The 144179-nt window shown below is 43.2% G+C and overlaps 3 protein-coding genes across 6 annotated transcripts in view; 1 reads left to right on the forward strand and 2 right to left on the reverse strand.

Moving 5' to 3' along the window:
- Window positions 1–21321: 21321 nt before the first annotated feature.
- Window positions 21322–78488, reverse strand: spata18 (spermatogenesis associated 18). The gene is made up of 13 exons (XM_055636382.1): window positions 78311–78488; window positions 73061–73166; window positions 70602–70717; window positions 64488–64606; window positions 59750–59845; window positions 53867–54001; window positions 49655–49865; window positions 40928–41086; window positions 38751–38926; window positions 36096–36219; window positions 31888–31962; window positions 26991–27039; window positions 21322–25514 (listed from the first exon to the last, which is right to left on the reverse strand). Exons 1-13 carry the CDS (start codon window positions 78395–78397, stop codon window positions 25507–25509), a joined length of 1461 nt encoding a protein of 486 aa, XP_055492357.1. The 5' UTR covers window positions 78398–78488; the 3' UTR covers window positions 21322–25506.
- Window positions 78489–84767: 6279 nt separating this feature from the next.
- On the forward strand, window positions 84768–105847 carry sgcb (sarcoglycan, beta (dystrophin-associated glycoprotein)). The gene is made up of 6 exons (XM_055636393.1): window positions 84768–84830; window positions 92376–92582; window positions 93919–94104; window positions 95736–95927; window positions 99977–100108; window positions 101752–105847. Exons 1-6 carry the CDS (start codon window positions 84816–84818, stop codon window positions 101953–101955), a joined length of 936 nt encoding a protein of 311 aa, XP_055492368.1. The 5' UTR covers window positions 84768–84815; the 3' UTR covers window positions 101956–105847.
- A 14925-nt stretch (window positions 105848–120772) lies between these two features.
- The window catches only part of dcun1d4 (DCN1, defective in cullin neddylation 1, domain containing 4 (S. cerevisiae)), a 66776-nt gene continuing 43369 nt past the window's right edge, over window positions 120773–144179 (reverse strand). For all 4 annotated transcript variants that reach the window (XM_055636412.1, XM_055636409.1, XM_055636401.1 and 1 more), the window contains 3 exons: window positions 142143–142247; window positions 138394–138496; window positions 120773–121868 (listed from right to left, as the gene is read on the reverse strand). In XM_055636412.1, the coding sequence (XP_055492387.1) occupies window positions 121813–121868; window positions 138394–138496; window positions 142143–142247 (264 nt within the window). In that variant the 3' untranslated portion in view covers window positions 120773–121812. The remainder of the gene's footprint in view (window positions 121869–138393; window positions 138497–142142; window positions 142248–144179) is intronic.

The following is a 144179-nucleotide window of genomic DNA, read 5'->3' on the forward strand; positions in this document are numbered from 1 at the left end:
TTCCAATGCCTCTCCATTGGAAAATTTGGAACAGGCTGAACTCCCCTCCTCCGATTTAATCAAGAACCAGTGATTGTAATGTCCTTGAATGGTTTTCTTTACAATCAGAAAATCATAACAAATTTCAAAATGTATAGTAATTTGGATTACTCTGCTTTGGCAATCTCCAATTCAGCCTTTCAAATATGTGGGGCTTTTTCAAAAAGAATTGTAAATCTTTGCAATATGTTGATGTTAAAAATTGCACAATTTTCATTATTAAATGCAGAGCTATAAATATGAAACATTAAATATATTGATAGATTTATAGCGCACCATTGATCCCCTGTTACAAAGCATGACAAACGGATTTAGCTCAGATGTTTACTAAAAGGTTTGGTTTAAAAAGGTACTTGAGAAAGATTTTACAGTTCAGCATTTTTAGAAGAGAACAAAATGGAAGGGAATCAACTACTGATGAACCCATTTATCCGATAGTAAATATTTAGCATGTTTATCTTCTTTTATAGTTTAAGTATATGATTACCCACATCATCAAAAGCAGATTTCATTTTATAACATTGCAGAAAATGCATTGACCAGAACTGATACAAGACCAGAAACTAGGCTATTCTGGTCCTAAACAAGGTTATGAATATTATACCTTTTTCATTTGAATTTTAAGTCTAATATTCAAAATAGGAACTGCTTGTAATGTTGTTTAAAACATAAACTGAGCAACTGATAAAATACTTGGATTTGGAACAGTAAGCAATCTGAACAACTCCCCTCCTCCAATTTAATCAGGAACCTGCGATTGTAACGTCCTTGAACGGTTTTCTTTACAATCAGAAAATCATAATATGGGAGATTTCAACATGCAGGTAGACTGGGAAAATCAGGTTGGTACTGGACCCCAAGAAAGGGAGTTTGTGGAGTGCCTCCGAGATGGATTCTTAGAGCAGCTTGTACCGAAGCCTACCAGGAAGATGTCAATTCTGGAATTAGTGTTGTGTAATGAACTGGATTTGATTAGGGAACTCGAGGCAAAGGAGCCATTAGGAGGCAGTGACCATAATATGATACGTTTTAATCTACAATGTGAGAGGGAGAAGGGTAAATTGGAGGTGTCAGTATTCCTGTTGAACAAAGGAGATTATGGAGCCATGAGGGAGGAGCTGGCCAAAGTTAACTGGAAAGATACCCTAGCAGGGATGACAGTGGAACAACAATGGCAGGTATTTCTGGGAACAATACAGAAGGTGCAGGATCAGCTCATTCCAAAGAGGAAGAAAGATGACAAGGGGAGTAAGGGGTGACCGTGGCTGACAAGGGAAGTCAGGGACAGTATAAAAATAAAGGAGAAGAAGTATAACATAGCAAAGATGTGCGGGAAGCCAGAGGATTGGGTAAAGTTTAAAGAGCAACAGAAGATAACTAAAAAGACAATACGTGGAGAAAAGATGAGGTTAGAAGGTAAGCTCGCCAATAATATAAAGGAGGATAGTAAAAGCTTCTGTAGGTATGTGAAGAGGAAAAAGACTGAAAAAGGTGAATTTATTATGGGAAACAAGGAAATGTCAGATGAGTTGAACAGGTACTTTGGATCAGTCTTCACTAAGGAGAACACAAACAATCTCCCTGATGTTCTAGTGGCCAGAGGATCTGGGGTGACGGAGGAACTGATGGAAATTCACATTAGACACAAAATGGTGTTGGGTTGACTGATGGACTGAAGGCAGATAAATCCCCAGGGCCTGATGGTCTGCAACCCAGGGTACTTAAGGAAGTAGCTCTAGAAATTGTAGACGCGTTGGTGATCATTTTCCAATGTTGTATAGATTCAGGATCAGTTCCTGTGAATTGGAGGTTAGCTAATGTTATCCCACTTTTTAAGAAAGGCGGGAGAGAGAAACCAGGGACCAATTAGCCTGACATCGGCGGTGGGGAAGTTGCTGGAGTCAATTATAAAAGATGAAATAACGGCACATTTGGATAGCAGTAGCAGGTTCGTTCCAAGTCAGCATTGATTTACGAAGGGGAAATCATGCTTGACTAATCTTCTGGAATTTTTTGAAGATGTAACTAGGAAAAATGGACAAGGGAGAGCCAGTAGATGTAGTGTACCTGGACTTTCAGAAAGCATTTGATAAGGTCCCACATATGAGATTAGGGGGCAAAATGAGGGCACATGGTATTGGGGGTAGAGTGCTGACATGGATAAAAAATTGATTGATAGACAGGAAACAACGAGTAGGGATTAACGGGCCCTTTTCAGAATGGCAGGCAGTGACTAGTGGGGTACCGCAAGCAATTTACAATATACATTAATGGTTTAGATGAAGGAATTAAAAACAACATTAGCAAATTTGCAGATGACACAAAGCTGGGTGGCAGTGTGAACTGTGAGGAGGATGCTATGAGGATACAAGGTGACCTGGACAGATTGGGTGAGTGGGCAGATGCATGATAGATGCAGTTTAATGTGGATAAATGTGAGGTTATACACTTTGGTGGCAAAAACAGGAAGGCAGATTATTATCTAAATGGAGTCATGTTGGGAAAAGGGGAAGTACAATGGGAGGTACACAAAAATGCTGGAGAAACTCAGCGGGTGCAGCAGCATCTATGGAGCGAAGGAAATAGGCAATGTTTTGGGCCGAAACCCTTCATCAGACTGATGGGGGGGGGGGGGGGGGGGGGGGGGGGGGGGGGGGGGGGGGGGGGGGGGGGGGGGGGGGGGGGGGTTGGGGGGGGGGGGGGGGGGGGGGGGTTTTTGGGGGGGGAAGGGGGGGGGGGTGAGGGGAGGGGGGGACTTGGGGGGGGGGGGTGGGTTGGGGGGGGGTTGGAAAGGAAAAAAAGGAGGAGGAGGAGCCCGAGGGCTGAGGGAGGGCTGGGAAGGGGAGGAGACAGCAAGGGCTAACAGAATTGTGAGAACTCAATGTTCATGCCACCAGGATGCAGACTCCCCAAGCAGAATATGAGGTGCTGTTCCTCCAATTTCCAGTGGTGCTCACTCCGGCCATGGAGGAGGTCCAGGACCGAGAAATTTGAAGAAGTTCTCCTCCTCCTTCCGGAGACAGCATCATTTGAAGAAGTACAATGGGATTTGGGGGTCCTTGTTCATCAGTCAATGAAAGTAGACATGCAGTGAAGAAAGCAAATGGCATGTTGACCTTCATAACAAGAGGAGTTGAATGTAGGAGCAAAGAGGTCCTTCTGCAATTGTACAGGGCCCTAGTGAGACCACACCTGGAGTATTGTGTGCAGTTTTGGTCTCCCAATTTGAGGAAGGACATTCTTGCTATTGAGGGAGTGCAGCGTAGGTTCACCAGGTTAATTACAGAGGATGGCGGGACTGTCATATGTTGATAGAATGGAGCTGCTGGGCTTGTATACTCTGGAATGTAGAATGATGAGAGGGGATCTTATTGAAACATAAAAGATTACTAGACTAAGTGAGACCCGCTGGGTCCCAGCATCACATGGGAGGGCTGGTTCCCCAACGCAATATTCCACCTCAGTGTGCCAGTGGGAGGGGGGAGCTTTCTGGAGCGCTAGTATGGGTGTTGTGGGCTGAAGGGACTGGTTTCCAGAGGGCTAGTATGGACATTGTGGGCCGAATGGATTCTTGGGCTGGCGGCTCAGTTACTCAAGGCTGTTGTGCTGGCAGCTCACTCACTCGCAGCTGGTGGGGTGGCAGTTGACTCACGGCTATTCCTTGAAATTCCATTTCAAGCAGGGTGCCAGGCCATCAATTTCAAGTGCAGTTTCATACCATTTCAAGCAGGATGCAAGGCCACTAAAGACAGCGAGTCATGACCTCTTCCTCCTCCATCCTGCAGAGACTTAGTCACACCCGCACTTCTGGATTTTTATAGACCCTCCCCCCTCCCACTAAAAGTGGCGTGGCCTTCATGGCGTGATTGACAGGAGAGAGAACCTCAACATTTTTAAAACACTAATAACTCTTTTATTTTTCATCGATGGGAAAAATCCTCGGCACCTGATGAGCGGAGGGGGGCTCTGAGTAAGATGGCCAGAAGTCACAGCCGTACGTGGTACCGTTTTTTTCTAAAAATCAATATAAAGCGCAGAGGAAGTGGTCAAGATTAGATTTTTAATTATATAGAAGGCAAGGCAACTTTAATTAGGCAAGGCAACTTTAATTAGGCAACACAGTTTTAACATTTCCAAACTAAAGGCGACACAGCTTTAACATTTCCAAACCAAAGGCAACAAAGCTTTAGCATTTCCAAACAATATTTTCAAACCACATTAAGGGCACTGGTAGGTCAATAAAACCATTCACAGTTTAGTAAACATGTGTTCAGTGTTATTCACAGCTCAGACTGCGAGACATGACCCTCTCGCTCCCCCATCTTGCAGAGACTGACTGAGGCACTCAAGACTTCCGTTTTTATAGTCCCTCTGGAAGGGGCGTGACCTTCAGGAGAGAGAATCTCAACATTTTTTAAACACTAATAACTCTTTTATTTTTCATCGATGGAAAAATCCTCTTGTCCTGCGCAGCGGAGGGGGACTGTGTAAGATGGCCAAAAATCATAGCCCTAAGTGGCAACGTTCTTTCTAAAATCAATATACAGAATAACAGGAAGTGGTCAAGATCAGACTTTTAGTAATATAGATTAAGGGATTGGACATGCTAGAGGCAGGAAAGATGTTTCCAGTGTTAGGGGAATCCAGAACCAGGGGCCACAGTTTAAGAATAAGGGGTAAGTCATTTAGAAAGGAGATGAGGAAAAACGTTTTCACACAGAGAGTTTTGCATCTGTGGAATTCTCAGGGTGGTGGAGGCTGACTCTCTGGATGCTTTCAAGAGAGAGCTAGTCAGAGCTCTTAAAGATAGCGGAGTCAAGGGATATGGGGAGAAGGCAGGAACGGGGTACTGATTGTGGATGATCAGCCATGATCACATTGAATGGCGGTGCTGGCTCGAAGGGCCGAGTGGCCTATTCCTGCACCTATTGTCTATTGTCTACTGTCCAAATCTCAAAATGTATAATAATTTGGATTTATATGCTTTCTATTCTATTCGTTCTTCCTTCAGCTTTTCTTTCTGAAGTTTAATATTATGATACACTTAGTTTAATGGCTGGAAAGTGTATTTATAATCAAAGCTTGTTTTTTTTAGATGCTGTATCTGGTCTCTCTGCACAGGGTATAACCACTTTGTTTGGACATGCAGAAATGATTAAGTCCGAGATGTGACCGGTCATGTTACCGTTTTGGAAAAGTAAGTAAAGGTTGTAGTGTCTGAATTTTGTTGGAGAATGTGTGTGGTGCAGAGGTGGGAGGAGGGGGGATGTGAATGGAGTGAATATGAAATATGAATCAGTCATGGATCAACAATGCCACCATGTGGCGAACATGTTGCAAGTCGACACACTCTGTAAAGCATAGAAGATAACTCCACACTCGCTTACACATATCATATTGCTCTATCTGAGATGCCAACCCATTTATTTTAAACATATTAACATGTCCCTGCAACATGTGTAAGAAAGAACTGCAGATGCTGGTAAAATCGAAGGTGGACACAAAATGATGGAGTAACTCAGCGGGTGAGGCAGCATCTATGGAGAGAAGGAATGGGCGACATTTCGGGTTGACACCCTTCTTCAGACTGATGTCAGGGGAGGGGGCGGGACAAAGATAGAATGTAGGTGGAGACAGTAAGACTGGTGGGAGAACTGGGAAGGGAAAGGAGAGAGAAAGCAAGGGCTATTTGAAGTTAGAGAAGTCAATGTTCATACCACTGGGGTGCAAACGACCCAGTCAATGCCAGTTATACCGCTACGTAGTTTATACCCCAGCGGTATGAACATTGACTTCTCTACCCTAGCCCTTGCATTCTCTCTCCATCCCCTTCCCAGTTCTCCCCTGTCTCCGCCTCCTTTCTATCTTTGTCCTGCCCCCTCCCCTGACATCAGTCTGAAGAAGGGTCTCGACCCGAAAAGTCGCCCATTCCTTCTCTCCATAGATGCTGCCATGAGTTACTCCAGCATTTTGTGTCACTCTAACATGTTAGGAGTTCAAAACAGAATTCCTACTCCATATTTGGATGAAGAATGAAGGTTGCTTTAGTCATTACAATAGCAGGTAGTAAATTCATCAAGAATCACATCCCTATCTAGGTTGGCTTCTGCAACCTCTCCTACATCTGCCTTGCCAGCTCCTGCTCTGTGATCAATTGTGACAAAACTCAGTCTGAGGGAGCAGGCAACAACTCACACACTGCCAGCTTGGTTTGAGGAGACCAAATCTCCTCTACACCCTTTGGATGCCTATAATCTGAAATAAAAACGGAAACATTCAGAAAGCCACAGCTAATCAGGCAGCACCAACAAGGCGAGAAACACACAGACAATGTTTTAGGTTGATAAACTTTATTAAAAATTAAGAATCATTTCTCAGTTTAGTTGTAAGTGATGTGGCAGAGTTCATATTATGAATATTACAGAAGACATTATTTATGCCTAATTATTTTTTACAGATGAATTAACTTCTGCTCACCAGTTGCATTGTTGAAGCTACAGCTATTTATGAGAACTACCAGTGCTGCTTGGATGAGAAGGTACTTGCCACAAGGAGAGGTTGGACAAACTTGGATTATTTAAATCAGATGTTAAAGGGAGACCTGATAGAAGTATATTAAATATGTAGACAGTCAGAAACTATTTTCCAGGGTGGAATGATCAAGGATTTGAGGGCATAGCTGTGTGGTGGTGAAATGTTCCAAGGGGATGTGCAATGCTTGTTTTTACACTGATGATGTGGGTGCCTGGAGTGATGGTGCAGGCAGATACAATAATAACACTTAAGAGGCTTTCAGTTAGGTACATGGATATGTAGGGAATGGAGGGGTATGGGTCATGTGCAGGCAGAGAAGATTAGATTATCATGGCATCATAAGGTCATGAGGAATAGTAGAATTAGGCCATTCACCCCTTCAAGCACACGGTATTGGGGGTTCAGTATTGATGTGGATAGAGAACTGGCTGGCAGACAGGAAGCAAAGAGTAGGAGTAAACGGGTCCTTTTCACAATGGCAGGCAGTGACTAGTGGGGTACCGCAAGGCTCAGTTCTGGGACCCCAGCTATTTACGATATATATTAATGATTTGGACGAGGGAATTGAATGCAACATCTCCAAGTTTGCGGATGACACAAAGCTGGGGGGCAGTGTTAGCTGTGAGGAGGATGCTAGGAGGCTGCAAGGCGACTTGGATAGGCTGGGTGAGTGGGCAAATGTTTGGCAGATGCAGTATAATGTGGATAAATGGAAGGTTATCCACTTTGGTGGCAAAAATAGGAAAGTAGATTATTATCTGAATAGTGGCCGATTAGGAAAGGGGGAGATGCAACGAGACCTGGGTGTCATGGTATACCAGTCATTAAAAGTAGGCATGCAGGTGCAGCAGGCAGTGAAGAAGGCGAACGGTATGGTAACATTCATAGCAAAAGGATTTGAGTATAGGAGCAGGGAGGTTCTACTGCAGTTGTACAGGGCCTGGAGTATTGCGTACAGTTTTGGTCTCCTAATCTGAGGAAAGACATTCTTGCCATAGAGGGAGTACAGAGAAGGTTCACCAGACTGATTCCAGGGATGTCAGGACTTTCATATGAAGAAAGACTGGATAGACTCAGTTTGTACTCGCTAGAATTTAGAAGATTGAGGGGGGATCTTATTGAAACTTACAAAATTCTTAATGGGTTGGACAGGCTAGATGTAGGAAGATTGTTCCCGATGTTGGGGAAGTCCAGAACAAGGGGTCACAGTTTAAGGATAGAGGGGAAATCCTTTAGAACCGAGATGAGAAAAACATTTTTCACGCAGAGAGTGGTGAATCTCTGGAACTCTCTGCCACAGAAGGTAGTTGAGGCCAGTTCATTGGCTATATTTAAGAGGGAGTTAGATGTGGCCCTTGTGGCTAAAGGGATCAGGGGGTATGGAGAGAAGGCAGGAACAGGATACCGAGTTGGATGATCAGCCATGATCATATTGAATGGCGGTGCAGGCTCGAAGGGCCGAATGGCCTACTCCTGCACCTATTTTCGATGTTTCTATGTTTCTATGTTCAAGTCTACTCCACCATTCAATCATGGCTGATCTATCTCTCCCTCCTAACCCCATTCTCCTGCCTTCTCCCCATAACCTCTGACACCCGTACTAATTAAGGATCTATCTATCTCTGCCCTAAAAATTTCCACTGACGGCCTCCACGGTCTTCTGTGGCAAAGAATTCCACAGATTCACCACCCTCTGACTGATGTTTGGTATAGACATTGTGGGTTGAAGTGCCTGCTCCTATACATAGACACAAAATGCTGGAGTAACTCAGCAGATCAGGCAGCAACTTTGGATAAAAGGAATAGGTGGTTGTTTCAGGTCAGAATTCTTCTTCAGTCTGAAGAAGGGTTCTGACCTGAAATGCCACCTATTCCTTTTCCCCAGAAATGCTGCCTGACTCGCTGAGTTACTCCAGCAATTTGTGCCTATCTTCAGTATAAACCAACATCTGCAGTGGCTATCAGCACTATGCAGGGCCTGTACCCAAGCTGTACTGCTTTATGTTCTATGTTCTACATATCAAGCTCATCGTGGGAATACTGAAGCAAACATTCTCATGCATGTAAGATTTCTGCAATACAACCCAGCTAGAGTGCCACGCATCCCCATAGTTTGTGAATAGCACGTTAATTTTCCCACCAATGTCGAAAGAATTTATGGATATTGAAAGAAGGAAGGCCCTTGAGCTGCTAAGGATGGGAACATGTGACATCTGAGATTCTGAAGAGGCCACCAGATCATAGCAGTTATCAAGGTCATTAATAAGCCCTTCACACAATGATACCACTGTCCTGACACATCAGGTGCCCTGTTGCGACTGAATAGTCACGCTTCCCTGGAACCAAGTCTACAATTAGCTTTCAGTACAGTGCAGAACAAATTAATTAGTTCATTCATTGGAGCCCTTAAGCAAGGTGACATCCAATTTTTTTTCTGGCCAGCCAATGATGGGGAATAAATTTTGTGAATGTTGCATATAACAATCCTGTTTTAAATATCATGCCAAGCAAACTAATCATCACCAAATTTGCTTCAATAGACAATAGGTGCAGGGGTAGGCCATTCGGCCCTTCGATTAGCTTCAAATCTGGTCTGTGACACAGTGGAAAAGAGGTCATCACCTTGACATCCTGGGACAGGTTTCATGCAGATGTTTAATATTTAATATAGGAGAGAGAGTAAACAAGGAAATACTGACGTTTAGTCCAGTTTAGCTCAGCTTAACTTTGTTTAGTTTAGTTTAGAGTGGAACCGTGGAATCCGGCCCTTCCATGTTATCCAATTTTCGCATCCTACACACTAGCAGGCAATTTATAGAAATTAAGTAACCTACAAACCTGCACGTCTTTGGAATATTGGAGGAAACCAGAGCACCCGGAGAAAACTCACGTGGTCACAGGAGGAATCTGCAAACTCCGCACACACAGCACCCGCGGTCAGGCTCAAACCTTTGTCTCTGATGCTGTGAGGCAGCAGCTCTACTGCTACGCCTGTTAGCTTAACATTAGTAGAAGGGATAATGCTGGAATTTATAATGAATGGCATTCTGACAGAACATTTGAAAAAAATAATTGGATTGAGCAGAACCAGCGTGGATTTATGAAAGGGAAAACATGTTTGACAAATCCACGATGTGGTGGGAAAAGTAGATGGAGTTGTCGGGAGGGGGTAGTATTTGTAAATCAGTAGGCTTTCAATAAGTTCCCTCACTGAGGGTTGGTCAGCAATGTTTAAGACAAGGCATTCGGTGTAATATACTGGCATGGATTAATTATAGGACAGAAAATATAGAGTAGGAATGAACAAACCTTTCTTAGGTTGATGCCCTGTGACTTATTGGATACCACATAGTCTATGCTTGGATCCCCACTGTTCAGGATTAACCTCAGTGATTTGGTAAAGGGCGGAAGTAATCAATTGCCAAATCTGGTGATAATACAAAAGTGGTTGGGGCTGTGAGAAGAGAGGATGGTGTAAAGAGGCTTCCATTGGGGATAGAGATAAGCTGAGTGATTGGGCAAGAATGTGACAGGAGTAATATAATGTGGAGAAATGGCAGGTTATCCACTTTGGTTCACAAAACAGAAAGCTGAATATTTTTTAAATAGTGTGAGATTGGATAACATTAATGTTTAAATGGACCCTGATGTCCTTATAGACTGAAAGTGAAAAGGCAACAAGAGTCTGGAAAGCAAAGTGTCTGGAAAGTGTCTCTCTCCCTGACTCTCAGTCTGATGAAGGGTCTCGACCTTAAATGTCAGCTATTCCTTTTCTCCAGAGATGCTGCCTGGCCCACTGAGCTTTTGTGTCAATCTCTGGAAAGCAAATGTTGGTCTTTAATACGAAAGGGTTTAACTAAAGATGACTTTCTGCAATTATATAGGGCTTTGGTGGGACTGTAGATACAACGAACTACAGATGCTGGAATCTTGAGTAAAACACAAAGTGCTGGAGGAACTGAGCAGGTCAGGCAGCATCTGTAGAGGGAATTGACATGCAACGTTTTGGGAAGGACCCTTCTTCAGATTGAATTTGAACCCAAAACATCACCTGTCCATTCCCTCCACAGATTTAGTTTAGTTCAGTTTAGTTTGTTTTTTTATTGTCACGTGTACCGAGGTCCAGTGAAACATTTTGTCTGTGTGCTACCCCGTCAAAGAAAAGATTATACACTATTACAATCAAGCTGTCCACAGTGATATATAAAGGGTACAACGTTTAGTGCAAGATAAAGTCTGATCAAAGATAGTTCAAAGATCTCCAATGAGGTAGATGGGATATCACGACCGCACTCTAGCTGATGAGCGGAACCACTCAGTTGCCCGATTACAGATGGGAAGAAACTGTCCCTGAATCTGGAGGTATGCATTTTCAAAGTTCTGTTCTGATGGGAGGGAGATTAAAAGGGAGTGACTGAGGTGAGACTGGTCCTTGATTATGCTGGTGGCCTTGCTGAGGCAGCGCAAAGCGTAGTTGGAGATATTGGATGGGAGGTTGGTTTGTGTGATAGTCTGGGCTGCATCCACAACTTTCTGCAGTTTCTTGCCGTCTTGGATGGAGATGCTGCCTGATCCACTGATTTCCTCCAGAACATTGTGGTTTGATTAGTGAGACTGTGCCTGAAGCGTTGTGCACAGTGTTCAACAAAATATCTATTATCCCTGCAAGGGGTGCAACAAAGGAGTTCGTTGGATGGTTCCAGAGATGGCACGTCAGCATGGAGTGGAGAAATTATGCAGACTGGAGTCTCCAGAGTTTACGTAAAAGAATGAGGGTAGATTTCATTGAAACATACAAAATTCTTAAGGGTCCGGCGGGAAAGATGTTTCTGCTGATTGAGGATTCCTGAAATATGGGTCACAAACTAAGACAAAGAGAAATTTATTCACATGGACAGTGGTGACTCTCTGAAGTTCTCTACCCTGAAAGTCTGTGAAGACTCAGTTAATGAATTTATTTAAAACAGACATTAATAAAAACTTAGAAAAATAGGTGCAGGAGTAAGCCATTCATCCCTTCGAGCCAGCACCGCCATTCAATATGATCATGGCTGATCATCTAAAATCAGTACCCCATTCCTGATTTTTCCCCATATCCCTTGATTCCCTTAGCCCTAAGAGCTAAATCTAACTCCCTCATGAAAACATCCAGTGAATTGGCCTCCACTGCCTTTTTGTGGCAGAGAATTCCACAGATTCACAACTCTCTGGGTGAAAACATTTTTTCCTCATCTCAGTCATACATGGCCTACCCCTCATTCTTAAACTGTGACCCCTGGTTCTGGACTCCCCCAATATCGGGAACATTTTTCCTGCATCTAGCCTGTCCAATCCTTTAAGAATTTTATATGTTTCTATAATAGATTTCTTGAAATTAAGATGATGAAAGCATATGAGCTTGGGAAAGGGTCTAGTGAGAAGATCAGATGAATAATTGAGCAGACTTGGGCTGAACAGCCTTTGCCTACCAGTTCTAACGCTAACCACTCTAATTCTTGCTGTTCCTGCTTGGGTGATGGGTTTAACTCCCTCCTCTCAAACTTCCCTGGCATGCCAAAATGCCAGATGTGACTGGATAGCCTTTCAGTCAAAGTCTACAGAGACAGTAAATGTGAATCAAAAAGAAAATGCCGATGATGGAATCATATAATGAGTCTGCTGAGTGTTTCCAGCAGTTTCTGTTTTTATTTCAGACCCCGCTGAATGTTTCCAGTTTTTACTATTGGTATTTCTGAAGACAGTGATAGACTCTGTGAGTGACGAGCAGGAGGCAGTTCATCAGAAACCAGCCTGTCTTACAAGCACAGGGCAGGCGGATCCCCGAAATATTCCAATGCAGACAATCTCTAGGTTCAAAAATGTCTGTAGCCCAAATTTTTCGCGTCAGAAATGAACGCAAAGCGTGTGGGACAGGTTAACAGAAACAGCAGTGCTGGGAGAGTGACAAATCCTGCGACAGGGGCTGCCTGCCACCCAGTTTCACTGATCCACTGAGTGAGCCCCAGTGAGTCTGTTCAGTGCTTCCAGTTCTACCCGGCTCTCACTGTGGCTTGGGCAGTGGGCGGACAGAGAAGGCACATGGCAACACACCGTTCCCAATCAGTAGAGGGTGTCTACAGCCCCTTCTACAGCAACCAGCAAATCCAGAAAAAGACACAAAGTGCTGGAGTAACTCAACGGGTCAAGCAGCATCTCTGAAGAACATGGAAAGGTGATGTTTCAGGTCAGGACCCTTTTTCAGACGGATTGCGGTAGGGTGAGGGTGGGAGAAGGGGGGAGAAGCTAGAAGAGAGGGGAAGGACAAAGCCTAGCAAATGATATGTGGATAAGAGGGAGGGAGGGAGGTTTATGCTAGGCAGACGGTTGGACAAACGCCAGGGATGAAAGGTGTGGGATAAGAATTGAAGAGTTGCGAATAGTGAAGCGAGAGAAGGAATGTAGGTGCAAGCGTAGGGGGAAATAGGTGCGAGTCCAGGTAAGGAATGGGAAAGGGAGGGGAGGAAAAGACAGGGAGAGGGGAAGAAGGAGGGCAGGTTGGTTTTGGTTAGTTACCTAAAGTTCGGGAATTCACATTCACAAGTTACAGGAGTAGAATTAGGCCATTTGGCCCATTGAGTCTACTCCGCCATTCAATCATGGCTGATCTCTGCCTCCTAATCCCATTTTTCTACCTTCTCCTCACCAGTTCAATGATCATATGTTCCTACTGTTGGGTTGTAAATTACCCAAGTGGAATATGAGGTGCTGTTCCTCTAGTTTGCATTTGGCTTCACTCGGGTCTAGTTTGCATTTGGCCTCACTCTGGTAAAGGAGAAGTCCCAGGTCAATATGGGAATGGGAAGAGAAGTTTGCAACCGGGAGATCCACGGATCCATGTTTGTGAATGTTCTAGCTCAGACGGAGAGAGTGGCTCCTGAGGAAAGTCACATCAGTCGGAAAATATTCCTTATAAAACTTCTCCCTCCTTGATAAAGCCGATTCTTTTTCATTATTATAATTATAAGTTACAATAATAGCATGACATATTTTTGTTCTGCAAACTACTTATGTTTTGTAAGTTATTACACGGATTCTAAACTATTCTTGGATTAACCACCTAAGCTTTACAATGCACACACTGACACACACATCAGTTTCTACCAATTATAGCCTGCTCCTAATCACTTTGGTAATGCAATAAGGCATGCATTTGATTTGCAACACAAGTGAAATGCAACAATCTCCCACATTTTTCTTGTGACCCTTCAATGCTGAATAAGTCTCTTGCCACTGAAATGGAATCAGCATGGAACTTGAATGGTGATCGGCCAGCACTGTACAAAAACTGTGTCGGAACAAACTACAGGTGCTGGTTTAAATCGAAGGTAGACACAAAATGCTGGAGTAACTCAGTGCGACAGGCAGCATCTCTGGAGAGAAGGAATGGCAAACGTTTCGGGTCGAGACCCTAAACATCACCCATTCCTTCTCTCCAGAGATGCTGCCTGTCCCGCTGAGTTACTCCAGCATTTTGTGTCAAATGTACAAAAACTAATGGGCAGCATGTGATGGTATGGTTGGTGGGGAGGAATAAATCTGATCAGTCCCTCCTCACAGAGTAATTCACCATAGCTAGAGTTGGGGCCATCTTGGTGGAGAGACCATTGTGGGCCTATCAATGCCATGGCCCTCTTGGCCCCAAAGGATCACTTAGAAAGTTTATTTATCAACTTCCTTCTGGAACGGCCTGCAGAGTTTCAATAGAAAGCTACATAATGGGTGTACAGACCTGCGAGCAAGTTATAAATCCACCAAGGAAGAAAGTGGATGTCATTTGCCCCTTCATTTCCAACATTCCTCTGCGATGTTGGGCTATTTTATGGAATGCAAACACGTATCCTGCAAACATCAATACGACACTCAGTCAATGGGATTATTGTAGGATTAGCGTCAATGAGCAAGACACCCACACACACCCACACGCACACGTGTATAACCAAGCCCTGGGGAATAGAATGCATTCACCTTGTCTATTGCCCTCATGATTTTATAAGTTCATCCCTCTGCCTCCTGGACTCAAAGGAATAAAGTCCTAGTCTGTCCAATCTCTTCCAACAGCTCAGGCGCTCGAGTCGTTGCAACACCCTATGTACTCTTTCCAGCTTAATGTCATCTTTCCTCTAGCAAAACTGAACCAAATACTCCAAATGCAGCCTCGTCAATGTCATATACAGCTGTAATATAACATTTCAACTTCCATACTCAATACCTGGCCTGATGAAGGCCACTGTGCCAAAATCCTTGTTAACCACCCCGTCTACCTGTGATGCTACTTTCAGCGAACTATGTACCTGTACTCCTGAATGTCTCTGTTCTACCACACTCCCCAGGCCTATTGTGAAGATCCTGCCTGGTTTGACTTCCCAAAATGCACCATCTCGCTTATCTGAATTAATCAGTGAAACTAACTTCTATAATTTTTTTTCCTCAAGTCTTGCGTTCCAAGGAAAATAACCCAATTTTGTCCACTGATTCCTTGTAGCAAATACCATCTAATCCAGGCATCCTGTTGGTAAACCTCTACTGAACCCACTCCAAAGCTTCCATATCCTTCTTGTCCATGTAAACATTTCAGTACCTTGCCCCAAGATGCAAGACTGAAACATTAAATATGAAAGACATTGGCAACTAAAATGAATAAACCTACACCTGCTTAGTAGTTCCAATCGCACTAGAATGACAATATTTTTCACCCATTGTGAAGCCAGCAGCCTGAAAATAAAGAATCTGCCTTTCAGGACTGACATGAAATGTCTTCACCTGGATGCCAGTGAATCTTTGGAATTCTATACACAAGGGGGCTGTATCACTGAGGCTCTGTCACCGAGTGTATTCAAGACTAAGATTCCTAGATATGAAGGGAATTATGGGATAAGGGGCTAGTGCAGGGAATTGGCACAGAGGCAGAAGACTAGCCACTACCTTGTTGAATGGGAGAGCAGGTATCAGAGGCCGAATGATCACTTCCTGCTTTCTTTTCTTTATTTATAGAATATGGCATAGTGTACCATAGGGCCATTCAGTTCACCATTCATGTGCCCTACATGATGTCAATGAACATGAGAAAAGTGACGTATACACAACTGAGACGTGAGCTTTGCCCCATTAATAAAGACTCAATATCTGTTTATTCTGTCTACCCCGTGTTTGGTGTCTGATAGACATTCGTCAAAAAACAGCCGGTAAAACAGAAAGCTAAAAAACACAAACATACAGATTTGTTTGGACTGGTGCTTGCCGATTTTTTAAATACGATGCTTAGCCAGCACTGCCTCTGATCCTATGTTGGGAAAATAAGTTGTCCAACCATTTCACTCTTTGCATTTGTTGATCAAGTGTTCTGAATGCTGGATTTAAGTGATAACCCCCATTGTTTAAATTGGATGAAATCACTATGAGCACTTGGAACCTCAAGCTGTGATTATTGCTTACTACCGAAGATTTAAATGGACCAGTTTTCAAATCCAACGTTTGATTTTCTGACAGATACAAATGTCCTGGTGGGAGATGAAAAGGTTGTGATCACTTGTGGCTTGGCCTTTCATGTATACCACATCTACATTGGTCTCTGAGAGAGCAGTGGCTGAATTACCCAGGCCCCACTGCTTCCAATAACATATGACATGTTCTTCAGTGTAAGCAGGATTAACTTACAAATTGAGTGCAGCTTTAACAAGTTGCAAGCACTTTCATTTCTCCAAACTTAAAATTACAACAAAACATGCAACATTCCCATAAAGCGTCAGTTAAAATCCTAAAGGGCAGATCTTTGTCAGCAAAGGTACCACGGCCAAGGTGCTGCCTTTACTTTAGACATACAGCGAGGAAACAGGCCCTTGTCCCAGGCACCGACCAGCGATCACTATCCTACACACACTACAGACAATTTTACAATTTACTGAAGCCAATTAACCTACAAGCCTGTACATCTTTGGAGTGTGGGAGAAAATACAGAGCACCCAGAGAAAACCCCCCGCATTCACGGAGAGAACGTACAAACTCCATACAGACAGAATCTGTAATCAGGATTGAACACGGGTCTCTGGTGCTGTAAGGCAGCAACTCTTCCACTGCGCCACCTTGCCACACCTAGCCAGGCCTGATTAAAATATTTATTAAAGAATTGTCAACATTAATTCTTCCTCAACAGACAGATTATGGTCCAATAATCTCACCAGCAGTTACCCTCAGATATGCCCCAGGCTCGCATCTTTCCCACACACACACATACCCTAGCTGGATGATTATTGGGGGATCTATGGTCTTTCTTGCAAACTCTCCACCATCACCTAGAAGAAGACAATGGAAGTTGCGGGAGGAGCTGGTGTCTCTACTTCCTCCGGCTCATGGAACGTTGAATAGTACACCATGGGAACAGGTCCTTTCCGCCCACAATGTCTGTGAGACAAACTCTTATCTGCCTGCATGTTGGATAGCTTTTGTATCCCTTGTGATCCAATCTCGAAACCATATGAGAAAGCATTTTTTAAGCATTCTCCTTTTCTCCAGAGCAAAAACATTCCTTTTCTGCAGAGATGTTGCCTGACCCGTTAAGTTACTCCAGGACTTTGTGTCTACCTCTTAAGCAACATTCATTTTATACAAGTAAGGAGTATCTGAATGTTCGAGGCTTATTACAATGCAGGAACCTTCATTAACTAATCTTTCGTGTTTGCACAATAACTGCACAAGTCTTAGTTTTGTTTAGTTTACAGAGAGCACAGAAACAGGCCCTTTGACCCACCGAGTCCATGCTGACCAGCGATCCTCGCACAACACTACCCTACACAGACTAGGAATGCCCAATTATAGGAAGGATGTCAACAAAATAGAGAGAGTACAGAGGAGATTTACTAGAATGTTGCCTGGGTTTCAACAACTAAGTTACAGAGAAAGGTTGAATAAGTTAGGTCTTTATTCTTTGGAGCGCAGAAGGTTAAGGGGGGGACTTGATAGAGGTCTTTAAAATGATGAGAGGGATAGACAGAGTTGATGTGGACAAGCTTTTCCCTTTGAGAATAGGGAAGATTCAAACAAGAGGACATGACTTCAGAATTAAGGGACAGAAGTTTAGGGGTAACATGAGGGGGAACTTCTTTACTCAGAGAGTGGTAGCGGTGTGGAATGAGCTTCCAGTGGAAGTGGTGGAGGCAGGTTCGTTGGTATCATTTAAAAATAAATTGGATAGGCATATGGATGAGAAGGGAATGGAGGGTTATGGTATGAGTGCAGGCAGGTGGGACCAAGGGAAAAAAGTTGTTCGGCACGGACTTGTAGGGCTGAGATGGCCTGTTTCCGTGCTGTAATTGTTATATGGTTAACATCTTTGGAGTGTGGGAGGAAACCGAAGATCTCGGAGAAAACCTACAGACTCACAGGGAGAACATACAAACTCCGTACACACAGCACCCGTAGTCGGGATCAAACCCTTGTCTCTGGTGCTGCAAGGCAGCAATTCTACCGTTGCGCTACCATGCCAAGTTTTAGAGAATCTAAATAAAACTCAGCGCCCCCTATCCTGGAACTCACAGCCAGAATCAAATGTCTCAACCTGAAAGCAGTCTGAAGAAGGGTCTGGACCCCAAAAGTCCCCTATCCATGTCCTCCAGAGATGCTGCCTGACCCGCTGAGTTACTCCAGCACTTCTACACAAAATTCCAGTATTTGAGATCATTGTGAACCCAAAACTCTCATTACTTTCAAGCACGAATGAATGAATCGTTTATTTCGGTCATACATTAAAAAGAACAAAACGTTACAATCTGTGTGAATATGAACCAACACTAACGTTCACATAATCAATGACCGGAAAAGGAATAGGCTGAAGCCACAAAGCTTATTTTTGCCTATCCTATACAATCCATAAGATAACCCAGAATATCAGCATTACAAAGGAAAGAAAAAAATAAAATTTACTCTAAATTGTAATCTTTACTTATTTTACATTTTACTTATTTTAACCATATAATAACCATATAACAATTACAGCACGGAAACAGGCCATCTCGGCCCTACAAGTCCGTGTCGAACAACTTTTTTTACCCTTAGTCCCACCTGCCTGCACTCATACCATAACCCTCCATTCCCTTCTCATCCATATGCCTATCCAATTTATTTTTAAATGATACCAATGAACCTGCCGACACCACTTCCACTGGAAGCTCATTCCACACCGCTACCACTCTGAGTAAAGAAGTTCCCCCTCATATTACCCCTAAACTTCTGTCCCTTAATTCTGAAAGTTATATTTTACATTATAATCCTTAATTATTTTATATTTTAAGGCTTTTTTGAAACTCAACAGAGAGCTACAAAATTTCAACTCATCACTAAGCCCGTTCCACATTTTGACTCCCAAAACTGAGACACATCTATATTTTACATTGGTTCTCACTTTGCACGTTTCAAAAATACACAACCCTCTTAAATTATAATGTCCTTCTCTAAATTTTTTTTTTTTTTTTTTTAAATGAAAACTAACAGCAAGGCTTTTATTCCTAACTCAGAAAAGTGTTTCTAATGTCTTTGCATGCACAATATCCAAACATTTTAAGGTACCGGACTTTATGAATGGATTTGTAGTTTCACGGAAAGAAGCTTTATGTATTATTCTAATAGCTCTTTTCTGGAGTTTAATTATAGAGTCTATATTTGTTTTATACACATTTCCCCAAACGTCAACACAATATGACAAATATGGCATTATAAGCGAGCAATACAATATATACACAAACACTTCTTATTCAACAGATCCTTTGTTTTGTAAAGAATAGCAATGGACTTAGATAATTTCCGTTTGATGTATTCTATATGTGGCTTCCAACAAAGTTTATGATCTATAATCACTCCCAGGAATTTTGTTTGATATACTCTTTCGATTTCAACTCCATTTAAATTCAATTTCATTTCACAATTAACCCCGTCACCACCAAACACCATAAAAAAAATGTATTTTTCATTTAGGGATAATTTATTAATATCAAACCATTTTTTTAGCACTATCAATTCTCTTTCTGCTGTTTTCAATAGTTCTTTTATATCATTCCCTGAACAAAATCCATTTGTATCATCCGCAAACGTAACAAACTTCAATGTATTGGATACTTTACAAATATCATTTAAATAAAGTATAAATAACTTAGGTCCCAGTAATCGCTTGTGGAATACCACAGGTTACTCTTCTAAGCTGTGATTCAGTATTATTAATTTTTAATTTTGAAACATATTACTTAAATAACTTCCCAACCAATTTTGTGTGACACCTCTTATGCCATAGCGTTCCAATTTCTGCAAAAGTAAGGAATGATCAATTGTATCAAATGCTTTACGTAAATCAATAAATACAACCACAGTGTGTAGTTTCTTACCTATTACTGTTGCTATAATTTCTACAAAATTCATCACCACTAAAGATGTTGATCGATAACTCCTAAACCCATATTGATGATCACTTAATATCTCATATTTCTCAATGAAGTCGTCAAGTCTATTCACAAATAGCTTTTCAAGTATTTTAGAACATTGAGGTGGCAAAGACACAGGTCCATAATTTAAAACAATATGTTTGTCACCATTTTTATAGATTGGAACCACCTTAGCCATTTTCATTTTATTGGGAAAAACATCTTTTAGAAAGGATTTCTTGCATATATAGGTAAAAGGCTCAAGGACACAATCAATTACTTATTTTGTAAGTTACATATCAATGGTGTTACCATCAGTTGATTTTTTATCCTTAAACCTTCTGACTACTTCTACACACCACTCACAAACAAGGAACATTGAATTGCAGTTGTTAAATTCAAAAATCAAAATTTATGTTTTCATCTCTAGGAAGGTTGTTCCTTTGCCAAATTTGGGCCTACATCAACAAATAAATCATTGAACTCATTAGCAATGTCCTCTGTATTTTCAATGATTGAATTGTCATTTTTTTTAACAAAATATGTTGGAAAATCCATTTTACTACTACAGTATTTTTAATTAGATCATTAAGTACACTCCAAGTAGCCTTAATATTATTTTTATGTTTTTACAACATTTGAACATAATAATCTTTTTTGTGATCTCATAATTAATGTCAGTCTGTTTTTATATTTTTTGTACTTGTCCTCCTTTTCCTTTGTTTGATATTTAATAAATTCCCTATAAAGCCCATTTTTCTTTTTACAAGCTTTTTCCAACCCCTTTGTTAACCATGATTTCACCCTCTTTTTGGAATTGTGTCTATACTCTTTCAATGGACAATGTGTCATAAATTGTCAAGAAAGTCTCTAAAAATGCTTCATATGATTCATTAATATCATCTACATAAACTTCTTGCCAGTCATAATTCAAGAGTTCTGTCAAAAGCTACAATTGCCTCTGGTGATTTTATTCTAACCAAATTATTCAGTCTCTGTTCTTAATTTTGACTTATTGTTAATCTCCAACACTGTAAAAACAGGCAAACGATCACTTATATTAGTCACTAATAGTCTACTTTATAGTCTAACTGATAGAAACTCAAGCTAAACATAATATTAACAAATTCTGTCATTTTTGTATGATCATTATATTTCAGTAAATCAATATTTAAGTCACCACAAACCAAAATCACCTTATCATTATGTTTGTCATATCATTCAGAAACCTTATTCAATTGGTCAATACATGACCTCGGTGTTCTATAAATGCAACTAATTAATATATTTTTGAATCTTTCAATATCAAGACTTAAAAATTGAAGAATTTATTTATGTTTTCCAAACACATTACATGACTTGTACAATATTCAACTGAATAATTGCACAACATTTCATGGGACACAATGCATACAATTCCATTGCAAACTATAAATGATTGTGTCAATTCATTAAAAGTATAAAATAAGTATCTAAATCATTAAAAATGTTTTTTAAAAGCACACTCCATGGATGCTTAGTACCATTTTCAAAGGTTAGCCATAAACAGTGAATACTGTACTGTAATTTGAAATGGTCACTTCTCTCTTTGTAAAATAAGCACAACAACTCTGACTACCACAAGAATGAAATCTTGTGCATCCGCTAAGGAACCCTGCTAGGTACAAAATATCTAAAATAATTTGTTACGTGGATCACTGTGGCTAATATTTGTTTAATATTTTGGGGAAATCAAGTGGCAACACCGAAGCTGCAATTAATAACATTATCTCCTTCCCTGAGGGTTAAAAAAAAAAAGCAAAATTTCTCTTTGAAAGTACCAAGCCCAAATTAAAAATATGTCTATTGTGTATTTTATAAGCATAGATGGCAAGCGGCAACATCCAAGAGGTACAAAGGACTTTGTCAGGAGCAGCCCATGAAGACCAACATAGAAACCTCCAGGTTTAGTGTGAGCTTTCAAGTATCTGATCCGTGTGAGGCCACAGTTACAGGGAGTCCTACCTGTCCTTGTAGACCTTTTGGCTGTTGAAAGTCTGAACAATTCAGCATAACAGTACAACAAATGACAGATACGTTTTTTGCCTTCCATCACAGCGAGGAGGAGATGCGCTGTGATGGATGTCTGTGTAAATTGTGTTGTGTCTTGGGTCTTTTTTTTCATGTGTGTATGACTGCAGAAACAACATTTCATTTGAGCCTCTATGAGGTTCAAGTGACAAATAAATTGTATTGTATCGTAATGCAGAGCGAATGTTTCTGTTTACATTATATTTTGCAGTCGTTAGGACACGAGTGATAAAATTGATGTGTTTTACATCTTTTGAAAAGTCAAAGTTTTGTTTTCCTAATGTCATAGAAACATAGAAAATAGGTGCAGGAGGAGGCCATCCGGCCCTTCGAGCCAGCACCACCATTCATTGGGATCATGGCTCCACTAGCTCCTAGAGCTCTATCTAACTCTCTCTTAAATCCATCCAGTGATTTGGCCTCCACTGCCCTCTGTGGCAGGGAATTCCATAAATTCACACCTCTCTGGGTGAAAACGTTTCTCACCTCAGTCTTAAATGACCTCCCCTTTATTCTAAGACTGTGGCCCCTGGTTCTGGACTTGCCCAACATTGGGAACATTTTTCCTGCATCTAGCTTGTCCAGTCCTTTTATAAGTTTCTATAAGATCCCCCGCATCCTTCTAAATTCCAGTGAATACAAGCCTAGTCTTTTCAATCTTTCCTTATATGACAGTCCCGCCATCCCAGGGATCAATCACGTGAACCTACGCTGCACTGCCTCAATCACAAGGACGTCCTTCCTCAAATTAGGAGACCAAAACTGCACACAATACTCCAGATGTGGTCTCACCAGAGCCCTATACAACTGCAGAAGAACCTCTTTACCCCTATACTGAAATCCTCTTGTTATGAAGGCCAACATTCCATTAGCTTTCTTCACTGCCTGCTATACCTGTAAGCCAACTTTCAGTGACCGGTGCACAAGGACGCCCAGGTCTCGCTGCATCTCCCCCTTACCTAACCTAACCCCATTGAGATAATAATCTACCCCCTTGTTTTTGCCGTCATGTTCCTTTCAAAGATTATGCTCTTCAAGATAATGGGGCGCGTGCAGTGGGATGGGTGCTTTCTCAGGTCGAGCACTCAGAGACAGCTATGAGCGCTGGTCAGCTGCAAGCCTAAGCTCCTTCCATCCTGCAATAACAACCGAAAATGCTGGAAACTTTAAGGCCCTTTGACTTGAAAAGTTAACTGCGTTTCAACCACGGATGCCGCATGACCTGCCGAGTGTTTCCAGCATTTCCTGTTTTTATTGCAGACTTTAAACATCTGGGATTATTTGATTGTGGTGCGATTCATTTTCTTTTTTTAAACGTCAGTTTTTCTCGTCTTTTTTTGTATGGCTAATTTGTTGCTTCAAACTTAATCCAAAAGTAATTAATTTGATTAAAGACCCACAGAGCCAAAGGGCAAAGGAAATTATTGACCCATCAGCTGCAGCTGCAGTTGAACTTAGTTCACAGATATAAATAAGAGGGCACTTTGTGGGACAGGTCTATTTTACCAAAGAATTTAATATATACATAGACTACAGGGGGAAAAAAAAAAAACTCCCAAAGGAGTGAACAGCTGAAGAAAAACGTGACTGTGGTTCCTACATTCGCCTATATTAATTAATCATAAATGATGGTAGGATTTCTATTTGCAGTTGTTAGACTGTTTTGATTTTCTATGATTAAAAATACTATTGTGCAGAACAAAGATGATAAAGCCTTCAAAATGATAAATATGTTGATGCTACACATGCATGTAGCACTAACATACAGCCTCGCATCACACTTTTATCGCAATCTGAGGGTCAACAGCAGACAATTCCAATGTTTTGTTTAGTTATAGTTACAGCATGGAAACAGCCCCCTATATCCACGCCGACCAATGATCACCCATACACTAGTTCTATACTACCCCCTAGGGACAATTTACAGACGTCAATTAACCTTCAAGCCTGCACATCTTTGGAATGTGGCAGGAAACCGGAGAACACGGAGAAAACCCATGCGGTCATAGGAAGAACGTGCAAACTCCATCCAGACAGCACCCACAGTCAGGATTGAACCAGGGTCACTGGAGCAGTGAGACAGCAGATCTACCATTGCGCCACTGTTCCAACCCCATAGGTTATAAAACCATAACAATTTTCTTAATACAGCCTACATTAGACGTAGCAGGTGCTTGGAGTCCACGCAGACCAGTGATCCCCGCACATTAACTCTAACCTACACACACTAGGGACACTCTTCATTTATACCAAACCAATTAACCTACAAGCTTGTACGTCTTTGGAGTGTGGGAGTAAACAGAAGATCTCAAAGAAAACCCACACAGATCACGTGGAGAACGTACAGACTCCGTACAGACAGCACCCTTAGTCAGGATCAAACCCGGGTCCCTGGCACTGTAAGGCAGCAACTCTACCACTGCGCCACCATACCGCCCCAATTGTTTTAATCTTACAGTTAAATTCTTTCAATAGTTATCAATGTATTTTGCGATCACAACACCTGCAGAAACATTGCAACTTTGGCCATAACCAATCAATGATTTTTATAATCACACATGATTTTTAACACTATCATATATATCATTTTACAGCAGAGAAAGAGGCCTTTTAGCCTCTCAGAAAAAGCTGGTGGCTTAAATGAAATACCCAATTTATTATCATGCTCCTTTTTAGTCCATTGCCCTGCAAATTGGTTCTTTTCAAGAACATATCCAATTACCTTGGAACATTAAAATGGAATTTGATTCCGCCATATCGTCAGGCAGAGAATGACTGATCATCCTCGATGAAGGGGAAAAAAAATGTTTTAATCGTAATTTCTCATCTAGTCTTTTTGCCAATTGCTTTAAATCAATGACCAGTGTACATTTATCAACCAGTGGTGTGGAAAATTCTGTCAACTCTGCTTTCTATCAACACACATAATCATTTTCAACTACCTCTATTCATTTCCTGTAAAAAGAACAATTCCTCTTTTTAGCATTCCACTCCAGCATCATCGATAAACCTCCTCTGCACCCTCACCAGGTTCTTGATGTTCTTCCCAAAGTCCAGTGTTCAGAATTGCACTTCAGCTGAGATCTATTCAATGACGCCATTTACAATGATAAATATCCTATGCACAGATGTAGCCCCCTTATAAATGTGTTCTGGCACCTTGGAGGATTTGTGTACCTGCAGACTAGGGGTTCGACATGTAATTAAGAGTTATGATGATGCAGCACAATTAATGTATTTAAAATGTTGTAACAATTAAGCAACACCTGTTAATAACAAAATCAAACAACAATGGTTTCCCTGAAGATTGAAAAACATGGATTTTTCACACATATTTGCTTCTGGCCACTAAACTTATTTTGGCATTATTCAGGTAGTTTTCAGAAGTCGATCAACCTCTTAACTCTGCAACTTTAGTTCTTCAGCGTCCTGGATAAGATGAAAAAAAAAATATCAAGCGTTAATTTATTTAGGGAGGGCTCTGTGTTTTGCCAATAATTCCTACATTTATGTGGGTCGGATTATCCTCCAGAATAATATGACAAAATTAAATTTTAAATGGCTGTCAAGGAAGAGTTCTATACATCAGTGAGAGGAATGTGTTAAATTATTGCACTTTCCAATCCAAGTTAGGTGTTTCATTATTTTTTACCAAACATTTAACAATGGATGGAAATTGCTTTTATAGCCATAGCACCAAGCTTTGTTCATCTTAAAATACTTTAAATTTGGCTGCAGAGTTATGACATGATAAACAGTCAGCCAAAAATGCGAGTTAAGTGGTAATAATAAACTTTATTTCCGACTCAAGATCTCTGCTTTCATACATGCTGCAATGTAGAGGTTGGAACGTTGTCTTGCATCCATTTCAACCACATCGGTTACACTGAACGGCAATGTCACGCCAGCACATGCATGGCTGAAAGGCATAGCGAATGGGATAACATTTGCTAAAGAAGTTATACTCAGGCGACCTTGTGATGATCAGTTGGCGTAGGCACACACACGAAAGCAATATGAGAAAATGGGCATGATATTGGTACCTCCAACAGTACTCAAATGGGGTAGGTGAGGTCACAACGCATTCTCTGACCAGAAGACATCCTTTGGCTCCAATATTCTTGATTGACCACCCCAAAAGGGTTAGTGGCCACTTTATGTTAACTCGACTGCCTCTGGCATTTGAGACACGATTATGTGTCCAAGTGGCAGCCAGAATACTCAAAATTAAGGCAGCAGCATGTTTTTTTTGTTTTAGTTCTAGAGATACAGCGTGGAAACAGGCCCTTCAGCCCACCAAGTCCGCACCAGCGAACCACACACACTAACACTATCCCGCACTCACTAGGGATAATTTACATTTATGCCAAGCCAATTTACCTACAAAGCTCTACGTCTTTAGAGTGTGTTAGGAAACCAAAGATCTCGGAGAAAACCCATGGGGAGAACGTAAAACTCCGTACAGACAAGCATTCGTAGTTAGGATCGCACTCGTGTCTCTGGCGCTGCAGACCAGTACTCTACCGTTTATGCCACCGTGCCGCCTCTGGTGTTTCTTAAATATTGGCGATCACTTATTATTATTCAGGTGCCCAATGTTTATTCATATGATCTTCCAAATAGTGCCAATGTCTGAACTGGTAGGATATTGCTACAGGGGGCCATCACTGGTTGTCCTGGCCGTACAACAGCCTTTGGCCTTTTCCACCCACCCTAACAAGTGGGCCGGTGACAGCTCATTGTGGCCAGAGCCCGTATTAAAGTAATATGCAAAGGAGTTTTAATGCTAGCACATTAACCAGCCTATTGCCTGAAGCTTTCACTACTTTGATGGTTACATTGGATATTTGTGAATAAACCTCTAAATCATTCCAGATTGTTACATTAAAAATGTTTTTCACTCACTGGGACTGATGCTCCGCCTGAGGGGGGATGGGCTTCGGCTCCGAGATGACTGGAAAACACAAGGCATAAAAATATCAGTTCACAATCTAGTGAAACAATTGAGATGGGAAATGGCTAAAAAAAAAAAATGCAAGAAGCATTTAGGTAATTCTGCTATAATACAATAGCTGTGTTTCTCAGAAACCTCGACTTATAGAAAATCGTGTGTTATATGTTAGATTTGGTGGCACAGCTGCTGCCTCACAGCCTGGGTTCAATCCGGGTACTGTCTACGTGGAGTTTGCACGTTCTCCCTGTGACCGTGTGTGCTTCCTCTGGGTTCTGTTTCTTCCCACATCACAAAAATGTGCGGGTTTGTCCGTAAATACGGCTCTTTGTAATAGCCCCCAGTGTATAGAGAGTAGATGAGAAAGTGGAATAACATAGAACTAGTGTGAACGGGTGTTCAAAAGTTATCCAGTCTCGGTGGGCATAAGGGCCTGTTTCCATGCTGTATCTCTAAACTAAACTAAAAACATTTGTGTCAATGGGGAAAAGGGGTTAGGGCCTAGAGAGTTCCAGACTTGCAATAACAAATATATATCTCCCTGCAGGATTTTAGAAAATAGTGGTCATTTTAATAGCTTTAAGTTTTTTATTTTTACAGCAAGCCAAAAATAGTAAAGGCTGTATGTTGCGTTGTTTAACAGAGTACCTATCATTGCCCGTGTTAATAAAAGCGATTGCTTGTCAAATTCAATAGCCAACCATGGTGAAACTAGCGGCCTGGGTTCTTAAGAGACAACAATGTCTGGTTACCCTGGGGTTACTGTTTTTTTTCCCCCTATACTCAACTTACAAAAGACCTTAGTCGCTCTCCCAAATATTGACTTGGCAATCACACCACATTTACCCAATCTTTTATTAATGTTACATCCATATTGATATAGATGAGACTAGCGCTGAAACAGGTATCCATACAGTTATTGACTCATTGATTCATAGACATATACAGCACAGAAACAGGCCCTTCAGCCCAACTGCTGACCAAGTTGTCAACCTGACCTAGTGCCATTTATTTCCATTTGGCTCATTTCCCTCTAACCTTTCCTATCCATTTACCTGTTCAATATCTTCTAAACATTGTAATTGTACCCCCCTCTACCATTTCCTCTGATAGTTCGGTCCATGTACCCACCACCCTCTGTGTGTAAAAACCTGCACTTTAAAGTCTCATTTAAATCTTTGCCCTCTCACCTTAAACCTAAATTTAGACTCCCTCCTGAGAAAAAGACTGAACATTTACCTTATCTCGGCCTTTCATGTTTTTATTGACGCCCGTCAGGTCAGCTTTAGCTCCCAGCATACCCGGTTGCTCCTTCCAGTCCCCGTAAGATCCTTGTGAATCTTTTCTGCACCCCTTTAGAGCTTAATGGCATCCTTCCTATAGCAAGGTTTTCAGAACTGCACACAATATTCCTGGTAAGGTTTCATCAACAAGCTGCTCCTAGCTGTTATCAGGCAACTGAATCATCCTAGCACAACCAAAGAGGAGTGCTGAACTACTATCTACCTCTTTAATGGACTATCCTTGGACTATCCTTGCATCAACGAATTTGCGGGCTTTTTCTGCCTTGCACTAAAAAAGCTTTTCACTGTACCTCAGCACACGTGATTATGCCCTCATCATGTATCTCGGTACTGTGACAATAGATCGACTGTAATCATAAGGTTTATTATGTTTCTGCCAAGAGTGGTAGCGGTGTGGGAAGTGGTGGAGCATGCAACAAAAAAAATAAATTGGATTTCACTGTACCTCGGCACACGTGGGACAAGGGGAAAAAAATTTGTTCTGAACAGTTGTTACATGATGTTTCTGCCCAACTCTTATGTACTCAATGCTCAATGCTCTGACCAATGAAGCCAAATGCTTTCTTCACTACCCGGTCTACCTGTTACGTTTAGTTTAGAGATAAAGCATGGAGACAGACCGATCAGCCTACATGCTGACCATAAATCACCCGATCAAACTAATTCTATGTTATCCTACTTTTTCATCCATTCGCTGCATATTAGATGCAGTTCACAGAGGTCAATTTACCTACAAAGCCATAGGTCATTGGGATGTGGGAAGAAGATGGAACACACAGAGGAAACGCACGTGACCACAGGGAGGACTTGCAATCTCCACACACACAGCTCGTGAGCAGTGGAACATTGTGAGCAATTTTGGGCACCATCTGTTGAAGGATGTGCTGGCTCTGGAGAGGGTCCAGAAGAGGATTACAAGAATGATCCCAGGTACGAGTGGACCTATGATGAACGTTTGACAACACTGGGCCTGTACTCGCTGGAGTTTAGAAGAATGAGGGGGAACCTCGTTGAAACATACAGAATAGTCAAAGGCTTGGATGGATCGGATGTGGAGAGGATGTTTCCATTAGTGCGAGAGTCTAGGACTAGAGGTCAGAGCTTCAGAATTACAGGACGTTCCTTTAGGAAGGAATGAGGAGGAATTTATTCATTCTGTGGAAATCTTTGCCACAGAAGGCTGCGGAGGCCGTCAATGGAGACAGAGATATGTAGTTTCTAGATTAGTACAGTTGTCAGAGGTTATGGGGAAAAGGCAGGAGAATGGGATTAGGAGGGAGAGATAGATCAGCCATGATTGAATGGCGGAGCAGACTTGATGGGCCGAATGTCCAGCTGCGTTACTGTGTCACCCTGGACATTACTTTCAGGGAACGATGTATGTGTGTCTCCATGTCTATTCCATCCCCAATTCAGAGGGCTCTACAATTGTGCTTCTGATTATGTAGGTCTTTGCCACACAAGTTCATTTTCCAAAAATGTGCAGAGTTCTGCATTCAATGGGAAAACCAGGCTATGAGACGTTACGTTGGTGGAATGACCAAGCATTGGTAAGGCTCCATATTTCATTGAACGGGACCCCTGTTGAATTTTGCTGTTTCCTCACTGCTTCCTTGGTAACGATGCTGTACAGCAATTGGAGACGTGATCAGCAATGTCTTGGTCCAGTGTTTCTTAGAAGTGATTTGTAAGTGTAAAATCTTTAATTGGCAAGTTCCCCTTGTGCAGTAAAAGCTGTAAACTATTAACAGGAATTGAATAGACAACAATTGCAGAGAGAAGTGGAGAATGAAAAGCAATAAATAATATGTCCCTTGCAGTTCCAGTTTACTGCAAAGCTGATTTACAAAAGAATAAGTGTTCAAGAAGGAACTGCAGATGCTGGAAAATCGAAGGTACATAAAAATGCTGGAGAAACTCAGCGGGTGCCGCAGCATCTATGGAGCGAAGGAAATACACCTATTCCCTTCGCTCCATAGATGCTCCTGCATCCGCTGAGTTTCTCCAGCATTTTTGTGTACCTTACAAAAGAATAAACTCTTTTAAAAGAACTCTTTATCCACTGGATAATGGAAGCCTTACACAAACAGAATCAGCTCGTCTTCAATGTAAATAATTGAGAAGTTGATTTTTTACTGTAATGTTTGCATTTGTTGCCACAAGATTGCTGGATAATGAACTGACATGGAGTTGAAGCGAACACAGATAAGGCAACAAAATACTTTCTTGACATATCACAGGGACATGATGCAAGTTGTTCATTTAATTTGTCTCACTAGTTCTTGCCTTGCGGAGCAGAGCAGCCTGACCAGGCCAATGGCAAGTCACTGCCTTATCTGTACTCACATCCTGCATACAGCAGGATTTACAGATCGAGTCAAAACGACTGGAGCAAACCATTTATTTGCTGTAGGAAGAGCACAGATTAAAATAAACGGACACACACACACGCACGCACTAACATTTTCACAACGAAGTTGGTGGGTGTATGGAACAAGTTGCCAGAGGAGGTAGTTGAGGCAGGAACAATAACAGCATTTAAAAGACATTGGTACAGGTACGTGGATAGGAAATGTTTGGAGGAATATGACCCAACCACAGGCAGGCAGAACTAGTGCAGCAGGGCATCTTGGTCAGCATGGGCAAGTTGGGTTGAAGGGCCTGTTTCCATTCTGTACGACACTGACATCTGGCTTTGGTTAAAGCCTGTGCATCTAAAGTTGTATACCTGGTTGCATTTCAAAGTAGATTCCTGGGATGTCAGGACTATTTTTTATGAAGAAAGACTGGATAGACTTGGATTGTACTCGCTAGAATTTAGGGGGGGGGGGGTATCTTATAGAAACTTACAAAATTCTTAAGGGATTGGACAGGCTGGATGTAGGAAGATTGTTCCCGATGTTGGGGAAGTCCAGGACAAGGGGTCACAGCTTAAGGATAGAGAGGAAATCCTTTAGAACCGAGATGAGAAAAACATTTTTCACGCAGAGAGTGGTGAATCTCTGGAACTCTCTGCCACAGAAGATAGTTAAGGCCAGTTCATTGGCTATATTTAAGAGGGAGTTAGATGTGGCCCTTGTGGCTAAAGGGATCAGGGGGTATGGAGAGAAGGCAGGTACGGGATACTGAGGGATGATCAGCCATGATCATATTGAATGGCGGTGCAGGCTCGAAGGGCCAAATAGCCTACTCCTGCACCTATTTTCTATGTTTCTATGTTCCCCCCAGGCCAACCCGTCTTCATGGTAGGGGCTATACAGTGGCACAGCCAGTAGAGCTGCTGCCGCACAGCGCCAGAGACCCGGGTTCGATCCTGACCTCGGGTGCTGTCTGTGTGGACTTCGCACTTTCTCCCTGTGACTGCATGGGTTTTCTCCGGGTGCTCCGGTCTCCTCCCACATCCCATAGACATGGGTTTGTAGGTTAATTGGCCTCTGTAGAATTGCCCCTAATATGTAGGGAGGAAAGTGGGTTATTGAATGGTCAGTGTGGACTTGATGGGTCGAAGAGCCTGTTCATCTTTCAATGACAAAAAAAAGTTACCTACCAGACCGCGGGCAGGACTGACGGAACGGGAACGGACAGGACTGATACTTCTGCTTTGGCTCTTACTTGGTGCCCACTGAATCAATAAAATACAAAAGAATTACCACACAGAAAGAGAAACGCTTGCCATATGTTTCAAATAATTCCATCATTCTGAAGTATCGGAGAACAAGCCCCTCGACAAGAAAGAACATCAATGGCACTGAAATCCTGACAGGTCAGAGAAGCAAGGCTGAAGTATACACACCCTCCTCCTGTTTTATACTCAGTAAAGGGGCTGTCCCACTGCGGCGACCTAATCTGCGAGTTAAGAAAGGGAGAGGGGGGGGGGGGGGGGGGGGGAGAGAGAGGGAGAAAAGAAGGAGGAGTGGGGACACTTTTAAGAAGTATAATAAAGTTTAGTGTTAAGAAGTAAAAGTTTAGTGGGCATTTTACCTACCGGATGGTTTTCCCTGGTCCTGAAAACTTCAATGAGCCAATCAAAATGCCCGGTCAGCGAAGGAGATTGCCTACGGCTGCAATCGACTGCCTGTAACTAAATTTTAGACGAGTTTGCCCTCGACTCCAACTCGCAGCATGGTCGACACGAGGTCACTGGAACTCTCCTCCATGCCCGAGGGATGTTCCCGAATACTCGTTGCCTCAGCTAATTCGCGGAAAACTTTTCAGAATGTTGAAAAATTTTCCGCGAGTAAAATTTGGTCGGCATGGTTCTTTTTGACTCGTAGTGCAGTGGAGTGGGGTCACTATTTATTTACAGGCAGACGAGGGCAGCCGTAGACAATCTCCTTCTCTGACCGAGCATTTTGATTGGCTCATTGGAGTTTCCCCTTCTCTTCCCCCCCTCCTCCGCGCTCTCTAAAGGACTTACCCTACACTGTGCAGACGTCTTTTACCTTCCTGTTCATCGCGGGTGTGAATTTCAGACAGCGCTCCCCCACTTTCCCTGGACCCCGCCTTTGCGATGTGTTTGTGTGTGCGGTTGGTCGATCCAGCTCACGGTTTTCCACGAGCTTGAAGGACGAAGGCACTCTTCGTAACTCTTAGGTCACCGCAGTGGGACAGCCCCTTATGATACACGAGGAATTTGTTTTAAATAAGTGAGATCTCCGTTCTGTGATCACTAAGTGGCAGCACAGTAGCGCAGAGGTAGAGTTGCTGCCTTACAGCACCAGAGACCTGGGTTCAATCCTGACTATGGGTGCTGTCCGTATATAGTGTTAGTACATTCTCTCTGTGACCGCATGAGTTTTCTCCAGGTGCTCCGGTATTCTCCCACATTCCAAAGATGTGCAGGTTTGTAGATTAATTGGCTTTTGTAAATTGTCCCCAGTGCGTAGGATAAAATGAGTGTACAGGTGATTGTGGTCGGTGCAGACTCAGTGGGCTGAAGGGCATGTTTACACACTGTATCTCTAAACTAAACTAAAAGTATGAAAGCCTATTGAATTCTTCATCAGAGCCACTGAAATAACGGTGACTATTCCTTCAGATCAGCCAAAATTGCTGAGAACAGTTGCAAGGTCCCAGTATATTGCATTAAAGATGAGGAATACTCAGCCCACACCAGGCTTGCTAAGTTACAGCAGAAGGTAACACATTTATAAAAAGCCAATTTTATTATTATTATATAAATGTACTGCACACAAAGTTCACATCTGCTCTTTGAGATCAGATCACGATTGTGAAGCAAATAACCATCAGGTTTAATTTATTTACAAAGCAAGCAGTAATAATTGAATCTTGTGACTTGCTACCAAGATAATGGAAAAATATGGAGTTAATGAGGAACAAGATAGCAGCAGATGTGGCTTACCCAAAATATCATTCCAGATGTTGTTATCTACAAAGTTACCCATTTGAGATCGCTGATGATTAACCAATTATCAATTTGGGTCATCTCAGACTAGAGATTCAAGCTAACATGTCACTTGCATTGTCTGTTTGCTGGATATTCTCAGGAAATGAAACGTTTTAAATCATCTTAAACTGAATAAGTCATATACATTAAAAAGTCGGCAGTCTCAAGTCAGACAGAGGCTGCAACAATGACCTTTAGTCCTCTTAATGCAATAAAATATTCCAGGCCATTCACTGGAGAAATTCACGGGAAAAGTTCCTGCTGCCCCACGTATGGGGATGATAAGACAAGTGTTCAGAGATATAATGTTCCACAGTAAAAGGAGAGCATGGCAGACGGGTTTAGGGAGAGAATTCTGCAGCTTAGGACCCAGGATGTATTCAAGAGATAGGGTTAGGCATGTCTATTAGGGCTAATGGAATCAAGGGATTTGAGGAGAAAGCAGGAACGGGGTACTGATTTTGGATGACCAGCCATTCAGATTCAGATTCAATTTTAATTGTCATTGTCAGTGTACAGTACAGAGACAACGAAATGCATTTAGCATCTCCCTTGAAGAGCGACATAGCAAACGATTTGAATTAAAAAAAATATATATAATAATAATGTCCGTGTCCGGGGGGGGGGGGGGGGGGGGGGGGGGGTGGGGGGGGGGGGGGGGGGGGGGGGGGGGGGGGGGGGGGGGGGGGGGGGGGGGTGGGGGGGGGGGTGGGGGGTGGGGGGGGGGGGGGGGGGGGGGGGGGGGTGAGGGTGGGGGGTTGGCAGTCACCGAGGTACGTTGTTTAGTAGAGTGACAGCGGCCGGAAAGAAGCTGTTCCTCGACCTGCTGGTTCGGCAACGGAGAGACCTGTAGCGCCTCCCGGATGGTAGGAGGGTAAACAGTCCATGGTTGGGGTGAGAGCAGTCCTTGGCGATGCTGAGCACCCTCCGCAGACAGCGCTTGCTTTGGACAGACTCAATGGAGGGGAGCGTGGAACCGGTGATGCGTTGGGCAATTTTCACCACCCTCTGCAATGCCTTCCGGTCGGAGACTGAGCAGTTGCCATACCATACTGTGATGCAGTTGGTAAGGATGCTCTCGATGGTGCAGCGGTAGAAGTTCACCAGGATCTGAGGAGACAGATGGACCTTCTTCAGTCTCCTCAGGAAGAAGAGACGCTGATGAGCCTTCTTGATCAGAGTAGAGGTATTGTGGGTCCAAGAGAGGTCATCGGAGATGTTGACTCCCAGGAACCTGAAGCTAGAAACACTTTCCACCTCCGTCCCGTTAATGTGGATGGGAGTGTGCGTGCCGCCTCTGGACTTCCTGAAGTCTACAATGAGCTCCTTGGTCTTCTTGGAGTTAAGGGCCAGGTTGTTGTCAGCGCACCATGCTGCTAAGTGCTGGACCTCCTCCCTGTAGGCCAGCTCATCGTTGTTGCTGATGAGGCCAATCACCGTTGTATCATCTGCATACTTGATGATGGTGTTAGTACCATGTACAGGTGTGCAGTCATAGGTGAAGAGGGAGTAGAGGAGGGGGCTCAGCACACAGCCCTGAGGAACGCCGGTGTTCAGGGTGAGGGTTGAAGAGGTGTGCTTGTCTAACCTCACAGGCTGGGGTCTGTTGGTTAGAAAGTCCAGTATCCAGTTGCAGAGGGAGGGGTCGATGCCCAGGTTACCGAGTTTGGTGATCAGTTTTGATGGAATAATGGTGTTGAATGCTGAGCTGTAATCGATGAACAGCATTCTTACATAAGTGTCTCTGTTGTCAAGGTGGGAGAGGGCGGAGTGAAGTGCCGTTGAGATGGCATCCTCCGTACTCCTGTTCTTGCGGTAGGCAAACTGATAGGGATCCAGTGTGGGGGGTAGGCAGCTTTTGAGGTGTGCCAGGACCAGCCTCTCGAAGCACTTGGTGATGATGGGGGTAAGTGCAACTGGGCGGAAGTCGTTGAGGCTTGCCGCAGTGGAGTGTTTTGGCACTGGCACGATGGAGGTGGCTTTAAGGCAAGTGGGGACAACTGCTTGGGCAAGTGACAGGTTGAAGATGTCAGTCCAGACGTCTGTCAGCTGCGCAGCACAGGCACTGAGCACGCATGATCTTATTGAATGGCGATGCCGGCTCAAAGGGCTGAATGGCCTCCTCCTGCACCTATTATCTATGTTTACAGGAGGTGAAAGCACAGTCTAACATTGGAGCAAAGGAAATGAATGGTGTGAAGTGGTCAGCTCTGGGGACGAGTGCGGAAATCCTGGAGAGTCAGAGTGAGGGAGTAGGATAGAGGTAGAGAGCGACAAGGGTATGGAGTGATGGGAGTCATGTGTAGGTCACACTCAGCCGTTCATCATCAAGCAACTATCCTGCTTACCAGAGCTCCTCTCTTTGTGAATGCCTCTCCCTTGACAATGACAATGCCATTTTCTACCAGGGCTGGCCAGGTGTGATAAACCACCAGGGGAGCAGTGAAGTCAGAGTCGTAACTGCGGCGATACCTGGAAAGGAGGGGAGGGAAAATTGTTAATCCAGAGGCATGATAATAGTTGCAGGAAGAACAGCACCAAGCATGAATATAAACCTCAGACTATTTTCAAACTGGATTTTACCTTGCACTAAAAGCTATTCCCGTTATCACATATCTGTACCTTGTGGATGGCTTGGTTGTAAGCATGTATTGTCTTTCCCCCGACTGGTTAGCGTGCAGCAAATGCTTTTCCCTGTACTTTGCTACACATGACAAGAAACTAAACTAAAGCTTAGTGCACCAGTACTCAGTGTGGAATTCAGGAGAAGCGTCTTTGTTCAATCATTTTCATTTTGACATTGCTAGGTTTCAACGAGGCATAGGTGTAGCAAGAGTCCATTTCGAAGTATATGGACATAAGATGAGGTTATTACAACTCAACCGGTTCAAGCTGAGTGACCTATTCCTGTTGCCACCACAAGTGGGCACTTAAGAGCAACTCAATAAACACACGAAGAAGAAAGGAATGGGAGAATGTGCTGACAGGGTGAGACAAAAAAAGACTGCGTGGGTAGAGATTCCTATGGAGCACAAACACTGGTGTAGACAGATGGCCTGACAGAAACAGGCCGAGTGTTCAGTACAGAAACAGGCCATAATATAAATGGGTTTCCAAAGCACGCCTCAGCAAATCAATGTCAGAGTTTAGTTTAGTTCGTTTTTTTGTAGTTTAAAGATGCAGCACGGAAACAGGCCGCCCACAGACTCTGCACCAACCAGCCATCCCCCTACACCAACAGTATCCTACACACTAGGGGACAATTTAAAATTTATAGAAGCCAATTAACCTACAAACATGTACGTCTTTGGAATGTGGGAGGAGACCAGAGCACCCGGAGAAAACCCACGCAGTCACTGGGAGAATGTACAAACTCTGCGCAGACAAACACCTGGAGTCGGGATTGAACCCGGGTCCCTGGTGCTGTAAGGCAGCAACTCTACCGCTGCACCACCGCGCTGAGTTGTGGCAGCCTTGAGATTTGCTGACCGTTGCTTTTTGACTCTGTTAATTTTGTGCACTACTAGCCGGATCTAGTTTTAATTATACACTTGGCTGTCATTGTATGCTGGTGATTGTGGGGATAAATACTGCAATTTGGAAATATGTTACTAAGAAACCTATAAGCAACCTTGAAAATAAAGTTGATAATAAGTTGGTGGCACGGTGGGTGGCGCAGCGGTCGAGTTGCAACCGTACAACACCAACATCATTAAACTCTTGACTACTGGATGAGCAGAAATGGCCTCACTGAACATTGATGATCATTGCCAGTTGTCCCCGAGTATCCTATTCCTCCCTCTCATCAGCATCTGCCCCAACTGACCCTGGCACTTTATTCCCTCGACATCTCCTTTGATCCAAACAAAGCTCTGGACAGAGATGTGTGGTGCATCCGTCACCATGCCCGTCACAAACCAGCACCACTGCGTCGCTAATGAATGAATGAATGGATCTGGTCCGCTCACCTACCCCATTAATACTGCCATTTGCTGGAGAAACCTTCATATATGCCTTTGACACTGCTAGACCTGGTAGTATCATTAAATCTCATAAAACACCCACTCATTCTACTGTCCAGAAATTTGGAAAGCAACATTTCGGATGATCCAATGTCTGAACTCACATCAAGTCTCCCTCACTCACCACATGTTAACCTATAATGGCTCCAAGTGAATTATTGTCTCTGTTTCCAAACTATACTTTTCAAATAGTCTTAGCCCTTTCGAACATCTTCACCCATCTCTAGTAGCCACCAAGTAGTCACAGGAGTGGAAGGCAACCTCATCTCCATTACACAGCTACATCTCTTCACCAGATAAAAGCTGTCCAGGGTCCAAACTCCCCAGAGGAGCATGGGTGAAGCTCAGCAGACTTCGTACTGGAGTTGGGCGTTTCAATGCCAGCATGTGGAGATGGGGACTCCACCAGAGCCCAGCCTGTGAATGCGGAGCAGAACAGAGAGGCAACCAGGTCATCTCTGGGTGCCCGCTCTACCACCCACCAAATGGAGCTCAGGGCCTGGCAGACATTGACACAGAGACAACAACCTGGCTGCTCAACACCCGGCTTGAGATCTAACTATTCCTTTGGTTTGCGTTTCATTCGCAAGAAGAAGAAAACCATCTCTAGTACAAACAATAACCATCTTTCTACTAAATCTGAACACTTCATCACTGTTTTTAATGGATCCATGACTGGTCTGGTTTTCAACTCTTATCACGAAGTTAAAGTATCCTTTTCCCAACCTCGCCACAGTAACTCTCGACTCCTTCATGGTACTTCTTATACTCTACTTCTGAACAAGTATTTAGAGTCATAAGGTCATACCGGGTAGAAACAGGCCCTTCCGCCCAACTTGCCCACACGCCCATCTACACAGGCCCCACCTGGATTTTTCTATTCAACAATGCACCCCAACAGCTGCCTTTGGATGTTTTGCTATGTTACAGATGCTTCATAAATGCAGTTTGTTGTTGTGATACAATTGAAGGCACTCTTACTTATTCTCATTGAAGAGTTCACCATCGGCAGTGAAGGCGATGTCAAGGGGGGGATCCAGTGTCTGCATGGCAAAGGCTACGCGACAAATTTCACGGATAAAACTGCTGATCAATATAAAGTCAACTTCGATTGGGATGGAGATCTTTGGATGAACGCTAATGCTACGGATCACATCCTGTTGAAACACAAGTTGCTCGTTTTAATGACCGATTCTGCAGCAAAATATGTCCGATCCGCCAGAAAAGTCCCATAAATCACCTGACAAATCAATCGCCCCTGATATCACATCGTCATCCGATCACAGATCAGTCAGAGACATTGGCTAATATGTAATTTTAGAAATGTTGAGAGCATGCTGCTAGAGAAAGGACATTCACTATTTCAAAGAGGAGTTAAAATTGAAAACTTTACTTAACAAGTTAAAATAGAGTGCATGCCCCAATACCTAAATGTTATTCAGGACAAGGAAAGAATCTTAGTTTAATGTTGGTAAACTGCCAGCATTTAGTCCTGACTATGATTATCATAAAACAATGCTAATGTGGTTTTATAAATGGTGACAATGAAGTGTGCATGTGGTTATATTGTATTTTCATGTTATACATTAAAAACCCTCGCTCTGATTCTAATCTCACTACAATGTATGGGAGAGGATAGTTATGCAAGATGGTGAGTTTATTATTTAAATATGGGGAACAAGCATCTCTTTTATTATGGCAGCAAATGTTGGGGCCAAGTGTATCACCATGTGGAGCTGGGAGCCCAATTAAAATGGAAGAGGTACCCCAGACAATATAATGCAGATGGGAACTGTGTTCCATTTGTCCCTCCTACAGCACTCCATCTTGCTCAGGAGAAGCAATAATTCCTACCACCAGCAAATTAGAGCATGTTATTCCATGTAGCATCAGGTGCTGGTCACTCCTGGAGCAATGTTTTATATTGGAGTATCAATGTAGCACCAGGGATCTGACCCAGGTATTGAATATACCTGTTCTCTTCGGGCATCCATTCTGTAACGTTGTGTCGAATCACACCCACTGACAATCTGACAGCAGACATTCCATCAAGACCTTGTTCAAGCTCCAATCACCTTCCCAACCACATTTTCAAGATGAATTTCCTATTCCAGGAGCTACAAACGTGTGACTGGCCAGTAACCCTGACACCTCAGGGATCAATTTTGAACAGCGGGACATAGCATGGACAAAGCACACCTTTAGTGGACCGTTAATGGCATCAGTTTCTGGTCCACTAAACGTTGCTATCACCAGTTTTATTTTTAGAGATACAACGTGGAAACAGGCCCTTCAGCCCATCGAGTCCACACCGACATGTACACTAGTTCTATCCTACACACTAGGGACAATTTACAGAAGCCAATTGGCCTACAAACCTGTACATCTTTGGAATGTGGGAGGAGAGCAGAGAACCCAGAGGAAACTCGTGCGGTCACAGGGAGAACGTACAAACTCCGTACTGACAGCACCCGTAGACAGGATTGAATCTAGGTCTCTGGCGCTGTAAGACAGCAACTCTGCTGCTGGTGCCAATGCGTCGCCCGTGGTATTGTATGCAAATGGATAATGCATCCAATACGTTAATCTCGCTTTTCTAATGGGCCAATTAACATCTTTTAAAATACTGAAGTCATTGTGTACAACACAAAATGCTGGAGTAACTCGGTGGGTCAACATCTCTGGAGGACATGGGTAGGTGATGTTTTGTATCAGGACTCTTCTTCAGAAGGATTGTGGGGGTGGGGGGGCAGAGAAAGCTGGAAGAGAGGTAGGGGTGGGACAAATCAATGGTTGTGCATGCACATTTAATGTACACAAAAGAACTATTACTTCCATCCTAGTTTTTTCTCATTAATCATTTTAACGTTTTTATTGCGCTGGTGTGAGAAGATCAGCTTTGCAGGCACAGGTGGGTGCGTCTGCAAATCCTGAAGAGGTTTTAATCTGCACAAATTCTAATATTATATTAAACATAAATTGAGTGCAAAAGGTTCAGAAATACTGAGAGCTTTCTCCAGTTCCAGTATATTGTTGGCATAAATGATTCAGCTAAACTAATTTGTCTCACTCAAAAAATGGTGCACATATAATTAATGGAATCAGCAGCAAAAACTGGAACCTACGGTAACATTGACACGTGCTTCATGGATACATACATTAATGCTAGACTGGACGTCATAGAGGTCCAGGTTGCGAATGATGTAATCAATCACAGTGTCATCCAGCGACTCTGGCCCACGATGCGAAGGCGATAATGTTTTCCGTACTCGGAGTTTGAACTGTCGGAATGCCATTTTCGCAGCTTGGAATGCCTCCTAAATTCAGAAGCAATCAGATTAGACACAATTATTACAGTGCTATGCGAACCGGAGCAAGTCATTTCATTTTGTTTACATGTTTGCCTTAACAGACATTGATTGGAGTTTAAACAAGCAGCTCATTCACTTCTGTGCTTCTCTCTCGGGTTAGAAAGCACCATCCTCATAAGAAGGGGAGTGGTCAAAACGAAAACAGAGAATGGAGGAAATACTCACAGGTCAGGCTGTATCTGCAGGAAGGGCAACAGTTGTCGTTTCAGGTTGGAGGCCCTTCGTCAGCACTACAAAGAAGCCTGTAAAGCTGTTGGGAGAATAGGGTCTGCACCAACACACTGAAGAAGACCAACATCATCCAGTTCCCAGAGCAGCCTACTTGCTTTGCACTTATTGACCCTGCTAAACTCCTTCCACTATCACACTAGCTGCAGTGAGCACCATCTACAAAATACAGGCAACCCCATCAGCACCTCCCAAATCCACAGCCTCCACCTCCAAGGATAATGGTAACAGGGTACATGGGAACCCCTCCAAACTGCATACACACAGTCTTGGAAATACGTCACCCGGGTTTCCACTGTCGCTGGGTCTAAACCTTGGCATTTCCCACTGACCAGCAATATGTTCAAGACATTGGTACTGCGATAAGGCAAACACAGCAACTGATATAACCATATAACCAATAACACTACAGCAAAAACAGGACAATCTCGGCCCTACAAGTCCGATAAATAGGAAGTCCCACCTGCCTGCAAAACCATGCCATGGCCTTCTCATGCCAATGCATCCAATTTTTTTTCTAGAAATAAATGCTGGCAAAACAAAGTCTAGATAAATAGGTATAAGTATAAAAATCTTGCATTTGAGCGAGTTAAAGGAGAGAAAGTTATCTTTGTAACACAGCCAACAACATTTTAAAAAAAAAAAAACGTTCATTTTCTGCATATTCTTTCTGTGGTCGGCCTTCGCAGCATACACGCAATCTTTAAAAAATACAGAGAAAAGGAAATCTGCAATTTAATTTTGTTTCCCACTTCAATTGGTTTGGTAGGAGAGCCCCTCCCGTCTCAAAAATATACACATCAGAAAAGGACTGTAACGATTCTGTACATAAACTCCTGTTCAAAAAAACAGATACTCCAAGAGGAAACAAGAGCGAACATGGGGAGAAGAGAAACATTGAGCAGCAAGACATACCTGTCTTCTGCCAGTTGGAGAAAATAGTTTGTTCATTAATTTGGTTGTGATTGATCATTTAACTTTCATACCACAATCGCATGTTCCCTTGATTGAAAGGCTGTGCTCAAAAGGCCTCCTTAGATCAACCGACACCTCCGCAACAAGCGAGTTCCACTTACATTGAACATAGAACAGTACAGCACAAGAACAGGCCCTTCACCACGCAATGGCCATGCCGAACAAGAGGCCGAGACCATAATTCATCTCCTGCACATAACCCATATCCCTCCATATCCATATGCCTATCCAAAAGTCCTTTAAGTGCCACTAATCCATCTGCCTCAACCACCTCTCATAATTTTATATACTTTGATCAGGTCTTCCTGCAACCTTCAGCATTCCAGAGAAAACAATCCAAATGTGCCCAACTGCTCCCTGCACCTAATACCACTTACACACCCACGACAAGAAGCTGCCTCGATCCCATCCCCAAACTTGCTCACAAATTATTTGGGACATATCTTGAGAGCGTGTCTTAAGGACATTAGGCAGTGTAAACCAGTATTCCTGTTCACTGTATATTAAAGCAGATCTCGGGATGTACTCAATATGTTTAGTTTCGAGATACAGCATGGAAACAGGACCTTCGGCAGTTCGGCCCACACCATCCAGAGATCACCCCTACACTAGTTCTATCCTATACACTAGAGACAATTTACAGAAGCCAATTAACCTACAAAACAAACATTTTTGAATGTGGGAGGAAACCAGAGCACCTGGGGAAAACCCACGTGTTCACAGGTAGAACGTACAAATTCCATACAAATAACACCCGTAGTCAGGATCGAACCCAGGTCTCTGGCACTGTAAGGCAGCAATTCCACCTCTGTGCCACTGCACTAGAACAAAGAACTCACTGATTGAATACCCAAACTAGAGCGTCCGACCGTCAAGCAATTGTGGAAGTGATAAGGAGGGGGTGACTTTAAAAAAAAAATATATATATATATATATAGTAGACACAAATTCTCAGTTTCCAAACCCAAATATCAACACAGCTTGCAATTGTACACAGAGGGTGATGTGTCTATAGAACAAGCTGCCAGAGGAGATGGTTGAGGCATGTACTATAACAAATTCTGAAAGGCATTTGGATAGATACATGGATCGGAAAGGTTAAGAAGGAAATGGATCAAAGGCAGGCAGGTGGGGTTAGTTTAGATGGGGCATCTTGGTCAGCACGGGCAGATTGAGCCAATTTCCGGCTGTTTCCCTGCAGTCTGACTCTAAAGCTATATAATAAAACTCAGCAAAGATCACTTGCTAGGACTTCTAAGATTAAATAACACACCATAGCAATTATTATCGGATGTGCAGCTCTTTCCGCCAATTTAATTTCAGTACCATTCACCAATCAGTGTCTTAATCTGGAAAAATGTCAAGTGGATCAGGTTAGAAATCTACAAATTATGAACCCCTCTCGGGTTGGTCAAGGTTGAAACCTGCTGTGTGCTCTCATCACCATATTCCACCTCAACCCATTTGTTTGATGAGCAGTAAAACATGTTTTTAAGAGTTCATGTAATCAACATCTATTCTAGCTTCTAGTGAAAGGTAGTCGGGCAGAAATATTGACTGGTTTCTCTTTCCACAGATGCCACTCGACGGGCAGAGTCCTTCCAGCATCCCCGCAGTGCCACGCAACTTCTGCCTTAAAACAATCTCCACAACTATAAAATCTTCAAATGCTGGCTTAGATTCAGCAACAGTGGAAAGCAGTTTGGCACCACTTGAAAAGAATTACCAGTTGTAGCATGAAACAGATATCCTGTCACACTAGGATAGAGTTTTACTGTGCATGAGCCTCTGGGCACAAACTTAAAAGGCAGTGGGACAGACAGCTTTGAAGGTCACTATCAAGAGCTGGGCTTAGAAGGCAAGGATACAATGCCACAAGTTTGATAACTGAGCGCACGTGGAGAGGGTGTCGGTTTCCTCCTACATTTCAAAGACGTACAGACTTGTAGGTTAATTGGTTTGGTAACATTGTAAATCGTCCCTAGTGTGTAGGATTGTGTTAATTTGTGGGGATTGCTGGTCAGCGTGGACTCGATGGGCTGAAGGGCCTGTATCCGCGCTGTATCTCTAAACTACATTAAACCAAGGTTTGTAGGTTAATTGGTTTAGGTAAAATTGCAAACTGTCCCAAGTGTGTAGGATGGTGCTAGTGTACGGGGGTGATCACTGGTCAGAACGGACTCAGTGGCTGGGCCTGTTTCAGCGCTGTGTCTCTAAAGTCTAAAGGGACAACGTCTGGACACAAGCTCTGCCGAGGATTGCTCAGTACCTGCAGGGCTGGTCCAGGCAGCAAATACCCTTCTTCAGAACATCAGCAGTGAAATCCACCACACTCCCTCCACTGCATATTTGGTGTTCAAGGGATGTGCAGAGTTAACAGCCACATCATCTGCTGATTGCCCCAGTTGCAAGAACCGTTCCAGTACAGCGAGCATGCTGAGACTCTATTCCTTGGAGCGCAGGAGGATGAGGGGTGATCCTATTGAGGTGTATAAAATCATGAGAGGAATAGATCATGTGGATGCACAGTCTCTTGCCCAGAGCCAGTGAATAGAGGACCAGACAACATATGTTTTCGGTGAAGAGAAAAAGATTTAATAGGAATCTGAGGGGTAACTTTTCCACACATAGGGTGGTGGGACCATGGAACAAGCTGCCAGAGGAGATAGTTGCGGCAGGGACTATCCCAACATTTAAGAAACAGTTATAGACAGGTGCATGGAGAGGACAGGTTTGGAGGGATATAGATCAAAACATAGAAAATAGGTGCAGGAGTAGCCCATTCAATATGATCATGGCTGATCATCCAAAATCAGTACCCCGTTCCTGCTTTCTCCCCATATCCCTCGATTTCGTTAGCCCCAAGCTATATCTAAATCTCACTTGAAAACGTCCAGTGAATTGGCCTCCGCCGTCTTCTATGGCAGAGAATTCCACAGATACACAACTCTCTGGGTGAAAAAGTTTCTCCTCATCTCAGTCATAAATAGAATACTCCTTATTCTTAAATTGTGACCACCTGGTTCTGGACTCCCCCAACATCGGGAACATTTTCCCTGCATCTAGCCTATCCCTTAACAATTTTATATGTTTCTACAAGATCCCCTCATCCTAAATTCCCATGAATACAAGCCCAGTCAATCCATTCTTTTATCGTATGTCAGTCCCGCCATTCTTGGAATTAACCTGGTGAACCCATGCTGCAGACCCTCAATAGCAAGATTGTCCTTCCTCAAATTCCATGTCAATACCCTACCCCCAATACCATGTGCTTATTTTTGCACATTAATCTCATGTGTGGGACCTTGTCAAAGGTTTTTTTGGAAGTCCAGATACACCACATCCACTGCTCTCCCTTGTCCATTTTACTTGTTACATCCTCAAAGAATTCCAGAAGAATAGTCAAGCATTATTTCCCCATAAATCCATGCGGACTTTGACAGATCCCGTCACTGCTTTCCAAATGCACTGCTATTACATCTTTAATAACCGACTCCAGTATCTTCCTCACTACCGATGCCAGGCTAACTGGTCTATAATTCCCTGTTTTCTCTCTCCCTCCTTTCTTAAAAAGTGGAGTTGCATAGGCTACCCTCCAGACCACAGGAACTAATCCAGACTATAGAACATTAGAAAATGATCACCAATGCATCGACGATTTCTAGGGCCACCTCCTTGAGTACTCTGGTATGCAGACCATCAGGCCCTGGGAATTTATCTGCCTTCAGTCCCAACAGTTTACCTAACATCGTTTCCTGACTAATATGTATTCCCTTCAGTTCCACCCTCCCACTAGATCCTCGGTCCCCTAGTATTTCTGGGAGATCGGTTCTGTCTTCACTAAGGAAGACAGAACCAAAGTACTGATTAGCCATTTCTTCCCCCCCCCCCCCCCCCCCCCCCCCCCCCCCCATTATAAACTCACCTGTGTCTGACTGTAAGGGACCTACATTTGTCTTCACATATCTATATCTATAACTGGGACATGTTGGCCGATGTGGGCAAGTTGGGCCGAAGGGCCTGTTTCCACACTGTATCACCCTATGACTCAACATGAGCTGGCATAAACATAATGGGCAAAATCACCTCTTTCTCAACCACAAAGCTATCTGATAAATTAATTGCTGCCAAAAGTCACACATCAGCTGACACTGGTGGAGTCACTTTTGGTGCCGGCCCCACAGTAGAAGCATCCACGTCGCGGGGCTGGAAACTGGAAGTATCCTGAGCTAATTCTGCTACCAGCATCTATTGCGACGAGTGATGGCTCCCACTGATTATTGCCGGAAGCTTGCGTCCTTTTGTACAGGGTCTTGGTACAGAGACCACACCTGGAGTATTGCGTACAGTTTTGGTCTCCTAATCTGAGGAAAGACATTCTTGCCATAGAAGCAGTACAGAGAAGGTTCACCAGACTGATTCCTGGGATGTCAGGACTTTCATATGATGAAAGACTGGATAGACTTGGCTTGTACTCGCTAGAATTTAGAAGATTGAGGGGGGATCTTATAGAAACTTACAAAATTCTTAAGGGGTTGGACAGGCTAGATGCAGGAAGATTGTTCCCAATGTTGGGGAAGTCCAGAACAAGGGGTCACAGTTTAAGGATAAGGGGGAAATATTTTAGGACCGAGATGAGGAAAACATTTTTCACACAGAGAGTGGTGAATCTCTGGAATTCTCTGCCACAGAAGGTAGTTGAGGCCAGTTCATTGGCTATATTTAAGAGGGAGTTAGATGTGGCCCTTGTGGCTAAAGGGATCAGGGGGTATGGAGAGAAGGCAGGTACAGGATATCGAGTTGGATGATCAGCCATGATCATATTGAATGGCGGTGCAGGCTCAAGGGGCAGAATGGCCTACTCCTGCACCTATTTTCTATGTTTCTATGTTTTCAAGAAGGACAATGACAGCAAGATCAACATTTGTAACAAGATAGATGAAGGAAGAAGACTTTTGGTGCCTGCATAGCATGCAGCATCTATACAGTAATGCATGGCAGTCAGTGACAGCCTGGGCCTTGTGGTGGTGGGGGGGGGGGGGGGGGGGGGGGGGGGGGGGGGGGTGCTCCAGCTCTTCACCAAGAGATAATAAAGAGTAACTGAATGGGGAGTACCAATGATATCCTTGATGCAAAGTGGGATGGATGGCAAATGCAGTATTTGCAGCCTGGAAAAATCTGGGCTGCATCAATCATACAAGATAGCTGATAGCAATCCTATGCTTGCACTGCTCAGAGGTTGTGGTCATAGCTGAAGAGAGCAACATATCATTTTTAATGCAAACATACTTTTAGTTTAGAGATACAGCACAGGAATAGGTCCTTCAGTGCACCTTTGATCCACGCTGACCTTTGATCACCCATCAACACTAGCGCTATGTTATCCCACTGACACATCCAATTCCGACACACACACAGCAATTTTACAGAGGCCAATTAACCTACAAACCCGCCTGACTTTGGGATTTGGGAGTAATGTGGGAATCCACGCAGTCACAGGGAGAATGTGCAAACTCCACACAGACAGCACCGAGGTCAGGATCAAACCTGTGACTGTTGCTGTGGAGCAGTGGCTCTGTCAGCTGCGCCACTGTGCTGCATTGTTGCTTTCTGTGGTCCAAGTGGCAGAATTGCTTCCTGAACATGCTGGATGGTTGTCACTATCGGAAGACAATACATACCCTCCTAGGTAGACAAAATTCCTGGAGAAACTCAGCGGGTGAGGCAGCATCTATGGAGCGAAGGAATGGGCGATTCTTTCGCTCCATAGATGCTGCCTCGCCCACTGAGTTTCTCCAGCATTTTGTCTACCTTTGATTGTTCCAGCATCTGCAGTTCCTTCTTATACGTACCCTCCTCATCATTTCCAAGAGTCTCATGCCCATTCCCCCAGTCATGCACAATTATTGTATGGCACCCTAGTGACATATAGTCCTTGTCCGCTTCAACCAACTCCAGGAAGTACTAAATATTTGTAGTAAGTTTGTAATAGCACAAAGAAATGTAACCAGCAAGTAGAGGATAGTCCATATAAACGCAGGTGGGGAGAGCTCTTTTGCTGAGAGGTGGTTTAAGACAGGATCTTAGTCCAACCACTGAACTGCAGCAGCAGGCTGGATGTTACACCAGCGTTACATGTTGTCTGACATCACAAGCTGCCTACCCTGCACACTTCCAACAAGCTTACGACACACAACCACCACCACATTCAGCAAGATAGGCACAAAAATGCGGAGTAATTCAGTGGGTCTGGCAGCATCTCTGGAGAAAATAAAAGAAGGGTTCCGATCCAAAACATCACATATTTTTTCTCACCAGAGATTCCGTTTGACTTGCTCTTATTTTATGTCTATCTTTGGTATAAACCAGCATCTGCAGTTCCTTCCTAGACACCACATTCAGCTACTTTGTTTCCCAGACCATTGCGACCTCCATCAGCTCTTAGGCATCAAAAAAAGTCCTCAGCTGCCCTGAGCTCCCATCTTCTGGGGTCGAGAAAACATCACATTCACCAACTTTTACTCTACACAATAGGCAACAAACTATTCCTCCTGGATCATCTCTCACTAACTGAACATCTGTTCCTGATCACCAACCATGCACTGGTTCACTTGCGTTGTGGGATTGGGAAAAGGTGAACATTGGTTACAATAACAAGGCCCGATGCAGCAATAAGATGGTCTGCACTGCCATCCAGTGTCCATTTCATTGTAACTGCATGTCACCACACCTTAAAGAGGCCATGTCACTACAACAGACTGAGATCCAAACTTCACATTAGGAGCAATTTACAGAGGCTAATTAACCCACAAACCCACATGTCTGTGGGATGTGGAAGAAAACCAGAGCCATCGGAAAAAATCCACGCGACCACAGGGAGAATACAGACTCCACACAGACAGCACCAGAGGTTGGGATCAAACCTGGGTCTCTGGCACAGCGAGGCAGCAGCTCTATCAGCTGCACCACTGTGTCACCGCTCATGTTCTGCCTCAAATAGGAAAACATCAGCTAAACATACACTACCCACTGGGATAGATAATCTTAAAGATACAAAAACCTTTGCACACAGAAAACCTCTTCTCACCTTGGTTCAAAATGGGGTGGCTTTCTAATGCCTTTTTGTATTTGGTTGTAATTAGTGGAGGCAAGTCAGTACATCTTATTCTCCAGTTAGTGAAAATTGATGGGATTTTACAGAGTTCAGTCACTAATTGGACTTTAATCCAAAACACCTCCACATCTGCAGGGCCTTAGGGAAGTGCCTCCCCATACTGCACTGTATTGCTCTGCCATAATCTCTTTACTTACAGCTGTTGCAATGAATATTATTTGCTTCACCATCTCTAGATCATCAACGTAGCGTCTCAGGAGGTTCTGTGCATGCAGACGCTCATTGGCGTAAATGTCATTGAAGCGGGATATCAGTCGGGCCTGACGAGAGCCGTTAGTCAGTTTACCGTAAGTTGGAGAGAAACGGCTCACAGATGGGAAAGAGATCGGGGAGCAACGACCTGGGACCCTTCAAAACAAAAAGAACAATCATTACAATTCCTATAAATCACAATATTAAACACAGAGCAGTGTTTTGGATTAATAAAACTACCCGTTCCATTATAAAATACATTTCATTTTCTTGGCAGCTGCCAACTATCAAGGGGATGGGTGTGTGTGGGAGAAAAATAAACATTAGACAAGTTAAGTCATTCACTGCATTTAGTTACATATTTTGATTTGCCAACTCAAGAACTGGTGCAGATTTAAAATCCACTTTAGGATTGAGATCATATTGTTTCCATTTCCTCTGCTCTTTCTTGGGGAATAATTCGCCTGTGTGCAATGCAAAATAAAATTGCAAACTCCTCATAAAGAAGGGATTCATGGTTTCGCAAAAAAGGGCAGAAAGGAACATTTTCTCCCTTGAGAATTATTTGAGTCAGTGGGCAACGACTTCCTTCTTTATTTGGGGCAAAAGCGAAGGCACGTTCTTTATTTGTGGCTAGTTTTTTGAGATACAGCGTGGAAATAGGCCCTTTGGCCCACCGAGTCCGCATCGACCAACAATCACCTATACTCTAGTTCTATCCTACGCACTAGGGACAATTTACAGAAGCCAACTCACCCACATACCAGCATGTCTTTGGAATGTGGGAGGAAACCAGAGCACCTGGAGAAAACCACAAGGTCACTGTGAGATTGTACAAACTCCATACAGGATAGAACCAGGGTTTCTGGTGCTATAAGGAGGCAACTCTACCATTGCACCATTGTGGTCTTATGCAAGGAGTACTTAATGGTCCAAATAATTAAAAATAATTGGCCAATGAGTGAGCTTATAGCCCCTTTCAACTCGGGGCTTAACATTATTATGATATTACCATGAATAGGACGGCTTTTGGGTAAATTCCATGAATGATTCAATGAGGTTACTGACACCTGGATTGAGCAGAGAAATCAGCCAGTATTCTTACTCCTGAATGTGTTACATCTTTGTGACATTTTGGGTCGAGACCCTTCTTCAGACACTAGTTTAGTATAAGTGGTCTTTTTCAGGGTGGCAGGCAGTGGGACACAGCAGGGATCAGTGCTCGAGCCTCACCGATTCAATGTACAGGAATGATTTAGATGAGAAAACCAAATGTAATATTTCAAGGTTTGCTGACTGTTCTGCACTGCATGGAACTGCAAGTTGTGAGCATGTTTCATAGAGGTGTCAAATAAATATAAATAGACCAAGGATGTGGAGAAATACAGGCAGGCAGAGTAGGATGTAGATAAATAGGGAGAAAAACAGAAAGGAGTATATTACTTAAATTGTGTTAGGTAGGAAATGTTACTTCAATGCGAGATTTGGCTGTCATTCTGCACCAGTCACTGAAAGAAAATATATGCGGGCCCAGTGAATAATACTTGGACCACCATAACGAGAGGCTTTGAGTACAGGAATGAGGATGCAGTGCTACACTGCCATAGGAGAGAAGGAGAAAGAGAGAGAAAAAGAGAGAAAAAGAGAGAGAGAGAGAGAGAGAGAGAAAAAGAGAGAGAGAACTTTATTCATAGGTTAGTGCATTAGTTGAATTCACTACTACAGAGGATGATAGAGACAGAGTCACAGAACATTTCTAAATAAAACATCAAGACGCAAAAAGAATCAAGAGGCACAGAGAGGGGACTGAAATGTGAAGGACAGGGAAGGCTTGAAGAATCAAATGGCCTACTCTTGCTCCTATTTTACACAGTTTGTTGGATAAAGAAAGGATAAGGAAATCAAAACCACACCCAATACTTTAAGTGTGGCTTTACAGCACTTCTACAGCAGTGTAGTATGGCATCCTCGTTCCTGTACTCAAAGCCTCAACACAAACTGCATTAATGTCAGCAGGCTGTAGGTTGCCAATTTTGGATCCTACGTATGATGTGCTGTCACTGCTATACATGTCATGCTGCAACTGGGCTAATCCTAGACAAGCATCTCTGAAACACAAGATGGGGTTTGTTTAATTTACATTGGGGGTTTTTTTGGGGGGGGGGGGGGGGGGGGGGATTAAATTATAGTGCAACACTTTAATACATTTTCTTGGAACATTAGTCCAGTCTGCAATCGGGCAAATTTCTGATGCTCGACTTCAGTTTCACCATTGGGCTAATGAAGAGCAAAGTCACGACAATTTCAGCTCCTCTCCAAACTGAGTAAGTTTTGTTTTACTCCCAATCTGCCAATATAGTCACCAGAGCACATGGATTTTAGAGAATAATCATAAAAAGAAACTGGGAGGGACAAGAAGTAACCCTGTGTTTTCTCAATTGTTATGTTCAGGAATGTGCTGCTGGACTGTGTGATGAAGCAGATTGAAGAGGAACTTCCAAAAGAAAAAGGCTTTTCTGTCCCAAGAAAGAAAGATTCAAACACTGAGGTGGATGGGGTATAAGGCTACTGATGTGACAAATCTGAGGGTTGAGGAATCGGTAGATTGGGCTGCTGGAGGTCCCATAGAGGCCGAGCAAACGGACGGGACATACTCTGCAGCAGCAGCAGATGTTGACAGTATCACCAGGCCAGGCTGATACCTGCAACACCGACCCAGTGCCGCTGCCAGGACAACGGGCCTCTAAGGCCAAGATAAGACTATTCTTTTGAGATCTTGAAGGGCAGGTTGTGGTGCTGGAAATGTGGCGACACTGAACTGCCTCGGTGTATTGTTCTTACACTACAATCGTTGGACTCTCGTACTTATGATTGTGGAGCATGATTTTAGTGAATTGTATACAAAACAAAGAATCTCACTGTGTGGAGAAACGTGACAATAAAGTACCATTGATTGAAGTTGATGGATCTCCATACAATACACGCACCCTCCTTGTGTAACAGGAACAAATCAACTCGAATAAAGGAGAAATGAACGAAACAGAAGACTCACCTTACCATGCTCACCATGTTGAGAGTAGCATCAACACAGCGGGAGATCAGGTCCCCATGGGAGCATGAACCTCTCAGCTCAGAGATTAAAAAATAAAAATAAAAAAAAATCCTGGCAAATCCTTCTTTAAAAGAGGTGAAGCCATCCCAAGATTAAACATGGGGGAAAAGGTCAAAGTGCTGGAGTGTCTTAGCTTGTCAGGCGAGAATCTTGGGATATTGCAGGGTGCATCCTGTCAGTAGAAGTCCACTGCATACAGGTGGTTCCACTCAAGGACGATGAGCAGGATTCCCACTCCGAGTTCCTGCTCGGAAGAGTAGAGACCTCCCCCCACAGCCCAGGATCCGTTTGGGGAATTAGCCATTGGATCTCAGTACAGATCAATAGGAAGGTCCCGTTGATGAGTTTATGTATTCCAGCTTTGTAGGGCCAAAAATCCAGGCCACTCAACAGAGCAAGTTAAAAACTCAGCTCCTGTGCCGCACAACTGGATAGTGACAGATTTTAAATTATCAACCCACATGATGACCTGGTAGACACAAAATTGTGGAGTAACTCATCGGGTCAGGCAGCATCTCTGGAGAAAGGGAATCTGTGGAGTTTCGGGTCGAGACCCTTCTTTAGACCGAGAGGCAGGGGAGAGGGAAACTGGAGGTATTAAAAGATTCAGAACAAATCAGAGCCGGCACCAATGACAAAGGAAAGGCAGAGTCCACAAGGGTCCATTGTTGGTTGTGGAAGGGATATATGGACTCAAACAGTGAAACTAGCAGAATGAATAGAGTGGGAGAGGGGCAGAGAGAGAGAGAGAGAGAGTGAAAACGAAATTAGAGAAATCGATATTCATACCGTTGGTTTGTAAGGTGCCCAAGCAATATACAAGGTGCTGTTCCTCCAATTTGCGTTTGGCCTGTTGACTATATCTGCGCCTCCATCAAACATTTAAACCCATTGTAGAAATCCCAAGCTCTTACAGAATCACCTGTGCAATAGTTTAATGGCATTGCTGGAAGCATAATTATTATTTGGAACCCAAGGCAGTGAGGTTTGACGAGGAAAAGTCAAAGGGAATCAGAGGGATTGGGGCATGTGGACTGGACAATACCTTTCCTGCAGTGAGGATTTCTCAGCCGAGAGGAAGGCGACCTCATCCTTCAGTTGTCTGATCTTGTGCTCATAATCATCCAGCATTTCCACCTTTTGTTTGTAGTATCTCACTTGCTCGCGAACTGATCTCAGTCTGGAGAAAACATGAAATGGCTTCAACCAAAACGCCAAAGAAATTGGTTCAGAGAGAAAAAAAAGTGTTCTCTTGTTAAGAGTGGAAATGTTTACACAGTAACACAAAGAACCATAGATGTTGAAATATTGAGCAAACACTAAGTGCTGGAGTAACTCAGCAGGTCGGGAAAGATTTAAATAGGGCACAGGACAGTACTGCACAGGAAGAGGCCCTTTGGCCCACCTCTAGGCCAAACATAATGCCAACATAAACTAATCTCATCTGCTTGCACATGACTCGTACTCCTCCACTCACTGCATAACCATGTGCCTAACTAAAACAGAGCATTTAGATAGAGTGGACAAGGTTAATCTCACAAACACTACATCCATTTGTTTCGGGGTGGAGAATCCAAAAGAAAGGATAGATGTTCGTAACAAAAACAAAATAGTGTAGATGGTAGAAATTTGAAAAAAAGACAGCATTTATTCCCCCAATGTCTTCTTTACAGCTCTGACATGACAGCTCTCCGACGCATTTCTCCCGAGATATGCCTTTTCTGGCTATTATACTAAATACAAATAATGCCCGAGAAACACCAGGATGTCTCTTACTTTGCTTTCCTACAGCTCTGCTCAAAGAACCCTTGTCCAGGTGACCATCAAATCGGCATTGCAGCCCTCTGATGGTCAGCCAACAGTTTCCTTCCAATACAGCCAGAAGACCCCTTCATTTCTATCAGCAACTATGTTAACATTATTGCCGGCTATGGTGGACTAATTCATAGAATGGTTACAGCACAGCAGCAAGCCATTTGGCCCATTGTGGAAATGTCAAAGACGAGAGGGCGTAGGTTGAAAGGCAAGAGGGGCAAAGTTTTAAGGAGATGTGCAGGGCAAGTTTTTCTTTACAGACACCTAAAGAGGGTGGTGGGTGCTTGGAACCCTGCCAGGATTGAGGTGGAGGCAGAAACGATAGTGGGATTTGAGGTTTTTAGATAGGCACAGAATGGAGAGATAAGAGTCATGTACAGGCAGACGAGATTAATTTATCTTGGCAGTATGTTTGGCGCAGACATTGTGGACCAAAGGGCCCGTTCCTGTCTTCTACTATTCTGTGTTCTATTTCCATGCTGGTTCTCAACCTAAGCAACTCTCAGGTTTCACCCACCCACAAATTTAGAAACAGTTTGCACCCTCAAGTCTGGATCATTAATATACAGAAAATGCAAGGACACTGATACCAATCCTGAAAACTCCTCTTTACTCCGAAAAGCAACCAGTCAGCTTGACCTTCTATTGTCTGTTACTTAGCCAATGTCTATCAGTGACCCTTTTCAAGTGATAAGCTTGCTGCGAGTCATCTTATCAAAAGCCTCCTGGAGATCAACACACAGGACATCAACTGCATTGTCCTGGTAAACTCCGTTATCTCATCAAAAAGCTATCAAATCATACATTCTACCAGGCAACAAACAACCAAATTAAAAATAGTAGATTCTAATCAATCAAGCCATGCTCTGACCACACTCGAGTTTATTAATGTCAACATTCAGCAGTATAAAAGGAGCACATAGTTTCTGTGGTCTACACATGGAATAAAAGGCAGCACAGTTGGGCAGTGGTAGAGTTACTGTCTTGCATAGAAACATAGAAAATAGGTGCAGGAGTAGGCCATTCGAGCCTGCACCACCATTGAATATGATCATGGCTGATCATCCAACTCAGTATCCTGTACCTGCCTTCTCTCCATACCCCCCGATCCCTTTAGCCACAAGGGCCACATCTAACTGCCTCTTAAATATAGCCAATGAACTGGCCTCAAATACCTTCTGTGGCAGAGAATTCCACAGATTCGCCACTCTCTGTGTAAAAAATGTTTTTCTCATCTCAGTCCTGAAAGACTTCCCCCTTATCCTTAAACTGTGACCCCTTGTTCTGGACTTCCCCAACATTGGGAACAATCTTCCTGCATCTAGCCTGTCCAACCCCTTAAGAATTTTATAAGTTTCTATAAGATCCCCCCTCAATCTTCTAAATTCTAGCGAGTACAAGCTGAGTCTATCCAGTCTTTCTACATATGAAAGTCCTGCCATCCCAGGAATCAGTGTGGTGAACCTTCTCTGTGCTCCCTCTATGGCAAGAATGTCTTTCCTCAGATTAGGAGACCAAAATTGTACACAATATTCCAGGTGTGGTCTTACCAATGCCCTGTACAACTGCAGTAGAACATCCCTGCTCTTATACTCAAATCCTTTTGCTATGAATGCTAACATACCATTTGCTTTCTTCACTGCCTGCTGCACCTGCATTCCTACTTTCAATGACTGGTGTAGCATGACACCCAGGTCTTGTTGCATGTCCTCTTTTCATAATCGGCCACCATTCAGATAATAGTCTACTTTCCTGTTTTTGCCACCAAAGTGGATAACCTCATATTTATCCACATTATACTGCATCTGCCATGCATTTGCCCACTCACCCAGCCTATCCAAGTTACCTTGCAGCCTCCTAGCATCCTCCTCACAGCTAACACTGCCCCCCAGCTTAGTGTCATCCGCAAACTTGGAGATGTTGCATTCAATTCCCTCGTTCAAATCATTAATATATTGTAAATAGCTGGAGTCCCAGCACTGAGCCTTGCGGTACCCCATTAGTCACTGCCTGCCATTCTGAATAGGACCCGTTTACTCCTACTCTTTGCTTCCTGTCTGCCAGCCAGTTCTCTATCCACATCAATACTGAACCCCCAATACCGTGTGCTTTAAGTTTGCATACTAATCTCTTACATCCTCAAAAAATTCTATAAGATTCGTCAGACATGATTTACCTTTCATAAATCCATGCTGACTTTGTCCAATGATTTCACCGCTTTCCAAATGTGCTGCTATCCCATCTTTAATAACTGACTCTAGCATTTTCCCCACAACCGATGTTAGACTAACTGGTCTGTAATTCCCCGTTTTCTCTCTCCCTCCCTTTTTAAAAAGTGGGGTTACATTAACTACCCTCCAATCTTCAGGAACTATTCCAGAATCTAAACAGTTTTGAAAAATTATCACTAATGCATCCACTATTTCTGGGGCTACTTCCTTAAGTACTCTGGGATGCAGCCTATCTGGCCCTGGGGATTTATCAGGCTTTAATCCATTCAATTTACCCAACACCACTTCCCGGCTAACCTGGATTTCGCTCAATTCCTCCATCTCATTTGACCCCCGGTCCCCGGCTATTTCCAGCAGATTATTAATGTCTTCCTTTGTGAAGACGGAACCAAAGTAGTTATTCAATTGGTCCGCCATATCCTTGTTCCCCATGATCAACTCACCTGTTTCTGACTGCAAGAGACCTATATCTGTTTTAACTAATCTTTTTCTCTTCACATATCTATAAAAACTTTTGCAGTCAGCTTTTATGTTCCCTGCCAGTTCTCTTTCATAATCTATTTCCCTTTCCTAATTAAGCCCTTTGTCCTCCTCTGCTGGACTCTTACAGCTCCAAGGACCCAAGTTTGGTGATGTTGGAGCTAATATGTTCTCCATGTGACTACGTGGGTTTTCACCGGGTGCTCTGGTTTCCTTCAAAGACATACAGGTTTGTAGGTTAATTGGCTTCGGTAAACAAAAGTAGTAAATTGTCCCTAGAGTGTATGGGGTGATCACAGACTCGATGGGCTGAAGAGCCTGTTTCCACGCTGTACGTCTCTAAAATCAAAAACAAAACGTTTGGAAGGTGGTTGAATAGAATTGCTCATCCTTAACATTATTCAGGTGACTCGCCCTGCCTTTTGCCTAGAATTTTCCATTTACAATTATATAAAGTTCACTTCAACAACAACCGAGGTGAGCTGATCAACTTTGATTTGATTCAAAATTTGCTTGGTGCAAGAATTCCAAGGGTAGGTAGGCCCGTGACCAGTGGCGACTCACAGGGGTCGATGCTGGGTCCACTGCTATTCGTTATATACATTAGCAATTTGGATGACAATATAGTTAATATTGTTATTAAATTTATATGATGATACCCAAAGTGGTGGTATTGTGGCCAGTGAGGATATATATCCAAGTTTAAAGCAATTTCTAGATCAGTTGGGAAGATGGAATGGCAAATAGAATTTTACTCTAACAAGTGTAAGGTGTCAAACTTTTCTTTATCAAAACAAGGCCGGGCTTACACAGTAAATGGTGGTCCCCTGGAGAGTGTTGCAGAACAGAGAGATCTGGGAGTATATGGTTCTCTAAAAGAGGCGCATGAAATGGACATTGCGATGAAGAATGCATTTCTCATGCTTGACTTCATTGGGAAGAGTATGGAGTACAAAATGTGCTACATCGTGGTACAATTCTACAAGTCACTAGTGAGGTCAGACTTACTGTATGCAGTTCTGATCTCTCAGCTGCAGGAAGGGTGTCATTAACTTGGAAAGGGTAGAATAGAAATTCACCAGGTTATTAACTGAGCTCGAGTCATAGGGAAAGATTGGATATGCTGGAACTTTTTTTCTTTGGAGTGTAGGCGGTTAAGGAGGGACCATTGATGTGTACAAAATCATGAGGGGCATGGATAATGTGAATGCTTACAGTTTTTTCCCGCACAGCAGAGGATTCTAAAAGTAAAGTGAAAGGGGAGAAATTTAAGAGACCTCAGGGCAAAAGAAAATACAAATGTTCATGGTTCACATCTGGAATGAACTACCAGAGGAAGCTAGGAAAGTGCATACAATGGACAGATATATGGAGAGGAATGGTTTAGATTATATACAGGGACTGTATATACAAGAGATCTTTGGTAGAGTCCAGGCAATGTTTTCAGTAAATGAAATAAATGATGAAAATTGCTAGAAATGCTCAGCAGTTCATGCAGCATCTGTGGCAGTGATTGGACTGGAGGGGCATTCATAAACACACAAGTTATAGGAGCAGAATTAGGCCATTCGGCCCCTCAAGTCTACTCTGCCATTCTATCATGGCCAATCCATCTTTCCCTCTCAACCCCATTCTGCCTTCTCCCCATAACCCCCGACACCCTTACTAATCAGGAGGGAAGAGGGAAGAGACACAGCTAACTGCTCCAGGGGCTTTCAGTAACTAGCATCCAAAATCTGGTTTACTTATGCTAGACAGTGGATATTCATGATGAAAGGAGCCTTATCTTGTGACTACCACCTTCATGCACAAGATGCAAACTCGAGTTCTAGAAATTAACCATATTCACTGCACGTTCAATCCAAGTTTCATGGGGTGCACCAGCAAACAATGAACTGGGTTGTAGAACCTACCCCCAACTAACACCTACAATAGTTTCCCCATTTTCCCACAAAGATATAGCTTTGCATACAAGTCTTCATTCCAAGTTAAGAGTTTGGAATGTTAAAAGTTAAAATGAACAAGTCATTGATTAGGAAGGGGGACAAGGGTTATAGGGAGAAGACAGGATAATAGGGTTGGGAGGGACAAATAGACCATCCATGATTGAATGGCAGGGCAGGCAGGATGGGCTGAATGGCCCATTTCTTCTCCTATGGAACTGTTATTACATGTGCCGTTCATGTCACAAGTTTATCGTGTCCAGACATGTTGCTGTGATCAGAAAAAGGATACAAATAAATAGTGATTAGTCTTTCATCTCATGTCAGCACAGTCACTGGGAACAGATTCCAAACTGGGCTTGGACCCAAGACTTCATGCCAATATCAGTCAAATGCCAGACCCCTCCCACTTGCCAGTTGGTGTTTGCAAGAAAGATTATTTAAAGATTCGACACTCACTCGGTTCTCAGTCTTATTATTTCATCCTCCGTCAATTGGAATGTCACAGCTGATTTGTTCTGAGTATCGTCCAGTTCCAGATGAGCTTCTGCTAACCTGGAGCACAAAGACCAACAGTGACCCACTCTTCCAGACTAACACAACAAAATCCCTCCCCCCCTAATTACAATCAATCTGATGAAGATTCCCAAACCAAAACATCGCCTGTCCATTCCCTCCCGCAAGTGCTGCCTGACCCGCTACGTTACTCCAGCATTTTGTGTTTTGCTCAAAATCTCCAGTGCTGGCAGACCTACTGTGAACAGACGCATTGTGCACAATTCTTAGCTTCAAGGTGAGAGGGGCAAAGTTTAAAGGAGGGCTGCAGGGCAGATTTTTTTTTTTTTTTTTTTTTTTTTTTTTTTTTTTTTTTTTTAAATATAAACACCGTGGGTGACTGCAGGGGTTGAAGCAAATACATTAATGGCATTTTAAGATTTTTGGATAGGCATATGGATATGCAGGGAATGGAGGGATATGGGCTTTGTGCACTTGGTCGAAATTTGTTTGCTTTGCAAATAAAGTATGAAGTGCTTACTTCCAGCATGGGGCAAATTGCAAACATTTCTTGGTCAAATTACACTTCTCCAAAGAGTCAACCATGCACGCGTAGTCACAATTCACCTTTTATTGCCAGAGTTCCTCAAGAGTTGCACTTGGGACAATATCATGTCCCGTACAAAAACTCCTTTGCAGCATCAATAGACAATAGGTGCAGGAGTAGGCCATTCGGCCCTTTGAGCCAGCGCCACCATTCAATGCAATCATGACTGATCATCCCCAATCAGTACCCCGTTCCTGCCTTCTCCCCATATCCCCCGACTGCTCTTTTTAAGAGCCCTATCTAGCTCTCTCTTGAAAGCATCCAGAGAACCTGCCTCCACTGCCATCTGAGGCAGAGAATTCTACAGACTCACCACTCTCTGTGAGAAAAAGTGTTTCCTCATCTCCGTTCTAAATGGCTTACTCCTTATTCTTAAACTGTGGCCCCTGGTTCTGGACTCGCCCAACATCGGGAACACGTTTCCTGCCTCTAGCGTAACAATCTTATATGTTTCAATGAGATGCCCTCTCATCCTTCTAAACTCCAGAGTGTACAAGTCTAGCTGCTCCATTCTCTCAGCATATGACAGTCCCGCCATCCCGGGAATTAACTTTGTAAACCTACGCTGCACTCCCTCAATAGCAAGAATGTCCCTCCTCAAATGAGGGCACCAAAACTGCACACAATACTCCAGGTGTGGTCTCACTAGGGCTCTGTACAACTGCAGAAGGACCTCTTTGCTCCTATATTCGATTCCTCTTGTTATAAAGGCCAACATGCCATTCGCTTTCTTCACTGGCTGCTGTACCTGCATGCTTACTGATGAACAAGGACCCCCAATCCCGTTGTACTTCCCCTTTTCCCGAACTTGACGCCATTTAGATAGTAATCTGCCTTCCCGTTTTTGCTACCAAAGTTGATAACCTCACATTTATCCGCATTAAACTTCATCAGCCATGCATCTGCTCACTCCCCCAACCTGACAAGTCACCCTGCATTCTTATAGCATCCTCCTCACAGTTCACACTGCCACCCAGCTTTGTGTCATCTGCAAATTTGCTAATGTTACTTTGAATCCCTTCATCCAAATCATTGATGTATATTGTAAATAACTGCAGTCCCAGCACCGAGCCTTGCGGTACCCCACTAGTCACTGCCTGCCATTCTGAAAGGGACCCGTTAATCCCTACTTTGTTTCCTGTCTGCCAACCACTTCTCTATCCATGTCAGCACTCTACCCCCAATACCATGTGCCATAGTTTTGCCCACTATCTCCTATGTGGGACCTTATCAAATGCTTTCTGAAAGTCCAGGTACACTACATCCACTGGCTCTCCCTTGTCCATTTTCCTAGTTACATCTTCAAAAAATTCCAGAAGATTAGTCAAACATGATTTCCCCTTCGTAAATCCATGCTGACTCGGACCGATCCTGTTACTGCTATCCAAATGTTCGGCTATCTCATCTTTTATAATTGACTCCAGCATCTTCCCCACCACCGATGTAAGGCTAACTGGTCTATAATTCCCTGTTTTCTCTCTCCCGCCTTTCTTAAAAAAGTGGGATAACATTGGCTACCCTCCAATCCACAGGAACTGATCCCGAATCTATAGAACATTGGAAAATTATCACCAATGCATCCACGATTTCTAGAGCCACTTCCTTAAGTAACCTGGGATGCAAACCATCAGGCCATGAGGATTTATCAGCCTTCAATCCCATCAGTCTATCCAACACCATTTCCTGCCTAATGTGGATTTCCTTCAGTTCCTCCGTCACCCCAGATCCTCTGGCCACTACTATATCAGGAAGATTGTTTGTGTCCTCCTTAGTGAAGACAGATCCAAAGTACATCGTCCAAGAAATCAGGTCAGATTGCTTTGACAGACATCCTCCATTGGTCACCTGTACAAGGGTATAACAGACAAATTAGACAAAAATGCTGGAGAAACCATTTCCCCAGCATTTTTGTCTACCTTCGATTTTCCAGCATCTGCAGTTCCTTCTTAATTGTATAATAGACAAGTGCTGGTCTCAGAAGTTCAACCCACTGATTGTTGTTCTATTTTCACACCATTATTGTCATATAACCATATAACAATTACAGCACGGAAACAGGCCATCTCGGCCCTTCTCGTCCATGCCGAACACCTAGTCCCATCTACCTGCACTCAGACCCATAACCCTCCATTCCTTTCCCGTCCATATAGCTATCCAATTTATTTTTAAATGATAAAATCAAACCTGCCTCCACCACCTCCACTGAAAGCTCATTCCACACAGCTACCACTCTCTGAGTAAAAAAGTTCCCCCTCATGTTACCCCTAAACTTTTGTCCCTTAATTCTCAAATCATGTCCTCTTGTTTGAATCTTCTCTACTCTCAATGGAAAAAAGCTTATCCATGTCAACTCTGTCTATCCCTCTCATAATTTTAAAGACTTCTATCAAGTCCTCCCCTTAATCTTCTGCACTCCAAAGAATAAAGACCTATCTTGTTCAACATTTCTCTGTAACTTAGGTGCTGAAACCCAGGCAACATTCTAGTAAATCTCCTCTGTACTCCCTCTATTTTGTTGACATCTTGCCTATAATTGGGCTACCAAAATTGTACACCATATTCCACAATTGGCCTCACCAATGCCTTGTACAATTTTAACATTACATCCCAACTTCTATACTCAATGTTCTGATTTATAAAGGCCAGCACACCAAAAAGCTTTATTTACCACCCTATCTATATAAGATTCCATCTTCAGGGAACTATGCACAGTTATTCCTAGATCCCTCTGTTCGACTGCAGTCCTCAATTTGCTACCATTTACCATGTACGTCCTATTTTGATTTGTCCTGCCAAGATGTAGCACCTCACACTTATCAGCATTAAACTCCATCTGCCATATTTCAGCCCACTCTTCCAAATGGCCTAAATCTCTCTGTAGACTTTGAAAATCTACTTCATTATCCACAACACCACCCATCTTAGTATCATCTGCATACATACTAATCCAATTTACCACACCATCATCTAGATCATTGATGTATATGACAAACAACAATGGACCCAACACAGATCCCGGAGGCACCCCACTAGTCACCGGCCTCCAATCTGACAATAGTTATCCACCATTACTCTCTGGTATCTCCCATTCAGCCACTGTTGAATTCACCTTGCTACTCCACTATTAATACCCAACAATTGAACCTATTTAACCAACCTTCCATGTGGAACCTTGTCAAATGTCTTACTGAAGTCCATATAGACAACATCCACCACTTTACTCTCATCAATTTCCCTAGTAACCTCTTCAAAAGATTTAAGAAGATTAGTCAAACATGACCTTCCAGGCACAAATCCATGTTGACTGTTCCTAATCAGACCCCGTTTATCCAAATTATATATATATATATTTATATTTCTCGGTCTATATATATATATATTAGAGTAAATTCTAAGAGTAAACCTAAAGTTCTAAGAGTAAACCTAGCAATTAAAGTCATGTTAGTTTGTCGTCAGTGGTGGGCAAATTAATGGAAAGGATACTTGGAGATTATATATATATATAACACCACTGACGACAAACTAACATGACTTTAATTGCTAGGTTTACTCTTAGAACCCTTTTAAACAAAGGAACAACATGTGCAGTACGCCAATCCTCCAGCACCATTCCCGTTTCTAATGACATTTGAAATATTTCTGTCATACCCCTGCTATTTCTGCACTAACTGCCCTCAATGTCCTAGGGAATATCCTGTCAGGACCTGGAGACTTATCCACTTTTATATTTTTCAAAATTGTCAGTACTTCCTCTTTTTTGATCCTCTTAGTTTCCATAGCTACCCTACTTGTTTCCCTTACCTCACATAATTCAATATCCTTCTCCTTGGTGAATACCGAAGAAAATAAATTGTTCAATATCTCCCCCATCTCTTTTGGCTCTGCAGATAGCTGTCCACTCCGACTCTCTAATGGACCAATTTTATCCCTCGTTATCCTTTTGCTATTAATATAGCTTTAGAAACCCTTTGGATTTACTTTCACCTTATGCAACACACAAATCCTTACTTCCGAAAAAGTAAAGCAGGATAATCAATGATTAAAGATTATTTTGATGGCAGATAGATAAATAATGTTTTAGGTTAGATTTCGTACTCCTGCTTGACTGCCCCCAGGTGGCGACGTGTGGTGTTCAATTCAGTCTCCAGCTCCAGTATTTCCTTATCATGGGCTGTTGTCAGCTCCCACAGTTTCCGGTCTTTCTCAGCAGATTCCTTGAAGACAGTACCATTAAGTAAGCACCAGAAATATTATCCCATATACGAGTACTTGAACAAGCACAGTCAGAATTATGGCCAATTATATAAGATAAGTCAACGTTGAAAAGAAAAAAAGATGCAAGACTGAATGGATGGAAGTTTATAGCTTGTAAATTTTACACCATTGTTAAAATCTATTTGTTTACAGTAATTTCACACTGGGAGCTACAAAATCCAGTAATAAAATCCTATATATATGTGCAAAATTGATATTCTTTCTCACATGTTGATCATAGATACAAGAATACTGAAGTCCCAACCTAAAACATTACCCATCCTTTTTCTCCAGAGATGCTGTCTGACCCACAGAGTTACTCCAGCACATTGTGTCTATCATCAGGAGTACTAATCAGCATTGGAGCATTCATTCCTCCTAAATTGTATTAGTACACAAGAAAGATGACTGTCAACAAACTAAGTTCCATGGTGTCTTATATCAGATGAAATAGAAACACAATGATATCGAGAGCTGATGTTTAGGATGAGCAATGGGTTATGCAACAAATAATCAGAGCCTGAATATTTTGTTTTCTCATTATTGTTTGATTTAGCTGCCAATTTAGTCTTCCAGGTCACCCATGTCCCGCAGTACCATTGCTGCCATTAATCAGATAACTGGCATCTCAATATCATACTGGAAAATCAAGAGAGCAAAACAGATGCCCTGAACATCAAGGTAATTTACTCAATGGAATCTGCTTGTGAAAAGTATAGAGGGTAAAATTGCATGAAGATGCACATTTGGACAAATGCAGGGCAGGGCTGGAGGGGGTGGGTACCTATTTGTAACCTTTATAACTCGGCCTGCTAAATATAGTAGTGTTAAGAATAGGCCCTCTTCCTTGTATAGTATCAGTTGCCGATTAGATCAACTAGTTCTGTGGTGTCAACATACTGTGGTCTGGAATGAGTTGCCTGGCAGAAGGATGTTCAGAATCGCCTTCAGGTTTTTCTTTTTAAGAAAGGGACTGCATTTATTATTGTTTTTAAAAACATTCTCCCGCACTCTCCCCCATACCGCCATGGCACCTCCAATCTCCATTTGCTGCTGGCTGCTGCTGCCTATTACACATCAATTCTCTCAGAGAACAGAAGTGTGGGAATAGGCAGTGTTAAGAGTTCCCATCCCATGCCCTGTCCAATCCAGACAAAACTTATGCAATTCTGAACACGTTTGGAGTTCCACCTATTTATGTCCCAGAGGGAGTCCTTTCAACATCTTGCTGCTAGAATGCACGAGAAACAATCTTCTACCCAGATTTAAGTAAATGCATATAATAGTGCCAATTGAATAAACAAACATGTTATTTGTACAAAGGGAAGGGCATGAAGTGCAATCGATAATGAACGTGAAACATCTCGTTATGCAGATAAACACCAATTGAGCAATGTTTTGATTTTGACGTATGTCTGCTTTCGAGTAAGAGATAGAACAAATGAAAATAGAATCACAAGTAGGGTTGTCAACTTTCTCACTCCACAATAAGGGACAAAAGGTCAAAATAGGGGACAAATTCCTGACGGCAATTTGTTGACCGACTCGGCCATGGCTGGGTGAATGATGAGTTGACCCGGGTGCTGGACAGCACACAAAGTCCAGCCGGCTGGCCAGCTGAGGTGTTTTGGCCCGGACGCCGGACAATGTTGCATGCAAAGTCCAGCACCCCATCCAACTCATGAACCGATGATCGGCCATGAGAAGGAGGGGTGGTGGTGTCGGCGGTAAGCAAAGGTCCGAAGATCGCACAGCTGGCCGGGCTGCTGACCGACGGGGCCACGGGCAAGGCGCTGCTGCTGCTGCTGCACTCCATGGGCTGTACTACGTCAGGACGGGTGAGGCTGGGCCAGACACGGCGCTCCGACCCGACAGTCCCCTCGACCCGCAGTAGCAGTCAAATATGGGACAAGTGCGGTCCCGTACGAGACAAACCAATATACGGGATGTCCCGGCTAATACGGGACAGTTGGCAACCATTTGTCTCCTCATGCTTGCTCCAGCATTCATCAGCGCTAGAGTCCGGCACCAACTCCACAGCACTGGGTGCACCTGTACACACAGTCAACATTGCAGATGTCAGCTCAGCCTTTCGGTGAGTAACCAGGAGAGCAACTGGCCCGGATGGTGGCCCCGAGTTGACCACAGACCTGGGCAGACCAGCTGGCGGAAATATTCACCAACATCTTTAACTCTCTCTACTCCAGTCCAAGGAGTACTTGCTTTAACAGGACCTTATCATTCTGATGACAAACGGAAGCAAGGTAGCGTGCCTCAATGGCTACGGTCCAAAGGTTCCGACATCCATCATCATGAAGTGCTTTGAGAGGTTGGTCACGACTTACATTGACTCCAACCTGCCAGACAGCCTTGATCCACTGCAGTTCATTTACAATCAACAGATGCCATCTCCATGGTCCTACATTACTCAGCTATTCCAGGGATGGGCGAGGACATCTACGCCCGACTCCTATTTATTGACGCTTGCTCCACCTTCAATACTCATCTCCAAACTCCTATTCCATGGACTCAACACCTCCACTGCAACTGGATGCCTGCCATCAGCAAGGACAGGTGGCAAAACTTCCTCCACAAAAACTGTTAACACCAGTGCACTACAAGGCTGTGTCTCAGCCCTTTACTATACTCCCTACACTCGCAATTGTGCAGCCAAGTACTGCTAACTCAATTTAAAACGGTGCAGATGACAGCAGTGTAGCAGGCCGGATCACAAACAATGTTCAGATGGAGTACAAGAAGGAGATAGAGAGCATCAATATGATAATGGAGCTGGGCATCAACTTCAGGAAGCTGCATGAAAGACATGCCTACTCTGTAGCAATGGTGTTGAAAGAGTCAGACTGTGGAAACATCTCCTTTGGCCCAACTTGCCCACACCGACCAACATGCCCCATTTACAGTAGTCCCTCCTGCCTGTGTTCAGCCCATGTCTCTCTAAATCTATCCTAACCATTTACCTGCCCAAATGTATTTGTCAAACGTGGTGATAGACCCGCTTCAACTCCAACAGCTCCTTCCATATACCCGCCACCCATTGTGTAAAAATGTTACCCCTCAGGTTCCATTGAATCTTTTCCCCCTCATCTTAAACAGATGTCCTTTGGTTCTTGATTCCTGCAATCTGGGTAAAAAAAACTGTGCATTTGCCCTATCAATTTCTCCCACAATCTTATACACCTCTACAAGATCACCCCTCATCCACCTGCACTCCACAGAATAAAGTCTTAGCCTGTTCAACCACTCAACATAGCTCAGGCCGTCAAGTCCTGTGCCGCAGTGGAGCTTTATGTTTCTAGATGCAGGTATTACTCATCCAATTACATTGACTAAAAGGCTAAGAAAGCACATCCATACCTCCATTTCATCAGAAGTGGGAGGAAAATCAGCACGTCTCCAATGACTCTTACCAATCTCAACAGATCTCACCACAGAAAGCATCCAATGGGCTGCATCACAGCTTGGAATGGCACAGCTCTACCCTAGAACAAGAGGTGCAAATGCAGACCAGCCCATACCACAAACCAGCCCCAACTCAGACCAGACTGATTCAGACCAGACCAGACCGATTCCTGGGATGTCAGGACTTTCATATGAAGAAAGACTGGATAGACTCGGCTTTTAGTGCATCTCTGGAATTCTCTGCCACAGAAGGTAGTTGAGGCCAGTTCGTTGGCTATATTTAAGAGGGAGTTAGATGTGGCCCTTGTGGCTAAAGGGATCGGGGATATGGAGGGAAGGCAGGTACAGGATACCGAGTTGGATGATCAGCCATGATCATATTGAATGGTGGTGCAAGCTCGAAGGGCCGAATGGCCTACTCCTGCACCTATTTTTCATGTTTCTATGTTCACCTCGCTAGAATTTAACTAGATTGAGGGGGTCTCTTATAGAAACTTACAAAATTCTCAAAATCTTGGACAGGCTAGATGCAGGAAGATTGTTCCCGATGTTGGGGAAGTCCAGAACAAGGGGTCACAGTTTAAGGATAAAGGGGAAAATCTTTTAGGACTGAGAGGAGAAAAACATTCCAGAGATTCACCACTCTCTGTGTAAAAAATGTTTTTCTCATCTCAGTCCTAAAAGATTTCCCCTGTATCCTTAAACTGTGACCCCTTGTTCTGGACTTCCCCAACATCAGGAACAATCTTCCTGCATCTAGCCTGTCCAACCTCTTGAGAATTTTGTAAGTTTCTATAAGATCCCCCCTCAATCTTCTAAATTCTAGCGAGTAAACATAGAAACATAGAAAATAGGTGCAGGAAAAGGCCATTCGGCCCTTCGAGCCTGCACCGCCATTCAATATGATCATGGCTGATCATCCAACTCAGTATCCTGTTCCTGCCTTCTCTCCATACGCCCTGATCCCTTTAGCCACAAGGGCCGCATCTAACTCCCTCTTAAATATAGCCAATGAACTGGCCTCAACTACCTTCTGCGGCAGAGAATTCCAGAGATTCACCACTCTCTGTGTGAAAAAAGTTTTCCTCATCTCGGTCCTAAAAGATTTCCCCCTTATCCTTAAACTATGACCCCTTGTTCTGGACCAGATTCAAGAGCAGCTTTTACCCCGCCATCATCAGGCTCTTGAATGGAATTTCATATGCTAAGGGTGTAGTCCCAATGTACTGTCTCTGTAGCTGGAGCAACATTTTTTGCACTCTTTCTCTTTTGCACGACTTTATACTCTTGTCCAGCACGATTTTCCTTTGTGCAAATTTTCACATGCATCTCAGTGCTTGTGACAATAATAAACAATACTGTATAGAGTCATAGATTGACACAGTGTGGAAACAGGTCGTTCGGCCCAACTTGCCCACACCGGCCAACAATGTCCCAGCTACACCAGTCCCACTTGCCTGCACTTGGTCCACATCCCTCCAAACGTCCTATCCATGTTTAATCCCTTTAATGTTTTTCAAAGTCCACCTTGAATGTACTCAGCAACAGAGCCACCACAGATACAGAATTCCAAATATTCAATAAACTCTGAGCGAAGAAGTACATTTTCAGCTCAGCACTGAAAGCCTAGCCGATTATTTTGAGAATGTACATCATAGCCAAGGGAAACATCAAATCCCCTTCTACCCTATCAGGCTCCATAAATATATTAAGCATTTCAATGGTACTACCTCTCATTCTCCTAAACATAAGAACACAAGCTCTTATTCTTTCTCACTTGGTATCAAGTTGGGAAAATGGGAAGTACAATGGGATCTGGGGGTCCTTGTTCATCAGTCAATGAAAGTAAGCATGCAGGTACAGTAGGCAGTGAAGAAAGTGAATGGCATGTTGGCCTTTATAACAAGAGGAGTTGAGTATAGGAGCAAAGAAGTCCTTCTGCAGTTGTACAGGGCCCTAGTGAGACCATACCTGGAGTATTGTGTGCAGTTTTTGTCCCCTAATTTGAAGAAGGAAATTCTTGCTATTGAGGGAGTGCAGTGTAGGTTTACAAAGTTATTTCTCGTTATCATCAGCCTGGGAAAGCAGTCCATTTACGAGAGGGAAAACTCCGATTTAAAACCTCCTCTGCCTTGTGGCTATATCCAGTCATGGAAAAGGCTCCAGGAGTAAAGCTCAAGAAAATCCGGAGTCGGAGCCCCCGATTATTTTGAGAATGTACATCATATGTACATCGAGGTTGGCCACAACCTTGCTCTGGCAGCTCCTGCGACGGCGCTGGTGCCAAACTGTAACGGCCCTCCATATGACATCGCCCGGGCTTGCATCCAACCACACATCACCTGTCTGCTCCAGCCGAGGTTTGGAGCAAGCAGCCAACAGCTAGGATGTATCACCCATGGTCAGTCATGACCGGAGGGGGGGGGGGGGGGGGGGGGGGGGGGGAAAAACGATTATGCAATAACAATTTCTGATTTATTGCTGAAATTGGGTTCGCGGACACATGACCAGCAATGATTTCCGTCTTTCACCTACCTGCAGGAGGGTAAAGCTGGTGTCAGAGGTCACCCCTGGGGTAATGACTGTAAAGTTAGATCCGAGCCACGGCAGGAAGCGGGACTTGATGGTATCAATGCCACAATAAACACCACCTATTTATAAAAAAACATAAAGAAGATTATTATCGGATTTCATTACACTGCTAGCCTTTGATATGTTTGATGCAATTTGCTGCATTTATTGCCTGGTTTTAAAATACCTGCCTTTGCCTATTTATTTAAAAACAAAAATGGCAGCTTCAATCCCAAAAAGATCAGTGCCTTTTAACATCAAACGTGACTAATAGGCATGAAATCTGTTTGGCTGACATTGTTCATTGCCTCAGAAATATCACCAAAGAGAATCAAAACAAAAAGCAATAAGCGTGTTCCAGTGCACAATGATGTGCTCCAAAAGTGCCAGAAAAACCTATTTCCATGAACTTGTTCGGTCTGTAAGATCATATCTTGTTTCCTTCAAATGAATAAGATCCTTCAATTATACATCTCCCTGAATAAAATCCGTAGTTTAATTTCTATGGGATTTCAGGTGAGCAAAATGTCCCCATCTAAGCTAGTTCCATTAGCCTGCGTTTGGCCCATATCCCTCTAAACCTTTCCTATCCATATACTTGTCAATGTGTCTTTTAAATGCTGTTATAGTACCTGCCTCAATTACCTACTCTGCCAGATTGTCCGATATACCTCCCACCCTCTCAGTTAAAAGTTGTCCCTCAGATTCCTATATCCTCTTGACCGTCTCGTCTTAAACGCATGTCCTCTAGGTCTTTATTCACCTACCCTGAGGAAAAGACACTCTGCATTCACCCTGTCTAGTCCCCTCATGATTGTATACACTTGTACAAGATCAAATCTCAGTCTCCTGCACTCCAAGGAATAAAGTCCTGGCTTTTGATTGAAAGATACAGCATGGAAACAGACTCTATTGTCCAACCAGTCCATGCTGACCACCGATCACCTGTTCACACTAGTTCCATGTTATCCCACTTTTGCATCCGCTAACTGCACACTGGGGGCAATTTACAGAGGCCAATTAACCTACAAACAGCGCACCTTTGGGATGTGGGAGGAAACCAGAGGACCCGCAGGAAGCCCATGCACTCACAAGGTGAACGTGCAAGTTTCACATAGACAGTAACCAATGTCCGGATTGGATCAGAGTCTCTGGCACTCCGAGTCCGTGAAACAACAGCTCTATCCACTGCACCATCTTGCCCTGCCCAACCATTCTCTATAGCTCAGACTCCCGTGTCCTGGCAAATCTTCCCTGCACTCTTTCCAGTTTGATGACGTCCTTCCTAGAGCAGGATGACCTAAAAGAGTCTACCCTACCCTACATTATCGTAACAATTTAAGTGCCACTCATCTGTATGAAGTAGCATGGAACAAGTCTTTAGAAAGAAAGATGTCCCACATCATACATGACCTGCAACATCCTGATCCTCATTTTCTCAAGTTGATTCAGAAGTAAAATTAAACAAGCTACCTTAAAGTCAACTAAAGGCTAAAACTCCACTCAATGCCCAGTGAATAAAACTAATTCAGGGCTCAATGGAGAAATGTGTCAAGGGCAAATTTATGTCATGAAATTCATGTCATGAAACCGCAATGAAATAGTCACCCATAAAGGGACCACTGTAAGCAGGCTGGGAGGATTCCACACATCAGGAAATCTGGCCAAATTCCTGTTCATTTAAAATATTGGATGGGATATCTACTCCAATAACTTGCTTGCTATCCTGTGGATCATTCATTTCCATAGAAAATAATACTGCAGTACGTGCAAAGCTCAAAAAGAAATTAAAGAGGCTTCATGTGTAAGAAGGAACTGCAGATGCTGGATTAAACTGAAGATAGACACAAAAAGCTGGAGCAACTCAGTGGGACAGGCAGCATCTCTGGAGAGAAGGAAAAGGTGATGTTTTGAATCTCGACCCGAAACGTCACCTATTCCTTCTCTCCAGAGAAGCTGCCTGTTCCGCCATAGTTACTCCAACAGTCTATCTTCATAACACTCCTGATCAAGAACCAGAATGTTTCAATAAAGCTTGCAGGTCTAGTCTCATGCACGAGTCTGTTCTCAGCCACTTCCATCCAGCTTCTCAACATTAAATCGACGGTCTGGGACCAAAGGTGTGGAAACAAAAAAATATTATTTTTATCAGTTTGGAGGAGAAAAAAGGCCCGAGTGCAGGTTAACGCTGTGGTTTTGCCTCATCAGGTAACTTTCCCAGGTTATTTCAATATGGATTCTTTTTAGATTTTTTATACGAGGTGGCCTCCTTCCTCCAAAATAAATCCTTGACCCTGAGCAGACAAGAAATGAAACATGATGTTTGCCCACCAAGTAAAGGAAGTGATTGTGAAGTGGATTTGATCTTTAAAATGTGACCAGTCAAAGCAAGGTGTGAAACGTGGAGCTATCCAACTCAATACCTTCGCTTGCTGCAAGGCTGAGGATGGTGAAGAGTTCACCTTGCACCTTTGAGGTCAGCTCAATAAGTTCACAGCATCGATTCAAGTTCTGATCACACGAGTTGATCTAGGAATTGGGCAAAGGAAAAAAAACAGATCAGAATCCTCACATAATCCAGTAGGATGCATTTTTCAGGCTTCTCTTCACTAGGGTTTTAAGGAGAGGGAGACGGGGAGGAGGGGGGGGGGGGTGGAAGGGCATTGAAACAGACATTAAATCTATGCTGACCTTCAAGCTCCACTTTCAGGCTAATTCTATGCTAATCCATTTTATCCCCCCCCCCCCTCATCCCCATAGACTCCCACCAGATTCTACCATCCATTTAACACAAACAATTTACAGTGACCAATTAACCTACCAACTCACACACATCATTGTGATGTGGGAGGATAATAGGGCAGCCCAAAGAAAACTCATCCGGTCCCAGGGGAGAGCATGCAAACTCCACACAGACAGCGCCAGAGTGGAACCAGGTGTTACATGAACTGAGGCAGCAGGTCTACCATCTGTCCACTGAACTGCTCAGGTGCTTCCCTATAACCTTCTGCACTCTTCCAGCAATCACAGCGGTACACAGTAGGTTTCCATTCTGTCTGCTTCAGTGATCAGCCTGCTCATGTTAATCCCCTACCTGCACCCATGTGCAACAGTAAATTGGTCTCCTGGTTGGCAGTCCCCTAAAGACAAGTCACAGTCCCCCAAGGTACAAAAAAATGTTGGAGAAACTCAGCGGGTGCAGCAGCATCTACGGAGCAAAGGAAATAGGCAACGTTTTGGGCCAAAACCCTTCTTCAGTCTCTACGACCTCAGAGTCCCCTAAAATGTCTTCTACCTGACCAGCTGTCAACAGACGGGATAGTCGTGGACTTCCCTTACACTCACAAACAGACATAGAACAATACAGCACAGAAACACAACCTTCAGTCCACAATATCCACGGCAAACATGATGCCAAGTTAAACTAAGCTCCATTGCCTGCACGTGATCCACAATCCTTCCATATCCATGCGCCTGTCCAAAAGCCTCTTAAATACCACTATAGCATCTGCCTCGCCCACCACTGCTGACAGGATTAAACAATCAAAATCCATTAAAAATTACAGAAATGGAGAACGGCTCGACCACAAAAATTTAATATATGGAAGTGTTGGGGAAATAGGGGCAAACAATCACCGAGATGATGAGTGAGCAGCCCTTGCCACAGTTTTTTGTTGCGCTACCCAGCTTTCCCTGTTGAGGATATCGAACTGCTCGCATCAATGCTCTGCAGTGCTCAGGTTGAAAAAATGTTTTAAAAAATGGTGCTAATAATCTGCAGGTGCCCGAGTGCAAATGTTGTATGATGGAATGGCATCCACATCTAGAAGCCCGTTTATCATGCCACAAATCCCTACTATGAAGGAGCCAATTTGTAAATTCCTCATGTCTGGCTTGTGGCCATAACCTGCTGGCCTCTAGCCACTAGCTGGTATTTGGCCCAAGATATGATCAGTCCAGCGTAATAATGGTGCAGTGAAAGTTGGGAGGGAAATTGAAGAATTGAACAATGCTCTGCCTTTGCTTTCTAATTCACTAGCATGCTGATGAATAACACAGGCCGAACAGTACATTAAAATACTCCAATAGTTACTCCTGTTTCAGCTACCCATGTCTTTCGGTAGCAACAGGTATAAAAGGGGCAATGCTCATGGAAGTTCTTGCATCTCACTCCCAGCTCGGTGGTAGATCTGGCAATGCATGATGGCACAAAGGAACTTTTGAACTTCGTAAAGCCAAGCAAAGACAATGCAACACAAGTTTTCAATGCACAGCAAGCTTAAAAACTATTAAAAAAAATTAAACACAAGTCATTCATTTATTATTTTCAGAGCTCCTAACAGGTTTAAACAAGTTAGAGTGTGGGCAGGTGCATGGCGGAGTAGTGGATAAATGGGAGGTTATCTATTTTGGTGGCAAAAATAAAGAAAGGTAGATTATCATCTGAATGGCAATAAATTGGGATTGGGGAAGATAAATGAGACCTAGGTGCCCTTCTGCACCAGTTGCTGAAAGTAAGAATTTAGGTGCAGTAGGTTGGCCAGAAGGCAAATGCCATGTTGACCTTCATTGTGAGATGTTTTGAGCATAGGGATGTTATTAATTTGGTCTCCTTATCCGAAGAAGGATATTCTAGCTTTGGAAGGTGTGCAGCATTTCCTGGACTAACATTTGAAGAGAGATTGGGTTAATTAAGCTTTTATCACCAGTTTAGAAGAATGACAAGGCTAAATAATTACAGGCCCATAGCTTTAGCCAGCATATTGTCAAAAGTCTTAGAAAGAGTTCTGCTGGATAGAATAAACGAGTTTGTTAACTCCACTGATAACCAATTTGGCTTTTAAGCTAAACATGGCACTGACTTACGCATATATGCCCTAAAGAAGATTGTAAACAAATATAGAGGCAAAAACTCTTCAATCCTTATGTGCTTTATTGATGCTTCCAAAGCCTTTGACTGTGTTAATCACAGAGAGCTGTTTGGTAAAATGAGTCAAAGAGGGGTGCCTGAATACATTGTTAGAATTCTGTCCTACTGGTATGCCCACCAGACTATGCAAATAAAATGGGGCAATAGGGCCTCAGCCCCATTTGGGGTTAGCAATGGTGTTAGACAAGGGGGAATTTTGTCCCCAGTCCTTTTTAATCTATATATTGATGATCTGTCTAAACAATTGAAAGCCTGTAACACTGGGTGCATGATTGGTAATATTTTAGTGAACCATATTATGTATGCAGATGATCTTGTGGTCTTTAGTCCATCTAGCGCTGGTCTCCAGCAGCTCCTTACTAATATGTTCCGTGTATGGTGTGGAACGTGACATTAAATATAATGCTAGTAAGAGTGCTGTTATGGTCTGTAGAACCAAAGAGGATAAATGCCTAAAATATTCTGTTTTTAAATTGTCTGACAACAATCTTAGTGTCTGTAATAAGATAAAATATCTAGGGCATATTATTACAGAACAAATGACAGATGATGAGGATATTTATAGGCAACGACGCAGGCTGTATGTACAGGCAAATATCCTCTTGCATAAATTTAGTGCGTGTGCAGATGTGGTGAAGATGTCGCTATTTAGAGCATACTGCACACCCCTCTACACTGCGCACCTGTGGTCGAACTATTTAAAGACAAGTATGCCGAGACTAAAGGTGGCATATAACGATGCCAGGAGAACACTGCTAAGGCAACCTAGATGGTGTAGTGCCAGTAATATGTTTGTGGCTGCAGGAGTCAGTACTTTAGAAGCTATCCCAAGACACCACATGTATAAATTAATTTGCAGGATAAATGACTCTAAAAATGTACTTATTGTGGCCTTGTCAAACATAAGGGTTAGCACTACACGCTACGAATCCCAGTTATGGAGACACTGGTATCGTTGTAGGACATTGATCATCTTTTAATCTGGATTTTTAACTTATGTATTGGGGGTTTTTGTTAAAAAATAAATTATGTTTTTATGTGATATACCATGATTTTATATATATTTATGATATTTGATATGCAATGCATTTTTAATGTAATGTTGCCCCTTGTCTGGACCTTGAGTCCGTAATAAAGTTTATTATTATTATTATTTCACTGCAAGCTACAAACATTTGAACAGAACTTGTCAGATGAGATGCAGAAAAGATGCACAAGAAACTGCAGATGCTGGAATCTTGAGCAAAAAATGGTGGAGGAACTCAGCAGATCAGGCAGCATCTGGGGAAGGAATGGACAGACAATGCACCAGGTCAAGCCACCGTCAGTTCATTCCCTCTCTAAATGCTGCCTGACCCCTTGAGCTCTTCCAGCACTTTGTGTTTTAGATGCAGAAAGGATGTTCCCAATGGCAGGCAGTCAAGGACCAGGGATTACAACCCGAGGATATTGGATAATCAATGTAGGGTTGAGATGAGGAAAAATCTCCCACAGAAGAGAAAATGCAGAATTCACTATTGCAGAAGGCAGCTGAAGCAAAATAATTAAATATTAAATTTTGAAGTAATTCTGAGTGTTAAAGAGAGCGAGGAATAGGGGAGAAGGCAGGAAGTGGGTTCTGAATTTGCATGATCAGTCATAATCATATTGAATAGCAGCGCAGGTTGGAAGGGCTGAATGCCCAAATTCTGTTCCTATTTTTCTGTGAAGATTCCTCTACATTTTAGGTTTAGTTATTCATGATTTTTCATTGTAGGTTATGGATCATGCATTTTACACAGCAAGAATTGTTAACTGCATTTTTTAAGCAAATGGCTATACCTATGTGACCATTTACTGCAGACAATTGAATGCAACTCAACCATGAAAGGCATGTCCAAATGAGTGTTGGAAGTATTTTTCTGGAAATTACACATTTTCGATTGAATAAAAGTCTAAATAAAGAATCGATTGCTTCTAGTGTCATTCTTCATAATTTGAAACAGATAAATTCTGTTTTCTTGATTTTGCATTCTGTTTAGAAATGAAAGACAATGAAACAAAACTAAATTGTTGTTGCCAGTGTAACTCAAATTTCACACTTACCTTAATTGGTACATGTGACAATAAACTGACCTTGAAATGCAATGGTGCAGATCACCCAATGTGGCAAAATGGTACTGTTCGCCAATATTCAATCAGCCAAGGACAAAATATTACATGCGTGAAACATTCATGCAATTGAATGCGATTTTCTATTTTGCATATTACACATCATGACAAATGCAAACAGAAAACTATTTGCAAACAGAAAACTGTGCTGGTTTGCTCATTGCCATAGCAACGAGCGTCCTTAGTTACCAAACTCCCGGGAAATTTCCATGCAAGGTTTCTGCAATTATTTCACATCACAATGTAAAAGATCCGACAAATTCAATTTGCATTTTCAATTCATTTAATTGAATAGTAAAATGAATAGGTTTGCAACAAATCAAAAGTTATCATTTTAGTAAATCACGAGAATAAGCGCACCATTCACATTGCAAATGGGACAGTATTAGAATATTTTCATCAAAACGCATGCTTGTTTTGCACCTACCGTAACATTATTTTAATTTGCAAAAAAGATGCCCCGGAGCAACGGAACCTGTACGTTGTATCGTGACATTCTGATTACTAAAGCCACATCCTTACACAAAGACTTTCTGGTAAAGTTATCTGGTTTGCCCAAATGAAAAAAGGGCGAAAGTAAAATAAGGCTCACGTGATAATCCTTGTACCAAGACTCGAGTTTATTCTGCAGCAGTTTGCAGGTCGTTGTGTTGACCAGCCTTCGCAAGGTATCCGCCATAGCCGAGGTGTACCCACTCGCACTTCACACACCTGCTTGAGCACCCGCTCGGCTCCAACCCACCTGGACCAGAGCTCTCGCTGCAGTTTTTATACGGGGCTGGCTGGGCAAAAATTGCGATTTGGTGTCAGGGACGCCACGCGTGCGCGATGCTGCTGCTGACTTTTAGTTGTAGCAACGCTATTTCTTCACTGCGGGCAAACTTGTCACAATCTGCCCTGTCCAATTGCCCCAGAATGTTGATCAATGCATGCACTAACTTTTGTTTAAGCAAGTTATTATAAGATTTGTCGACTAAGATGAGTGGTAACATTTTTATGTCTGGAAAATAGACACAAAGTGCTGGAGTAACTCAGCGGGACATTTTTCCAATACACGTCCTGTTTTTGTACACACTGTTGTTATCTCATTACACATTAAGGCACATTTTTACTCTAGACAAATATCATTTAGCGAAAATAAATATTTTTCCTTTAACATCAGGAAGTGTGTTATAACAAATTGCAATTCCACTGCTTTCAACGTGGAAGAGACCATTCGGCCCACCATAATTATACCGGTTGTTTGTAAAACAATCCAAACAGTTCCACTTCCCAGCTCCTTCCTGACAGCACATCACTTTCTTTTCATTCTAAACGTACATTAAACAACATTCCAAAGTTACTATTGAATTGTCTCCAGGTTACTCCAGGGCAGAGTAGTACGGTGAACAGCAAGTTTCATGAGAAATATAGAGATGTTATTGTGTATTTAAACATTCCCGTGTTCATTATTATGAACTGCAGTTATTGTCAGTCTGTACATTTCAAATTATGCAGAGAGCATAGAAACATTGAAAATAGGTGCAGGAGTAGGCCCTTCGAGCCATTCAATATGATCATGGTTGATTATTCAAAATCAGTACCCAGTTCTGGCTTTTGCCCCATATCTCTTGATTCCCTTAGTCCGAAAAGCTAAATCTAACTCTCTTGAAAACATCCAGTGAATTGGCCCCCACTGCCTTCCGTGGCAGAGAATGCCACAGAATCTCAACTCTCTGGGTTAAAAAGGTTTTCCTCATCTAAGCCTACCCCTTATTCTTAAATTGCGACCCCCCTAGTTCTGGACTCCCCCAACATCGGGAACATTTTTCCTGCATCTACCCTGTCCAATCCTCTAAGAATTTTATATTTTTCTATAAGATATCCTCTCATCCTTCTAAATTCCAAGCCCAGTCAACCCATTCTTTCATCATATGTCAGTCCCGCCATTCCGGGATTAACCTGGTGAACCTATGTTACACTCCCTCAATAGCAATAATGGGAAACAAGGAAATGGCAAGACAGTTAAATGAGTACTTTGGTTCTGTCTTCACTAAGGAATACACAAACAATCTTCCGGAAATATTAGGAGACCGAGGATCTAGTGGGAGGGAGGAACTGAAGGACATCCACATTAGTCAGAAAATGGTGTTAGGTAAACTGTTGGGACTGAAGGCAGATAAATCCTCAGGGCCTGATGGTCTGCATCCCAGAGTACTCAAGGAGGTGGCCCTAGAAATCAAGGATGCATTGTGATAATTTTCCAATGTTTTCTCAACTGTTTCAGTTCCTGTGGACTGGAGGGTAGCCAATGTAACTCCACTTCTTAAGAAAGGAGGGAGAGAAAAAATGGGGAATTATAGACCAGTTAGACTTACATCGATAGTGGGGAAGATGCACGAGTCAATTATTAATGAGGTTATAGCAGCGCATTTGGAAAGCAGTGACGGGAAGATGTAACATGTAGTATGGATAAGGGAGAGCCAGTGGATGTGATGTATCTGAACTTTCAAAAAGCCTTTGACAAGGTCCCACACAAGATTCAGATTCAGATTCAACTTTAATTGTCATTGTCAGTGTCAGTGTACAGTACAGAGACAACAAAATGCAGTGTTCAACAAGAGATCAGTGTTCAAAATTAGAGCACATGCTATTGGGGGTAGGGTATTGACATGGATAGAGAACTGGTTGGCAGACAAGAAGCAAAAAGTAGGAATTAACGGGTCCTTTTCAGAATGGCAGGCAGTGACTAGTGGGGTGCAGCAAGGCTCGTTGCTGGTACCCCAATTGTTTAAATATATATTAACGATTTAGATGAGGGAATGTGACATATCTAAGTTTGCGGATGGGACAGGTGTTGCATCTCCTGCAGTTGCAGTGAAAGTACCTGGGGAGGGGGTGGTCCCCTTTAGAGGTGGCAAAAATGTTGGAGGATTATATGCTGTATGCGACGGCTGATGAGGTGGAAGGTGCGGACATGGGGGACTCTGTCCTTGTTGCGAATGGGGGGAGGGGGAGAAAGAGTTCATATAGTGGAGACCCTAGTGAGAGCCTCATCTATAATGGAAGAAGGGAAAAGGTCCCACACAAGATTCAGATTTCAGATTAAACTTTAATTGTCATTGTCATGTCAGTGAGTACAGAGACAACAAAATGCAGTGTTCAACAAGAGATCAGTGTTTCAAAATTAGAGCACATGCTATTGGGGGTAGGGTATTGACATGGATAGAGAACTGGTTGGCGCAGAAGAAAAAAGGGATTAACGGGGTCCTTTTCAGAATGGCAGGCAGTGACTAGGGGGGTGCAGCAAGGCTCGTGTGCTGGTACCCCAATGTTTAAAATATATATTAACGATTTAGATGAGGGAATGTGACATCTCTAAGTTTGCGGATGGGACAGGTGTTGCATCTCCTGCAGTTGCAGTGAAAGTACCTGGGGAGGGGGTGGTCCTCTTTGGAGGTTGCAAAAATGTTGGAGGATTATATGCTGTATGCGACGGCTGATGAGGTGGAAGGTGCGGACATGGGGGACTCTGTCCTTGTTGCGAATGGGGGGAGGGGGAGAAAGAGTTCATATAGTGGAGACCCTAGTGAGAGCCTCATCTATAATGGAAGAGGGGAACCCCCGTTTCTTAAAGAATGAGGACATCTCTGACGATGAAGTATGGAAAACCTCAGCCCTGGCGCAGAGGAATTGGGAGTAGGTGATAGAATCTTTGCAGGAAGCAGGATGGGAAGAAATGTAGCCTAGACTAGACTAAGTGGGACCCGTTGGGTCCCAGCATCACACGGGAGGGCTAGTCCCCCAACGCAATATTCCACCTCTCCACCAATTCGGTGGCAATTATCGGTGGGGGGGGGGGGGGTGGGGGGGGGGGGGGGGGGGGGGGGGGGGGGGGCTCAGTTACTCAAGCCTGCTGTGCTGGCAGCTCACTTACTCACGGCTGTTGGGCTGGCAGTTGACTCATGGCTATTCCGTGAAATTCCATTTCAAGCAGGGTGCAAGGCCACCAAATTCAAGTGCAGTTTCTTACCATTTCAAGCAGGGTGCAAGGCCACCAAATTCAAGCGCAGTTTCATACCATTTCAACAGGGTGCAAGGCCACTAAAGACAGCGAGTCGTGACCTCTCCCTCCTCCATCTTGCAGAGACTGAGCCACACCCACACCTCTGGGTTTTTTAGTCCCTCCCCCCGCCCACCAGAAGGGGTGTGGCTTTCATGGCGTGATTGACAGGAGAGAGAATCTCAACATTTTTAAAACACTAATAACTCTTTTATCTTTCATCGATGGGAAAAATCCTCAGCACCTGATGAGCAGAGGGGGACCCTGGGTAAAATGGCCAAAAATCACAGCCGTATGTAGTAGCGTTTTTTAATAAATCAATATAAAGCGCAAACAGGAACTAGTCAAGATTAGACTTTTAATTATATAGAAAGCAAGGCGACTTTAATTAGGCAAGGCAACTTTAATTAGGCAAGGCAACTTTAATTAGGCAAGGCAACTTTAATTAGGCAAGACAACTTTAATTAGGCAAGGCAACTTTAATTAAGCAACACAGGTTTAGCATTTCCAAACCAAAGGCAACACAGCTTTAGCATTTCCAAACGAAAAAGGCAACACAGCTTTAGCATTTCCAAACCAAAGGCAACACAGCTTTAGTATTTCCAAACCAAAGGCAACAGCAGCTTTAGGTATTTCCAAACCAAAGGCAACACAGCTTTAGCATTTCCAAACCAAAGGCAACACAACTTTAGCATTTCCAAACTATATTTTCAAACCACATTAAGGGCACTGACAGGTCAGTAAAACTACTCACAGTTAGTAGACATGCGTTCAGTGTTATTCACAGCTCAGACTGAGAGACGTGACCCTCAGGCTCCCCCATCTCGCAGAGACTGATTGAGGCACTCAACACTTCCAGGTTTTATAGTCCCTCCGGAAGGGGCATGGCCTTCAGGAGAGAGAATCTCAACATTTTATAAACACTAATAACTCTTTTATTTTTCAACGATGGGAAAAAATTTCTAAAATCAATATACAGAACAACAGGAAGTGGTCAAGATCAGACTTTTAATAATATAGATAGCTATGGGAATTAGTAGGTTTTTAGGTTTCTGAATGGTGTCAGATTAGGTGAAGGGGAGGTGCAACGAGACCTGGGTTTGCTTGTACATCAGTCACTGAAAGTATGCATGCAGGTAAAGCAGGCAGTGAAAAAAGCTAATGGCATGTTAGCCTTTGTAAGTTATTGGGGCAATTCCTCCAAAATTATGGAAGAACTCAGATAAGGACATGGACATTTTAAAACCAGATTTGCTGGCTGCAACGGAAAAAACCCCAATCCACAAAGGAAGACCAGTTTCGAACCTGTCTGTGGGCCTGGGCATTACACCTATATGCTAATGGTGTGAGCAGGAAAGGCTGAGACGGAGATAACGAGATTATCTTGGAAACACAAAAGATGGAACTGAGCCTCAGCAGACGGGAATAAACAGCCCAACAGCAAAACATATCACCATCGTGGATGACCCATCCATCGGGACAATGGGAGCCCATCTAGGCGATGGGATAACGATCAGGCTGAGGGATCATGACATCATCAAACCCCTTATCATCGGAAGCCTATTTTTCATGCCAGATCGAAACTGGGAATCATCAAAAGACCCTTTTGTCCAGAGGACCACCTGGGGGGTTTCAAGGGAGAAACTCGGGTATAAAAAGCAGGAGTCAAGCCGGAACTCGTTCCCTCTTTCTGCTCTGCTGGATGGCCTGTATCAATCTAGCTGTAAGTACCCCAGTGACCTGGTGAAGTTCCCGAAATAGGATAGAGGTTGAGAGAAGAAGGGGAAAGGGGGAGTCTCTAAAATTGTGTAAAGTAAGTTTTACAACGTGCCCGATAATTTTCTTTCCATAGTCTTAGTTTAAAGCATAAGTTTAGTCAGGTATTATGTAGTGTTGGTGAGATTCGATTTCTCATTGTTTAATAAAGCCTGTAAATTTTAGACTTGCTTTGAGTCCGTCTTGGTTTCTGTTTTCTCTCATCAGCACGCTCTGGTCAAGTCAACCTTTTATCATATCCCACCATAATTCCGAGGTCTAAAACCCAGGGGAATCCCTATTGTTGTATTCTCTCTCTTGGGAACCGCTCGAGTGGAGTGGTGGCCGATTGATCCTCCAACAAGGGAGAGAATAACTCGGGCAGTGGGGCCCGAAGTGGAGTAAAGGGAACCGAAACCCCTACAGCCTTCATTGTGAGAGGATTTGAGTTCGGTAGCAAGGAGGTCCTACTGCTGTTGTACAGTGCCCTGGTGAGACCGCACCTGGAGTATTGTGTGCAATTTTGGTCTTGTAAATTGTAGAAGGACATTATTGCTATTAAGGCACTGCAGCGTGGTTAATTCCCGGGATGGCGGGACTGACATATGATGAAAGAAAGGGTCACATGGGCTTGTAATCGCTGGAACTTAGAAGGAAGAGAGATCTTATAGAAACATAGAAAATTCTTAGAGGATTGGACAGGCTAGATGCAGGAAAAATTGGCCCGATGATCAGCAATGATCATATTGCATAGAGCTGTAGATGGTGTCCCAGCCCTGCCCAACTCACACCATTTCACTTGCAGTGCTGAAAGCTGGCTTTTTCCACGAGATGTGACAGGGGATGTAACTATTTTGGGCACTTTCATTTGGGGCCCCACCGGGAGCAAGGCTGTGTTTTGCTTCCACTTGCGTTTTGTAGGTTGTAGAGAGGGAAGTGCAAACTCGCCTGGAGATGGAGATGGGACTGGGAGCAGTGGCCGTTTGTACAAACCAAATGAAAGTGCCCCAAATAGTTACATCCCCCGTCACACCTCGTGGGGAAAGCCAGGTTCGGCACCGCAAGTGACATTGTGTGGGTTGGGCAGGGCTGGGGCACCACCTCATCTACAGCAAAGATCCTATAGCAAGCTACAGCAAAGATACTACAGGAGCTGTATAATCTTGCAGCTGCTGCTCCTTGTGTTGTGTCCCCGCGCCGCGCGCATCGCCAGCTCCAGGTCCCGGCGCCCCCCCCCTCCCCCCCCGGGCAGCGCCGGCAAGTGGTACAGACCGGGGGCGGGGCTACGGAATGAGACAAGATGGCGGCGGAGCAGGTGAGGGAGAGAGAGAACTGGGAGGGTACAGGAGGCAGTAGGGGGACAGAAGGACAGGGGGACAGGAAGGTCATAGGGGGGATATAGGGGGTTATAGGAGGACGGAGGGGGGACCAGGGGGACAGGGGGACAGGGGGATGGGGACATGGGGACAAGGGACAGCCAGGGAGACAGGGGGACTGTAGGGGGGACAGGGAGACAGGACAGGAGGGTATATGGGGACATGGAGACGGGGACGCAGGGGACATGGGGAACAGGAGGAAGACGGGGATAGGAGGACAGGGAGGTACAGGGAGTGAAGGGGGACAGGAGGGTGTAGGGGGGCAAACAGGGAGCAGAGGTGGAGGGAGCTGGGTGGAGGAGATGGCTGTGTGACCCTGGGCAGGAGGGACGGGGAGACGGGTTGGGGGCAGTGAAGGGCAGGAGAGGGTGAGTGAGCTCGGGGGGAGGAGAGGGCAGTGAGGGCAGCAGCACAGGAGGGAAAACAAGGAGGGGTGCGGAGGAAGATAGGACAGCATGGAGGACGAGGAGATGAAGTGGTGGGCATGGCAGGGCAGGGCTGGGCTGGGGTGGAAATCTTGTGAAATGTACTGCTTTGATTTCAGAAGGCTATTGCAAATGTATAGTCTTGTAAATCTACACGATTCAGTGTCACAATGTAAAGGTTTGATCTGGAATGCATTGTGAGAAATATCGTGGATGAGGAATCAAATAATCATATTCACTCCTTAAAGTCATAATGTAGTCATGATCATCGTTGAGAACATCAACGGGCACGGTGCCTTAAAATGCCATGCACGGCAGTGATCGCAACTTCTACTGGTGTGGGTGGCCGTTGGCTCGCTAGAAGCTCATCCGCCCTTTGACAGGTCGTGTTTTTGGCCCTGCTGGGGATCCACAGTCCCCCTCCTCACCTGGCAAACCAAGTGGGGGAGATGGTTTAGTCCCTGACTATCCGACCATGGAGCAGGTAGCACGGAATTACATGGTACCCGTGGCGGGGGAACCCCCCACCCCCACCAGACCAGACCTGCAATGTAGTGGGGTTTAACAACAATATAACAGGAATGTGGGGAGAGCAAGGTAGTATTTCAAAATCCTGCTTTGCTTTTTATTACCTTAATTGAATGTCATCACCAATGTTAACAAGAGCATTTCCCCACGTTGTTTGCTGTTTTATGATAAACAGGAACAAAGTATACAAGCGGGTGTGCATTTTCCTCTGTAATCTCTTTAGTTTGAAGATGATAAACCAAATTTGCACTCTGACCTTTGAAGACATCTGTTGTGAGATACTGGAAGTCCTGTAATTTTTGTAGGCATTGGTGAAATAGCAGAAGCTCAGAGGGATTGACTCCTATCTTCATTTAGGAATTTTGTGTGGTCCATGTGACCATTATTTAATGATAATTTGTCCCTGCTATAGTCTAATCCCAAATTAATAATCTGAATGGGGGTGTTCAGAGCTGTGCACGGTTGATTTTCTGAACAATATTAGCATTTAGTGTTTTCCTACCACATAATTTCAGTTGGAGACACATGAAACTGCAGATACTAGAATCTTATATAGAACACAGAGTGTAGGAGTAACTCAGTTACTGTTCTGCTGAATTACTCCACCACTTTGTGTTCTACATCATAACAGTGAGACTTTGGCTTCTTGTGACTGTCCATTAATTGACATGAGAGCATATCTAATGATAGCAGTAACATTCTGAGATACAATGTCTCAATAGTGGGAGGTTGGAAAAGGCTGTTTTTCTCAATCAGGTACCAAGCTGGCCTCCAAGCTGCAGGAGAAACTATGCCAGACTGCCCCTGTCATCACAGCTGATACACTATGTTTGCATGGAGCTGCTGTTATGCTCCAGAATTAATTTATAATATTTATCAAGGAGCTCTCGTTTGAGATGCTGAATACCTCTGTGTACCACTGGCTGCGCATACATTTAAAGCTCTGCAATGATTCTGGAAATGCTGGATTACAAATGGTGATCTAGTTTATCTGGAAGAAAATTATGAATGATTAGGTTATATTTCTTAAGGAGATACAAGTTTTGGGCAGATTGGAGCTAATTCACCTGAACTGTTTGGGTTTATATATATCTCTCAAATCTAATGAATCAGGTTGGACATCAACAAATTATAATTCCTTAACAGGCCCTTCGGCTCACCGTGTCCATACCAACCATATATCCCCTCAGCTTCCTTCTTCACTCCTTGTACAGCCATGACTGTGCAGCCATGTATAAATCTAATTCAATTTTCAAATTTGCAGACGATGACACGATTGTGGGCCGGACATCAAATAATGATAGAAACATAGAAAAATAGGTGCAGGAGTAGCCTATTCGGCTCTTTGAGCCAGCTAACATTCAATAGAATCATGGCTGATCATCTAAAATCAGTACCCCATTCCTGTTTTTTCCCCATATCCCTTGATTCCCTAGAGTTAAATCTAACTCTCTCTTGAAAACATCCAGTCAATTGGCCTCTACTGCCTTCTGTGGCAGAGAATTTCACAGATTCACAACTCTCTGGGTGAAGAGGTTTTTTTCTCATCTCAGTCCTAGATGGCCTACCCCTTATTATTAAACTGTGACCCCTGGTCCTGGACTTCCACCAACATGGGGAACATTTTTCCTGCATCTGGCCTGTCCAATCCTTTAAGAATGTTTTAATGTTTCTATAAGATATCCTCTCATCCTTCTAAATTCCAGTGAATACAAGCCCAATCGACTCATTACCTTCATCATATGTCGACCCATTACTTCATCATATGTCAGTCCCGCCATCTGGAGAATTAACCTGGTGAACCTACGCAACACTCCCTCAATAGGAATAATGTCCTTCCTCAAATTAGAAGACCAAAACTGCACATAATACTCCATGTGCGGTCTCGCCAGGGCCCTGCGCCTTGCGCCTCAACCCAAATCCTCTCACAATGAAGGCCAACATGCCATTAGCTTTCTTCACTGCCTGCTGTACCTGCATGCTTACTTTCAGTGACGATGTACAAACACACCCAGGTCTCATTGCATCTCCCCTTTTCCTAATCTGACATCATTCAGCTAATAATCTGCCTTCCTGTTCTTGCCACCAAAGTGGATAAACTCACTTTTATTCACATTATACTTCATCTGCCATGCAACTGCCCACTCACCCACCTATCCAAGTCACCCTGCAGCCTCATAGCATTGTATTGTATTGTATTGTATATCTTTATTGTCATTTCCTGAGTATTCACATACCCAGAGGAAACAAAAAAACGTTGCTCAACCAGTGTCCATTCAGTGTGCATTAGAAAATAAATAGAAATAAAAATACATGTATCATGAACAAATTTAACACTCTACTAAACATTCAACAGGCGTTCCGATCGGCACAGGCGTTTCTTCACAAGCATTCTCATCGCAGCTCGCATTGCCACCCAGCTTTGTATCATCCGCAAATTTGGAGATGTCACATTAAATTCCCTCATCTAAATCGTTAATAATTATTGTAAATAACTGGAGTCCCAGCAGCGAGCCTTGCGGCACTCCACTAGTCATTGCCTGCAATTCTGAAAAGGTCCCATTAATTTCTACTCTTTTCTTCCTGTCAGCCAACCAGTTCTCTATCCACGTCAGTAGTCTACACCCAATACTATGTGCTTTAATTTTGCACACTAATCTCTTGTGTGGGACCTTGTCAAAGGCTTTTTGAAAGTCCAGATAAACCACATCCACTGGCTCTCCCTTATCCAATCTACTTGTTACATCCTCAACAAATTCCAGATTAGTCAAGCATGATTTCCCCTTCATAAATCCATGCTGACTTTGACCGATGCTGTCACTGCTTTTCAAATGCACAGATATAAAATCTTAACAATCGACTCAGCTCCTTCCCAACTGGTCTATAATTCCGCGTTTTCTCCCTCCTTTCTTAAAAAGTGGGGTCACATTGGCTACCCTCCAGTCCACAGGATCTGATCCCGAGTCGAGAGAATGTTGGAAATTGATCATCAATGCATCCACGATTTCTAGGGCCACCTCCTTCAGTACTCTGGGATCATACCATCAGGCCCTGGGGATTTGTCTGCCTTCAGTCCCAACAGTTTACCTACCACCATTTTGTGACTAATGTGGATTCTCTTCAGTTCCTCCCTCCCACTAGATACTCGGTCCCCTAGTATTTCTGGGAGATTGTTTGTGTCTTCCTTAGTGAAGACAGAACCAAAGTACTTGTTTAATTGTTCTGCCATGTTACCTTGTTTCCCCATTATAAATTCACCTGATTGTAAGGGACCTACATTTGTCTTCACTCATCTATTCCTTTTGCATATCTAAAGAAGCTTTTAGAGTCAGTTTTTATATTCCCTGCAAGCTTTTTCATGCTCTTTATTCCCCCTCTTAATGAACCAAATAATGGTGAGACTGAGTGCAGGAAGGAGATTGAGAACCTGGTGTCGAGACAACAACCTTTCTCTCAATGTCAGCAAGAGAAAGGAGATAGTGATCAACTTCAGGAACCAAAACGTTACACATATCCCAGTTTGAATTGATGTTGCCGAAGTAGAGATGGTTGAAAACTTCAAATTCATGGTAGTCAATATCACCAACAACTTCTCTGGGACCGCCCATATTGAAGTAACGACCAAGAGGGCACACCAACCCCTCTAGTTCCTTAGAAGGCATAGGAAGTTTGGCATGTCCCCTACAACTCTCACCAACTTCTACAGATGCACCATAGAAAGCATATTACCAGGATGCATCACAGCTTGGTTTGGGAGCAGCTTCTTCCAAGACCACAAGAAATTGCAGCAAATTGTGGTCGCAGGGCAGGCCATTACACAAACCAATAAAAGGCAAAAGATATAGAAGTGTGAAAATGCGCATCATCTTACCGCAACCAGAGAGCAGTGCTGAACTACTATCTTCCTCTTTGTTGACCCCCGGACTATCCTTGATCGGACTTTGCTGGCTTTACCTTGCACTAAACTTTATTCCCTTATTGTGTATCTATACCCTGTAAATGGATCGATTGTGATTATGTATTGTCTTTCTGTTAACTGGTTAGCACGCAACAAAAAGCTTTTCACCATACCTCAGTATACGTGACAATAAACTACTAAACAACCAGTTCTGTTATCTCACTTTTGCAAACTATGCACTAGGGACATTTTACTGAAACAAATTAACCTAAAAACCTGCATGTCTTTGGAAAGTGGGAGGAAACCGGAGTAGCCGGAAAAAACCCATGCGGTCACGGGGAGAACATACAAACTCCACATAGATAGCATCCGTAGCTGAGATCGAACCCGGGTTAAATTGGACCAGGCCAGCTTTTTAAAAATAAATGCACTCTGTGCGGTGGAACATGATAGGATTTGCTGCTTACAGATAGCCAGGAGAATGTAGGGAACATAGGAAGCAGTTCATGTTTCTGTGTTATTGTGGAGTTTGTCTACCAGCACCAAACTGATGGCTTGATATCAAATAATTATAATTCCTCAAATAAAGTTTGATTTGACCCTTGTTGAGTTAATTTTGTCTCCAACCAGACATCTATTTCAGAGTATGTGCTGCTGAGGTTGAAAAAGAGAAAATAAGTCTGCATCTGATCTCTACCCTTTGGTTTACTAACCATGCGGGGTGGTAGTCATTGTGTGTGACGCCACATGCCACTTCAACTCTTGTTCCAAGTGTGGCATGACAGAAATAGTTTGCAGGATCAGTGCTCCTCTGATTTAAAATGAATCGGAAAAAGGGAATGCTGTCAAATTGCAATTTCAACATGCAGACCAATTTGAAGGAGATGCCAGATGCAAGAGCAGAATGTGGTTTCGCTCATAGTGAGAGTGCTACAGGAATCACCAAGTGTTGTTTGTACGGTAGCTATTCCAATACTGTAATTGTGGAATGTTTTTATGCAATGTAATTGGTAGGAAAATGTAAGTGGTACAGATTTTCTTCCTGCAAAACTGTTTCCATACAGTGAAGTATATTTCCAAGCTCTTTCATACTTCAGCATTATTAAATCTCAATGTTTCAAAATATTTAATAAACCAGACGCTGAAACGCGGAGATTTTTACAATTACGGTAGGGATTTCAAGATTCAAGATTCAATTTAATTGTCATTTGGACCCCTTGAGGTCCAAACGAAATGCCGTTTCTGCAGCCATACACTACAAACAAATAGACTCAAGACACAACATAATTTACATAAACATCCATCACATTGCTGTGATGGGAGGCCAAATAAACTTATCTCTCCACTGCACTCTCCCCCCCCCCCTACCCCCAGTCTCCCCACCCTAGTCACACCCTCCTCCCCCCCTCCCCCCTTCCCACCCCCCCCTCCCCCCCCCCCCCCCCCCCCCCCCCCCCCCCCCCCCGATCCCCCCCGGTCTGTCAGCCCATCCAAGTCCAAAGCCCCCCCTGGCGATGGCGATTGTCCCGCGGCCATTAAAGCCACGCCGGGTGGTGGTGTTAAAGCCCCCGGCGTGCGCTCGCAGAGTCCCGCGGCCATTCCAAGCAGCGCGGGGCGGTGATGTCAGGCCCCCGCTCCAGGAGCTCTTTGACCCCGCAACTCGGGCGGGAGAAGTCGCCGTTGCGAGAGCCCTGAAAAGCGGTCTCCCTCCAGGGACCCGCGGGCTCCCGGTGCCACCGTCCGCCAGACCCGCAGTTGCAGCCTCCGAATCTCCGGAGGTCGGGCCGCAGCAGCAGCAGCTCTCCACCACCGCTCCACCCGCTCTGGACTCAGCCAGCTCCGCGACGGTGAGATGAGTTGTCGGCACATAGACAAAAAAATAATAAAAACGCGGACGGGCTGCAGAGGCCGCTGCTGACGAGAGTCGCGCCGCCTAACTTATGATTTCAGATTTAACTTATGATTTCAGAAATCCTCTCTAGATTTCGTCAATTATTTCCCCAGAGTTTGAATTAAATTGTTCACAAGACATTAAATAAAATTAAAATCAAACTGCTGCATGAGTCACAGTGCCATCTCACAGATATCACAATGGGACAGGGGTGGGAGATCTCTCCCCCTCCCTTCCACCCCCGTGCCTTTCCCCCACTCCCCCTTCTCTCTCTCCCTCTCCTTTTTCTCTCCCTCCCCTTTCTCTCTCTCTCCCCTTCTCTCTCTCTCCCCTCCACTCTCTCCCTCCTCTCTCTCCACCTCTCCCCTCCCCCTCTCCCCCTCCCTCTTCTCCCACCCTACCCCTCTTCTCCCCCTTCCCCCACCCCTCTCTACCCCCGCTCCCCCACTCGCCTCCCCTCCCCCATCCTAATCCCCCTCTCCCTCTCCCTTCCCCCATCTCCCTCTCCCCCCCCTCCACACTCTCTCCCCCTCTCCCCCTCCCCACTCTCTCCCCTCACCCACCCATCATCTCCTCCCCTCCACCCCCCTGATCCTCTCCCCCCTCTGTCTCTTGCCCTTCTGTCTCTTCCCCTCTCTCTCTCTGTCTCCCCCCATTCTCTCTCTGCCTTCACTTATCAATGAGCAATATTTTAAAAACAATCGTGTTAATTCTGGACATTATTTTCCTTCATATTTTCCAGAGTTCAAATGGCCCTGTCCTCCGCTCCATGCATGAGAAAGCAGTTGACCGTAGAAATATAAACAAGGAGCACAACAGCAACTTTAAAGCTGGATATGTTCCTATCGAGGAGGAAAGATTGCACAGGACAGGGTTACGGGGTCGTAAGGGCAATCTGGCGATTTGTGTAATAGCCCTTATGTTTATTCTGGCAGTGATTAACTTAATTGTAAGTATTTTACTTTGGCAATATGTTGATAATAATAATAGTAATAACAAAAACGTAAAGTCTGAAGAAGGGTTTCGGCCCGAAACGTCGCCTATTTCCTTCGCTCCAAGATGCTGCTGCACCCGCTGAGTTTCTCCAGCAATTTTGTGTACCAACACAAAATTAAAGGTATTTTGAGAGTTATTCTGCAGTGGCCCAATGGCGCCTACTGCCTCACAACACCCGAGATCCAGGTTCAATCTGATCTCCTGTGCTCTTTAGGTGGAGTTTGCATGTTCTTCTTGTCACCACATTGGTTTCCTTTGGGCACTCTGTTTACCTCCCATATCCCAAAGATGTGTGGGTTGATTGGCCACTGTGAATTGCCCCTCCTGTACAGATGATGGTAATGTGGGAAGGCTAAAATGAGTCAGGGTAGGATTGATAATAGGTGCTGGATGGTTAAGATGGACTCAGTGGGCCAACGGGCATGCTTCCTTGCTGTATCTCTGCACAACGTAAAATCCCAGTGCCTAATCTAAAACTGTTAACTTTGCATCACTTCCATTAAATGTTATCAGATCTGCAGCTTAATGTGACCATATGCTTTTCGCAGTGCACCTATAAAATATTGCAAAAAGTAAATTTGAGTAAATTGTGCAAATCCTTTTTATATGTGTTTACTATCACTGGTTGCATACTTAAGTTCTAAATCCAGAATATATGTTTGTAAAATTGCATCCATGTGATTAACAATGAAATCTGATATACCTTATAGCAGTGTCTATAGTACAAGTGTGCATGCATGCAAAGTATGGCTTATAATTTCTATTTTCTCCTTTGGCCTTCTCCCAGTTTCTTATGTTAGAGATTTAAATTGATTGTAAACTGGTAAGAAATTAAAAGTTTTTTTGTGTATCACAAATAAGGCATAGTTTTGTTGTGTAATCTGAGGTACAACATGCTTTGTGTGCCCCTTTTTTAAATAGGATGTAGCCGTAGTAAAGTATTGTTTCCATGTTTTGTTTTTCCTTTGTCCATATAACTTTTCTCAGTCCTGCATTCGTCCAAGATTATTTGCATGAGTTTTGGTCTGAGATATTTTCTCTATGAATTAAAGAGTAGTAAATTTGTAACATTTATTCTAAAATAACTTGTTTTGAAAGCAGTTTATAAGACAGTTTGGTGTGTGTGTGTAAAAATAATCTTCGAAGGTAATGATAAAATTAAACTTGTTTAATATTTAAAATAATACTATGGCTTCATTACACTACTAAACAGTTAGATTATTTGTAACAAAGAACAACCCACTGTCCAGTATTAGCAGCAGAACTTAACGTCATTGTTACTATTTCAGATTACACTTGTTATCTGGGCTGTCATTCGAATCGGCCCCAATGGTTGTGATAGCATGGAGTTCCATGATGAAGGCTTGTTACGGTTCAAACAGGAGTCTGACATGGGAGTCGTGTATCCCATGCACAAGAGCACAGTGGGAGGCAGAAGGGATGAAGACTTGTTGATCACCGGCAACAATCAACCTGTAAGCTGAAATGTTTGCATTCTATATTTGACAAGTACAGTTTAGTTTAGAGATACAGCGTGGAAACAGGCCCTTTGGCACACTGAGACCATGCTGGTCAGTGAACACCCATAGACTAGTTTTATCCTACACACCAGGAACAATTTGTACAGAAGCCAATCAACCTGCAAATTTGCACGGGTTTGGAATGTGGGAGGAAACTGGAGCACCCGGAGAAAACCCGTGCGGTCACAAGGAGAACGTACAAACTCCGTACAGACAGCACTCGTAGTCAAGATCGAACCTGGGTCTCTGGTGCTGAATGGCAACAACTCTATCGCTGCGCCACTCTGCCGTCCCAGTTTTACATAAACAAAAAAAGCATTGAATTTATCAAACTACATGCAAATTAACATAATACTGGGCTCTTCATCCATTGCATGTTATAAAGAAGCTTACTTACAGTTAACAAGCTATCTTGCGAATCATTTAGCTGATCAACCTTGAGGAAGTTGATGATATGCCATTTATTGTCACTATACATGTACAGTGAAACTGAAAGCTGCTCGTACTCAGTGCATACATACAATTTTACACAAAAAACAAGAAACAGAAAAACAAAACAGAAGGGAGATGGGGCGGGGGAATAGGTGCACAAATTCTACGGCGCTACATACATATATACATATATACAGATGGAAGTCCGTGTTGGGCGGTGTAGTCAGTGCATGTGTGGATTTGAATTTATGGTAGATATAATTCTCGGGAAGCAGCTATTCCTGAGTCTGTTTGTCCTGGATTTGATGCACCTATAGCGCCTTCCAGAGTTCTTTTTTTTCAGCCATCCCAGGCCATTTTATTGCAAAAAGTTTCCATTTATATAGTTGTAAGTTTTGACTGACCACATACATATGTAATATTTCTGATTATAATCTTTAAAAAATAACTGATTAATATGAAAAATAAGTACACTACTTGTAGATGACTGAAATAGTTTGATTGGGTTGGGTGCCCTATCAAAAATAATTGTATATTATGCAACAAAACTAGCAATTTACAAGAAAATAGTGTACACATTCGTGCATTTCAGTTGAATTTCAAAGATTTTTGAATATATGCTTACAATAAGTTTCCAATTTATTTCATTGAGTTAAAATCTAGAGTTTAATTGTCATGTGCAACAGGAACAGAACAATGAATTCTTAGTTATTTTAAGTACTATGTCATCTATATGTAGATTATATTTAAAGGATTACAATGCAACCTTTTTGTAGTACAGCACATCCATTGTATTATTTTTTTAAGCTCTGTTTCACCTGTCATTTTGTATCTTTGGAAGGTGTGGAGAGTAAGTTATTGATGTGTATCATTAACTCTTTGGGTCGTTCATGAGTAAATTGTTTGGTGTCGAGAGTAAATGGGGTGCTTTCCGTTCTATCCTATGGGGCAAGCTGAGCTTATGCTGCCCCTCAGCTGCTTAGTTGTAATTGTCCATGTCCTGGGGATCCTACCCTAAGAATAGTGTTTTTATATCAACCAAGATATTTCAGTATTAAGTTTGACAAAATTAAACCTGAGTTTATTTTACAATATATTGTCTTATTAATGCATCCTGTGTGTTAATGATACCTTTTGTTTCTCTGCCCCTTTAGGTGGTGTTTCAGCGGGGAACAACCAAACTTAGTGTAGAGAAAGACAAAACCTCCATCACCAGTGATATTGGCATGTCTTTTATTGATCCTCGGACCCAGAAAACTGTGTTCAGCACTGACTATGATACTCATGAGTTTCGTTTGCCAAAAGGTGTGAAGACACTAAATGTACTGAAGGCATCCACAGAAAGGGTTAGTGTTCAACTTGTTTGTTATCTTTTCGCCTGCTAGTTTTCCTCAGAAAACATCCCTAATAAGAAGTCCCTTCCCTAGTAGAATGATATACCCACTACCTCTAGTTTGGACCACACTCTAGCTGGTGAAAGTTGCCTGATAACAGCTGGGAAGAAACTGTCCCTGAATCTGAAGAAGGGTCTCAACCCGAAACGTCGCCTATTTCCTTCGCTCCATGGATGCTGCCTCACCCACTGAATTTCTACAGCATTTTTGTCTACCCTGAATCTGGAGGTATGCATTTTCAAACTGCGATACCTCTTTCCTGATGAGAGAAGGGGGAGAAGGGGTTGAGCCAGGTCCTTGATTATGCTGGCCTTGGCGAGAGCGTGGTGTATATGAAGTCAATGGGAAGGAGGTTAGTTTGCGTGATGGTCTGGGCTACATCCACAGCTCTTTGCAATTTCTTGCAGTCTTGGATGGAACCGTTCCCAAACCATGCTGTGATGCATCCTGATAAAATGCTCTCTACGGTGAAACTGTAGTAGTTGGGAATGGTTGTTAGGGACATGCCGAAGCCTTCTAAGCAGGTAGAGGTGTTGGTGTGCTTTCTTAGCCATTGCTTTGGTGTGGCTGGTTCAGGACAAATGGTTGGTGATATTTATTCTTAAGAACTTGCTCTCTGCTTCGGCATCTTCAATGTATTGGGGTTTATCACTTTGTTTCCTGAAGTTGAGCATAATCTCCTTTATCTTACTGACATTGAGGGAGAGGTTGTTGGCTTGGCACCAGGTCACGAGGATCCCAATCTCCTTCTTGTATTCAATCTCTTCGTTGTTTAATATCCGGCCCACTATGGTGGTGCAGTCTGAATTTGTAAATTAGATTGGTATTTGGCTGCCCTCCTGGATGTACTTTAATAATTCCAGCTCCTCCACGTTTTCCTGCACCTCCCCATTAACACTAAAGCAATCCCCATGCTATAATTCTAATACATTTATATATCTGTGATTTGTCTACTCTGCTCCCGTTTCTGCTGCTTGTTAGGTACCTGAGTAAATGCCTCTTTTTGTTCCTTTCCTCTGTCTACATGGCCTCATTTGTAGAGATTTCTAAAATATCCTCCCCTCATCACCATTGTAATGGATTTGTTAATCAATTTTGTAATACTGTCTCGTTTTCCACCACTCCCGTGTAATACTGGACGATTCCATACCCTGGAATCTCATGTTGCCTTCCTTTCAACCATAACTGATAGAAACAATATCATTTTCCCATGTGCTGTTCAATGCTCTAAATTAATCTGTTGTACGTCCTTGCATTAAAATGAATACAGTGCAACCTTACATGTCTCTCATGTACCCTAAAGCATCCAAGTCTGCTCGGCCAGCCAAATTATTTTGCTATGTTTGACTGCACTTTGCCTTAATCCCCACTTGCTGCACTCTCGTCATCTGTGGTGAATCCACATCCCTAGACCCGCGTGGTGCTGTCAGCGATGGCAGCCTCGCCCACAGTCTGGCTTTTCGTCTTTTGTTTTGTTATTTTTAGTGTGTTTTAAAAGTTTGTGTTATGTTCCCTGGTTTGTTTTATGTAGGGGGTGGTTGGGGAAAACTTTTTTTAAATCTCTTACCTTGCCGGAGATGCAATTGTTTTCCGGATGGTATTTCCTGTCGCTCTGAGGCCTAACATCATGGAGCTGGAGGCCTTGCTCGAGGCTGACTTTGAGCCCCACTGTGGGGACATGGACACCATTGGAGCCGATTCCTTGCCTGGGATCGACGCTCCAACCGCGGCCTGCGGATTTCACTATTGAGGAGCTCGCAGTTTCGGGAGCTCCAAACGACGCAGAAGGGAGCTGAGATTCCCCCCCAATGCAGGAGCTTGATCGCCCCTATGCAGAGTGCCCGCTCGCTGGCTACGGGAGCCAAGATTGCCATGTCAACGGAAGACTCAAGGCCCCCGACTGTGGGAGAACAAAGAAGGGAAGAGATTGACCTTTTTTTCGCCTTCCATCACAGTGAGAAATGTGGAGGAGTCACTATGGTGGATGTTCATGTTAAAATGTATTTTGGGGGTTTACACAATACACAATACAATTTATTTGTCACTTGAACCTCATAGAGGGTCAAATGAAATGTTGTCTCTGCAGTCATACACACATGAAAAAAAAGACCCAAGACACAACACAGTTTACACAGACATCCATCACAGCGAGGTGGAGATGCGCTGTGAGAAGGCAAAAATACTTATCTCCCCCTGCACTCCCCATTCCCCTCCCGAAGTCAGAGTAAAAGATACCGGCGGGCGATGGCAATTGTCCCGCGGCCATTAAAGCCACGCCGGGCACTTAGTTACTTTCTATTGGTATGATGACTGTGCGGCAAATCAAATTGCTCGTATGTTGCAAAGTAAAGTATGATTATGATGATTATGATTAGACATGCCATGCATTGTTCTAACTGTGCCATGTAACTCCAGCTGCCGCTCCAGAGTGTAGGCTTCTGCATTTATAAACACTTGCTGCATGGGCGACATTTCCCCACAATACACAGAATGCGCAATCCACTTGGCTGAAATGTCTTGCAGCCATATTTCCTTCCAGCTGAAGTTTGGGATACCATTGCCTTTATGCACTTGTTCCCATTCCACTATTTGTAGTTCTCTCACCTACCACTATGCACGGATGTCTGCAACCGCTCCTCCTCTCTCTCCCCCCCCTCTCTCTCCCCCTCCTCCCCCCCTCTCTCCCCCCTCCCTCTCTCTCCCTCCCTCTCTCCTCTCTCCCCCACCCTCCTCTCCCCCTCCCCTCCCCCTTCCCCCCCCCTGCCCTCCCCCGATCCCCCCCCTCCCCCTTCCCTCCCCCTTCCCCCCTCCCCCTACCCCCTTCCCTCCCCCATCCCTTCCCCACCCTCCCTCCCCCACCCTTCCCCCCCCACCTCCCCCCCCCTCCCCCCCCACCTCTCTCCCTCCCTTCCCCCCACCTCTCCCCCTCCCTTCCCCCCTCCTCCCCTCTCTCTCTCCTCCCTCCTCCCCTCTCCCTCTCCTCTCACCCCTCCTCCCCACCCTCTCCCTCTGTATCTTGCCCTTCTTTCCCTGCCCCTTTCTCTGTCTCTCCCCATTCTCTCTCTGCCCTCACTCGCTACTCCCCCCCCCCCCCTCCCTCCTGCTAGACGTGCCTGCTAGTTGGGGACTATGCGTCAGTGGATAGAGCGTTTATGGGGTAAAAGGAATAAATTAATAATATTAATATAATATCAAGGGGGGTAGTTAGCGTGTATGCGCGGGGAGGGGGGGGTAATTAGTGTGTGTGATGCCGCATGCCGTCCCTCCCCTCCCCCACAACCACACTTTGGGGGAACAGACCCAACGGGTCTGCACTTGGTCTAGTCATATTTAAAAGTAGCATGTGAGAAGTGTGACCTTTTTCTAAACCAGTTTCAACTTTCAAATCTCTTCCAAACTTAGTAACTCCCATTAACTCTGTAAAGCTCTTTATTAATGAAATCATGGAGCACAATTAGAAACACTTTCTACCAGGTTCTGTGCTTCGCTGATTTTTCTCCTCTAATGACACCCTTTCCACAATAAAACAGTTTTTTGGTCTTAAAACAAAATCAATTTGCGTTCCATCTATGTCCAAAGTACTGTTGATCTACTTTGTCCAAATACTTGTTTCACTCACTTCACGATACTTCAATCACTGTGCGTGCATGTGTCCATTGCACTGATATTCATTTAGCTTGTGTAAATATAGATAGGTATGCATGCTGTTTATTTTAACACAGCTCATGAATGACAAATGTCACATGATGTCTTGTGGGGCTCATGTATCAATATAGCCATGATAGAAAAAATACCCATTAATTCTTTCATTGCTTTATTGCAGAAATTATGTATAACCCTTTTTCTTGTAATGGCAGAATTTATTTTGCCTTACAACATTTTGATGGCAGCTGATACCAATAATAAATCTTGTTGTTTCCATAGGAACTAAGTATGTACTCTGCTGACATTTCCATAAAAATATTTAGTATGATTTAAAATAAATATAAACTTATTTCTAGATAACAAGCAATCATAGTACCGATCTGCACATTCATTCTGGAGGCCGTGTGATTGTGCGTGGAAATGAAGGGGTCTTTATCATGGGGAAAACCATTGAATTCCGCATGAGGGATAATATGGAACTCAAGGCTGTAAGTACAGGATGTTTGGAGATATTGTTGAAACATTTATGAATTTTAATGTTCTCACCAGTAGAAAATCGAATTGCTCTCAATTTATAATATTTGTGCAGAATTAATTTTTTTTTTTTTTTTAAATTTAAGTTGTAGTAGTGCAATGTTTGAATATTGCTTACTCGCCTAATAAATAGAGTACATAAGGGATAGGTGTAGAATTAGGCCATTCAGCTATCTACGCCGCCATTCATGGCTGATCTATCTCTCCCTCCAAACCTCATTCTCCTGCTGTCTCCCCATAACCTCTGATACCTGTACTAATCAAGAATCTATCTGTCTCTGCCTGAAAAATATCCTTCTGTGGCAAAGAATTTCACAGATTCACCACCCTTCTGACTAAAGACATTTCTCCTCATCTCCTTCAATAGACAATAAGTGCAGGAGTAGGACGTTCAGCCCTTCAAGCCAGTACCGCCATTCAATATGATCATGGCTGATCATCCACAATCAACACCCCGTTCTTGCCATATCCCCTGACCCCGCTATCTTTAAGAGCTCTATCTAACTCTCTCTTGAAAGCATCCAGAGAATTGGCCTCCACCGCCTTCTGAGGCAGAGAATTCCACAGATTCACAATTCTCTGGGTGAAAAGGTTTTCCTCATCTCCGTTCTAAATGGCCTACCCCTTATTCTTAAACTGTGGCCCCTGGTTCTGTATTTCCCAAACATCAGAAACATGTTTCCTGCCTCTAACATGTCCAATCCCTAATAATCTTATATGTTTCAATAAGATTCCCTCTCATCCTTCTAAATTCCAGAGTATGCAAGCCCAGCCGCTCCATTCTCTCAGCATATGACAGTCCCGCCATCCTGGGAATTAACCTTGTGAACCTACACTGCGCTCCCTCAATAGCAAGAATGTCCTTCCTCAAATTTGGAGGAAAAATGAATTCCTTCCTAAAAGAACGTCCTTTAATTCTGTGGCTATTTCCTCTAGTCCAAGACTCCCACAAGTGGAAACGTCCTCTCCATATCCACTCCATCCAACCGTTTCACTATTCTGTGTGGGAACGGTTTAAATCAAAGGTAGACACAAAATGCTGGAGTAACTCAGTGGGACAGGCAGCATCTCTGGAGAGAAGGAATGGGTGACCTTTGGGGTCGAGACCCCACTTCAGACCCTTTCACTATTCTCAATGTTTAAATGAGGTCCACCCTCATTCTTCTAAACTCCAGTGAGTACAGGCCCACCGCTGGCAAATGCTCTTCGTAGGTTAAGTTACTCATGTCTGGGATCGTTCTAATAAACATGTCCCAGTATTTTACTTTGTTTATAAATAGATGAGATTTAAAATGCTGAACCGAAAGAAAATTATGTGTGATTGTGTCAAAAATTAGAACACAAGCCATTCCTTTTGAATGGAGTATTTGGGTGACTGAAATAACCTGTCATAGGAATAAGAGAGACACGAGTGAAGTGGGAGTTTAAGTTTTGAATGCTGTATGTATTGGCTATTCCATAGCTTCACACTAGAAATTCAAATTACCAATTCCCTTTGTTTTCAAAGAGGAAGACATTGTATACCTGATGTTCTTTCTAAGAGCCTTAATAATGATTGGTTGCACTAAAGCACAGTCTTATGACTTTCTTTACTTAGGTAAACAGTATTATTCTCAATGGGACTGTGATGATCAATGTATCACGGCTTCCAAATTCATCAACTGGAGAGTTCCTGGTGGACGATGGCTGGGAACGCTACAAACTCTGCATGTGTGCCGATGGGACACTCTTCCGAGTCCAGGTGAAAGGCAAAAATAGCGGCTGTCAAACATCCAATAACCCCTGTGGAATTGTGCTATAAGAATCAAGATTGAGGAATGAGTGACAGAAGTCATCAATTATAATGTTCATAGGAAAAGAGATCAATTTAATGCAGAAAAATTACACCATTGTAGCCATCATTTGTGACCAGTGGCTGATAAATGTAATAGTCCATAAATATGCTTTGTTATTTTCCAGCAAGAAAGGACCTAAAATGAAAAGGATATTAATAATACACCTTCTTTATTCCTATTCTAATTCAATAGTTTCCTATAGCTTTTACAAAAGTTATATTCCTTTCTAACTATGACCATTAAGTATTATCAGTAACCATGCAGAGTTTTCTAAATCAGATTTCAGAGTCCTGCCGCATGTATTAACACGAATGTACGCTAAATCAGAATGAAGCAATATGAATTTTAGAATTTAGTAGAAGAATCTTATTAAAGTAGGACAATATTGATATTGAAAACTATACGTCAGAGTTAGATTTTCACAACTATACAAATCAAGGTCTGTCAATCAAATGGAAAATGGATATGTCAACAAAATCTCAAACATATTCCCAAGGAATCATGTATCATCTCTGATTTTTATATTCTTGCACGTGCTTTACCAATACTTGGTGTTGGTTTACTTTTGTCATCTGTACGGCGATACAGTGAAAAGCTTTTGTTTGTGTGTCATCCGGCCAAATTAAATACTATACACAAGTATATTCAACCCATACAAGCGCAACAGATAATGCAAGAAGAAAATTACCAGAGTGCAGAATATCATGTTCTAGCTTTATAGCTTCAATTGAAGAAAAAAAGTCCAATATCAGCAACGGGGAAGCTTGGAAGATTGGGTTTGTATCCTAGCTTTTGCAAGGACAATTTGATAATCTGATAAAAGCAAAGAAGCAGCTGTTCCTAAATCTGGTGTTCCGTGCTTTCAAGCTTTTTGTATCGCTGCCCTATAGGAGAGGGGAGAAGAGACAATGATTGACGTGAAAAGGATCCTTGATTATGTTGGCTCCTTTCGCAACTCAGCATGAAGTGTAGATGGAGACGATGGGGAGGTTGGTCTGTATGATGGATTGAGCTGCATCCACAGTTCCCTGCAACTATTTGTAGTCTTGGGCAGAGCTGTTGCCAAACAAAGCTGTGATGCATCTTGAGAGTATGTTTTCTGCTGAAGTTGTACAATGGTTTGTACGGTCATTTTAAAAATCATTGCAAGTCACAAACAATAGTATTCTAGTAGGGAGGAACCTTTGGGTATTAGCCAGTACTATATGAATGTGTTTCATCTCTCTCCCCTCCCCTAAATTCTAATGAACATGCAGAAGACCCAGAGCAGTGCTGTTTGGCTTTAAGTTGGTTTGCATTTGGGAGTAGTGGAATGTTCAATAACATAGTTGAAACATTGCTCCATTTTTCAAACTATAGAAAAATGCCAGTTAAGATTTATATATAAAATCTAAGCTAACACAATTACATTACAGGCTAAGATCTGATCCTGTCTTGCAAATGGGTAAGGTGCTGCTTTATCTTTATTATTTTGGCCCTTATGCAGTCGAGTAACACTTTCCCCCACTGGATTTAGACAATAAAACTAGAGTGTTAACATATTTCAAACCAATTACATCAGTATGACAATTTTACCTTCATGCAATTCGGGGCAATTTTTCATACCTGCAGTAAATCTGATTTAATTATAATTGTTTAGCTTTTCCTGTGAGATTAGTCACCAGATATGTATTGTATGGTGGACTATGTTCCAAGCTGTAACAAGCATGTTACTAAACAAAAATAAGTGGTTCAAGTTACCATCACACTTCCAGAATACAACTGTTAAGAAGCATTTTGGCTTTTGTATTTCATACTTATATGACAGTATTACTAAGATTATGGGTCTGCAATCACTTTCTTATTCAGTATTATGTTGCAACAAAATGTATTGTATTTGTAAAGGTCAGCTTCTTAACTGTTCTCCAAGCTGATTTCTTTTTTTAAATAAGAGATGCTTTATTTGAAATACTGAATGACGGAACAGATTTAGGTATTAGCATTGGCAAATCTCACGTTTGTGGCATATTATTTTGTAGCTCAGTAGATCAAAAGTTTGATCCTGCACTTATATATAAAACAGGAACTGCCAGTTATTAAATTAATTTCAGATAGCTTTTGGTTTTGTAATAATGAACATTGTATCCTTTGCTGGGATATGTTTTCTTTGTTATCCAATATATTGGTTATATGAATTTTATGCATGAATGGAATGAAAGTTAAAAAAATTAGAAAATGACAGATTCCAGCTTCTTGTGAACTTGCTCATATCAGCTAATCTTGCAGTCGGCTGTGAAATCAGTTTTGGAAAGGTTTTGCTTTTTATTATCTGTTCAACCTCTCTGAAGACTAAAATACAGGGGGGCTAATTTTTTTAAGTTTAAATTTGTAAAGTACCAGGGGGAAAACCAAGACTATAAGGCTGTCCCCTAAGCCATATGCGAGCTGAAATGCTAATTAAACCCTTACATGCACAAATCATTTCAAAGAATAAAAATGGGGAAAATAGGCTTGATCAGTAAAAAGGTAGAGATCACTACACTACACCACCAAACATTTTAAAATAGTGTTAAGTAATCAGACGCTTGTTTAAATGGTAGCAATACATTCTTAACATAGTTTTGTGTGCATCTTGTGTAGCATCCACAAAATAGATCCACGGTGACAATCATGCACAGCTGTATCAAATTTTTCAATCTTTGTTCCAAGATAATAATAATAATAATAATAACTTTATTTATAAAGCGCTTTTAGACAACATCAGTTACCACAAAGTGCTGTACATGGGAAGTCAACAAAAAGTTATTACAAACTACTAAAACCATTAAGACGACAGGACTATAAAAACAGTAACAATTAAAAGACATTAAAAGCACTAAAACAGGGACAATGTCTCAGCCAGTGTCGAAAGCCAGTGAATAAAAGTGAGTTTTTAGGGAGGATTTAAAGATGGACAGTGAAGGGGCCTGTCTGATCTGCAGCGGCAAGGTGTTCCAGAGTGCCGGGGCAGCAACAGAAAAGGCTCTATCCCCTCTGAGCTTCCGCTTAGACCTTGGTACCTAGATCACTACTATCACTACTATCTTCAGTTTATTACAGCCAAAATCAACTTCCTTACAACTATTCAAGTAAAATAATTTGTGCACATTTCTCACGACCGTCACATCTTTCCCCAAGTATTGCAACCAATTATGGCCTAACTAGTGTTTTGTACAGTTTCAACACAACTTCCCTGCTTTTGCATTCTGTGCCTCTATTTCTGAATCCCTGCAACCCATTTGTTTTACTGACCTCTCTTCCACCTTCAAAGTTCTATGCACAGGTCCATGTTCCAACACAGTTTTACACCTATAGTGTGCACAGACTCCTGTGAAAACTCGGTTCAGAAATTTAAGACTGACATTTAATTATATCCACATTACTTTCAAAGGTGGGGTCTGGATTGTTCCCTGCATGAATAAAAATACTAAAAAAGCAAAATAAATTGAAGTATGGCAGAAGAGCTGCAGGAAAATGGCTTGCATTCTTTGGGCATTTGAACCAGTTTTGGAAGAGGAAACATGTCCAACTGGGAAGTTATCTAGTCTTGGAGGTGTGGGTTTAAAACCCAATGTACTAAGAAAATGTTATGAGGATTTGAAGTGTGTGAAGAATATTAGAAATAGGAATCTGACAGTCAAATACGAGATGAGTGTGTTGTGTATGTTTGTAAATGTAAATGCATGAAGCATGAAAGATGCTGGGTTTATTTTAACTATATTATGCAATCCACCTCAATAAGCTAATTTATACTTGTATACAGTTTGTAAAACCTTAAGAACTGCCACTGTAACTATTTAACAAACATTGTAGCACTGAATAAACACTATTTGAAGAACTGCCTCAGGAGTGTTGAAGTAAATTCAATTTGAATTCAAAGTAAATTCAATTTTACTTTTGATGTTTAAGGAAAATGGTAATTGGTTACATTTATACATCATTTAATTAGGAGGAGAAAGGAAGAGGAGGAGCCCGAGGGCTGAGCCAATTCTTCTCATTCCCCATCTCCCCTCAGATGTACTCTTAGAAATATTAATTTATATGAAGGCCCTTTATATGAACAATGTTAGGATGTCTTAATACCCTTGACTTGTGACTTAACAAAGGAAAACTGATGAAAAGACTGGAATGAACATTTTGTAAAATTTTGAATGTCTTGGTTGCAAATGGAATTTTAATTTCTGTTTGAACAAATGTCAGAAAAATGGAGATGTCAGAATTGAGGAGCTCCACATAGATTCTTGTATTAAGTCAGAGCACTCAAAGCAAATCAAATCCACCCTCCACCACCACAAGTCTCAACAGGGTGGTACAGTGGCGCAGCGGTAGAGTTACTGCCTTACAGCCCTTGCAGCACCGGAGACCCGAGTTCGATCCCGACTACGGGTTTATCTAATCACCTATCGAAATGTTGGCATTTAATTTCTAATCACCTAGCAATTTATTACAAAATGGCACAACTCCAGAGCATTGTTATGAAACAAAGTCAAAATATGATTAAGGTACAAAGTGCTGAAATAACACAGTGGGTCGGTCATACAGTGTGGAAATAGGCCCTTTGGCCTAACTTGCCCACATCAAGTAACATGCCCCAACTATACTAGTCTCGCCTGCCTGCATTTGGCCCATACCCCTCTGAACCTTTCATATCCACGTACCTGTCTAAATGTTTCTTTAAACGTTGCAATAGTACCTGCCTCAACCACCCCCACCACCCTTTGTGTAAACAGAGTTACCCCTCAGTTTCCTATTAAATCTTTCCCCCCTCACCTTAAACTAATTTACTCCAATTCTCGATCCCCCTACTCTGGGCAAGAGACTCTGCGTTTATCTGATCTATTCCTCATATGATGCTGTACACTGGGTGGCATCACCAGCAGTGGCTGCCTCGCCAACAGTCTGTCTGTCCTTCCTTCTTTGTTATTATTAGTATGTGTTAAAAGTATGTTTTGGTGTTCCTTGATTTGTGTGTGTGTGTGTGTGTGTGTGTGTGTGTGTGTGTGTGTGTGTGTGTGTGTGTGTGTGTGTGTGTGTGTGTGTGTGTGTGTGTGTGTGTGTGTGTGTGTGTGTGTGTGTGTGTGTGTGTGTGTGTGTGTGTGTGTGTGTGTGTGTGTGTGTGTGTGTGTGTGTGTGTGTGTGTGTGTGTGTGTGTGTGTGTGTGTGTGTGTGTGTGTGTGTGTGGAGGGGGGTGTTGGGGGAATTTTTTTTCCAATCTCTTACCTCGATGGAGATGCGATTTTTTTCCGTATCGTATCTCCGTTCCCACTGAGGCCTAACATCGTGGAGATGGGGGCCTTCCCTGGAGACTGGCGGGTGCTCCAAACTGCGGGAGACTGCAGAACTTTAACCACGGAGCTTGCGATCCCTTTGCCCGGGGATCGAAGCTCCACAGGAGGCCGACTCAGGAGCTCCATGTCACGGTGAGAGTTTCAACCGCCCCGACGCGAGAGTTTCGATCACCCCAAAGGGGGCTTCGATCATCACCTGCGGGGGCTTTGATAGTCCCGACTGCGGATGGTTTGACTGCCCCGGCCGCAGGTGATGGAGAGGAAGAAGATTGAGCTTTAATCACAGTGAGGAATGTGCAATCCACTGTGGTGGATGTTTATGTTAACTTTTACATGCTGTGTGCCTTGTTGCTTTTCACTTAGTATGGCTGTATGGCAACTCACATTTCTCTGCACCTTAACTGGTACATGTGACAATAGATTGACCTTGAAACCTCTATGAGATTGCCCTCATCCTCCTGCACTTCAAGGAATAGAATTTGATCATGCTCAAACTCTCCCTATAGCTCAGACCCTCGAGTCTTGGCAGCATCTTCGTAAATCTTCACTGCACCCCTTCCAACTTGACGACATCTTTCCTACAACATGGTGTCCAAAACCGAAAATAATACTCTAAAGTGGCCTCACCATCGCCTTGTATGACTGCAACAAGACCTCCCAACTTCTATAGTCAATACTGAGTCAACTCTGGGTCAGGCAGCATCATTGGAGAACATGGATAGGTGACGTTTTGGGTGAGGACCCTTCTTCAGACCCGAAATGTCACCTGTCCATGTTCTCAACCAATGCTGCCTGACCTGCTGAGTTATTCCAGCACTGTCTTTTTTTGTAAACCAGCATCCAGTTTCTTGCGTCTTCAGAATGTAGTAAATTGCTACAACAAGCAAATGCTAATTTACAGCAAGCTTATGTTAGTTGACAATTTACTGACCTTCAATTCTAGGTATATTCCAATGTAGCTGCTATGTTCTCCTTTTGAAAACTTAAACTTTCTTACACCCATTGTAATGCTTCAAAACATGACAGCATTATTCCTTGTCAAAAGCTTGCTCTATTTTATATTTAAACATTTTTCTGAAATGTAAAATGGATCACAGAATTCACAAAAATAATGTCATTGTAAAATGATGGTTCATTTAAACATAATTATCAGTGCACGGAATTAAGATGATTAAAATTGGCATTCCAGATGTGTATGGGTTGAGTTTAGGATGCAGCATCACAATGTCTCTGGAAAGCACCAATCCATATTATATACAGTGGTCGCCATACTGTTTGGAACAAAGACCCATCATGTATTTATTTGCCTCTGTACTCCACAATTCGAGATTTGTATTAGAAAAAAAAAAATCACAAGTGTTTCCTCGTTTTCTCCGTTCTAAATGGCTTACTCCATATTCTTAAACTGTGGCCACTGGTTCTGATCTCCCCCAACTTCGGGAACATGTTTCCTGCCTCTAGTGTGTCCAAACCCTTAACAATCTTATATGTTTCAATGAGATACCCTCTCATCCTTCTAAAGTCCAGAGTGTACAAGCCCAGCTGCTCCATTCTCTCAGTATATGACAGTCCCGCCATCCCGGGAATTAACCTTGTAAACCCACGCTGCACTCCCTCAATAGCAAGAATGTCTTTCCTCAAATTAGGGGACCACAACTGCACACAATACTCCAGGTGTGGTCTCACTAGGGCTCTACAACTGCAGAAGGACCTCTATACAGGGCTCTGTACAACTGCACAAGTTTCCTGTCTGCCAACCACTTCTCTATTCATGTCAGCACTCTACCCCCAATACCATGTGCCCTAATTTTGCCCACTAATGTGGGACCTTATCAAATGCTTTCTGAAAGTCCAGGTACACTACATCCACTGGCTCTCCCTTGTCCATTTTCCGAGTTACATCTTCAAAAAATTCCAGAAAATTAGTCAAGCATGATTTCCCCTTCGTAAATCCATGCTGATTCGGACCAATCCTGTTACTGCTATCCAAATGTTCGGCTATCTCTTCTTTTATAATTGACTCCAGCATCTTCACGACCACCGATATCAGGCTAACTGGTCTATAATTCAGTTTTCTCTCTCCCGCCTTTCTTAAAACGTGGGATAACATTAGCTACCCGCCAATAGATACCGTAGAATCAAAGCCCGGACTACCAGACTGCTAAACAGCTTCCTTCCACAGGCTGTGAGGCTGCTAAACAGTCACTCCACCTGATTCTGCTGCTTTTGCACTGACAATTTAATAACTCTGGCACTGACCACTTAAATCAGCAGCCCTGGACATTTTATGACTTTTTACTTGTATTTTAATGTTGCTGTTTTTACCTGCACTTTTTAAACTATTCTTAATTTTTTTATCAGGGATAAACATTATTAATAATTCACATTGCGCAAGTCAGTGAAACATGAACAGCCTCTCTTGGAACATGTTCACATACTAAGACGAGGCAATTCAGACATTTTCAGACAAACTCTTTTGAATGCTGAATGAATGCTCCCATGAAGGGCATTTTTTAGATTATTATGCTAACCTGGCGGATAATTTGCTAATTTGCGTAATTAATCAATAAATGAACATTTGGACTGACAGATTGCAAAGGAAAAATGTAAAATATGAAATGACACTTCCAACATTATTTTGAGAGATTTCCAAGCCAGTAATAGCCAAAAACATCCCATAACCTAACCAAATAATTGCAACAGACAATCCTTTTTTTACACCAGGATTGCAACAATTGATCCAATTTCAGTTTTAAAATGTAAAAGGCCTGTCCCTCTGCACGAGGTAAATCAAGAGTTCTCCCAAGTTTTCCCCCGATTTGAACTCGGAGAATGTCCATAGGGGGTCCGTAGCAGTTCGTGAATGTCCAGTAGTGGTTCATAGAAACATAGCAAATAGGTGCAGGAGGAGGCCATTCGGCCTTTCAAGCCAGCACTGCCATTCATTGTAATCATGGCTGATCGTCCCCTAACAATAACCCGTGCCTGCCTTCTCCCCATATCCCTTGACTTCACTAGCCCCTAGAGCTCTATCAAATTCTCTCTTAAATCCATCCAGTGACTTGACCTCCACTGCCCTCTGTGGCAGGGAATTCCATAAATTCACAACTCTCTGGGTGAAAACGTTTTTTTTCATCTCAGTCTTAAATGACCTCCCCTTTATTCTAAGACTGTGGCCCCTGGTTCTGGACTCGCCCAACATTGGAAACATTTTTCCTGCATCTAGCTTGTCAAGTCCATTTATAATTTTATATGTTTCTATAAAAAGTCCCCTCATCCTTCTAAACTCCAGTGAATACAAGCCTAGTCTTTTCAATCATTTCTCATATGACAGTCCCGCCATCCCAGGGATCAATCTCGTGAACCTACGCTGCACTGCTTCAATCACAAGGATGTCCTTCCTCAAATTAGGAGACCAAAACTGCACACAGTACTCCAGATGTGGTCTCACCAGAGCCCTATACAACTGCAGAAGAACCTCTTTACCCCTATACTGAAATCCTCTTGTTATGAAGGCCAACATTCCATTAGCTTTCTTCACTGCCTGCTGTACCTGTAAGCCAACTTTCAGTGACCGGTGTACAAGGATGCCCAGGTCTCGCTGCACCTCCCCCTTACCTAACCTAACCCCGTTTGAGATAATAATCTGTCCCCTTGTTTTTGCCACCAAAGTGGATAACCTCACATTTATCTATATTATACTGCATCTGCCACGCATCTGCCCACTCACTCAACCTGTCCAGGTCACCCTGCAACCTCCTAACATCCTCTTCACAGCTCACTCTGCCACCCAGCTTTGTGTCATCCACAAACTTGCTAGTGTTGCTCCTAATTCCCTCTTCCAAGTCATTAATATGTATGGTAAACAGTTGCGGCCTCAACACCGAGCCTTGCTGAACTCCACTCGCCACCGCATTCTGAAAAGGACCCGTTCACTCCTACTCTTTGCTTCCGGTCTGCCAACCAATTTTCTATCCATGTCAACACCCTACCCCCAATACCATGTGCTCTAATTTTAGTCACCAGTCTCCCGTGCAGGACCGTATCAAAGGCTTTCTGAAAGTCTAGATACACTACATCCACTGGCACCCCTTCATCCATTTTACTTGTCACATTCTCAAAAAATTCCAGAAGATTAGTCAAGCATGATTTCCCTTTCATAAATCCATGTTGACTTGGACTAATCCTTTTACTGCTATCCAAATGCCCCTTTATTACCTCTTTAATAATTGGCCAGCATCTTTCCCATCACCGAAGTCAGGCTAACTGGTCTGTAATTCCCTGTTTTCTCTCTCGCTCCTTTATTGAAAAGTGGGATAACATTAGCTATCCTCCAATCCACAGGAACTGATCCTGAATCTATTGAACATTGGAAAATGATCACCAATGCGTCCACTATTTCTAGAGCCACCTCCCTGAGGACCCTGGGATGCAGATCATCAGGCCCAGGGGATTTATCATCATTCAGTCCCATTAACCTACCCAATACTATTTCTCATCTAATGAAAATTTCTTTCAGTTCCTCTACCCCATTAAGGGCCTGTCCCACGAGCATGCGACCCCATGCGGCAAGCGCAACCTAACGTGGTCGCTTGAGCCATATGGCCTCGCGGGGCTGGTCCCACTTCGATCGCTGGAGCCGACGGGCTACACAGCGTCTCGACGCAGGACGCAGCGTCTTGACGCCATACATCACACGAGAACTTCCCGCGGACTTCGAACTTCACGTCACTCACTCGACCTCCGCACGGCCCCCGCTTTCGGTTTGGTCGCGCTTGCTGCATGCAGGTCGCATGCTCGTGGGACCGGCCCTGTACGGGGCTCACTCGACCTCCGCGCGGCCCCCGCTTCCGGTTTAGTCGCGCTTGCCGCATGCAGGTCGCATGCTCGTGGGACAGACCCTTTAGATCCTCTGTCCTCTGGTACATCTGGGAGATTGTTTGTGTCTTCCTTAGTGAAGACAGATCCGAAGTACCTATTCAACTCTTCTGCCATTTCATTGTTGCCCATAATAATTTCACCCATGTCTGCCTTCAAGGGACCCACATTTGACTTTGCTACTCTTTTTCCCTTAACATATCTAAAGAAGCTTTTACTGTCCTTCTTTACATTCCTGGCCAGCTTCCCCTCGTACTTCATCTTTTCAGCCCGTATTGCCCGTTTTGTTTCCTTCTGTTGTCCTATGAAAGTTTCCCAATCCTCTGGCTTCCGGCTGCTCTTTGCTGTGTTATACATCTTTTCTTTTAGTTTTATTCTATCCCTAACTTCTCTTGTCAGCCACGGTTGCCTCCTACTCCCCTTAGAATCTTTCTTCCTTTTTGGAATGAAATGATCCTGCGTCTTCCGGATTATGCCCAGAAATTCCTGTCATTGCTGTTCCACCGTCATTCCTGCTAGGATCACTTCCAGTGTACATTGGCCAGCTCCCCTCTCATGCCTTCATTGTCCCCTTTGTTCAATTGCATCACTGACACTTCCGATTTAACCTCCTTCTCAAATTGCAGATTAAAACTAATCATATTATGATCACTACCTCCAAGTGGTTTCTTTACCTCGAGTTCTCTTATCATATCTGGTTCATTGGACAACACTAAATCCAGAATTGCTTTTTCTCTCGTCGGCTCCATTACAAGTTGCTCTAAGAATCCATCTCGGAGGCATTCGACAAACTCTTTCTTGGGGTCCTGAACCAACCTGATTTTCCAAGTCTACCTGCATATTGAAATCCCCCATCACCACAGTGGTATTACCTTTGTTACATGCCAGTTTTAATTCCTGCTGCAACTTACACCCTACATCCAGGCTACTATTTAGGGGTCTGTAAATAACACCAATTAGTGTCTTCTTGCCTTTACAATTCCTCAACTCAATCCACAGTGACTCTACCTCGTCAGTCCCCATGTCTTCCCTCGCAAGGGACTGAATTCCAACCCTCACCAGCAGAGCTAACCTCCCTCCTCTGCCTACCTGCCTGTCCTTTCTATAAGATGTATAACCCTGAATATTAAGTTCCCAGACCCGATCCTCCTGCAGCCACATCTCAGTAATCCCCACAATGTCATATCTACCAACCTCTAACTGAGCCTCAAGCTCATCTACTTTACTTCTTATACTTTGCGCATTCAAATACAATACTTTTAATTCCTTATGCCTCACCTTTCACATCGATCCCTATTACACTTGGCCATACTCTCCTATCCCTTAGTGAGCTTTCTTTCCCGTTAATTCTGGGGTCTTTAACCATCCCTTTACTCTCTTTCCCTTTAACTCCGTCCTTGACTATCCCATTTGACATCCCACCCCCCTTATTCAGTTTAAAACCACCCGTGTAGCAGTGGCAAACCTGCCTGCCAGAATGCTGGTCTCCCACCTGTTAAGATGCAATCCGTCCCTTTTGTACAGTTCCCCCTTTCTCCAAAACAGATCCCAGTGATGTAAGAATCGAAATCCCTGCCCCGTGCACCAGTTCCTCAGCCACACGTTCAGGTCCTGTATCTCCCTGTTCCTGCTCTCACCAGCACGAGGAACTGGAAGCAAACCGGAGATAACAACCCTGGAGGTCCTGCTTTTCAACATTTTTCCGAGCTCTCTAAAGTCACGCTGCAGAATATTCATCCCCTTCTTTCCGACATCGTTTGTGCCGACATGCACTACCACTTCCGGATGTTCACCTTCGCCCTTGAGGATTTACTGCACTCTGTCTGTGACATCCTGGATCCTGGCACCAGGGAGGCAGCACACCATCCTCGAATCCCGTCTATTCCTGCAGAAACCCCTGTCCGTACCTCTCACGATGGAGTCTCCCACTACAATGGTGTTGCCTGACGTTGGCCTCTTTGATTTTGACTCGACAGCCCTTTTTGCTTCGCAAGCCAGTCTGCCGCTCAGTGTGATAACGTCTTCTGTCCCAACAGCATCTAAGTGGGTGAACCTGTTTACAAGAGGTACAACACCCGGGGACCTTTGCATTCCATGTTTCCCTCCCTTTCGCACCGTCACCCACTTTCTCTCTTCCAGCACCTTAGGTGTAACAATCATATTGTAGGACTTGTCGAGGAACGACTCAGTTTCTCGGACAAACCTGAGGTAATCCGCTTGTTTCTCCAATTCCCCAACACGGTCCTTCAGGAGCTCTACCTGGATGCACTTCTCGCATTTGTAGCAGCCAGAGGCACCAGCGGTGTCCTTGACCTCCCACATACTGCAAGCATCGCACTGAATCAACTTGCTTGACATCTCCTTCTTCCGTCTCTCCCTCGCCAGCATTTTGTGTAGCCTCCTCACCAAAGACTCTCGAGCCAAAGACTTGCACTTTTCTCACAGGGCACTCCCTCACAAGGCTGCTCCCAAAGAGCCGTCCTGCTTATATTGACTGATAAATTGCCTAATTTACCAATTTACAAACCAAATTCCTCAGTTTTAAACTGTTGTCCCTCTCTGACTCACTTCTAACTCTCCTCCCACTCGGGCTAGAGCCAATCAGTGCTTTCTCCAGGTTCTCTTTGTTGCTGTTGCTTCAAAATCCACGGGGGCTCGTACGAGTAACGGTGGGTACTCGGGAAACCCGGTAAACTCCTGATGTTTTTTCAACACGGTGAAAAATGTTGAGTAAAAAAATTCTCGTGATGAAAAAAATTGTTACTTTTTACTCATACGAGCCGTTACAAGACATCCACGAACTCCTACGGACCCGCTACGGACATTCTCCGAGTTCGAATCAGGGTAAATTCGGGAGAACTCTTGAATTACCTTGTACAGTGGGACAGGCCCTTAAAAATTCCACTTCAACATGAAGGTAAATCAGAATATAAATTTAACTGCAGCTATAGAAATGAACAGAATTTTGCATATTATTTGTGTACTCGCAAGCACAATTTGCTGTTTTGTTATGATTACATTCTTTACAGGCAATTCCAGAAGAAAACTGAGGAGATCATTTATATTATTAGTCGCGGTAGGCGGCGCGACTCTCGTCAGCAGCGGCCTCTGCAGCACGTCTGCGTTTTTATTATTTTTTGTCTATCTTTTTATGTAGTTTTTGTTATTTTTTGTTGGGGTATGTGTGTGGGGTATGTGTGTGTGTTTTAAATCTCTCCCTGCACGGGAGACCCGACCTTTTCTTTGTCGGGTCTCCGTTGTCGTTGGGGCTGCAACGAGGAGCGGCCTCCAACAGGAAGACCGGGTGCTCTGGTGCCGACTACTCACCTCACCGTCGCGGAGCTGGCCGAGTCCAGAGCGGGTGGAGCGGTGGTGGAGCGCTGCTGCGGCCCGACCGCCGGAGATTCGGAGGCTGCAACTGCGGGTCTGGCGGACGGCGGCACCGGGAGCCCGCGGGCCCCTAAGGGAGACCGCTTTTCAGGGCTCCCGCAACAGCGACTTCTCCCGCCCGAGTTGCGGGGTTGAAGAGCTCCTGGAGTGGGGCCTGACAGCACTGCCCCGCGCGGCTTGGAATGGCTGCGGGACTCTGCGAGTGCACGCCGGGGGCTCTAACATCATGAACCCAGTGTGCGACCTTGCATCACCCGGCGTGGCTTTAATGGCCGCGGGACAATCGCCATCGCCAGCCGGGGGCTTTGACTTTGGCTCTGACATCGGGGGGGGGGGGGGGGGGGGGGGGGGGGGGGGAGTGCAGTGGAGAGATAAGTTTTTTTTGCCTTCCATCACAGCAATGTGATGGATGTTTATGTAAATTATGTTGTGTCTTGGTTCTATTTGTTTGTAATGTATGGCTGCAGAAACGTCATTTCGTTTGGACCTCAAGGGGTCCAAACGACAAATAAATTGTACCTTGTATCTTAAAGCCTACGTTACCAGAACTCTGCCCATTCTAAATGGCATACAAAGTGTTATTTATCTCAATATCTCTTCAACACACGCACTATACAGTTCAAGACTAGCGTACATCCTATAAAAGGTATCTATTGATGCATGACCATTTAATAGGTTGTAAGTTATTGGAAGAATGAAAAGAAAACCAACCGCAATATAGATACATTAAGCAAAATGCATAGGAAAGAACTGCAGATGCTGGTTTAAATCACATAATCCAGTCCAAAGGTGTGAGGAGTTAGAAGGAGAGGTTTTAAAATTAAAATAAAGTCATATAAAACTTTATTTTTGAGAAGTCTGTGACTATGGAAACGGACCACCAGCCACTGGTCACTATCTTGAACAAACCCATTCACGCTGCTCCGGCTCGACTGCAACGGATGATGATGCAGCTGCAACGTTTTGTTCTCAACATTGTCTACAAAAAAGGCAAGGACATGCACAAAGCTGACACGCTATCAAGGGCCCCACGCAAAACCAGCCTTCTGAACAGGACCAGTTATCAGTAATGAAGGTATTGTATGTTCCCACTGAATGCCTAAGCAGCCTGGCAGAGCACACGGCTGCTGACGAGACTTTACAATTGCTGTCTGCAGTCATCCGGCGTGGCTGGCCGGATAAACAACAGCACCCCGCTCGCGATCCGCCTATACTTCCTGGTTCGCGACGAGCTAGTGATACAGGACGGGATTATAGTCAAGGGTCACAAAGCAGTTGTCTCAGCCTTTCTTCGGGACCAGTACTACAATGCTGTCCACAGGGGCCACCCTGGTGTGAAGGCAACCTTACAACGGGCACAGAGCATGTTATACTGGACTGGTATGACCAAGTACATACCTGACAAAACTGACGTCTGCACCATCAGCAAAAGCCTGACGCCACACCAGCAGAAGCAGCCCTTACTGCCGCACCCAGGTCCTCCTCTACTGTGGTCCACGGTAGCCACCGCCATATTCGAATGGCATGGGAAACACTATCTGGTTTTCGGGCTGGTTTGACATTGATCTACTCCAAACCATCACATCTGAAGCAGTTATCCATAAGTTGCAACGCCATTTCTCCATGCACGGTTCCCCTGCACGCCTTCTATCCAACAATGGCAGTCAGTTCACCAGCCAGCTTTTCAGAAACTTTGCACAACGATGGGACTGTCGACATATCACCAGCAGCGCTGAGTTTCCGCAGTCCAACGGACTCGCCGAACGGGCCTTCCGAAACGCAAAACAACTAATGGAGCGTTCTTATCTTGCAAAATCTGTACCTGCTCATTTTAAGGGATCCCATACTGGGTTCTCCAGCCCAACGACTGAGTTCACCAGTCCAATGCCTGATGTTAGCAATGTTACAAAATTTTGAGATTTAAAAAATCAAGTCTGCAATTTATCCCATTAGATAAAGCATAAAAAGAAGTTTAATTTGACACCTAATTCACTTTCATATCTTCAGTATTAAAAAAGTTATGGCCATTTTCATACTCGGAAATCAGCATCTTGTTCCCTATTGATCTTCCATTGACTTAACACAAAAGCTGTGATCAAGGACAGTCTAAAGCCCATAACTTTATTAAAAATTAAGAGAACTGAAAGAAATTTTCAGTTATTATAGAATGAAGCATTCTGAAACAAATATGAAACAATCTTACTTGGATGACCTGAAATTAAAGCATATAATTAGTTAGTTACCCAATTGTAGCTAATTCCAAAATTCAATTACTAGATCTAAACATCTATCCATTTCTTAAGGAAAGATTAACATTTTTAAATAGCCTAAATGTCCAATGAACATTCAGACAAGAATTCACAATAAAACATGATTTTAAAATCTCATTGACACTAATTTATAGGCCAAATGGAAGGAATTTAGTGTTCAATTGCTGTAAATTAATGGCCATTTAAATCAGCTTTCGAGTATGATCCTGTGGAACGCGCTGTTTGGAACGTTCCCATTGCGGTGAATTTGTACCCCATATGCCCAGAAAAATACTGCGGGATTTAATGGGCCCCCAAATTAGCTACTCGCAACATAACATTTTGTATAAATGGATCTTAAGAAGCGCTTTTTAATGTAAAAATAAACAACCTACCTTGCCTTGTCCCCTACATGAGATCCGTCCCATTAGCGGCGGTCGCGGGTTTAGAGGATGATTTTTAACCTACTATAACAATTAAATTAACCAATTTAGTTTAAAAATAGCTGCAGCGAACGAACCTCGCAGCGATTTTTCGTCAGCAACTAAGTAGGCTGAACAACCTCGATTTGAATAGCCGAGAAAAAAAATCACGTTTTAAACCCGCCCCCCTCTCAAAGGCGCCAAAGTCGCGCACACGGGCAGCGACAGATCTGCAGCGCCGCTGAAGGTAGGTTTGGAACATACCTACTGATGTCTCTTCAAACCCGTGCTGCCCTGCCTGTACCCCAGCAGCTTTTGCAGCCACGGGTTCGTTCTCCTCCCGTGGTCCAGAAACAACTACAATTGGAGCGTGATGCACAAAAACGTTTTTTTTGACAAGTCCACCAAGCCACTTAAAGCTCTCTCCAGTGGACAGGTCACTATAGCCGTCTGGGTCACATCCACAGCCCTGCCAAAGAACCTCGCTCTTACCTGGTAAGCACAGACGGGGCCATTTAGACGCAACCATAAACATGTCCTTCCTGTGAAGGAACCACGTCCTGCGACTCTGCATCCAGAGGTCTCGCGTTTTGTATACCCTCCCACAACCAGGCCAACTGCTCCACAGCCAGAGACTGTGTCCCCCACGGCCTCTCCATGGCGTTCTGCGCCCAGCTCGCCTATTTCACTACCTCCACCAGACGGGTCTCCAGTGCCGTCCCTGGTTACATCCCTGGTCCTCTCCCCAGTCACTTCACCGGTGAAAGGAGACGTGGATTCATACCGCACACGTGCCGGACGGGTCAGCAGCCACCCCTCAGATACGGTGATTTTGTGTAACCATTTATATTTCCCCATATGTGTTATGAGCATTTCAGCTACTGTAGTGTTCAGCCACCATGTATATATGCTTTATTTTGTTTCTACAAGGAAAGATGTAGATTGGTTACTGCCTACTAACCAATTATAGTGCTTGTTAGTAGTAGCTCCGCCTACTATTCAGTTTATATTACCAGGAGTTTGCTTACGTAATTTAGTGTGAGTAGCTGCTAGTTACTGTAACACCTTGCAGAGACTAGTGCTGTAACAGTACTTTATTACGTGTTGTACCTTGACGTGTGCACAACTCATCTCATTACACATACTAAACAACCAGCTGCTTAAAATTGCATTTCCATGCAACAATTTTTAAATCAAAGGAAGCTTTTTTTGTTGATCACAGCAATCTTATAACCACAAAGCAGAAATTAAACCACTTTTGTTCCATATTACAAATTGAGGAAACTTAATTTTCCATTATACGCTTTTGGAAAGAATGGACGATGACAGTATGATGAAAACATCACTATTAAGTGACTGCATTTTGATTAAAATGATTTGACAAATTTCAAAACTAAGACCATATGGAGTAAACACTAGTTTTTACGAACATCTTTCCCGATGTTGGGGGGAGTCCAGAACCAGGGGCCAGTTTAAAATTAAGGGGCAAGCCATTTAGAACAGAGACGAGGAAAAACATTTTCAGAGAGTTGTGAATCTGTGGAATTCTCTGCCTCAGATGGCAGTGGAGACCAATTCTCTGGATGCCTTCAAGCGAGTTAGATAGAGCTCTTAAAGATAGCATAGTGAGGGGATATGGGGAGAAGGCAGGAACGTGGTACTGATTGTGGACGATCAGCCATGATATTGGATGGCGGTGTTGGCTCGAAAGGCAGAATGGCCTACTCCTGCACCTATTGCCTATATAACAAATTTTGGTTATAACGAAAGGATCTACCGATCTTCACCGACAGGCCGGGCTGTAGATGCTACCCCTGGGTCGCATCTCTTCCCTGGCCGCTTCCCTGCCAGGTTGCCGACGTTACCCCTGGCCCACACTGCTTCCAGGCGCCACCACCGCCCCTTACCTTCACACTGGCTTCCCACGGACCATGACCAAAGTCTCCGCCGATCCTCCCCTCAACTCACCTCGATTCCATGCCCAGTACCAGACAGTCTGAAGAAGGATCTCAACCCAAAAACGTTCTATTCTCCGGAGATGGTGCCTGACCTGCTGAGTTACTCTGTGCCCTTTTGTGTAATTACAAGCATCTGCAGTTTTTTTTTCTTTCTACTGCTGATAGCAGACTTTCGGCAATATCATACACTATTGCCCCCCCCCCCCACCCAAAAAACCCATTTAAAGCCATGCTAAAGCACTTAACAATACCATTCAATATCACTAATTGAAGAAAATGCTATAACTATAACAAAGTAAAATGGACTAACTGCTTTATGTACAATTTTGTGTTTTTGCAGAGTACCGTTTAGTTAACATGAGCAAGTTTATTTTGGAAAAGACCAATCCTTGCATGTTTATTATTTAGTTCTCTCTTAATAATTAACTTTTAAGCATTGATCAGGATGAGTTATTATTTATAATTCATTGGTTAGCAATAATGTTACTAGTGACCCAAAAATCACTTTTCAAATGCATTAGAATTTGAGAGTAAAATAATAATAACAGTTATGATGTCAATTGTTATAGGAAAAGATGCATTTAAGGTCACTAGATTTTATTACTTTGGTAGAAGTTGTCTAAGGCAACAGAAAAAATGCAATACTGGAAAATCACCTGCTTTAGATGCACAATTTGCTGCCATGGTCAAAAAGTAGCTTTAATGGCACTATCATGTTACAATTAACATTAATCTTAATCCAATGTCCAAATAAAAGCCAAATTACATCAGTGCTGCCGAACCGCAACGCTACATTAACATTAGATAAAGACCAAGTCAGTACTTTTCTCTTCAATGAACAACACTAAATGGGTGAAAACAAAAGATCAATTCACATGATTCTGAAGTGAGCACATCAGAATACAAGTTGGACTGTATATCTGACATCAACACATTCTAATAACCTTTTTAAAAAACGTGCAAATTTGGTAACACCGTCAAGCTTCTGTGTTCAATTTAATTTTTGCTGCTAGTTATACAAAATAGAACACAAAAGAAAAGCAGCCTGGCCTATCAGACAGGAAACGCAAGGCAAGAATTCTGGCTTAAAGAGCCGATTATGATGCATTAATCAACAGATCACGGCTTGGTGCATTGAATCAAAATTTAGCTATTCCATGGTTCAACAATTTATACTCTAAAAAATAAATCTAGTCTTGAGCTTCATCCGTTAAGCTATACAGAACAGTTCTAAATGCATACACATACTGGTTTCGTTAAGAAGTCTTTTCAACAAATTTTCATTTAAGACAATCATTTAATACAATTTTCATTGGAATTCATTATCTTTCTGGAAAAAAATTCTCAGCATAATACAACTTACAACACAATTCACAAAGTCAACAGCAAGCTATCACAGTGTGGTCTGCTGTTCCATTATTATAGTTCCATTACAAAACGCAAAACAGGCTCAGAAGAAATTTTGATACTGGATTTAGTGCTTGTAGATATTTAATGCTTACAGCAAGTCAGTTTTTTTTGGGAGAGGATAAAACAAAAACAAAAACACATTTCAAATCTGTTTTCTTAGGTCTTTTATGGCTAATTTTGAATATGGATGTTGTTCCCGAATGTAAAGTGCTAGGACATCTGTCTGTCTTTAAACCATTCCACAAATTCATCCAATAAGACTGGCCCTGAAAGAAAGCAAGGAAATTATAAATTAATATTGTGATCAGAACAGACATTGGTGTATATTAAAGCACCATTAAAAGATATTAAACTCAGAAAGCAAAGTAGTATTGAAACACAAGGTTTCAATACTACTGACAACGGGAGGAGAATGAGGAGTGCAGGGGAGAGATACGACTTTGCCTTCCATCACAGTGAGGAGATTCACTGTGATGGATATTTGTGTAAATTGTGTTGTGTCTTGGTTCTTTTTTCTTGAGTGTATGACTGCAGAAATCAAATTTCGTTTGAACCTCAGTGAGGTTCAAATGACAACAAATAAATTGTATCATCATTGTATCATTTTAATCATCTTTTAAAAAATTACCACAGAATGCATTGTCATATAGAGAATTTTGACAGACAGATGGGCAACTAAAGAGAAACCAGTGGTTGCACATCCAGGCCACAGGGCAAGATTAAAAAGGAGAAAAAACAGAAACTCACAAAAGGGACATAATACATTTATTTCAAGAGGGCTAGAATACAAAAAACAGGGATGCAATGCTGAGGCTCCAAGGCACTGGTCAGGCCACATTTGGAGTATTGTGAGCAATTTTGGGCACCGTATCTGAGGTAGGATATGCCGGCTCTGGAGAGGGTCCAGAGGAGGTTTACAAGAATGATCCCAGGAACGAGTGGGTTTACATATGATGAGCGTTTGACGACACTGGGCCTGTACTCACTGGAGTTTAGAAGGATGAGGGGGTACCTCATTGAAACTTACCGAATAGTGAAAGGCTTCGATAGAGTCGATGTGGAGAGGATGTGTCCACTAGAGGGAGAGTCTAGGACTAGATGTCATAGCTTCAGAATTAAAAGACGTTCCTTTAGGAAGGAGATGAGGAGGAATATCTTTAGCCATAGGGTGGTGAAACTGGAATTCTTTGCCACAGGAGGCTAAGTCAATGGATATTTTTAAGGCAGAGATAGATAGATTGATTAGTACAGGTGTCGGGTTATGGGGAGAAGGCAGAATGGGGTCAGGAATCAGCTTTGATTGAATAGTGGAAAAGACTTGATGGGCCGAATGGCCAAATACTGCTCCATTCACATGACTTCACAATGAAGTTTTATGATTCTACACAAGATGTTCTACATGGTTCTTTCTGATCTGCTGCACTTCTGGACTTTTATAATTTGAATCCATTTTAGATGCGACTAGACCAAGTGCAGACCCGTTGGGTCTGTTCCCCCAACGTGTGGTTGCGGGGGAGGGGGGTGAACTGGAGGGAGGGGCCGGCAAGCGGCGTCACACACACTAACTACCCTCCTTGATATTATATTAACATTATTAATTTGCCCCTTTTATCCCATAACCGCCCTATCCACTGATGCATAGCCCCCAATTCGCAGACGCATCTAGAGAGGGAGGGGAGGAGGGGGTAGAGAGTGAGGGCAGAGCGTGAATGGGGAGAGACAGGGACAGAATGACAAGAGTTAGAGAGGAGAGGGGGAGGGGGGGGGGAGGAGAGGGAGGGGGGGGGGGGGGGGGGGTGGCAGCCAGAGCGCGAGGCACAGAGCGATCTGAGGACGGTGAAAAGCAGCGGGGGGGTACCAGCCGATCATGGCTTCCGCCAGCACCGGGCGGGGAGGGGGGGGACCCAGACGATCGTCCCCTGTGACGATCCCACAGCGGCGGGGGGCGGGGCCAGGAGGCAGGCGGGCCTGGATTGGTGGGCATGTGGGCATTGTGACGTCAGCAGTTGGCAAGCGGCGATTCTATTTGAAAAAGTGAGTTTTGTCAGGGTTTGTCAGACCCATGTCAAGTACAATATTCAAATTCTGGGGAAATAATTGACCAAATTTAGAGAGGAGTGCATTTATGAACTCGTAAGTTAAAACCCTACCGATATTGTACAAATCTCTGCGTTTTTGCGTCTGCATTTCGAGGAGATACATTTCAAAGGCAAAATGACACACACTGACACACACACACACACACACACAGAGTTTTAATGGATATATGACATGATGAACTCAAAGAATTTAACGCAGACACCATTTTTATTTCTTCTTCTTTGAACTGCAAATGAAAAATAAATCACTTTGCAATATCACTTGTGCATATTACTTGATCTATAATTTACAGAATTAGAATCAGCAACAAAAAAAGTTCATGAATCAGACGAAAGCTTTGAGAGGAACTTAGCATAATTTTATCTTCAAAGAAGACATAAAGTTAGCTGAACATCAAAAACGTTGTGAGTATATGTACAAGGTTGAGTATTTAACTTTGGTATAAACTACATTCTTATTGTATCCAGGCAGATAGATGGTTAAAATCTGTCAATGACATCTCACTCAAACCCATCATCTTCAATTTTAAGGTAAACACAAAATGCTGGAGTAACTCAGTGAGACAGGCAGCACATCTATGGAGAGAAGGAATGGGCGATGTCTCGGGTCGAGACCCTTCTTCAGACTGATGTCAGAGGCGGGACAAACATAGAACGTAGACGGAGACAGTAAGACTAGTGGGATAACTGGGAAGGGGAAGGAGAGAGAAAGCAAGGGCTATCTGAAATTAGAGAACAATACAATACAATTTATTTGTCATTTGAACCCCATTGAGGTTCAAACGAAATCTGCAGTCACACACAAGAAAGAACCAAGACATAACACAATTTACACAAACATCCATCACAGCGCATCTCCTCCTCGCTGTGATGGAAGGCAAAGACTTAACTCTCCCCTGCACTTCCCCCATTCCCCTCCCGATGTCAGAGTCAAAGTCAAAGCCCCCGGCGGGCGATGGTAATTGTCCCGCAGCCATTTACGCCACGTGATGCAAGGCCACGCTTCGGGTCTTGTTGTTGGAGCCCCCGGTGGGCGCTAGCAAAGTCCCGCAGCCATTCCAAGCCGCGCGGGGCGGTGATGTAAGGCCCCGCTCCAGGTACTCTTCAACCCCGCAACTCGGGCGGGCGAAGTCGCCGTTGCAGACCCCGAAAAGCGGTCTCCCAGCAGGGGCCCGCGGGCTCCCAGTGTTCCTGCCCACCAGACCTGTGGTAAGCCTCCGAATCCCCGGGGTTGGGTTGCAGCAGCGCGCCACCACCGCTCCTCCCGCTCTGAACTCGGCCAGCTCCGCGGTGGTTAGGTCCGCAGCTCCGTGACTGGAGCCCCAGGTCGTTCCTGCCGGAGGCCGCTCCACGGTGCAGTCCCAACGACAACGGAGACCTGACAGAGAAAAGGTCGGGTTCTCCGTGCAGGGGATAGATTTTTAAAAGTTTCCCCCACCCCCAAAAAATAAAAACTACATTCAAACGAGACAAAAAATAATAAAAAGACAGATGGACTGCAGAGGCCGCTGCGACGTGAGTCGCGCCGCCCACAGTCAATGTCCCTACTGCTGGGGTGTAAAGTACTCAAGCGAAATATGAGATGCTGTTCCTCCAATTCGTGCTGGGCCTCACTCTGACAATGGAAGCGGCTCAGGACAGAAAGGTCAGATTGGGAATGGGAGGGGTGCTGAAATGCTGAGCCACCGGGAGATCAGATAGTTTAAGATGGACTGAGGGGAGGTGTCCAGCGAAACGATCGCCGAGACTGCGCTTGGTCTCGTCAATCTATAGAAGTTGACACCTGGAACAGCAGACACAGTAGATGAGGTTGGAGGAGGTGCAAGTGAACCTCTGCGTGGAAAGACTGTTTTGGTTCTTGGATGGAGTCCAGGGGGGAGGTAAAGGGACAGGTGTTGCATCTCCTGCAGTTGCAATGAAAGTACCTGGGGAAGGGGTGGATTGGGTAGGAAGGGTCGTGTTGACCAGGGAGTTATGGAGGGAACGGTGTCTGCAGGATATCTACTCGATTTTAGGGTCTTCTCTACATCCCGCAGCTCCACTCTTACTTGCCCTCCCCCCATTCGAAACAAAGACAGAGCCCCCCCCCTTGTCCTCACCTTCCACCCCATCAGCCGTCGTTTACAGCATATAATCCTCCAACATTTACACCACCTCCAACGGGATCCCATTCCCGCAGAGACCATTCCCTCTGTAACTCCCTGGTTAACTCGTCCCTTCCCACCCAAACCACCCTTCCCAACTTGCCCACACCGGCCAACATGTCGCAGCTACACTCGTTCCACCTGCCTGCGCTGGATCCATATCCCTCCAAACTTGTTTTATCCATGTACCTGTCTAACTGTTACTTAAATGTTGGCATAGTCCCAAGCCTCAACTACCTCCTCTGGCAGCTTATTCCATACACCCATCAAAGTGACCCCTCAGTTTCCCATTAAATCTTTTCCCCTTCACCTTGAACCCATGTCGTCTGGTCCTCTATTCCCCTACTCTGGGCAGGCGACCCTGTGCATCTACCCGATCTATTCCTCTCATGATTTTATATACCTCTACAAGATCACCCCTCATCCTCCTGCACTCCAAGGAATAGAGACCCGGGCTACTCAACCTCTCCCTATATAGCCTCACATCCTCTAGTCCTGGCAACAACCCTTTCAAGCTTGGCAATATCTTTCCTATAACACGGTGCCCAGAACTGAACACAATATTCTAAATGTGGTCTCATACAACTGCAACATGGCTTCAAACTTCTATAATCAATCCTCTGACTGATGAAGGCCAATGTGCCAAATGCCCATTTGACCACCTTATCTATCTGCGACTCAGACCTTCAAGGACACATGCACCTGCACTCCTAGATCCCTCTGCTCTACAACACTCCCCAGAGGCCTACCATTCACTGTGCAGGTCCTGCCCTGGTTAGATGTCCCAAAATGCAACACCTCACACTTATCTGTATTAAATTCCATCAACCATTCCTCCGCCCACCTGGTCAATCAATCCAGATCCTGCTGCAATCTTTCACAACCATCCTCACTATCTGCAAAACCACCCACTTTTGTATCATCAGCTAATTTGCTAATCTTGCCCTGTCTGCTCTCATCCAAATCATTGATGTAGATGGCAAACAGTAACAGGCCCAGCACCAAACCCTGAGGCACACCACTAGTCACAGGCTTCCAATCCGAGAAGCAATCTTCCACCATCACTCTGCTTTCTTCCATGAAGTCAATTTGCTATCCATTCAGCTGTCTCTCCTTCGATCCCATGCGATCTAACCTTCCAGAGCAACCTACCATGCGGAACCTTGTTGAATGCCTTACTGAAATCCATGTATACAACATCTACAGTTCTGCCCTCATTGTCCTTTTTGGTCACGTCTTTAAAAAACCCCTCAGATTTGTGAGACACGACCTCCCACGTACAAAACCATGCTGACTGTCGCTAATCAGCCCTTGCCCATCAAAATGCATGTATAACCTATCCCTCAGAATACTCTCTAGTAACCTTCCAACTACAGATGTCAAGCTCACTGGCCTATAGTTCACAGCATTTTCCCTGCAGCCCTTCTTGAAAAGAGGCAAAACATTTGCCACCCTCCAGTCTTCCGGCACCTCTCCTGTATTTAAGGATGACTCGTAAATTTCAACCAGGGCTCCCGCAATTTCCTCTCTGGATTAGATTTGATTTATTTTGTATTTCGATAATTAATATCAATTTTTACTCAATTGCAAAGCATGAATAATTAATAGATGAATTATTAACTTTTAAATGAAAAGCTTTGAACAAACTTCCTAAACTTAACCATACCAAAAAATATTTCACTTCAACCTAGAATCTTTATCATGTTTAGTATAGATTTGAAGTACCGTATTTCCCGACGTCCAAGACGCTATTTTGTACTTTAAAGTAAGGTCCGAAAATTACCTGCGTCTTGGAGGCCAAAGGTTAGGCTGAGCAATGCCACTCTCTTAGCGACTGCTCCGCGGAACCTGCCACACCTTCGCCCCTGGAACGGTGTGGTGGGAAGCGACTGTGAAAGGACAGCACGGCAGGGGGAGCGAAAGAGTTCCTTTCCACAGCGTGTGGGGAGTCTGGCCCAGGTCAGCATGGCCTGGGCTGCACAAAGTTCCAAACTTGGCCACCTCAGCGCCTTCTGTCGGCCCGCCAGCCAGCCATGGTGTCCTTCGGCACAGGAGTAACCGGTGGAGGTGGTGGTTAGCGGGTAGCTACTGGGCGGATGGCTGGCTGCTCCATCCCGGGCTCTCTCTCTCGGTCTGTCTCAATGGGAGTGCATCTTCAATACAGGTGCATCTTCATTGCCGAGAAATACGGTACATTAACAGGTAACTAGAATGTACTAGAATAACTTGGTACTTTGTTCTGCTTATAATAACACCATTGAAAAGGCGAAATGGAGAATCCATTAAATTCTCAGTCTGATAAAGCTTCTCCCAGAACTTGCCCTGAAAGATGATGTCCCTCCAGCTCAAATGTTGAGCTTTTCAAAAGGTAGATTTCTCATTTAAGATTGACTTGTTAGGCAATACAGTGTTTATTCAAGCCAACTGTACCATAAGCTTTGGGCACCATGGAGAGGTAAAGGAATACAAGAAAGTCTACAACCCGTGAATTATGCAGATATGCAAGGAATGGAGGGGTATGGATCATGTGCAGGCAGATAAGAGTTTATCCTGGCATGTTCGGCACAGGCATTGGGGGCCAAATAGCCTATTCCTGTGTAATACTTTTGGATATATTCTGTTCTTTCCGGGGCTTCCTACTCCTGCCAACTTTGCCCTTCCCTCATGCACACCTCAAACTCTTGCTGTCATACTTTAAAAAACTTCCCACTTGCCAGGCACCCCCTTGCCTGCAAACAACTTACTCCATTCAACTTCTACAACCTCCTGTCTCATTTACCGTATCCCAATTTTGAACTTTAACTTGTGGATCAGTTCTGTCAATTTCAATAACTATTTTAAAAACAATAGAGCAATGGTCATTGGTCCCAAAGCCTTTCCTCTGTCACTTGCCATGCCCCATTATAAGAGTAGGTCAAATTTAGTCCTCTCTGTAGTAGGATCCTCTATATATTACACTTGGAAACTTTCCTTCACGTGCTGAACAAATCCCACCCTACTTCTCTTAATACTATGGTATCTCAGTCTATATTAGATAAAATCACCAACTATGATCACTAGAGCCAGGATGTTTAGGCACTAAAAAAACCTCTGAAATAGGCAGGCAAAAAGGCATAATAAAATTACAAAAAAGGCACGGAAAGGAATTTATCGACAAAAAGGCATAAAAAGGCATTTATTTCCACAACCAACATATGGTTAAAAATAATAATAAAGGAATATTACATTAAATTACCCAAGTTGCCTGGTTGCACATAATTACTAGCATTTATTTTCAAATTATCTGGTGTTAAAATTCAGACAGATGCTACAGTTGTGAAAAGCTTCTTTCTACCCCAGCTGAGGTCACTGGTGCATACCCAAAACAAGCTACAGACTCTATATTCATATCGATATCTTGTGCAATACAAGTACCTTTGAGAACTTTAGCTATGTTTTGTATTTCTTCAAGGTCTTTGTTAGCTAAAATCACTCTCTCACATTTTCCTTGTATGTCTTTACCTACATTGCCAAGAACTTTACGAATATCATCAGTTACTTTGTTGAAAACCTGCAAGTTATTCACTAGTGTTTTGCCACTTTTCTCAAGGGAAGTGATAGCTTGTGGGAAGTTTCAAAAATTGGAAGCAATAAACACCGATCCCTGATCGCGGTAGGGACTTTTTCTGTACGATTTCACTGTTGATCCTGACTGTAGCAGATTCTTCTTCTTCAAAACAGTTGATTTCTTTTATCTTTTCAAAATTTGCAACCTGGTAGAGTACAGTAGAGAGGACCATGTACCCCACCTATTCAAAATGGGCTAAGGAGGTAGCGGAATCTCGGAATTTCCTTGAACAACTGCACACGTGAAGGTAGTTTGAGGAAGATTTTCTTGACATCGGAAACTAAGCGATCGACATTTGGAAACAAGCTATGTCTGTGATTGGCAATTCTAAGAAGTCCTTGAGCTAAGCATGTCAAATGCAACATTTTGGGGCATAAAACTTTTAAGTCACAAAAAGAATGCCTTCTTGTGTTTTATACCTTCTGGCCAAAGTATTGAAAGTGACGATGTAAACAACTGCGCAATGGCCATAGATGCTGCTGCACCCGCTGAGTTTCTCCAGCTTTTTTTTGTGTAACCTTCGATTCTCCAGCATCTGCAGTTCCTTCTTAAACACTGCGCAATGGTTGAGCTGTTTGACTTCCCCAATACTTCTTTTGATGGTTGACCTGCCTCCAGTGTACCAATGACCACATTGGCAACATATCTCCCTACAGCATTGGTTGTCTCACCTATTGGGATCCATAATTTGTTGCATGCAACTTCATCTCAAATTTTCTGCACAACAATGTTGAAGTTGCTGTCAACATAACTTTTCCATAATGATGACTCGCTTGGTGTATGTTCCTCTGTATTTCCCTAAAAAACCTCAGAGATTTGTTTTCAAATTTCCACAGTGGAATTCCAGCATCAATGAATGCCTTGCACAAATCACACGAAAACTCAGATTTGCGACTGGAGCCAGCAGTAAATGTAATGAGGAGACAAGCTTTGGTATTTTGCCTGGGTAGTCTACACCCCAGCAGTAGCAACATTGACTTCTCTAATTTTAGATAGCCCTGGTCTTCTCCCTCCTCCCCCTCCCAGATCTCTTTCCAGTCCTACTGTCTCCGCATCTTCCTTTCTTTTTCCCGCCCCCCCCCCCCTATCAGTCTGAAAAAAGGTCTCGACCCGAAACGTTGCCTATTCCTTCTCTCCATAGATGCTGCCTCACCCGCTGCGTTTCTCCAGCATTTTTTGTCTCCCATCGATTTGTCCAGCATCTGCAGTTCTTTCTTAAATAGCTCTTGGAGAAAACTGAACATGCGGGCAGTGGCACGAACGATGAATGACTGACGGTGGCGCCCTGGGTTTCGCCCAGATGGTTGAAGTTTTCTTGTAAGTTATACTATGTTAACACATTAATAACATTAATATTAACGTGTTAACATAGAAAACGTCATTGTAATCATGGTACAACCAGAGAAAATAGCATGACCTTTTAGCAAAATGGCAAAAAAAGGCTGATTTAGGCACTCGATCATGAAAAAGACATTATCCTCATGAAATCATCAAAAAAGGCAAGAAAAGGCACATGGCAAAATCCTGGCTCTAAGGATCACGTTATTACACTTATAATTCTCCACAATCTCCCTGCATATTTGTACTTGTAATTTCCATTGATTATTTGTCAATACCAATGTTCCCTCTAATTTTTAGTAATTTGTTTGCGCAGAAATCTTGTATTATGCAATTTTTTATGCTGTTACAAATGTGTGTGCGCACTGAATTCTTGTGCAAATATATGACCTCATGAGCTTTTGGTGCAGCAGTTTTTACTATTTCGTTAAGCCATTCAACTTTAAACCGGATTGCAGTTCTTTTGCGCTTCACACCTTTTGAATACGAGATGGTGAATCAAAATTTCTTTCAATAAAAACCTCAACTGTACAACAGTCAATATGATTATGCGATTTTAACAAATAAATTATATACTGTATAATTATTGATAACTATATTTTAGGTAACATTGTAGTATCTATGACACACTCTTGAATGCTCCTTTTTCAAATGAAACGGTTCTTTATTATAACAAGTAACAAGTTCCCCCCCCCCCCCCCCTCCTCCTCCTTCCCCCCCCCCCCCCCCCCCCCCCCCCCCCCCCCCCCCCTCCCTGTCTCTGCTCCTTTTTCCCATTCCCTCTCCACCCCTCTCTCCCTTTCTTCCGTCCCCTCCCTCCAGGGCCGGATTTAGATGAAAAGAGGCCCTAGACTATTCCACTTGTGAGGCCCCTCCCAATCCCCCACCCCCACGACGAGAGGAAGATGGAAGAGTCCACCATATTGACGTCTTTCTTACAGTTTGGCTTTCTTCCGAACCAATTGTTCAAGCATTTTTGATTGCAACATGCGCCTTAATTTAGTTCAACAAAGAAACTGACAAATTACTAAAGAACTTGAATGCTCCTTTTTGCAACCGAGCGTGGCCAATGAGATAAGGGCTGGAAAGCTGCGCTTTTTATTTATTGCCAGTACTAGTGTCGAGTTAACTGCTTAAAACACTATTATTCTGAAATGGAGGGCACGGAAAATTACTGAAGTGTTGTTTAGAGACTACAGTGCATTGTGACAGCATATAGGTGTCAAGAATATTATACACCATGCCCGTACCAAGCTTTTCAAAAACGGGGGTTGGGGGGGGGGGGGGTGACATGGCATTATCACCCAAACTTTTATGTGAAATAAGTGCACGCAGCGCATATCACATGCGCGGAGCTCAAAGACCTTTGCCAATGGGGTCTTAGAAGCTCTGGGGTTTTAGATGCTCTCTGGTGCATTCCGAGCCTCATTTTGGAGTATTTTTGCACTAAATTTATGACCAATATTTCAGAAATAATTTTGGTTGAGTCAAGAGTAATGAGTGGTTGGAATGGGGTGATTGGGGTCATTGTTGTATACATTTTTTAAAATAAGAATTGAAGCTTGTTTTAATAATCAAGTTGTACTGTAAAATGTTATGTAAAATGTTATAAAGGAGCATGCAAACTCTGCAAATAAAATACTGTAAGTTTTTGCAGTAAATAAAACCTTTTTTTAGAAAATGTCTTGTGTGTTGATTTGATTGCCTGTTAATGTTCGACTGTGTTAGTGTGTGCACATTAAAAATATGATTAATGAAAGTCGCAAACTATGGAATACATATTTTTCAGTATTGTTATCAAGGAAAAGAAAGCAGTTCCAATTGTTTGATATTATTCATATGAAGGAGAAAATATAATTGCTCTAAAACCTACCTTAATTTTGCAATCTCACTAAAGATAATCCCCCTTTCCTTCTCCCCCCTCCTCCATCCCCCTCCCTCCACTTCTATCCCCCTCCCCCCCTGTCTCAACCCCCCTTTACCCCTCTCACCCCCCCCCCCCCCTCTATCCCTCCCTCCCCCTCTCTCCAGGGCTCCGACTCCGCATACACCGCAGCAACCCCCCCCCACCCCAACAGCCTGGAGAAATGGGCACTCCCGCAAAGCAATATTCCACATCTTACCTGGAGTAGACACCTAGGATCTTTGGTAGACACGAGGCATCGAGGTGATTGTGTGGCGTGCAAATGGAGATCTGAACCCGCCCGGACCCACTGCGCACTCGCGTCGCTACTGCGTCACCGGTTTCCCCCAACTGCGCAGGTACGGATGGTCGCAATTTTTTTCCCCCTAAACTTCGTGGGCCGGAACCAGAATTTTGGGTAATTTCCACCAAAGTGGAAACACTGATAGCGCTCCAATTTTTTCTTTCTCGGGATTTATTTTACTCGGGGGGAAGAAAACACCTTGGCCGGAGGCCCCCTAGATTTTGAGGCCCTAGGCTTCAGCCTATAGGTAAATCCTGCCCTACCGAGGTTCCCCTAGATCCCGAGGCCCTAAGCTTAAGCTTGTGAAGCTTATACGTAAATCTGGCCCTACCTCCCTCCCTCTTCCCCAAGGTCCAGTCCCGTCCATTTACCGCTGGGTTCCTGGCAGCAGCGCCACCATCTTTGAGGAGAGCGGCCCTGGCCCTCCCCCGGATGAAGTGCGGGGACGGATGCAGTGTCCGCGGATCGGATTTCCCCTATGCCAGAGCGGGCTGCAGCTGTCTCCGGTGCTGGATCTGGCCGTGGATTTTGAAATTCGGAAACCAGTCTCCACTATAAAATTTCTCCACTGTCATTTATAGCGGAGAAATTTCATAGCGGAGATTTTGTTCCCGAATTTCAAAATCCTTTGTGCACACATAATTTTTCTTTGTGCGCTGGTTTCAAAACTTGTGTGCACACGCACACGCACGCAGCTTAGAGGGAACATTGGCCTATAGTATAATCCCAACAATGCAATCATCCCCTTATTATATTTCATCTCTACCAACAAGCACCTTAGTAATTTCATCTTGGAGGGAATCAACAGCTTCAAATTATTGTGCATACATATCTGATCATCTGTCCGAGGCTCAGCATATTAATGCAATCACATAGAAAGATCGTCAATGCCCCTATTTACTCAGACATTTGAGGAGATTTGGTATGTCATTAAATACTCTATTAAAGTTCATGGTAAAAAGCATAATGACTGGTTGCATCATGACCTGGTTCAGTAACTCAAACGCTCAAGAATGAAGCATGCTGCAGATATTGGGGGAAATTACAAGTATTGATCACCTCATTATCAAGGGATCTACATGAAGTGTTGACTCAAGGCAGCAGCTAACATCAAAGACATACTACCGTGGTCATGCTCCCATCGTGCTGCTACCATCAGGAAGAGTTCAAGAGAGTTTATTGTCACGTGTTCCTGATAGGACAATGAAATTCTTGCTTTGCTTTAGCACACCAGAACATAGTAGGCACGAATACAGAACAGATCAGTGTATAAATATATACACACTGGAGTCTGAGAATCGTTACCTCCAAGTTCTAGAAAAGCTTTGTGCAATGAACCAACAGGCTCTTGAACCACATTGCACAGCCCTACCTCATCAGAAACTACCATGGACTTTGTATAGGTTGCACTATGTACCTCAGCTTGCACTTTTGTGGTCTGGTAAAATAGCATAGCTGATCAATTATTGGTATGACTTTTTATTGTTTATTTGTTGTGTGGTTGCATTAATGTGCCTGTATAGCTGCAGCAAGTAAGTATTTAATTGTTCCATTCCTGGTACATATGACTATTAAACGCTCTTAAACACTCTGCCTCAGAGGGCGGTGGAGGTAGGTTCTCTGGATGCTTTCATGAGAGAGCTAGATAGTGCTCGTAAAAATAGAGTAGTCAGGGGATATGGGAAGAAGGCAGGAACGGGATACAGATTGGGGATGATCAGTCATGATCACATTGAATGGCAGTGTTGGCTCGAAGGGCCGAATGGCCTACTCCTGCACCTATTGATTACGGTCATGATACTCTCCTTAATCAAAAGTATAAATAACTCTTTCCTCCACTTCTATCCCATCTGTACGGCCTGCACCCTGGAATATTAAGCTGACTGTTTTGTCCCAACCTTAGCAATGTTTCCATAATAGCGTCAATATGGCTATAATATATTGTTTACGTAATAACCTAAACAGAGGTTTTCTCTTTCATATATATTCTTGACAATGTTCAAATGTTTTTCTTTGTACTTTCTGAGTATGTCCAGCAGTTCTGCCAACTATTTAGAAAATTGACACTTTCTTGACAAAAGAAAAAGTCATAATTGCCAGCTCTTGAAACGCTAGATCGAGCTACACATTGCTGCGTCAAATGTCCCTGCTGTTGTGGAACAGCAGCTTACCACTTACTTTCAATTATAACCAGTACTCAGCTGCAAAAAAGAGTGTACTGTGCATTTTATTAAACATATGCAAATGAACTAGTATACCAAACTATCATGTCATTCCATAATCTGTTTGGACCTCAAGTAGATTTCCCAACCATGCACATCAGAGCTCACAATTCACAGTTGGCCAAGTGGTGCAAAAACAGAGTTTCTGGCATTTAAAAACCTTGACAAGATTTAAAATGCTCAATACATGTATCACTAGACAACATTGAACACCAATTCTAAAATTAGGCTGCAAGTGTTTGTCATCTGCCTTCTGCAGAAGATGACATTTGAACCAGGAACAGGAAGGTTTGCAATATGAATATTCCAATTGGAGGCATGGAGGACTGCCAATTGCTCACAAATAATTATACAATGAGGGCAACTTCAATCCGGTGAAAGATCAGTGTTAAAAAAAGATCTGTTCTTTGCTGAGCTCTGGAGGTAGATGGCAAATGACAGAAACTTGGTTAATACTAATGATGTGCAAGGTTGATTACTGCTCATTAAATAGAAAAGTTACACAATACAAGTCAACTTTATTTGTCACATATGTGTAGTGAAATGAAAGTGGCAATGCCTGCAGATTGTGCAAAAACTACAGAACGGAATTGAACAGAATCAGTATTTACATGTTAGAAAATATTTTTTTACAAAAGACACAACACAACAGTAAATTAATGCAGTAAATTAGTCCCTGGTGAGATAAGGGTTTACAGTCCTGATGGCCTGTGGGAAGAAACTCAGTCTCATCCTCTCTGTTTTCACAGCATGGCAGCAGAGGCGCCTGCCTGACCGTAGCAGCTGGAACAGTCCGTTGCTGGGGTGGTAGGGGTCCCCCATAATGTTGCTGGCTCTGGATCTGCACCTCCTGGTGTATAGGTCCTGCAGGGGGCGAGCGTAGTTCCCATAGTGCTTTCGGCCGAACGCACTACTCTCTGCAGAGCCTTCCTGTCCTGGGCAGAGCTGTTCCCAAACCAGTTTGTGATGTTGCCGGACAAGATGCTTTCTACAGCCCCAGAGTAGAAACACTGAAGGATCCTCAGAGAGACACTGAATTTACTCTACTGCCTGAGGTGGTAAAGACGCTGCCTTGCCTTACTCACCAGTGTGGTAGTGTGTGTTGTCCATGTCAGATCCTCTGTTGTGGACTCCCAGGTATTTAAAGCAGCTCACCCTATCCACAGTAGTCCCATTTATCTTCAATGGTGTGTACGTCCTTGGATGTTGTACCCTTCTAAAGTCCACAATCAGCTCCTTAGTTTTTGTGACATTCAAGAGGACGCTGTTGTCCTGACACCAGAGTGCCAGATCAGTCACCTTCTCCCGGTAGGCCTTCTCATCGTATTCGGAGATCAGGCCCACCACCACAGTGTCATTAGCAAACTTGATGATGGAGTTGGAGCTGAACCTGGCCACATAGTCATGTGTGTACAGGGAGTACAGTAGGGGGCTAAGGATGCAACCCTGGGGGGATCCTGTGTTCAGGGCGAGGGGGTTGTACACAATCAGTCTGCAGCACAGAAATAGGCACCACCCTGCCAAGTCTGCATTTATCATCAAGCATCCTTTCTACACTAATCCGACACCAACTCAAATGTTATTCACAAGTTTAGGCTTATGATTGCCACATGTACTAAAGCACAGTGAAAAGCTGTTGTTTGCATGCTATCTAATCAAATCAGATAAAACTAAACATGTATACAATCAAACGAAACACACACAAAAGATAGTGAAGTGAAAGATACCAGAGCACAGAATATAGTTATTGTAGCATAACAGTACCAGAAAAAAATTCTTATTGATTCTCTCCACAATCCTATGAATTCCCTTCATTCCCACAGATTCTATTATCATCATCATCGGCAGTAAGTCGAAACAAGTATGACTGTCCTCTCCATAGGGTCGTCTACTTGTGGGTCTGCAGATGTCTGTAGAGGCCGTCCACCTTCTGTCTCTCCTTACGGTGCTGTCGCTTTGTCTCTGCAGCTCCTTCCTGCACGGATTTCCACCAGGATTGCCTGTCCAGTGCAATGCGTCCCAGTTGCTCAATGTGATACGGAAATTCTTCAAACTGTTCTTGATGTTGTTCTTGAAGTGTTTCTTTGGCCCACCGGTAGCTCGTCGACCTTCCTTCAGTTGAGAGTACAGAATCTAGGAGACGTGTGTTAGACATGCGGATGACATGGCCAGTCCATCAAAGTTAGTGCTGCATTATTGTTGTGGTGATGCTGGTCATGTTGGCTTCCTCCAAAACGCTGATGTTGATGCATTTGTCCATCCAGCTGACCCTCAAAATCTTTTGTACGGATGTTTGATGGTATTGTTCCAGGGCTCTCAGGTGCCTGTTGTAGGTTGTCCATGACTCAGCTCCATCGGCGAGGACAACGGCAGTTTTGTATGAGTCTTTACGTCTTGATCTTCAAAGACTCTTTTCCCGAGTCTGGCGTAGGCTCCGCTAGCACAACTCGGGCGGTGGTTGACCTCAGAGTCGATGTCACACATGTCACTGATTCTATCACACATCTATACTCTGGGAGAAATTTAGTAACCATTGAATTTGCTATCGCCTTGGGATGAAGGAGGAAATAGGGCAACTTGGCAACCCCATTTGCTCACAGGGAGAACATACAAACCCAACAAAGTCAGAAGTCAGGATTGAACCCAGGTTCCGGGAGCTGTGATGCAGCAGCACGACTAGCAAAAAATTATTGTGCCACCATACGCATCTTTTCAAATGTTAGGTTTTTTTTTAATTTGTGTTTGGCTCGATTGATACTTTGTGTTTAGTGCATAAAATAAAACAGGTATGAGTTTTCCATATCATATCCCCTATAATCTTATCCCCTATAATTTAGCAGCTAGTCCAAGCATCCTATACCTAAAAAAAGGCATTTAAAAACACCAAGATAATAATGACCTGATGAACGACAAAATTGTGGAATCCTCATTTAAACTGCAACCTCCTAAATGCCACTGCTTGGCTATGATAAAACGCGGAGAACTAATACTGAGCTACTTGCAGGAAAAGGGTATATTTTCAGAAAAAAACATCACAAAGTAGTTCTATACATCTTTCAGCATCATGCCTCTTTTATAGCAACCAGTTGTTGTTGTTCACTGCCTCATGCATGGGTACTAAAAGGGATTCGGACAAGGAGAAAACAAAATTACAGTGTTTCCTAGTATACTTACAAGCCCCATCTTCATCATAGTTGCTAAGATCAAGATTAATTGTTCTGCTAAATTCAAGCACATTGCACCACTGGTCCTTGTTGATCACTTTATACTTGGATTGCTGCAAAGATAACAAAGTTTCAAAATGGCAGTGAATCACCACTGTACGTGATTTTATGACGAGAAGAAAACAGTCAGTTCTGCTACGTGCAAAAAAAAAAAAAGTTGTGGTTTTTCCTTATCCCTTGCATTTTACCATAGCACGATATAACATTGTACTTCGTCAGTCACAAGCCAATGATGTCCAGGGGCTTACTAAAATAAAAGGATAAAACTGGGGCCTAAAGCATGATCTAAGACTTTATCAACCAGATTTTTCAGTTCACTGAAATCTATAATTTGTTGATATTGTACCAGCAGAAGTACCTTACTTTATTTAATTTATTGTCAGTGTAGAGGTGCATACAACAAAGTTGAGGCGCACTGTACAGGTCCAAGGCAATGATCTGTTTTTTTTTATTTTAAAGACAGGATTATTAAAAAGTAAATTTACTGTGCTGATGTGGTTATGATTTTGATTTCAGAGAAAACTACATGATGCAGCAAATACACTTCATATGTATAATTTTCGAAGCACAATCTACTGGTACTCAGTGACTAAAGTTGTCAAGCAATCAAAAATGCCCACACACTTTTCTCAACATACTATTTTCCCAAAAATGCATAAAGAAAGGCAAGGGTCTTGTAGCATCATCTAAAATAAGATCATTCCAGTGTCTATATCCCATGCATATTCATCAAATGGGCAATTATCTATATCTAAATTTCTATTTATGATTGATGATCAGTATATTGGACAGCTCAATAAAAAATATTAATTGGCATGATAAATGCAAAGATAAAAGAGCAGAAATGTGAATCACATTGTCCAATATCTGGTCAATGCACAGTGCCATAACCAAATCTCCCAGGATTATTCAGTCTGAATAAGGGTCTCATCCGGAAACGGCACCCATTTCTTTTCTCCAGAGATGCTGTCTGTCCCGCTGAGTTACTCCAGCATTTAGTGTCTACCAAAGATCTTAGAGCCGAGCAAGATGATTCACTCTGCGAAAAAGCCGTAGTAGCCGATGGGTAATCTTCAGCGACATTCCCGTAACCGGTTTCTGTCATGGCGGCGTCCACATCTACAAGCGGAGCGTACTGCTCCTCTATAATTTGCTTGAATCGCCAATGTAGGCGACCTGATCTGTCTTCAGGTTCCCCACGAAAAACAAAAGGTGAGAAAAAATGTATTACTTTCTGTCGTGTAGTGAAAATATTATTTAGCCTGTCCGATCTCTCTCTATAGCTCAGATAGTCGAGTCGTTGCCAGGACTCGACTATCTGAGCTATCAAGTGGGTGAGATCGGGCAGGCTAAATAATGTAATTTCTTTCAGCCTCTCATACAAATTCAACTGAACATCTCGACCAAAGATCGTAGAAGGAATCACGATCTTTGATTCAGACTCCGTTGCACTTGTGCAGCTTCCACATCTAAGGGAACAACGATATGACATGAGGAGCACACATTAAAGCTTTAATTTCTTTCTCGATGTATAGTGACTGTAACCATATACATATAACCATATACAATTCTATTCTTATGATCCCAACAATGTATTATATGACATCACTTTTTTACTTTTAGATTAATGTCTCTGTTAAGAAATCCAGCATCCCATTTGCTTCATTAATTGCTCTGTCAACCTGCCCCACATCCTACAAGGATTTATGCACCTACTGTACATTTTTGCTTTTGTTCTTGTTGTAAGGCATGCATGCTAGTGTAAGAAGATTTTAATAAGCTCTTCTACATTTAAGATAAATTGACATTAGAGGAAAAATGTGTCTTCAATACACATTTCTCTCCCCACCCTTGAAAACAATTTTTGCATTTAAGTGATATGTCATCCATTCAGCAGGTATGTAGTTATAATCAAATGTATTCTTATAAGTTAATCCTATATGATATTCTTATAAATTAATCTTATAATAAGATTATTCTTAGTTAATCCTATATGATATTTTCTGTAATTTCAGATGTCGACAGTGGGTCCAGAATACTCGTCGACAAGATCTCGTACACTGAACTACGGAGCACTTGTCAAAGAACTGCCGTCATTGGTTAGCTGATATTCGAAACACTGCAACCTTGTATATCTCGCACACAAAACAATGTCAGCTATGTAAATCATACCATGAAAGGCAGAAATAAGTGTTATCCTTGTTTATGAATTTCGATGTTGAATTATTTAAAATAGAGTGGGTTGGTGCACAATCCATAAATCACAATAAAAAGCCAAAATGTGCCTATGTTCCTTCCACAGCGCGTGGGGAATCTGGCCCGGGTTAGCGCGGCTGGGCCAACAGGGGTAAATATGCGGGGAGGGCAGGAGTGTTGAGAAGGAGGGGGTTGGGGGATCATGCCAGCAACTCACTCAGCAGCTCGGGTGGCTGCGAGCAGCCGGTGGGACCGGACAGCAGAACTGCAGCTAGACCAGGGGCTCGCAGGAGACCTGGGAACTGCAGCTAGACCAGGGGCTCGCAGGAGACCTGGGAACTGCAGCTAGTCCCGGAGGGTTCTGGTCCCTATGCAAAAATGTTTGCCGGCCCCTGGACTAAACCAAACCCTTGATCCTGTCCCACCAGCCTTTGTGTTCATTGATATTTTATTCACAATAATAGGATTTCATAGAGGGAGAGGTAGGTTGAATGAATGAAAGATTGCTCAACAAATAATTAGAGATCACAAGAAATATATATATATATATAATATATATATGTATATATATATATATATATAAGAAACTAGAAAAAGTGATTGTGTGTTTGTGTGTGTGTGTGTGTGTGTGTGTGTGTGTGTATGTGTACACACACACACACACACACACACAAATATATACACACACACACACACATACACTTTATGGGTGCATACAAGCAGTTGTGAACAATGAGATTTGATGAATTACAGAGTGCAAGATTAATACAAAAATCAATTCAAACTCAGGACTTGAGCCATTTAAAAAGAAAATTTAAAAAAACATGTAAAACCACACAAACTGTTCCCCTGCAACGTTGATTACTGCAAGTTTACTACACAAATCAATTCAAACACAGGACATGAGCCATTTAAAAAGATAATTAAAAAAGACATTTAAAACATTTAAAAAACACGCAAACTGTTCCCCTGCAATGCTGATTACACTGCGAGAGGCATAACTGAAGTCGGGTCGTGTTTACTGAAATGGCAGAAGTTACGCTCTGTTGCGTACTAGACGTCAGTCCATTAGATTTTGCAGGAGTGGTCTATCTTGCTCCGCTCTAAGATCTTTGGTGTCTACCTCCCAGGATTGTCAACAGGTGCAGAACTAAAATACCAGAGTATCTACCTGCAGAGTTTATTGGTCAACTTTAACTTGTTTTTATTTAGCCAGACAGTGCTTTTTAAAAAATAATTACTACTTGTTACTTTTTCAAATTAAAGTTTATTGATCCTCAGTTTTCCATTATCCATGCACGGTTAAATGGTTAAAATACATTTTACTGAAATTAACGCCTATTACTTGAAAATATTATACAAAATTGTAAATAATTAAAAATGAAAACTAAACTTCACCAAACAATTATTTTTAAAAATAGCAAATGTAATTCTCTTTAAGATTTAATGAGCATTGAAAGGACAGCTATAACTAATTCATATTACAACGTTATATTTTAATACCTCAAGGAACTGATGAAAGGCTGGGAAAAGCGGCCATGTTTTTCCTAAGAGTAGTCCCAACATGCATTTAGCAGTGCTAATTTCCAAACTACGTTGATCCTTTTCCTGTGAAGAGAAAATACAAATACGAAATTCAAGCCATAGACAGAAATTGAACATCATGGTGAAGACCGTGTCAATAAATTACTTTCAAATATTAACTGGCAACAATTTGTTTGCAATTTTATTGAACGCAACATTAGTCAGTAATTTTAACTTGAATGAGAATTTTATGCACACTATTGTGTTAAGAGTTTTTTGGCACCACGAATGTGGGGCAATAAATTGCTGCCAAGTTGATGGATATGTTAATGCCTCGCACATCTCACAAAAATGTCTTCCTTTTTAAATGTTTCAGCTCAATGCAAATCACTAAAAGTTGTCATCTTTCCTTGTATCTCTCCAACTTAGCAGATGGCATTTACATCTGACAAGTGCAAGATTATGCATGTTAGGAGGTTTTAAAAAAGTGTATGATATACACAGCTGATGAACATCTTGGGGGATTCTTGCCTTCAATGGCCATGGCATAAAATACAAGAGCTGGGATGTCAATTTACTACATCATGAGGTGTCCGAAGAATAATCCCGACCTAAAATGTGACTTATTCATATCCACCACAAATGTTGCCTAACCCACTGTGTTCCACCACCATTTTCTTTTGTAAACAGCCATCATTAAAACATTCTTTCCTCCCGGTAGGACCTACTGTGTGTAAATCTAGCTGCCACACTATCAGAAGGAGGATGTGATCAAGAAGGAGAGGCTGAAGATGACATTCACTAGGATGTTGCCTGGATTGGAAGATTTTTGTTATAACATGAGAATGGCCAGGCTCTGTTAATTTCCCAGGAGTAGAGAAGGCCAAGGGATCATCATACAGAATATTATGAAGATGAACAGGATAGATGGTAAGAATCCTTTTCCTTGTGGGTGTCTTGGGCAAGAGGGCATAGGATGAATTCAGAAGATAGGAGAGGGGGATTTTATTCATAGGTCCAATAATACTGCACAGACATGGCGTGCAGAGGGCCTGTTTCTGTGATCCTATATCTCAATTTTTTGAAACAAACTATTTCCCAAGGTGGCCCAACAGGGTACAAGTTGAGATGGTTTCACCAGTGTGAGAGTCTCATATGATGGGACATTGTTTCAAGGTAAGAATTTGAGATACATATACATTTCATTTTGTAGAGAATTACAGAGATTCCAGGAAACTCTGGAATTCCCTACCCCAAAGAATTGTGGAAGTAAATACATTGGGCAGGCTTAAATGACCTGGAGGGCTACGCCAATTCCCACTTTCATGCATTCATCAAATCTCAACAGCAGGAAGGAACAATAATTCCCAATGTCAGAAGGGCTGTTACAACAACATCCCATAGCACTTAACATCCAACAAAACCTGGCAGCATGTTGAGTTACAAAGATGAAGATAATACAGTAAAATTCCAAAAATCCTCCGTCCTTTTGTTGGGGGAATCTTGATGTTTCAGCATCTGGCTCACTAAGGCCCTATTTCCAATGCTCTCTTTAAACTCATTTGGTTCTGGAAAATTGTACTATTGTGCAAGGAGTAATAATCCCGGAAATGTGCGAGTCAAAGGCTGCTTGATTATTGGAGTTTTACTGTAGATGACTCAAGACTAGGTTAGATTTAAGCAGGAGACACCCTTTAAGATACTAAAAAGGCATCTCCACTTTTTAGAGAATTTAGGGGGGGTCAGATTAAAAGCAGGGAAAGTAGGACCTAAAGCAGACAAAGGCACAGCTGTTAATAAAGAAATGAGTTAAAAAACAAATCAGTAACATTTACAGCACCAGAATTGGAGGAGGAGCAGGGCCAACTCGATACTCTGAAGAGCTGCAAGAGATTACAGGTATGGGGTGGGAGAAGCAGATTTCAAAAACACGAATGAAGTTTACAATGGACCAGGATTCAAATGTAGGCCGGCAAACATGGGTGATGAATGAACTGAATATGGTGCAGGTTAGCA

This window comes from Leucoraja erinacea, chromosome 1 (assembly GCF_028641065.1).
Source record: "Leucoraja erinacea ecotype New England chromosome 1, Leri_hhj_1, whole genome shotgun sequence".
Taxonomy (NCBI): domain Eukaryota; kingdom Metazoa; phylum Chordata; class Chondrichthyes; order Rajiformes; family Rajidae; genus Leucoraja; species Leucoraja erinaceus.

Excerpts from the sequence above, each read along its gene's own strand:
- sgcb (XM_055636393.1), top strand. Across the intron at positions 92,583-93,918 it reads TGGCAGTGATTAACTTAATT|ATTACACTTGTTATCTGGGC; the intron begins GTAAGTATTTTA and ends TTACTATTTCAG. Across the intron at positions 94,105-95,735 it reads TCACCGGCAACAATCAACCT|GTGGTGTTTCAGCGGGGAAC; the intron begins GTAAGCTGAAAT and ends CTGCCCCTTTAG.
- spata18 (XM_055636382.1), bottom strand. The coding sequence starts at position 78,397 with ATGGCGGATACCTTGCGAAGGCTGGTCAACACAACGACCTGCAAACTG. Across the intron at positions 64,607-70,601 it reads CCAGCTTTACCCTCCTGCAG|GAATCTGCTGAGAAAGACCG; the intron begins GTAGGTGAAAGA and ends ACTGTCTTCAAG. Across the intron at positions 31,963-36,095 it reads TCACAAAGAGAGGAGCTCTG|TGGGCACCAAGTAAGAGCCA; the intron begins GTAAGCAGGATA and ends TTATTGATTCAG.